The sequence below is a fragment of the Lutra lutra genome, chromosome 18, assembly GCF_902655055.1.
Source record: "Lutra lutra chromosome 18, mLutLut1.2, whole genome shotgun sequence".
Classification (NCBI taxonomy): domain Eukaryota; kingdom Metazoa; phylum Chordata; class Mammalia; order Carnivora; family Mustelidae; genus Lutra; species Lutra lutra.
The window spans coordinates 19,837,985-19,982,163 of NC_062295.1; the positions used below are offsets into that span (position 1 = coordinate 19,837,985).

The following is a 144,179-nucleotide window of genomic DNA, read 5'->3' on the forward strand; positions in this document are numbered from 1 at the left end:
GGGAGGAACAGGCTCCCTGAAGAGCAGGGGAATCCCGATGTGGGTGGGACTCAATCCCAGGACCCTGGGATCAGGACCTGAGCCAAAGGCACATGCTTAACCAACTGAGCCACCCAGGCGCCCAGATATTTGATTTTTTAAAATACCATATTAAGTGCTATCTTTAGTGTTTTTAAGTGGGTTAATAGAAACGGGGATACTTTATTTTTTTAAAGATTTATTTGTCAGAGAGCGAGAGAGAGATCATGTGCATGCACACAAGCAGGAGGAGCTTCAGGCAGAGGGAGAAGCAGGCTCCCTGCTGAGCAAGGAGCCCAGTGTGGGATTCATCCCAGGACCCTGAAATCATGACCTGAGCTGAAAGCACATGCTTAAACCGACAGAACCACCTAGGCATCCTGAAATTGAGATCCTTTAATCAGGGTTTTAAAGAAAATTTTTGTGAGCAAAATTATTTGTGAACAAAATTTCATTCTCGGTCCAAGTCAAACTATCCACGTTGTCTCCAGCATTTCTAAAGCCCGAGAGATCCAAGATGCTGCACAAAATAATTGTTTTTGGTAGTGTCTTTCTTTTTTTTTTTTTTTTTTTTTCGCCCCAGCTTTCAAAGAAGCTAGACAGTGATGGTTGTGTATTGGAATAGAAACATATTCCACATGGCCATTTCACTTATTTCAGTTTGGTAGAGTTGATTGTATTTTTCTGTATTTGACTTTTAAAAATGGTATTTATGTTTTTAAGCTATTATAAAAATAGTTTAAGCTTAAATAATGTTTATTTACTAATTTTTCATTTTCTTGGTAAACTTTACTTTGCATTAGTTTCTTCTGGTTCATGGTTACAATGGGGTAAGGGCTATGAGCGAAATAAACATTAAAATGAAATACATTATGTAAATCGGTAGCCTTATTGCAGTGGATAGGAAAATATAAAAAGACTTTGAAATATAGAAAAGACTTCGACATTCTAGGACTGTGGAAAGGAAATAAAATACAGTAGAGGCTGAATTTTACATAGTAGTGTGTGTGTGAGAGAGAAAACAATTTGACGTGAACACTGGAATTGGAGCACTAGAATAGAGAGTAGGGAGAAAAGGATCAGAAAATGGAGGGAGAATGAAATACCTTGGAGAAGGGAATGACAAAAATATTTTAATAGCTTAGTTGTTTTTGGAAAACCGTTATGAGTTCATTATTTCAATAGTATAAGAAAGTTGATTCCTTAGAAGTAAACATTTTTATAAAAGCATTGGAATTTTGTGTGGGGGAACTTTTCTATGCCTTAGAGATAATAATTTTCAGTGAGAAAGGAAAAAACAAAAAAACCACATATCTGAGTATATATGTGTTTATATATATATATACATACATATGTGTATGTATATATATATATATATATATGCCAAAAAATGTGTTGTGTTTTATCAGTAAATTCTGTGAGACTTATCTGGAATTCTCAAACCCTTTTTTAATTAGGGGAAAATTTGTTTAAACGGACAGAAATAACCAGATTTTTATCTGTGTAAATCATACTGTAATCTGAGTTCCCTAGATCATCAATTCTCCATCAAGTTAGTTATAGAGAAAGTGTAGTAAATTTACACATGATTAAAATAATTGTGATGATTCACTACACTTTTCAAAGATGCTCTGTCTGTTTACTACACATTTTGGGGGGGCTTGTATGGGTGAATTAACAATAATAGAAATACCAATAGAGGAAACAGTGAAACTATTTATTTCACATTAGTGTTTGATAGTTTGTATTGGTTTCCCAGCAATTCAAAAAAATAGGTGAAATTCCTACAACATGCAGTTACCTATCTTAAAGAATACACTTCCCTGGCATTTAGTATGGTGGTACTGTTGTAGAACCACGGAGTTTTTCTAGTTTCAAAATGTTTCCATCACACCAGAAGAATACCCCCATAATTCATTAAGAAATCGTTTCATATTCCCCCATATCCTGTCAAAAATCAATCTTCTTGCAACCGCTTACCTGCTTTCTCTCTGGATTTGCTTATTCATGATCCTTTCTATAAATTGAGCCATTTAATATGTATCTGGCTTCTTTCACTTAGTATAATGTTTTTGAGATTCCTCCAAGTTGTCATTTATATCAGTATTCCTTTTCCTGGTTGAATGATACTTCATCATATGCATATACCACAATTTTATTTGTTCATCTGATGTACATTTTTGCTATCATCAGTGATACTGCAGTAAATATTTGTGAACAAACTTCTGTGTGAACATTATTTTTTCATTTCTCCTGTGTATATACTCAGAATTGGAATTGCTGGATCATATTATTAATTCTGTGTTTAGGTTTTTGAGGAACTGCCAGTGATTCTAGAGTGCACCATTTTATATTTTTGCCAGCAATGTAGGAATTGTATTGCTCCTCGTCATTGGCAACACATGTCATTTTTATGGTTTTGATGAGACAAAAAAGAAAAAAATCACTGTTTTGATTCTGTAGTTATATAGTAAGTTTTTGAAATTGAGACATGAGCCCTCCAATTTTTTCTTTTTAAATATTGCTTTGACTATTTGGGGCCCTTGCAATTCCATATGAATTTGAGGATTGATTTTTTATTTTCCCTCTTCCTTATCCTAGTTGATGTGACATAGTATCTCATTGTAGTTTTGACTTGGATTTTCATAATGACCACTGAGGTTGAGTACTGTGCCATGTGCTTGTTGGCCAGTTGTATATCATTTTTGGGGGAAAATTTTTCAAATCCATGCTCATTTTAAAAATTTGAGTTTTTTGTCCTCTTGTTGCTGACTTAAACGAACTCTTTTTCTGGGCACTAGGCCCTTCTCAGATACATGATTTGCAAATATTTTTTCCCATTTTTGTGAGTTCTCTTTTAATGTGCTTTGTAGTTTCTAAAGTTTTTAAGTTTCATGAGGTACAGTTGATCTTTTTTTTTTCTTTTAGGGACTTGTGCTTTAGCTGTCATATCTAAAAAACAGTTGCTAACTTCAGGGTCATAGATTGCCCTTATGTATGCTAAGAGTTTCATAGTTTTAGGTCCTATGTTTAGGTCTTTGAACTATTCTGAGTTAAATTTTATACATGGTGTGAAGTAAGAGTCCACTTTCATTCCGTTCCATGTGGATATCAAATTATCCCAAAATCTTTTGTTGAAGAGACTGCTAGGAAGCTTCCTTTCATTCCTAGGTTTCTTAGTGTTGACTTTAGCATGATAGAGTATTGAACTTTGCCCAGTGTTTTTTTGGGCAAATGATCATGTGGGATCCCCCCCTCCACCTTTTGTTCTGTTAACTTGGTTTATTACATTGGTGATACATTGTGTTGAACCATTCTTGCTGTCCTGGAATAAATCTCACTTGGTCATGGTATATAATTCTTTCAATATGCTATTGTATTTGGTTTGTTGTCTTGTTAAGAGTTTTTGCATGTATATTTATAAAGAACATTGCTCATAGTGTGTGTGTGTGTGTGTGTGTGTGTGTATGTTTGGTGTCTTTGTCTAGATTTGTTATCAGCATAATGTTGCTCTCTTAGAATGTTAGAAAGTATTACTTCCTATTGTAATTTATGGAAGAGCATGGATAGGATTGGTATTAGCTCTTTTTCAGTTTTTAAAATTTATTAGTTTTCTTTTGAAGTATTATTGACATTAACATATATTAACATAAGTGTACAAAATGATTAGACATTTGTATAGATTGTAAAGTAATTATCATGGTAGGTCTGGCTACTATCTATTACCATACAAAGGTAAAACACTTTTTTCTTGTGATGGGAACTTCTAAGATTTACCTTCTTATCATCATTTAAATTTGCAAACAGTATTATTGCCTGGAGTCATTATGCTGTGCATTATATCCCCATGTCTTATATTTTATAACTGGAAGTTTGTACCCGTTGATCTCCTACACCCACTTTGTTTATCCCCAACATCCCTTGCCTCTGGAAACCACCAGTCTGTTTTCTATATGTATGAGTTTTGTTTTGTTTTGTTTTTAGATTCCACGTATGAGTGAACTCATATGGTGCTTGTTTTTCTCTGACTTAACTTAGCATAATAACCCACAAGGTCCATCCATTTTGTCGCAAATGGCAAGATTCCATTCTTTTTGTGGCTGAGCAACATTCCATTGTGTGTATCCACATTTTGTTATTTATTACTTATTTCTTTATATAATGTTCTTTCTGTATTTTTTTCGTGAGGGGGAGGGCCAGAGGGAGAGAGAATCTGAAGCAGGCTCCGTGAGCAGGGGGAGCCCCATGCAGGGCTTGATCTCAACAATGCTGGGATAATGACCTGAGCGGAAATCAGGAGTTGAATATTTCACAGCCTCAGCCACCCAGGTACTCCTATACCACATTTTCTTTATCCAACATCCACCCGTGGACATTGAGGTTGCCTCCATATCTTGGCTGTTGTAAATAATGCTGCAGTGAACATAGGAATGCGTGTATCTTTTCCAGTTAGAATTTTCATTATCTTGAAAGACAATGAAAGAAGTGAAAGATAAATATCCTGGATTATCTTCCACAGAAGTAGAATTACTGGATTGTATGGTAGTTCTATTTTTAACTTTTTAAGGACCCTCTGTACCATTTTACATAATGACTGTACTGGTTGGATTTCCTCAGCAGTGGACGAGGGTTCGCTTTTCTTCTCACCAGCCCTTGTTATTTCTTGTCCTCTTATTAACAGCCATTCTGACAAGTGTACGGTGCTATCTCATTGTAGTATTTTTGTTTTGTTTCATCTTACCATTTTAACAGGTCATGTGTATTAAAAGGATACGCACCTTGTGTTGTAACTGACCTTCAGAACTTTTGTCATCTAGCAAAATTAAAACTGTACACATTAAACAACAGTGTCCCCTTTTCCTATTCCCAGTTCGTGGTAAAAAACCACTACCCTATTTTCTCTGATTTTGACTACTCTAGGTACTTCATATAGGTATAATCAGGTAGCATTTGCCTTTTGCTTTAAGCCAGCATAGTATCCTCAAGATGTATCCAGGTTGTAGCATATGACAGGATTTCCTTCATTTTTAAGAATGGGTATGATTCCATTGTGTAGTATATGCCAAGTTTTTCTTTTTGTAAAGTTTTATTTATTTATTTATTTTTTTTTTTAAGTAATCTCTACACCCAGCATGGAGCTTAAACTCATGACCTCCAGTTCAAAAGTCAGATGTTCTCTCGACTCAGCCAGCCAGCCAGCCACCACATACCAGATTTTCTTTATTCATTTGTTGTTGGATATTTAGAATGATTCCTGCTTTTGGTTCTTCTGAATCATGTTGCAGTCAACATTGGTGTGCAAATATGCTTTGTAGTTTTGATTTGTTTTTGCCTAATAATGAGTGATGTCTTGAGCAAGTTTTCATGTGCCTTTTAGCCACCTCTATGTCTTCTTTAGAAGATGTCTCCTCAGCTCCTCTACCCATTTTTAGTTTTAAATAAAAAAATTTATTTAAAGATTTTTAAAATCGGGACGCATGGGTGGCTCAGTGGGTTAAGCAGCTGCCTTCGGCTCAGGTCATGATCCCAGCGTCCTGGGATTGAGTCCCACATCGGGCTCCTTGCTCATCAGGGAGCCTGCTTCTCCCTCTGCCTCTGCCTGCCATTCTGTCTGCCTGTGCTTGCTCTCTCTCCCTCTCTCTCTGACAAATAAATAAATAAAATCTTTAAAAAAAAAAGATTTTTAAAATCTTTTTAAAAATTTTCATTTATTTATTTGAGAGAGGGAGAAAGAGAGTCACTGCATAAGCAGGGGGAGGGGCAGAATGAGAAGCAGGTTCCCCTCTGAGCAAGGAGCCTGCTGAAGAGCTAGATCCCAGGACGCCAAGATCATCACCTGAGCTGAAGGCAGCCACTTAACTGACCGAACCACCCAGGTGCCCCCATGTCCAGTTTTTACTCAAATTGTTGTTATTTAGTTGTTTGGGTCCTTTAAGATATTAACCCTTTTATCAGATACACGATTTGCAAATACCTTCTCTAGATCAGTCGTTACCCTTTTTATTTTGTTGATGATTTCCTTCGCTGTGCAGATGTATTTTATTTTGATACAGTCCCCCTCGTGTATTTTTGCTTTTGTTGCCATTGCCTTTGAAGTCAGGTAAAAAATATGGGCAAGATTGATATGAAGGAGCTTAAGACCTATCCCCTCTTTTATGGTTTTATGGTTTTTAATCTTAATCCACGTGAGTTAATTTTTGATTATAATGGAAGGTACTAGTCCAGTTGCAGTCCTTTGGCAAGTAGCTGTCCAGTTTTTCCAGCTACATTTACTGAAGAGATTTGTATGTTCGCCATTGTATATTCTGGTCTACTTTATCTTAAATTAATAGACCATATATGTATAGATTGATTTGGGGGCTCTCTTTCTGTTCCATTGCTCTAATATCCGTCTTTATGTGAGCACCATACTATTTTGGTTACCATAGCTTTGTAATATAGTTTGAATTCAGGGACTGTGGTGCCTCCAGCTTTGTCCTTGTTTCTCAAGATTGCTTTGGCTATTTAGAATTTTTGTGGTTCTCTACAAATTTTAGGATTTTTTATTCATTTTCTGTGGCAAATGTCATGGGAGTTTTGATGGCGATGTATTGAATCCGTAGATTGCTTTGCAGAGTGTGGACATTTTAACAGTATTCTTGCAGTCCATGAGCATGAACCATCTTTCCATTTATTTGTGTTTTCTGTAGTTTCTTTCCGTGTATGTGTTTTTCGTCTCTTGCGTAAATTTATTCCTACCTATTTTATTCTTTTTTATAGAATTGTAAATGGGATTTTTTTCCCCTTAATTTCTCTTTCTGGTAGTTTGTTGGTGTATAAAAATGCAGTGTTATTGATTTCACTTACTAATTCTGACAGGTTTTTGGTGGAATCTTCAGGGTGGTTGCTTTTTTTTTCCCCCAAGATTTTATTAATTTGTTTGAGGGAGGGAGGCGGGGGAAGAGAGAGAGAGCAGGAACGTGAGCCAAGTGAGGGGCAGAGGGAGCGAGAAGCATACCCCCTTCCCCCCACTCAGTGGGCAGCCCAATGCGGAACTCAATCCCAGGATTCTGGGATCATGACCTGAGCCAAAGGCAGCAGCAGCTTAACAGACTAAGCCTCCCAGGCACCCCTCTAGGATTTTCTATATATGAAGGGTTTGCAAATGGTTATACTTTCATTTTCCAATTTGGATGACCTTTATTTCTTTCTCACATGTAATTGCTCTGGCCAGAACTTCCAGTACTAGTGGTGATTGGGCATCATTGTGGTTCTCATCTTTTTTTTTTTACTTTTAAGATTTTATTTGTTTTCGAGCAAGAGAAGGAGATAGGGCACAGAGGGAGAGGGACAAGGAGAGGGATAGGCAGACTCCCCACTGAGTAGAGAGCCTGATGAAGGGTTCGATCCTAAGACCCCGAGACCATGACCTGAGCTGGAGGCAGACGCTTAACTCACTGAGCCACCCAGGTACCCCCTTCTTTTAAAAAGATGTATTTATTTATTTTAGAGAGTGAGAGCACGAGCTGGGGGAGGGGCAGAGAGAGAGGAAGAGAATTTCAAGCAGACTCTCAGCCAAGCACAGAGCCAAACATAGGGCTCCAGCTCATGACTCCAAGATTATCACTTGAGCCCAGATTAGGTGTTGGACACTTTATCGACTGAGCCATGTAGTCACTCTGTATTCCTCATGTTAAAAAAATCAGCTTTTTGCTGTTGAGTATGATGTTAACTGTGGGCTTGTCATATATATGGCCTTTATCATGTGCAACTATGTTCCCTCTGTACACACTTTGTTAAAAGTTCTTATGAATGGATGTTGAATTTGTCAAATATTTATCTGCATCTATTGAGAAGATCATAATATTTTTATCATTTTGCTAATAACGGTGTCTCTCATTGTTTTGGGAATGTTGAACAATCTTTGCATCCCTGGAATAAAAATCCCACTTAATCGTGGTGTATGATTCTTTTAACGTGTTGTTGAATTTGTTTTGCTAATAATTTACTGAGATTTTTTTTAAACATTTTATTTATTTATTTGAGAGAGAGAGATACAGTGAGAGAGAGCATGAGCGAGGAGAAGGTGAGAGGGAGAAGCAGACTCCCTGTGGAGCTGGGAGCCTGATGTGGGACTCGATCCCTGGACTCCAGGATCATGACCTGAGCTGAAGGCAGCCGCTCAACCAACTGAGCCACCCAGGCGCCCTTATTGAGGATTTTTACATCTGTCTTCACCAGGGATATCGGCTGGAATTTTCTTTTTGTTTGTGTGGTGTCCTTGTCTAGTTTTGGTATTAAAAATGAGTTTGGAAATGTTCCCTCCTTTTCAGTTTTTTGGGAAATGTGTGAGAAGGGTAGATATTAAATCATGGAATGTTTGCTAGAATTCACCAGTGAAGTTGTCTGGCCCTGCCTGGACTTTGGTTTGTTAGGAGGTTTTTGATTACTAATTCAATCTCCTTACCCATAATTAGTCCTTTCAGATTTTCTGTTTCTTCTTGACTCAGTCTTGGAAGATTTTATGTTTTTAGGAATTTATGCATTTCTTGTAGGATGTCCAGTTTGTTGGTGTGTAGTTGTTCACAGTGGTCTCTAATGATCCTTTTTATATCCTTGGAATCCGTTATAAGTCCTCTTTCATTTCTGGCTTTATTGGAGCCCTCTTTTTTTGTTGGTAAGTCTGGCTAAAGTTTTGTGAGTTTTATCTTTTCAGACAAACTATATTCTTCTGTTGGATGGAATTTTCTGTATATGTTAACAAGGTTTTGTGAACTGATGTGTGAAAGCCATTGTTTCCTTATTGATTTTCTGATTGGATGATCTATCCATTGATGTAAGTGGGGCATTAAAGTCTCCCACTATTGCATTGCTATAATTTTTCCACTTATTTGTTTATTTTTCTTTTTATCAAATAGATTTTATTAATTTGAGAGAGCGCGCGTGAATGAGACTGATAGGAGAGCCTGAACGAGGGCAGGGAGGGAGCAGAGAGAGAGGGAGAAGCAGACTCCCTGCCCAGCAGGAAGCCCCATGTTGGGCTCTATCCCAGAAACCTGGGATCATGACTTGAGCCAAAGGCTGCTGCTTAACTAACTGACTGAGCCACCCAGGTGCCCCTCAGTTTTTCCATTTAGATAATGGTATTATTTGCTCTCTATATTTAGGTGTTCCTATGTTGGTTCGTGAATATTTACAAATTTTGTAAATATTTCTTCTTGCTGGGTTGACTCCTTTATCCTTCTGTAATACCTAACTTTGTCTTTTCTTGCAGTCTTTGTTTTAAAGTCTGTTTTGTCTGATAGAAGTAATAGCTATCCCAGCTTTTTTTTTTTTTTTTTTTTTTTTTTTCCATTTGCATGAAGCACCCTTCTTCATTGTTTTATTTTCAGTTTGCATCCTTTTCCATTTCTGGGCTTTCATTTGGGGTGTGTCCTCATATCTGAAGTGAGTCTCCCTAGGGCAGCATATAGATGGGTCTTATTGTTGTTGTCGTTGTTGTTAAAGATTTATTTATTTATTTTAGAGAGAGGGAGAGAAAGCAGGGAAAGGGACAGAGAAGGAGGGAGAGAATCCCCAGCAGAATACCCCACCCCCATCCCAGAGCCTGATGCAGGGCTTGATCCCAGTACCCTGAGATCCTGACCTGAGCTGAAACCAGGAAATCTGATGCTTAGCCAACTGAGCCCCTCCCCCCGCGCGGCTGCCTGGGCTGCCCTGAGTGCCCTGGGTCTTGTTGTTTGGAATCTATTCAGGCACTTTGTGTCTTTCAAAGTATTTCGTTTTTTTTTACATTTAAACTAGTTATTAGTAGGTTTGTCCTTACTGCCGTTTTGTTGTTTCTCTCTGTTTTTGTGGTTCCTCTCTATTCCTTCTCTTGTTTTCTTCCCTTTTGGTTTGATGACTCTCTACTTAAGGATAGCAAGTTAATTTTCTACTTTCAACATAATGATAGTTCAATTTGAATACATTCTAAAGCTCAGCGTTTTTACTCTTTTCCCCCCCATTTTATGGTTTTAATGTAACATGTTAGATTTTAAAATTTTGTATCTCAACTATTATTACAGTTTTTACTACTTCTGCTTTTTAGTTAGCATACTGGCTTTTTTTTTTTTTTTTTAAGGTGGGATCTATTGTTTATTTTCATTAAAACTGACATTTAAGAAAAGTGTATGCAGCTCGAGGCGGTGGTTGAGGCCGCGGTAGGTGGGGACCCGGCGGTAGGTGGGGACGCGGCGGCGCTGCTCTTCCGCTGTCGCCTGGAAGGCCCGCGGCGCCGCCAGCTCCTTGCGCGAGCTCTTGTCCATGGCACGCAGGGCGGCGGCCGCCGGAACTGCCCGACTCTCGCCCGCCGCCGCCGCCCTCGCACCGCACTTGTAGGCGAGTCTGGAGGTCGAGGGCGGAGGAGAAGTCAGCCCGGAGCTGCAGCAGAACTCCCGAGAGGGAGTTCCCAGAGCACCGCCGCCCAGGCCGGCCCCTCCTGCACACTCCCCCTCGCAGCAAGGCTGCCCTGCACCCGCGCCCGCCGCCCGCCCCCGCTGTGATGATCTTCCCCAGCAGCAGCGGCAACCCCGTGGGCAGCAGCAACCGCAGGACGCCCTCTTGCAAGCAGCAGTCTCTGGTCCCAGCGCACCCCAGGGCCCCTCCCAGCCCCAGCACCACCAGCAGTAATAACGACAGCAGCAGCAGTAGCAACTCAGGATGGGACCAGCTGAGCAAAACAAACCTCTGTATCCGAGGGCTGCCTCCCAACAGCACAGACCAGGACCTGGTGAAGCTGTGTCAGCCATATGGGAAGACCGTCTCCACGCAGGCAATTTTGGATAAGACAACAAACAAATGCAAAGGTTATGGTTTTGTCGACTTTGACAGTCCTGCAGCAGCCCAGAAAGCTGTGTCTGCCTTGGAGGCTAGTGGGGTTCAAGCTCAAATGGCAAAGCAACAGGAACAAGATCCTACTAACCTGTACATTTCTAATCTGCCACTGTCCATGGATGAGCAAGAACTTGAAAATATGCTCAAACCATTTGCACAGGTTATTTCTACAAGGATACTGCGGGATTCCAGTGGCACCAGTTGAGGTGTTGGCTTTGCTGGGATGGAATCAACAGAGAAGTGTGAAGCCGTCATTGGTCATTTTTTTTTTTTAAAGATTTTTTATTTATTTATTTGACAGAGAGAGAGATCACAAGTAGACAGGCAAGCAGAGAGAGAGAGGAGGAAGCAGGCTCCCTGCTGAGCAGAGAGCCCAATGCAGGACTCGATCCCAGGACCCTGAGATCATGACCTGAGCCTAAGGCAGCTGCTTAACCCACTGAGCCACCCAGGCGCCCCGTCATTGGTCATTTTAATGGAAAATTCATTAAGACACCACCTGGAGTTTCTGCTCCTACAGAACCTTTGTTGTGTAAGTTTGCGGACAGAGGACAGAAGAAGAGGCAGAACCCAAACAAATACATCCCTAATGGAAGACCATGGCATCCAGGAGGAGAGGCTGGAATGACACTTACTTATGACCCAACCACAGCTGCTCTACAGAACGGATTTTATCCTTCACCATACAGTATTGCTACAAACCGAATGATCACTCAAACTTCTCTTACATCCTATATTGCATCTCCTGTATCTGCCTACCAGGTGGCAAAGGAAACCAGAGAAAACAGGTATCGGGGCTGCTCTGCTATCAAGGTGCAAAGTCCTTCTTGGATGCAACCTCAACCCTATATCCTACAGCACCCCGGGGCTGTGTTAACTCCCTGGATGGAGCACACCATGTCACTACAGCCCGCGTCTATGATCAGCCCTCTGGCCCAGCAGATGAGTCATCTGTCACTAGGCAGCTCCGGAACATACATGCCTGCGACATCCGCTGTGCAAGGGGCTTATTTGCCACAGTACACACACGTGCAGACCAGAGCCGTTCCCGTTGAGGAAGCAGGTGGACAGCAGCAGGTGGCTGTCGAGACGTCTAATGACCATTCACCATATTCCTTTCAACCTAGTAAGTAACTGTGAGATGTACAGAAGGGCGTTCTTACATGAAGAAGGGTGTGAAGGCTGAACAATCATGGATTTTTCTGATCAATTGTGCTTTAGGAAATTATTGACAGTTTTGCACAGGTTCTTGAAAACGTTATTTATAATGAAATCAACTACAACTATTTTTGCTCTACGTTCTATAAGGTGCATAAAACCCTTAAATTCGTCTAGTAGCTGTTTCCCTGAACAGGTTTATTTTAGTAAAACAAACAAACACCAAAAAAAAAAAAAAAAAAAGATTTTTTTCAAATGTTACGATGCAAAAAAAAAAAGGAAAAAAAAGATAAAAAAGTAAGAAAAAAGAAAAGAAAAAGAAAACTTCAATTTTCTGGGTATGCACAAAGACCATGAAGACTTATCCAAGTGCATGACCGGATTTTTGTGGTTTTTGTCCATTTTGTGTTTATTTGCGTTTCCTTCAGCTGTATGCAGTGGGCTCTGACGTTTAAGTAGTCCGACTTCCCCCATGGTGTTCCTTGCTTGCGAGTGTGAGTGTCGCTGTATCCAGTGTTGCCCTCCGCGTCTCTCTTCTTAGCTTTTCTGTTTTTCTTTCAACGTAGTGTGAAGTGTCTTCCCCTTCTCTATGAATTCCAATTTGCCTTACCTCCTTTGATGCTGTAGCTGTTTCAGTAAAAGTTAGTTCAAACTAATGATGTAGAACGCTTTGACCAAATGAGCTGGTCTGTTATGCCTTGTAAAACAGCAGCATAGAGCTTTTAAAAGGTAGTCCATAAAAGTTGCTGGAATTTTGGCTTTTTTAAATATGTAGTAGGTGTTTTTAATGATTTTTCACATAATGTGTAAGGTAGTGAAATGCAAGAAGGGAAAACTGTTTTGTGTGAAACACATTTTCTGACTGGGGAACTTTTAATAGGGTAACTTGTTTGTAAGGCTGTTCGCCAACAGTTTCCTCTGATAGTTTGACCGATTTAGGGTATCTGCTGTATGATGCAATGTAAAATCTTTTTTGCCTTTTTTTCAGGAAAAAAAAAAAACTAACTCCATGTTCTAAATTTAGTGTAGGTAGTGTTGGGGTTGGGGGTGGGGAGGGGGGTGGGGCGGGAGTCACCGGATGTTTTGTCCTTCCTTTATACTAATGCTAGTGCTTTAGACTGAGAACTATACCTGAGATCTGGCAAACCGAAAAACGTTGCTATTGCAACTAAATGGCAAAAGCTAAAAGTAATGATTTTATCTTCAAACATAAGCTGAGGTAGGAATAGAAGCAAAATGATTGGCTCCTAGCTCTCTCTATTACATAAATTTGAGAAATCAAAATTACTTGGCACTTTTAAAGGTAACTTCACCAAAGACCGAAGGGCCAGTAACCAGTAGCTCCACCTTCTCTCAGCGTCATATCTTCTGTGCTCTTTATTTTTGCCGGACCAGTTTGCGGTTAGGAGAACGTGCCTTTTTTGTACCTTTGCATTTAGGTTTTATAATTTTAATTCATGTATGGACACACACCAACAAACAAAAAAGCAAGAAGGAAGATTTGGATCCAAGCAGTGCCACACTTTACATCATCACTACAAGTGTTAAATGTAAAGAGAAACCAATTTTGAAACTGTGAAATTCCTGATTCATCAATACACAGTTATTTCTTCTGTAGTACTTAGAAGATAATTCACTGTTATTGAAGCTCTTTTATTAAGACAATTGCATACGTTTGAAAAGCAGTGGTAAATTAAGTTGTCTTCCCAAACTGTGTACTTCTCTGGTCAACTGTGTGTGATCAGTTATCTACCTCAGAGTCTGTTTTCTTTTGTGCTGGGACAGGTTGCTGGCCCTCCCTGTTTCCACAGACCAAATCCTCCTAGCTCAGGAGCTAGGGCTAAGCAGTTTTTTCTTTCCAGTATTTTTTAGTTCTTAAATTTTATGCTTGTATTTGATTATAGATGTCAGTGACATTTCATAGTTTCAGAAGTCCTTGCTGCTCTGAGAAGTGTAGATTCTAGTGAAGAATACATAGTCCTAAGAGAAATGTGTTTTGTTTTTGTTTTTGTTTCCTTTTTTAAAGTTGTGGTATTATTGGTTCTATGCTCCCTGGAATATTACTGCTTTGTGAAAGCCCAGAGCGAATGCAGCGCCCTCCTTGGACCTAGTACATTTATAAACCTGGGTCTCTCACTACTTGATATTTTTGCATTAGTTAAGACAGAAATCTGATAGCTCGGTTAGAGGGGAGGGGAAATCTGCTGCTAGATATGTCTGAATTAAGTGCCATACTCGTCTGGGTAAGATTTGGGAAACATAACCTCTGTACATAAAATAAAAAATAAAAAATAAAAATCAGTTAAACATCACATAGTAGACAGCCATTAAATTATAAAAAAATTAATTTATGAAGAAAGACCTTTTGTACAGATTGGAAGAAAAGATTTTCATAGAGTTATCTATATGATCAAGAGAGTTACTTTTTTATTTTTGTTTTACTAGTGCCACAAACTTGCCAGTGGTAACTTACTTGTCCGGTTCAACATAACTCTGTAGTTTTCCTTCCTAGGACTTGTTGTTAAACGCCAAAAGACATTTTTGAACTGTACATTTGATCAGATTGTTAGCTTTTTCTGTTTTATTTCTTTGAATAAAAAACATCTGAAATTAAAAAAAAGTGTATGCATTCATTTAATATTCAGTTGATAAGTTTTTGTGAATGCCTCTTATGTACAAAGTTGGATTTAAACTAATGAACTGGTTAACGCTGATGTTACAAAGTCCTTTTAAATATTATTCAAAATAAATCTTGCTTTCTGTGCTACACCCACAGATGTGCTTTCAAATTAAGTTTCTCAATTTCCAGAATGCCTCCTTTAAAACAGAAGGGAACAAATAAAACAGAAGGGAACACATACTGACAATGCTGTTTTTTAATGCCTAACCATTTCAAAATCCACTGGAATATCCACTATCTTATCTTGTATGTACCTTTATGAGACATTTTTTTACTGTCACACTTTTTTTCCTTTAAAAAAAAAAAGATTTATTTTTTTATTTATTTGAGAAAGAGAGCACACAAATCAGGGGCCGGGGCAGTGGGAGAGGGAGAAGCAGAGCCCCTGGCATGGAGCTCGGTCCTGGGACCCTGAGGTAATGACCTGAGTCAAAGGCAGATGCGCTTAACCAATTGAGCTACCCAGGTGCTGCTCCTCATATGTCTTTTTCTCACAGTGTTTTTTTTTGACTTGAAGAAGTGCCTTTAACTATTCTTGTAGGGCTGGCTCTTTTAGTTGTGATGAACTCCTCAGCTTTTGTTTGTCAGGACAGCCTTTTACCTCTCCTTCAATTCTGAAAGTAAACTTTTTAAAAGAGATTTTATATCTTTAAGTAATTGCCACACCCACTGTGGGGCTCGAACTTACAATCCTGAGATCAAAAGTCACTTGCTTGGGGCACCTGGGTGGCTTAGTCCTTAAGCGCCTGCCTTCAGCTGGGGTCATGATCCCAGGGTCCTGGGATTGAGCCCCGCATTGGGCTTCCTGCTCCACAGGAAGCCTGCTTCTCCCTCTCCCACTCCCCCTGCTTGTGCTCCCTCTCTCACTGTGCCTCTCTGTCAAATAAATAAATAAAATATTTTTTTTTAAAAAAGTCACTTGCTCTATTGACTGAGCCAACTAGAAAACCCCTTGCCCTTCAGATCTGAATGGTAACTTTGTGGGGAAAATATTCCTTTTTTTTTTTCCATTTTATTTATTTCAGTGTTCCAGAAAGTGGGGAGAATATTCTTGTTGGAAGTTTTTCCCCATCAGTGCTTTGAATATACTATGCATTTCCCTTTTGGTATGCAAAGATTCTGCGAGAAATGTGATAATAGTCTTATGGAGGTTCCCTTGTATATAACAGATTGTTGTTTTTACTGCTTTTAATATTCTCTGTTGTGTGGTTTCTCTCTGGACATTTTAATTGTAATGTGTTGTGGTGTGAGTCTCTGTTGGATTTAATCTTTTGGAACTCTGGGCTTTCTGGATCTGGGTATTTGTTTTCTTCCACAGGTTGGGAAGTTTTTAGCTGTTTCTTTTTTTTTTTTCTTTTTTCTTTTCTTTTATTTTTTTAAGATTTTTATTTATTTATTGGAGAGGGAGAGATCACAAGTAGGCAGAGAGACAGGCAGAAAGAGAGGGGGGAACCAGGCTCCCTGCTGAGCAGAGAGCCTGACGCGGGGCTCGATCCCAGGACCCCGGGATCATGACCCGAGCCGAAGGCAGAGGCCCAACCCACTGAGCCACCCAGGTGCCCCTAGCTATTTCTTAATATAAATGTTCTGGCCCTTTCTCTCTTTTCTTTCTGGAAAGCAAGCAATGTGAATGTTATTCTACCTAATGTTGTATAGGTCCCTTAAGCTAGCTAGCTTCCCATTTTAAAGTTAATTTTTTTGTTCTGTTTTCGTGAACAAAACAAAGATTTTTTGTTTTTTATTTCTGCCTTGTCTTCCAGATCATGGATTGCTTCTTCAGCTTCATCTAGTCTGCTGTTGAACCCGTCTGCTGTAGTTTTCAGTTTGCTTATTATATTCTTCAGATTTGGGGCTTTGGTATTTTCTTATATTTTCTGTCTCTCGCTGAAGTTTTTGCTGTACTAATTAATTAAAGGACTTCTCAGAGATGCTAGAATGAGAACTATTTATTGTGTGTAGGAGAGTTTTCCTATAATGAAATATTAGGGACTGATGTTTTCACTGAAGTAGTGATTCTTTATTGCTAAGTATTTTGGTTTTTGGTTTGTGGTTTTTGGTGTTTTGTTTTGTTTTTACACAGTTGACTTTTGAACAACATATGTTTGAACTGCATAGGTACATTTCTATACTGTTTTTTTCCCCAATACAGATCCTGGAAAAATGTTTAGAGATTGGCAACAATTTAAAAAAAAAAAATTGTTCTCAAACCACGAGCCTAGAATTATTGAAAAAGCTAAGCAAAGATACGACATACCTTGAGAAAGGTCTGTCATGAATGCATAAAGTATACATAGATACCCATCTATTTTATCGTTTGCTACCATAAAATATTCACAGATCTATTACAAAAAGTTAAAATCTGTCAAAACTTGTGTATACAAATACTTACAGACCATACTTGGTGCCATTTGCAGGCAAGAGAAATGTAAAGAAACATAAAAAGGGAGTATTAAGTCATAACTGCATAAAATGAACTGTGGTCCAAGAGAGTACTATTGTAGTAATTTCCTAATGCCCTCGTGTTGCTACTGTGGTGAACTCAAGTGTTGTATCTACTTAACTTAAAACAGCAGGTGACATTAATCATCTCTGCGTGATCAGTTCATCTTTCCAGTGAATTGCAGTAACAAGTGATCTTTTGAGGTCCTCATGTGTTTCTCATTGTGTTTAGTGCAATGCTGTAAACTTTGAATAACACCATGGGACCCATAGGAAGTGCTCCCAAGAAGCAGAGAAGAGTCATCGTGTTACAAAAAATTCTTGAATTGCTTGATGTGTACTGTGGATTGAGGTCTGCAGCTGGGTTGCCCAGCACTTCAATATAAAAGATTCTAGCATAAGGGCCATTGATTCTTAAAAAAGAAAAAAGGAAATTGCTGAAGTTGTCATTGTAGTTAACACCAGCAGGCATGAAAACCTTTCACTTTTTGCAATTTTCGTATTGAAAATGCAGCTTTTATGAGGGTGTGTGATTGCTGTAAGGATGGTATACCAATATAGACTCTAATATGACTTAAGAAAAAGTGAAGTCATGACATCCTTAAGCAAAAGGAAGGTAAAGGCTCTGACGTTGGAGAATTTAATACCAGCAAAGGATGGTTTGATAATTTTAGAAAGTGATTTGCTTTAAAAAATGTCAAGACAATAGGAGAAGCAGCTTCTGTTGACCAAGAGACAGCAAACAAGTTTCAGATGCATTAAAAACATCATTGAGGAAAAGGGATATCTGCCTGAATAGGTTTGTTTTTTGTATTTTTTTAAAAGATTTTATTTATTTATTTGACAGAGAGAGATCACAAGTAGGCAGAGAGAGAGGAAGGGAAGCAGGCTTCCCGCTGAGCAGCGAGCCCGATGCGGGGACTCGATCCCAGGACTCTGGGATCATGACCTGAGCCGAAGGCAGCAGCTTAACCCACTGAGCCACCCAGGCACCCTTTTGTTTTTTTTTTTTAAGATTTTATTTATTTGACAGAGATCACAAGTAGGCAGAGAGGCAGGCAGAGAGAGAGGAGGAAGCAGGCTCCCGGCAGAGCAGAGGGCCCGATGCTGGGCTTGATCCCAGGACCCTGGGATCCCGACTTGAGCAGAAGGCAGAGGCCTTAATCCACTGAGCCACCCAGGCACCCCCTGAACAAGTTTTGAATGCAGAGAGAAATGCCAGCATAAATATATACAATATTTATATGTAAATTATCTATACAGGGGAAGGGGAAGGCTCAGGTGCAGTCCCCCAGGGCGATGCGGGGCGGGGCCAGGACAGAGGGGGGCGGGGATCCGCGCAGGGGGCGTCTCCGAGGGCCAACCCACCAACTGGCCCCTGTGGGACTCTGGCGGCGCCCCAGAGCTGGGCTCCAGTGTGTGGCTTGGCCCAGTCCTGGGTCGGGACCCCCTGTGCCTGGCGCGTGGTGGCGGCAGGGGACCGGAGCACGCCACCAAGAGAACAGCGAGCCCTCCTGTTCCCAGCCCGGACCAGACCCAGCGCAATCGCAGCGGGGGGAATGGGCGCATTCCCCTGCGGGGGTCTGGTTGGCCAGCGGCTGCTTCAGCATGGCGACGGCAGCGGTTCCTAACTCTAACCGGTGGACTAGCGCCAGGCCGCGCCCCGCGGGGCGGACTCGGGCCTCTGCCGCGCCACACCTGGGCCACTCTGTGCAGAGCGGAGGACCCGCGACCAGGCACCTCCACCGTCCTGCGCAACCGCCTGCCTGGTCTAGGCGCAGGGCATCGGGAGGCGACAGAGGCGCGGCGCAGGCGGCGGCCAGTGATCCGCCAAACCAAGGTGCGGGCGGAGCTGTCCCCGCAGGGCTGACGGGGCAAGGAGGGCCAGGACAGTCTGGAGTCTCTGGAGGCTGGAAATACCCAAAGTCTCTGTGAGGTCCGTTCTCTGCACTGGTGGAAAGATCTGTGAAATGCATGGAGGATCCTCTCTCCTAGCTGGATGGATGCGTGTGACTGTACTTTTCACCTCAATGAAAAAGATACTATTGCATGGTAAGCGCATGCAGCCGGACTTTGTGTACTGCGATCCCACGTAGGGGGAAGTGGAGGGCTAGGTGCATTTTCTGGCGGCAGGCACCTGGGGGCAGTCAGGCAGGAGCATGCAATAGGGACCCACCCCCCCCAGGACAGCCAGCAAAGCATGGGAAGGAGGGCAAGCGCCCAGGCCTGGCGGGGAAGTTGCAGGAATGAGTGGCTAGGAACGACACCAGTGGCCAGAGGACCTTGGCTGCTCGGAACTACTTGAGCAGCAGTGGCGTGCGGGAGCATGGGAGCGAGGGAGCGCGGGAGCGCGCGCGAGGTGGGGGGAAGGGAGGGGCGCGCAGGCACTGCCTGGAAAGGGCAGTTGGCTTTGGATTCTTAGCCTCGCGCAGGCAGGGGTTCTGTGACACTTGGCGGGGTAGTCCGACTGGACTGGACGCTTTCTCACCGCGGACCAGGGCAGTTGTATGACCGCCAGATGTTCTCCTGGGCTGGTGGTCTTTGCTGTGGCCTAGGCCATTCCCTAGGGGCCGTGGACAGCAGGCAGACCTCTTTGACCAGAGACATCTCTGATACTGACAGACATGTGACTTTCCCTGGGGATGCCATGGATTTGGCTGATGTCATCTCATCCCAGACACAGATCAATAGACGCCTCCGTGAGATGGAAACACTGGAGGCTGAAGTGACTCATTGGAAGATGTGGTGCCCGTTTTCCACCCAGGGACCAAATACCATTGACCCAGAAACAGTGTGCAAACTGAAGAGCCACATCAGGGACCTAGAGCAGAAGCGGATGCGGGAGATGGACAAACATCAGCTGGAAGTGGCGGTGTTGAAAAACACCCACCGGCAGAAGCTAGCAGCCCTCACCGACCGGCACCGCACACAACTAATGGACTATCAACGGCAGGTGGAAGACCTGCAACACCAGGACGCTGCCAGGAACGTGAACCATGACCTTCTTGAGGAAAGGGAAACGGAGCTCAGAAGGTTGAAGGAACAACTTACACAAATGCAGCGGCTGAACGACAGTTTGAACAACGTTGCTTCGGATCTCCGAGCAGAAAAGCAGAAGTTGGTTGGCGAGCTCCAGGATGCAAGACACCAGCTGGAGGAATCTGTTCTGCGCAACAACGAAGATTCTCTGAAGAACAACATTGCTTTGAGGGCTTTAGAAATAGAGAAAGGACGGTTGGTGGCCAAGTTGTGTCGGGCCGAAAAGCAGGTGTTTGAAGAGAAGTCTGAGCAAAGTCTCCGAGAATGGTCACCGGTAGATAATGGTCATTTCATTCAACTCTGTCAGATAAAGACCTGGAGATACTACACCTCCGAAAGAGGATCGAGCAGATGGACGCGGACCATCAGGAAACGAAGGAACTGCTGTCCTTTGCTTTGGAGGAGCAGAAGCAACTGACAGAATGTGTCCGAGAGCAGGACGAGTACATCATAGAAATGAGAGAAAGGCCAGAGCTTCAGGAGGAATTCGGTCAGTCGACCGAAACCTTAAGAAGCCATGACGTTTCACCCCATCCGTGGAGGACAAAGACATGCGTCTCCCATCCATGACAGACCAACATCCTCATGTGGACGAAGACCTGGAGCGCCTAGCACAACAGAGTCGCGCTGTCCCTCTGGGTGACCCTAAAATCCTAGAGGAGATTGAAGATCTAGAGTGTGAAGTCTTTCAGCTCAACAGGGTAAAAGATGATCTCGAGGAGGAAATAAAGGAACAACAGAAGATCATTCACAACCAGCAGCAGGGGAAGAGAGCACTGCTGCAGTCTTTACGGGAGCAGAAGGAGAAAGTGGACCGTCTTCAACTCCGGCAGGAGGAGATGAACGCTGAACGCGCTCAGCTCCTTGCAGCGAAAGACGAGATGATTCGGAATCTGCACGTCACGCTGGAAGAGCTGAGAGCCCAGTGGCCCGACAAAAGCCCACAAATCCCGAGAGAACCCTGTGAGGATGAGGAAGTGCGAGCAAGCCAGCCTCTCCCCAGAGAGAACGGAAGTGAAGAGCGTGATCCACCTAAAGCCGAAATTCAAAGATTAGTCCAAGGAATCAAAGAACAGGAACTGGAGATGAAGCTTCTCGCTGAACAGAACATCCGACTGACCGAGCAGGTGGATCGGCTGTCCAAAGAGGAGATCGGGAAGCTCACTCGGATTATCCAGCAAAAGGATATGGAGATTCAGCATCTTTCCAGCAGAATCTCCGAGGCTTCTGACAGCCAGAACAGGCACGTGGAACAACTTCAACGGCAATTGCAAGAGTGTGCTTTGAAAAGCGAACAGATCTTGGCCGTCCTAAATGAGAAGACGAGGGAGAATAGCAATCTGAGAAGGGACTATCACGAAATGACCCATCGACTTGCTGCCAAGGATGCAGACCTCCAGAGGATGCAAGAGGAAAATCAAAAACTGTCCACGAGAGTGGAAAGCAGCGGCCAGGAGGTGGCAAGAGCCCTAGAAGGGAAACTGAAGTCATTACAGGGATTATTGCATCAAACAAATGCTGACTTGGAGGTGAAGGAGGACCAACTCCAAGAGTTCAAGAAACAGAATGAGGTGCAGCGGGAAATCCTGGAGGACACACAGAAGAAACTCTTGACCTTAGTAAGTCAGGCCGAAGGAATGGTGGACAAAACCCTCCTAAGGGGACTCTTCGTGGGATCTTTGCAGGCAGCTGATGCGGAACGGCGGGAAGCGTTGAGGCTGATGGCAAGCGCGCTGGGGATCCGAGAGGACCAGCTGCGGCAGCTGCGCGGTCAAGAGCCCGCGGGTGTGCCCAGCGGGGCGACTGGGGGGCCCGGGTCCAGAAGCGCCCCCAACTCACCTGCGAAACCAAATCACCAAGCTGTGGCCAATCATTCCTTTTCAGAACTTTTTGTCCAGTTTCTAAAAGCGGAATCTCATTCACCTTTTCCACCGCCCAAACCCTCTGCTCATGACGTGATGCCCCCAGATTCGGGAGGAAGGGGAAAGCTGCCTAAGAAACAAGGCCCACCACGACTGAACGCTACCCTGGGATCCACACCCCGAAAAAACGATGTCAAGCCCCGCACCACAGCTGTGTCTCTTATTAACCCACCTGGACCGGAAATGGATGGATCGCAGCACCTTCTTCTAAATGCTGTCACTGATGCTTTACCCACGTACACGCCGCAAATACTGTCACCTGCCAAGAAGGGTGGAAAGGCGGCCAAACACCTCTCAGAGAAATAGATGATTGTGAGCCAGAGTGACACCAGGCTTTGAAGATCCCAAGTCACTCTGTGTGTCTACCTTATCTCCTAACGTTCTTTTTCAAAATGTCAAATGTTCGCGGTTTTGCTTTCATCTTAAGAAACATATTCTTTTATGACTTAACAAAAAGGGGTCTCTTAATGACTGCAGAAGTATTCGCCAAAGTGAAAACACTGGTGACTTCTTTTTTTTTTTTTTTTTAAGATCTTTTTTACTTTTTTGACAGAAATTGAGGGCACACATACAGGGGGAGCATCAGAGGGAGAGAGAGAAGCAGGCTCCCCACGGAGCAGGGATCCTGACCTGTGACCTGATCCTAGGATCCCGGGATCACGACAGGAGCCAAAGACAGACAGTTAACAGACTGAGCCACCCAGATGCCACAGCAGTGGTGACTTTTGTAGGAGCGTTGACACTGCTGGGCTTTGGAGGCTGTGGTCAAAGGATTCTTCCAACAATGTTTGTAATGCTTTAAGGTTTTCACAAGGGCCAGGTGTCTATGTATACCTTATGTAGAGAACACGTCCACTTGTTTCAGTGTTCCAGATGTATCAGATATACGAGCACGCAATCCTTGTATGGGAAACGAGGTGAATAGCAGGAAAGTACAAGATGAATATAAGGTAAAAAAAAAAAATGTCAATTCACTTTTCAAGTTAAGTCTCATTTCTCTTCGTTTATTTTTTATTTTCTAGTTTTTAGAAATCATTTCCTTTTCTGTTGTCTGCCAAAGCACGCTATGGGTAACCTGATTTCTCTCGGGCCTTATGTATGTTGGCCTGTTTAGGAGTATACTATTCTCTGACTTGCTGTCCACCCCCCCCCCCCCCCCGCAATCACTCGGCCTTAGAGACCATTTGAAATGGGAATGAATCCCATCTTACTCTGTAATTGAAAACGCAGCAGCTTATGGTTCTACCCTAAATTATATAAATCGCCCCTCTGGATCATCCTTTAAGCAGTTTTTACCTGGAATGTCCATGGTCAACTCCCTTGTTCATTTCTTCAAAAGCCCCTTCAAATCTTCATTTGCTACATCATTGCACAGGCTGTCAGGGAACTGGAGCTTACTTGGGAAGAAACTGTGCCTGGTCCCTGTGCTAAGGAGGGCTTTTTGGCCAGGGGATCTGATCTGTGGGAGCAGAGTGGGATGGGAACATGGAGTGAGGCCATATGAGGCCCTCCAAAGTTGCCGGATGCCAAGACAACACTTCCTATTGAATCTTCTTCTCAGCCTTTCCATCACAATGGACTCTGATATATGGACATCCATTTCCTGCTGAGACTCTTAAGGCATAGGACAGGTGCTTCTCTAGGATGTGAAGCTGTCATGTGACCAGGAGGGAGATGTGGTCATCAAACCCAAAATGTGATAACTTCCAATGATATTCACACAGTTGATCCCAAGGGAATCGCTGGTGGCAAGGGGTAGAAGGAAGAGCTGACGTCCTCCAGCACCATGGAATCTGGCAGTGCACTGTGGACAGAACCCCCACCTCCACCTGCAGGTAGGATATGCAGACTTTGGCTTCAGCCCGTAGCAGGAATGCCTTGGTAACTATATTAAGCTGGTGGGGGGTCCCATGACCCAGAGAATAATAGACAGCTAGACAGGAAGTCTCAGAGTCTGTGAGAGACTGTTTCCAGGAGAGCCCAGTGCATGGCCGGCAATTGCTGCTCTCATGGTCTCTAACCAGGGCCAAGTAGGGCTGTTTCTTGCATTGGGAGCCCATGGACAACTGACAGATAGCATGGGTGGTCCAGGGACTCCAGGAAGGGGAGAGGAGGCGGCTAAAGCCTTTTGACCTGGGCACGAACAGGTGGGTTTTTCTCAAGCTTTTCTTTAGGTAGTTAAGAGAGAGCTCTGGCTGGAAAAGGGGGTGAAAGGGAGAGGGAGAAGCAGGCTCCCCACCGAGCAGGGAACCCCCTGCCAGGCTCCATCTCAGGATCCCGAGATCAGGCCCTGAGACAAAGGCAGACGCTTCACCAACTGAGCCACCCAGTCACCCCCAACAGGTCATTTTTACTTGCACAGATCCTAGATGCTTTTGTTCAGGGGAGACCCTGCCCCCTCAGCGTGGGCTCCTTGACAAGTAACGGCTGAAATGGGCTTCCGTAAAATTTATAAACAAGGAATATGTTGCCTCTAGAACCCAGAAAGTACTGAAAGATGTTGGACTTCTGTGTCCTTTTTTTCTTTTTAAGGATTTTATTTAGTGACTTGATAGAACACGAGAGAGAGATAGAGAGAGAGAGTACAAGGGACTGGCAGGGGCAAAGGGAGAGGGAGAAGCAGGCTTCCCGGCTGATCAGGGAGCCTTGACACAAGGCTTTGTTGCCAGGACCCTGAGATCAGGATCTGAGCCCAAGGCAGACACTTCACTGACAGAGCCACCCTTGTAGGCCCTTAACAAGTTTGTCAAATATCCTCACAGTAGGATCTCCTGAATGTGATGTCCCATCTATGTTCCTGGAGAAAGATGAATGCAGTAAGATCCTGCCCACAAAGTTTGCCTGTGATAGCAGAGCGGTTTGGGTGCCCTGTGCATAACAAGGTAAGTCATGTCTCCTTCAAGGTCAAGGCACATGTGACTGAGAGGCTGTTGAAATAGGCACTGAACAGAACATATTGGCCAAATCTATCATGGCAAAATATTTGCCATCTTTAATTTGTGGGGTTCCCTCATGGTTTTTTTAATGACTTTCTTTCTTTATTGGAAAGAGAAAGCAAGGGAAAAAGCTAGCAAAGGAGCGGGGGCAGGGGGTGGTGGCGGGGCCGGAAGGGCAGAGGGAGAGAAAATCCCAAGCGGACTCCACCCTGAGCACATAGCCCGACATGGGACCCGATCCTATGACCCTGAGATCCTGACCTGAGCCAAAAGCTCAACCAATTGAGCCCCCCAGGTGTCTCCGGTGTTTTAAGGGTACAGGGATTTATTTGATCAGGTAGGGTAAGACAGGCAGATATACAAGTAACTCTCACAACGCAAGAAGCGTTTATGGACTCCCTGATCCCGAGAAAGGAGGTCTGAGAGCCATGGAGGGCCACCCAGGGAAGCACCAGGGTCGGTCAGGAGCTGAGGGAGTGAAGGGACAGACAATTCGGGCAAGACCCTTTATTGTGGCTTCCATGGCAAGGGGCAGGTGAATCCAGGGAAGCACCTTTAAGACTGCCGACTTTGTGTCATGTCAGTGGGTTCCGGGACACAGTGGTGTCTGTCTGGAGTCGTCTGTCCCTGCCCCTGGGGTGATCAGGGCAGTGGATAGTGGCCCAGAGTAAGAGTTTCTTACAAGAGGTGGTTGGGGTTAAAGGCTCCAAATTGGTTGCTTTACATGTGCAAGCTTTGCCGGTAGGCAAGCTGCTGAGCATCTCTAGGAATTAAGTAAGCCTGCCAGGGACAGTCCCTCCAAAGTCAGCAAGGCCTGAGATGTCAAAGCATTAAATACAGAGGGTAGAATCTATGGTATTATACTTGCTATAAACAGAACTTGAATTAAGTCCACGAAGGTTAGTCTGCCAGTGCATCTTAGAACCAATGTTGTAGAGGCACAGAAGGCAATCGGCCTCCTTTTAATTTTGCCAATTAAATTATTTTAGTAAATTTTTGATTTCCTTTTTATTTTTTATTTTTTAGAGATTTTATGTATTCATTTGAGAGAGAGAGAGCGAGCAAGCAAGCAAGTGTGACAGAGCAGGACCCAGGGCGAGCAGCAGGGAGAGGTAGAGGGAGAAACAGACTGACTCCTTGCCCAGCAGGGAGCTTGACATGGGGCTCTATTTCAGGATCCTGGGATCAAGACCTGGACTGAAGTCAGATGACTAACCATATGAGCCACCCAGGTGCCCTTGTAAATGTTGGATTTACAGTTGGGTCAAATTTTGAACCGTTGTTGAATTAGTCATTGGGGGGGAGGGAGTCCCTACCTCCTGTATTCATTTTTCTCTCTTCCACTCCTCCTTTGCTTGGGTTTATGTATTCCTGGATGTACCTGTGGGGTGGGGGAGTGTCCTTTTGCCCTGCTGCTCGTTGTCTATGTTTTCTTCCAGAGAGTCTCAAATCAGCATCATCAGCCTTGGAGCTTCTGTCGTGGCGATGGTTGTATGGTTTCAAGTCTCCTGGCGTAAGTCAAGGTGGGAATTGATCCCCTCAGTGTGCCATTCTTCCATTTCCCTGGGGTCGGGGCCTCCGTCCTTTGCACGCACAACACAGAGGGTCACCCCCAGGGCTGTGCTTGGGGTGTGCTTTCCCCCATAGGATCTGGACATCAGCATCAAGCACTGGCCCAACACCCAGTCCCTGGAACTCAGGCACACCAGTCAGCATGTCCTTCGGTTGCCAGCCTCAGCGGGGAGCCTTGGAGACCGATGCAGGCCACATGCAGGTCACATAGGTGACACCTCCCCCCAAGATACAGTCAATTCCTATTCATTCTCACCTTGTTGGCAAGGATGGGACATTAGTTTGGAAATGGATGGCAACCTCCATGTGAGATAACAGAACACGAGCCAACACACAAGGTGGCCAGCGATGGCCAGTTCCCTCCCAGATCGTGACTGTCACCTCTGAAGCCAGTTAGTTATTGAAGGAGCAGGTCAAGGTGACCCCCATGTCCTCATTTAACATAGGGTCACCGTGTTTGTGATGCCACTTGTTTTAATCACCTTCTTTCTCCTCAGGTCCCCAATGAGAGAGAGACCTGCTCCAGACTTGTGGGGATGCCCTGACACCCGACACGTGTGATTGACAACAGTTTACTAGTCACATATACTCACACTTCAGGGGAGGATCATACCACACACCGTGCAGGACTGCACAGAGATCGCGCTTGAGAACAGAGAGAACCAGCAGGGCCTTGGAAGGTAGGTCTTGCTTGAAACAAGAGGCTGTGGGAAATCCTGGTTCTCTATGGAGGGTGTGAGTGGCTTCCTTGAAGAATTGAGTGGGTTTCTAGGGAACTGAACACTGCTCCCCAGAAACCAATAGGCACTATGGCTAGTCCCTATGATGAGAAGGGTGTTTGGTTAAGAGAGCTCCCCTGTGAGGGAAGAGGGAGAGGAGAACGAACATGATACCATTTGAGTCCCTCCTTGATCTTCCAGGTGTCAAGACAGCCCTTAATACGGAATCTTAATTTCAGGCCTTATGCCACAAGAGGGTACGACAAAGCAATTCATCTTAGAACTAATAGTGGAATTTCACAGTGAAACTGTGTACAGGATAAACACGTAAATGTAAGTTGTATTGCTCTATGCTAGCAATGAATGCGGGGGCTCCGCAGTCAAACACACATTCACAATTGCTCGTACAAAGAAACTACTTTGGGATAAATCTGACAGTGCCAGTCCAGACATCACATGCTGAAAGCTACTCAGCACTGCTGTAGAAAGTCAAAGATATAAATAAATGGATAGATACGCCATGTTCGTGATTTGGAAGACTAAGCCTTGTCATGATGTCAATTCTCCCCAGACTGATAGATTTAATGTCATTTCTAACAAAATTCTGTCAGCTTCTTTTGTTTTTGTAGAGATAGACAAAAATATTCTAAAATGTATGTGGAAGGACAAAGGAATTAGAGTAGTTTCAAAAACGATTTTGAAAATACTAATTTGGGAACACAGTCTGTAGAGTTTCAGATCTTCGTAGTAGTTATACTAAGGAAGCCTGTGTGGTATTTGCAGAAGGACAGTCACATAGAACAGTACAGAACAAAGAACCCAGAAATAGTCCCCACAAATATGCCCATCTGAGATCTGAAAGGGGTGCTAAGGTAATTCCGTTCCAGATAGCTCGGTTTTGTACCGACTACAGCCATCTCAAGCTTGTGATGAACTCAGAGAGGCCAAACTCAGAACACAGCAACAGCAGAGAAGGAGGACGGTGGTGTGACCGAGGGCCTACCAGGTGGGAATGGGAGAGAGTGTGTGCCCAGGGTTGTGTGGGCGGGGCCCAAAGAGCTATCCCGTGATGCTTTGCGAAGGCCGAGGGAGCGGGGAACTGTCCAGTCTGTGGGTGGGCACAGGCGCCAGTGAGCGGGAAGGTTGTTAGGACGGCTGCCGGGCGGGTCACTGAGACACTTCAGCTGAGTCTGAGCAGAAGCACCTCCCGTTTTCCAGCCTTCTGTGAGGCTTGCTTCTTGTCTGGCGCCTCAGGATCCCACAACCTTGTCCCGGTGGGCGTAGCACCTCAGAACCTCCGGAGCCATGGCCACTGGTCTGAGGACGCCCCTTTTCACCTCCTGTACTTCCTCCTCAGGGTCGACGCCGAGGACGAAGGAGTGAGCGGCCCTGGGGAAGATGCTTCTCTGCCCGGAGGTACCTGTAGGGCATGGTGTCGGGGCCCTGTGTCCCCGGGGGCTGGGGCCTCGCTGGGAGGCGGGCCTGTGTCTCAGGAATACACTGGTTTGCCAAAAGGTAGCCGTCAGCTTGTGCGCCCCTCGTTTCGCAGCTGTGAAGAGCCCAGAACGGGGCTTCATTTATGGAGCTGCTGATTATGTGCGGGGCCTGGAGACAGCGAGAGTGGAAATGCGGCCGAAGCAGGCAGATGAGGTTGCAGCCTTGTTGGGGCTCAAGTCCTGCTAGAAGACCGACTTGAAGCAAGTAAGTGTAGTGTTGATGGGGGAGAAGTTCTGTTCTCCCTCTTGAGTAGCTTACATTCCACTAGGGGTTGTCAGGATCCCCACCGTACACCTGAGATCAGGCCAGTCAGGGATCAGTGTGTGTGTGTGTGTGTGTGTGTGTGTGTGTGTATGTGTGTAGGGGGAATGGCCTTCCTTTTGGGTGGGTCGTGGGTATCAGTGATTGGAACACGTGATAAATAGGACTGACAGGGTGTGAGGGACTCACCACTTGGCTGGAAAAGACAGGAAGGAAATAAAGACCCGTGAAATTCGTCATTACTGTTTTGCATTGAGTGCTGAGAAGTACAGAGTGCATTAGAGTTTGTAATTTCCTGAGTAATGTTTAAGCTGAGACCAGGAGGCTAAGAAATCAAGGCGGATGTGGGAAGGTGTTCAGTTAGACCAGGGAAGGATGTGTACTGTTGAAGGAATTGAGAGAATGTCCATGAAGCTGGGGCCACGTGGGGACTGTAGGGTGGGGAAAACCAACGTTTGGGGTGAACACTTGGACTTTTTGTAGAGTCTTGGAAACTAATCATAGTGACTGAAACATGGGGTCCGGACCCAAGCAGATCCTAGCTCTGCCTCTTAAGAGTCATGTTGCTAAAGCATTGTACGTCTCAGGTTCCTGATGGGAGAAATGGGGATGATGATAATCCCACTTCATAGATGATTGTAAAGATGAAGTGACATTTAACCTTCATAAGACACTTAGCGCCATGTGTGACATGTAGTAGGTGTCAGTGGTGGTTAGTTCAAGAAGTAACTAAATACATAGATAAGTTTTGAAGACGTGGAGACAGTCTGTGGTGACATTTGTGGACATAAATGGACTCCACCCCACTTCATTTCTTCTCCAGCTTTCAGTGCTGTTGACCACATGGGTCACACTGTTGAATTAGAAATAATTTTGCTCAAATGGACAGTTATGTGCCAAGAGAATCTGCAGTGCCATTGAAATGATGGAGAGGGAAATAAAATGCTTTTCAGTACCATGTCCCAATTAGGTCCCAATTAAAATTTCCTGATGAATTTATTTATTTAGTATATGTTGGTAACCGTTTGTGCAGACTTGCTTACTTAAAGTAAATTGACTATCAAGTAACTGAGACACAGAATAAGGACAGAGAAGTAGTATAACTAGAGCTTGGCTTTTCTTGACTCTCTATGGGATAGGTGTTTTGTTCTTTTTTGTTTTTGTTTTCAGGTAGGAAACATCTTTATTGGCCTTGATTCATTCATCATATAGTGTCCAACGTGGATCCCGTATCCAGACAATCTGCCTGGCGCATTACTCCGCTGGCCCCTCTAGTCCAGACGTCGGGCCATCGCCCGAGGGAGGCCAACCCCACCGGCCCCAGAAGTTCAGGCTTGGGGTGTGAGCGCCAGGCTGTCCCAGGAATGGGCCCCTTGGTCCCTGGCCCTCTGTTCTGGCCAGCAGATCTGGGGAGGCCGAGGCTGGAGCCTGACACTCTCTTTGGTTTCGTGATCATTTAGAAAAACAAACAGAGGAGACAAACGTTGCACAGTCTTTAAAAAATCGGAGTCTGAGGAGAGAAGCCAAGGTCCTGCGCTTGGGAGCTCCGTGGGAGGCCGAAGCATCTGTGTCCCTTGCTGACCCCCGCTGCACCGCCTCCTTACGCCCACTCGGAAGCACCTTCTCAGGAGGCAGTATTGGCACAGGTGACGCTGGTCGATCTGGCAGTGCCGGTTGGAGCCGCCGGTGAGGCTGCGGTGGCTGTGGACGCTCCCCTTGAAGCAGCTCTTGCGGCCTCCCAGGTGAAGACGGGGTAGTGCTCGCCGCTGCGCACGTCCCCGCACACCATGCAGTCCCCCTGCAGCCCGGACCGCTCTTCGCCAGGCTCAGAGTCGCTGGCAGCGCCCGGGGGTGAGGCCCCGAAGACCGCGGGAGGCCTGCGAGGCCCCGTGGCCAGCGCTTCCCGAGCTACCGCCCCCTCTGTGGCCGCAGCTTCCCGGCCTGGGCCTCAGGCAGGGCCCCAGCCTCTCTGGCTTTGCTGTCGCCGCCCACCCTAGGCGCCTGCCTCGCGCTGCAGCCGGTTTGCTCTGGGATAGTTGTTATAATTTCTCTGCTCTTCTCTGTCTCCGTTTCCAAGGCCTTCCTGTGTCTGCAGCCTAGACATTGTAGGGGAAGTTTGGGTTTGGACTTGCAGAGACTAAATAGTTGTACCCACCCCAGTGCCAACCAGCAAAGCATGAAGGACTTGTGCTTTTTTTTTGTCTTTTTTTGCTGTTGTTGTTAAAGATTTTGTTCATTTGACAGTGAGATCACAAGTAGGCAGAGAGGCAGGCAGAGAGAGTGGGAAGCAGGCTCCCTGCTGAGCAGAGAGTCGGATGCAGAGCTGCTTCCCAGGACCCTGACCATGACCTGAGCCTAACGCAGAGGCCTTAACCCACTGAGCCACCCAGGCTACCCCGTGGGGATTTTTTAAAGAATAGACAGATGCTTATGTCCTACTCTAGACTCACCAGTCAGAGCCCTCTGGGATAGGCCCCAGGGTACAAGGACCAAGCATATTTACCATCTAGATGCATTTCTTGACACCTTTTTTGGCACTGGGCTTTCTAATATGTGAAAAAGCATTCAGCGAGATTGGGAGAACCCATGAACTAACGTTCGATGACATTTAGCAGGGCTCTGTCGTTCAGGGTCTGGGATATCGTGATCTGCATGTTTGGTGTAATGTGTTACACCCTTAGCTTTTGTCAGAAAGTGATAGATTGGGGTGCCTGGGAGGCTCAGTAGGTTAAAGACTCGGCCTTAGGCTCAGGTCATGATCCCAGGGTCCAGGGATCGAGCCCCGCATCGGGCTCTCTGCTCAGCAGGGAGCCTGCTTCCTCCTCTCTTTCTGCCTGCCTCTCTGCCTGCTTGTGATATCTCTCTGTCAAATAAATAAATTAAATCTTTAAAAAATAAAATAAAGTACATTTTAAAATTTTTTAAAAAGTTATGGACTGTTTTTTCTTTTGCTTGGTTTTGTATGTAAGATTTATGTATTTAACAGAGATCGAGCCAGAGAGCATAAGCAGGGGGAACAGCAGAGGGAGAGGGAGAAGCAGGCTCCCCGCTGAGCAGGGAGCCCAACAAGAGGCCCGATCCCAGGACCCTGAGATCGGGACCTGAGCTGATAACAAGAGTCAGACACTTAGCCAAACTGAGCCACCCAGGCACCCTTATAGGACCTGCTGTCTTAGGGAAATAAATTGCAAGGCTAAAGAAAGAGAAGGGAGAAAGTGAGGACTGTAATTAAAAGAGGCTTGTGAGACCTGTTAACCACTGGCAAGCTATGGGTCTTATGCTCACTCAGGATTTAACAAATACAGAGAGTCAAAATATTTATGAGGTAATCAGATCAATGTGAACTGTGACTTGACATGTCATGCTATTGAGAAATTATTTTGAAATGTTTAAAGAGTGATCGTAATTTTGTGGGTATATCTATGTGTGTGTCCAACAAGGGCAGTTTTGTTCCCTGGAGATGTTTGGCAACGTCTAGGACATATTGGGTGGTCAGGAACAGGAGTGAGGAAGACACTCTCCGCATCTGGTGTGTGGAGACCAGGGTGCTGCTAAGCCTCATAGTAAGCTCAGGACAGGGCCCCCAGCAAAGAACGCTGGGGCCCAAGATGTGGGGAATGCCAAGGTTGGGAAACCCTGTTCTGGAGACACATGTTGAAGTAGCTGTGGGTCCAATGAGAGGACGAAGACATTTGCTTCAAGGAGTGCCTGGGTGGCTCAGTGGGTTGAGCCGCTGCCTTCGGCTCGGGTCATGATTCTGGGGTCTTGGGATCGAGTCCCATATGGAGCTCTCTGCTCAGCGGGGAACCTGCTTCCCCGCTTCTCTCTCTCTGCCTGCCTCTCTGCCTACTTGTGATCTCTGTCAAATAAATAAAATCTTCAAACAAAATGATATTTGCTTTAAATGTTATGGGGGCTGTGGGGACGGGCCGTGTGTTGAGAATTATTTAAGTTAGTGATGGGAGTTCTTATCCCGTTCTCTCTACTTGGGTGTGTGTCTGTGTATCTGTCCGTATGTTTATATCGTGCGTGTGTGCGTGTGTGCGTGTTGTATGCGTGTGTATCACATACCGTTGTAAATTTCCATAACGGAAGCTCACAAGCTTGCTACGGGTGACCTAGAGACTGTGCACGTGGTGCCTGGTGCCAGCAGTGGGGAGGGTGGACAAGCTGAGACGGTGGGTTCGCAGGAGCGGCAGCAGTGGCGTCCTTACCGGGCTCGGTGTGCGGTGGGATGTTGGTGGTGTCTGGCTGTCGAGCTTCTCTTTATGCCTGTTGTTTTTTTCATGTTTTGTCTTGTTCTTTTGCCTTCCTAATAGCCTTTCAATAAATTCTTTTTCTGTTAAATGCAGTCAGAATCACTTTCCATGAAGCAAGAATTCTGCCTTACACAAGAAAAGGGTGAAGCCGATGTATAGAGAAAAGGGGATTTGACAGACTGTGGCAGGAGACAGAGGAATTAGGAGACATAGAAATGTGAAAATATGCATGTCATTTATATATCTAACAACTAAAATTTACAGAGTGTGTATATATATTTTTATATACACATATATGTGTACATAATATTTGAGAGCAAGAGAATCTCATGGCTTCTGATTTTCTGTTCTTAACGTCTATTCCTCTCGAGACCACCGTTTAATTCTTACCCAGGGATATTATGAGATAGCCCCATGTTTGTTTTGTTTATTTACTTATTTATTTATTAAGGTTTTATTTATTCACACAGAGAGAGAGATCACAAGTAGGCAGAGAGGCAGGCAGAGAGAGAAGGGGAAGCAGGCTTCCCGCCAAGCAAAGAGCCCGATATGGGGCTCGATCCCAGGACCCTGAGACCATGCCCGCTTCCTGTCTCTTCCCTTCTCTGTCTCCGCTCCTCCTCCACCTCTTCTGCTCAACACACACTCAAGCATCTTTGCCATTTTCTCTGCCCTCCTCCTCTTCCTCACTCCTGTCCCTGTCCTCTCCCTTCCTCTCTCTTTCTCATTGTCTCTCCCTCTCTCTCTCGCATCCATTGCAAATAGTTTGTTGGTGTTTTTGATCAATTTCAAGCAGTAAAGGTCTCTAGACCCCTACACACACACCAGCCATTCATCCGGGGGACCCCTGAAGATACAGATCCAACCAGTCCGTGTGTGCAAGGGGCTCTTAGTGAATGAACCACATTTCAGCAACTTAATAAAGCTTTTATTTCACATGTAACTTCCATCTGCCTGTGGCTTTGGGTGTGGCTCCCTGTAGGGGAAAGCCACTGACCACCTCAGTCTGGATGACTGAGCCACAGAGTGAGAGGGAGGCGGGAGGCTGGACCCTCCGTGAGCAGAGTGGGCAGGGGGCATGTGACTGGGAGGCAGGGTAGTGCCACCAAGGGGGCAGCACCTGCTTTGGGTCCCCTGGGAACCTGGCCCTTAGCAGTTCAGTGGCTGGGGCTTGGCTGTGTCTTGACCTTCAAGGGGACAGCCCCATCACCTCTCCATCATCTCCAGGCTCTATTCAAGGACAGGTGTGTCCCATAATCAGTGGGGTCTGGACCCCGTGATTCTACTTGGTGGCGTCTCAAATAAACGGCAAGAGTGAGGGAGCCTCGTGGCCTGGAATGCTTTTGCCAGCTCGTTGTCCTGCAGGTCGGTTTCCCTCCCACACAAGTCCTTTTCTGGGCATGTGGATGCAGGGAGTAAGCCTGGGGCAATGTCATGGTTTTGCTCCTGAGATTTCAGACTCTTATTTCACTTGATCATCTCTTCTTGATGAGCTCGTTCTTTTCTTACATTAGTGAGACTTACTATCCCCAACTTGCCGTGACAGCTTTATCAGCCCTTTTGTGGCTGCGTTTCCAGCCGGCTAGTAGAACTGCAGTCAGATGAATTTGTCATCAATAACAGGAAAATCCACTGGCTGGGGATGTCTGCAAGCCCAGAAGGCTGGCTCTTACTGAAGCTTCCTCCTGTGGTGGGTAGAGTGTGTGTGTTTGCCAGATACTCTGAGCTCCGGAGCCACTATGTCCAATGCTGACCTGGTGGGGATTTATAAAAGGCTTTTAGGCTCTCTGGGTTCAGATTCTCTATGCAGTAGGAGATCCTTCCTTTTGAGCTTGTAGGTGCTGTAGGAGAGACAGAAGTTTTGGGGTCAGAGTCACCTGATTTGTGTCCTGCCTCTGTGCATTAATAACTCTGAGGTTGCTGATGCGTGAAAGAAAAGTTATAAAATGGTTATGCTATTCATTAAGCACCTGTAAACATTTTACATGTAGCAATCCATCTATTCTCACAATCACTATAAGAGATTTATTTTCTTTATGAAGAAACAGAGTCCTATACACACACTCAGGTAGTCGCTTGGATTCAAGAACACATACTTTTGACATGTTTTATGATTACATTTCACAATTAAACGTTAAAAGCTCCAGGTGGGAAAGGCTATATAACATTTATGCTGAGTCAGATCCCTTGAGGGGCGGGGGTCAGACAGGGCTGCTGTGTAGGGGCCTTCAAGCTGGGCACTGCACAACTCCAGGAAGGACCATTCACTTAGACCAGGGATCAGCAAGCCGTGACCCTGGGGACAAATCTAGCCTGACTTCCGTTTTTGTAAACAAGGCTCTATTGGAACATGGAATGACATGTTCATTTATTAACTGTCATCTGCGGTGGCTTTCATGCTACGTTGGCAGAGTTGAGAAGCTGCAACGCAGTATAGCCCACAAAGTCTCAAGTGTTGGCGATCTGGCTCCTTACAGAAACACTTTGCTGACCACTCTCCCAGAAGACAGTTTAAACACCCTTGAGGGGCGCCTGGGTGGCTCAGTGGGTTAAGCCTCTGCCTTTGGCTCAGGTCATGATCCCAGGGTCCTGGGATCGAGCCCCGCATCGGGCTCCCTGCTCAGCAGGTAGCCTGCTTCCCTTCCTTTCTCTCTGCCTGCCTCTCTGCCTACTTATGATCTCTCTCCCTCTGTCGAATAAATTATAATAATTTATAATAATAAATAATAAATAAATCTTTAAAAATATATAAAAAAAAGAAACACCCTTGCGTTGTTCAACGTGGCAGCCCTGGAGCCAGGACTATGAGTCTAGCGGAGTTCCGAGCAAATCAGTTCTTCCTGACATGCAGGGTTAACTATGAGAACATAGGAGATAGGAATCTCTCTTTCACAACTATTCACGCTGGGCCCAAAGACTCGGGACAAGGATGGTCATGGAAGCACTGTTTCCTACCAGAGAGGTGTAGAAATAATCTGAAAAGCCGTCTGTAAGAGATCTGTCCAAAGAAAGGCACTGCATTTATGCCATCACAGATCACACAGACCCATGTGTACTGAAATCTGTCCCCAGAAATCACACAACCATACATCTCTATAACTGTGTACGTGCCGCAGCCACTGTATCTTCTTACTCTAAAATGCCACTTACTTCAAGATGCACCATGATTTTATGTGCCCCTAAGAAGGAAAGGAATTGGCCACCATACAATGCCTTTAATTGTAAGATGCTTCCCTATTTCAGATTTTTTAATTTGAGGAAAAAAAAAAAAACCCATCTGTATCCTAGAATAGATGAAATATGTTTTATGTAGTCCTGTGGGAATACGTGTATTTATGAAAATGCACAGAAAAAAGTCTTTATGGATACACATGCAAGGATATACAGATGTTCTATCCCCAGGAACGTGAGTGAAATTGAGAGGCAAAGGGGGTGAAACAGAACTTTCCCTTTTTAATCTTTATGCCGCTGAATTGTCGAAAAACTTTACAATGGGTGTGTATTATGTAATTTTGGTTTTTTTTTTTACTTATGTAATTTCAAATAGTATATTTTAAAGGAAAAAACTACTTAGATAATACGTATAGAGTATGTGGCACAAAATTGGAGGAGAAATGATTTTATTCTCTCTCTTCTCTCTTGTCATGCAGCAAGAAATTTGTGCACTTAAGAGAGACAAAATAGGGGCGCCTGGGTGGCTCAGTGGGTTAAGCCGCTGCCTTCGGCTCAGGTCATGATCTCAGAGTACTGGGATGGAGCCCCGCATCGGGCTCTCTGCTCAGCAGGGAGCCTGCTTCCTCCTCTCTCTCTGACTGCCTCTCTGCCTGCTTATGATCTCTGTCTGTCAAACAAATAAAATCTTTAAAAAAAAAAAAAGAGAGACAAAATATTGGGAATGTTTTCTGAACAAAAGGTGTATTATAAATTTAAGATGTCACTGCTAGTTACAAAAGGTTTCTGTTTGCAGATATTTGGTCAATTTTTTAAATTTTATTTATTTTTTAAAAGATTTGATTTATTTATTTGACAGGCAGAGATCACAAGTAGGTAGAGAGGCAGGCAGAGAGAGGTGGAAGAAGCCTCCCTGCTCTCTCCCTGAGCAGAGAGCCCTATGCTGGGCTCAACCGCAGGACCCTGGGATCATGACCTGAGCCGAAGGCAGAGGCTTTTACCTACTGAGCCACCCAGGCGCCCCAATTTTTTAGTCTTCTATTTTCTGTTCTTCCCGAAAGACCGTTCCTCTGTTAATTATAGTTGATAATGAACTCTACAAATACCGCACAATGTGAAGAGGCTTTGGGTTCTTAGCTTTCATGAAAAGCATATCGATGAGAGTTCCTCCATGTGCCTTCCTGCACACAGAAAATCGAGGAAACAAGTGACTTGTTAGCCATAACCACAGGAACTACTTGATTCATACCATTTCCAAGTAAATGTTTGTACACAGTCATTTTTTCCCCCTAATCCTTCCCCATACTGCTAAAGGAGAATGGGGACAGGCCTGTTCAGAATAAGAGATAACCCCCACATCATCTGCAAAGTGGAAATTTAACTGGGAAATTCCCCACACCCCAAACAGGATGGGAACATTTCTACAACTCGCACTGTTGTATTTTCCTCATTTTGGAAGACAAACTGGCAAGTTGTTATGTCATGATGTGAGTAAAAAGACTTTTAAACACGGAAAGGGGACATTTATGTGACAGAATCGGGATAATAGATTTCCAAGTTGTAAGAGACTTTGCAGGTCACTTGGTCCGGCCCACTGGTGTCCTGTACCACAGTCTCCATGGCTGTGGCTCAGCTTTGGCTTGCGCACTGTAGGTACTTCAAAGGACTCTCTGTTCAACCAAACAGTGACAGCACGGTGCGGTAATAACTGTGATAGCGGCGTCAGGGGAATGGGATGGCTACTGGGGTCTGTAGGTCCAGCAATACTTCCGGAAATGGCTGACACTGTTGGTTGCTCTATCAGGTAGAATGGCTTTTAGCCGCATGTAATACAGTACTTTAATAACGGCTAAGTAAGAAAGATAATTAACTGATATGACTACAAACTTCGGAGAGTAGCCGTCACAGAACTACTTTAGTGGCTCAAGGATGTCATTCAGGAGCCAGGTGCTCTTCATCATCCTACTCCGCCCATATCAGCTTATTAGTTTTTCATACTTGGGCTTAGTGTCCCATGGTTGCAAAGTGGCTGCCAAAGCTCTGAGAATCCTGTCCTCTCACGATCAAGTCTAAAGACATGAATCGGAAGGGTAAGCATAGAGGCAGGGAGGGAGAGAGCGCGCTCATTTCATGTCCTTATCCTTTTATCAAGGAGGGCCAAGATGAAGCCCCTTAGAGGACTTCCCCTTCCATACGAATGTCTGGAAACGCAGCGCATGGCTCCCTAGGTGTCGGGGAAACTGGGCAGTGAGTATCTTGCTTGTTTGGCCTTTATAATGCAAGGTGGACGAAGGTGGAGCGCTGAGAAGGACTCTTGGGTTCGCTAATTGTCCGACATAGTCCCCAGCTGTGCCAGGTGCTATCCGTTCCTTTCTGCATTTGTTCAGGAATCTGATTGGCGGGGAGGATGGGTCCTCTCCAGTCCCCAGTGATGACTGGGTTAAGAGATTCAGTTCCTCCCAGTGTTAGGAATGGATAGAGGATGGAGTTCTGGCCAATGAGGTGTGAGAAGGTATCCCGCAGAACTCTGAGTAGCTTCTAAGGGACTGAACCCCTGGCTTAGGAAAAAATCTTGAAGAAGAAGAAGAAGAAGGAGAAGGAGAAGGAGAAGGAGAAGGAGAAGGAGAAGGAGAAGGAGGGGGAGGGGGAGGGGGAGGGGGGGAGGAGGAAGAGGAGGAGGAAGAAGAAGAGGAGGAGGAAGGAGAAGAAGAAGGAAGAAGGAGAAGAAGACGGCTACTGAATTTAACTACATCAAAATGTAAATCATCTTTATGCCTTAAAGTGAAAATTCAAGTAACTGGCAGTAAGTTTTGCAACATACCTAACATAGAAAAGGTTCTTTGGAAAAAATAAAGAACTATAGATTAGAAGACAAGCAAATACCAAATGGATGGACCAAGGCTAGGAACAGTCTATTCCCAGAGGCAGAAGCCGGAAACACTGATGTTTACTTGTAATCACGATGCGATGCCGTTACCGGTCACACTGACGTATCGTGTTGGCCGTGTTACGAGGGAGAATCTTTTCTACGATTAGTGGAATAAATTGATACAACTACATAGAAAAGAATCAAGGAAAATCTAGCAATATTGAAAAGGAGCCTATCTTGCAAATTAAGTTGTTAATCCACCTGGGCAAAGATACTGTTTATTTTTGTAAAGCCTGGAAATAATTTAAATGCCATCTTCAGGGACATGGGATAAGTAAAGTGTGATCTAGTGATATGATGAGACTAGTACATAGCAGTTAAGGGAAGAGCTAGATTATTCCAGTTAAGTGTTTTGTGGAAAAACAAGATTTTTTTAAGGTACGAGTTTAATAATAATAATAATAATAATAATAATATGTAGTGCTAACTTTAAAAAAAGCGGAGGGGGGGGGGGTTCCTGGGAGGCTCAGTCGGTTAAGTGGCTGCTTTAGGCTCAGATTGTGATCCTAGGGTCCTGGGTTCAAGCCCCACATCGAGCTTCTTGCTTGGCCAGAAACCTGCTTCTCCTTCATCCCTCTCCCCCTACTTGTGTTCCCTCTCTCTCTCTCTCTCTCAAATAAGTGAATAAAATCTTAAAAAAAAAAAAAAAGGTAGTACTTACAATGATGCTTGTCTCTAGAGTGGGATGGAGGGAGTGAGTTCAGCCGAAGAAGAGTACAAAGACATCTTCAGCTTTAATTGCCATTTTTTAAGTTGTAAAATGTACAGGAAATTTACTACTTTAAGTGTACAGGCCTTTGGCGTGAAGTGGCATTAAGAAACCATCACTACCATCCATCTGCACAATATTTTTTATGTTCCCCAACTGAAATTCTAGCTATTAAACAGAAACTCCCCACTCTCTTCCAGCAACCCTCTACAGTGACCATTCTACGTTGTATGATTTTGACTTGTCTAGGTTCATCCTGAAAGTGGAATCACGTTATTTGTTCTTCCAAGACTGACTGACTTCACTTCTTTCTATTTATTTTAATTTAATTTAATTTAAAATTTAATTTGATTTAAAATTAAGTTAGCAGGTTTGCACAAACTGTTATTGATGAATATTAAATAAATCAATACCAACAACAATTTTAAGTAAACAAAATCGGAATGTGCTACTAAAAACTATTTCCTTTCTCTCTGATAGTTTCAGTGGCACTTCAGAGTCTCTTAGCAAACAGCAGTTCATATGAGAAAAATTATTTCTCATTCAACAGTGCCACACATGAGGTCAGCGGCACCTGAAAGCTGGAGAACAAATGAAGTTGGGTGGAGTCCATTTACATTCACAATGTCGGGGCACCTGGGTGGCTCAGTGGGTTAAAGTCTATGCTCAGCAGGGAGCCTGTTTCCCCCTGTCTCTGCCTGCCTCTCCGCCTACTTGTGATCTCTCTCTGTCCAATAAATAAATAAGATCTTTAAAAAAAAAAAAGTCACCACAGACTGCCTCCAAGTCTTTGAAACTTCTATATTTACCTATTCATTGAATCAACCACCACTGACACCTCCTACATGACCGACATGGCCCTGAGTGTTTCATTAAGTATCATTTCATCTTTCGATCATCTATGAAGTGGGATTATTATCATCCCCCATTTCTCACATCAGGAACCTGAGATGTACAATGGATAAGGAACGTGGCTCATAAGAGGCAGAGCTACGATCAGCTTGGATCTGGACCCCATGTTTTCGATCACTAAGCTTAGTCACCAAGAACCTATGAAAAGGGCAAGTCTTCACACCAAACGTTCTTTTTCCTGACCCTATAGTGGCCCCCATGTGGCCCCAGCTTCAAGGACATTCAATTCCTTTAATGGTTCACACTCCACCCTGCTCTAACGGAGCACCCTCCCACACCCTGAGACCATTTGTCTTAGCCTTCTGTCCTCAGCATAAGTGTACCGCCTAAGTTACAAACTCTAATGCACACTGTATCTAGGCACTCAACGCAGGACTGCAATTACGTCCTTCATGGGTCATTATTTGCTTCCTGTCTTTTCCAACCAAGTGGTGAGTACCTCAGACGTCCCGTCAATCCTACTCACCGTGTGTTCCCGATCACTGAACACCCACCACCCTCCCGAAAGGAAGGGCCCGCCACAAAGGACACTCACCAATTTCTGCTGAATGAAGGAGCGACCGAACAAGCTGCACTCCAGCCTCCTGCTTTCCGATCTGTGACCCATGTCTGTGATCACTACGCTGCCCCCACCACACCCCCGAGAATGTAGACTCGGGGTCTCCACGCAAGAGCTCTGGAAAGAACTGGCCCTGCGCATCAATAGGACACGGTGCTGGGCCCGCAGTCCCTCCAACACCCGGCCTTGACTGGCCTCATGTCAGGGGCGCAATGGGGATCCTGACAAACCCCAGTGGAATGTAACCTATTCAAGAGGAAGAACCTGAACCCCCCGGCGTGGGTACCCTCCACCCATCTTGCCGGGCCACAGAGCATCACCCTTGCGGGAGTGGGCAGGACCCTTTCCCTGCCCTCCCCCACCCCCACGCCCTTTGCCGTGGGCAAAACTCTGGAACAGGTGTGCCCGAGGCCCGGAGGGTGCTGTGCTCTGGGGGAGGCATTCTTGGCCTTTCCCGGTCACCGCTGCGGACACTCCACCTCCAAGTCCCTTAAACGACAGGCTATATCCTATTGAATTCAGCACCTCCTAGGTGCCACTCTCATCCTCTCAGTGCGTTGCATTCCTCATGCCAGTGGGCAAGGAGCCAAAGAAACAAGGGACGAGTGCAAGTGAGCTTCCCTGATTCTGAGTACATGAGGCACTCGGGGTGCAAACACAGAATGGGGGCAGGGAGAAGTCACCGAGGCATCCCGTGCTGCCCCCGTGGCCCACGTGAACAGAAGACTGGCAGTTCCAGGAACCACGGTCCAACAAGGGCAAGGGCTCAGAGGAACCTCGCAGGGTAGCGGAGGGCGAAGGTGAGCGTAGGAACGAGGAGCTCCGCACCAACTGCAAGGGCAGGGATCATGGTTTTACAAACCCTCCTGCCTTGAGACTTGTCTGGGAATTTAGCTGGCTCCCAGCTGGATGCGGACTCTGTGACTAATCAGACTTGGACGTTTTCTCTCCGGGAAGAAGGAAGGACGTCTTGTTTGCAAAAGCAGAGGTCAACAGGCAGCTCTTGTTGATGCAAGGGCCGGAGCACATGAGACACCGCTTCACCCCACTCCTACCCACCCCTGAGATGCCATGAGAAGCATGTGCCCTCGGACTGCACCTCAACTCACCCCTTCACCTGGACCCCACATGTCTCATCTCCCCAAGGCTTCCCTGTTAGTTAGTGCCAAGCTGTTGGGCGCTGTGGGACTTGAGCTGGTACCCTGGCATGCAAAACTCAGAAGTCCCAGGCAATCAGCACACCGCAGGCGAACCTGTGACCCTTGGAAGCCGAGAGCTGGTGGGGAAAGCATCCCCCACGCCAGCCCTCTAGAGGCACTGGCCTGACATGCAGTTGACAGGGCTTCCTAGGGGACAGTCACACTTCATGGCAGCCAACTTGATAATGCTTTCTCATACAGGCTCTTCCTCCTCCCTGTCCCCCACACGGGTTCTCTGATATTGCACCACCCAATAAGGGACATATTAGCCCTCTGCCCCCAGACTTCTGCTTTTATGAGCAAACCAAAGATATCACGCAGAACAAAAAGTATAGAGGTAGGGAGTTCCAGAGTTCAGGTGGATATATGCCCTTTTGATCTCTCTAATCTTCCACTTTTGATGAAATTTTTCAATTTCGTTTGATGTTCTGGCACTTGGAGTTACTGCCGTCCTTTTAAACCAGGAAAGGATTAAGTGTGAAGACAGAAAGATGTGGGGCTCGATCCCAGGACCCTGGGATCATGACCTGAGCCCAAAGCAGAGGCTTCCACCCACTGCGCCATCCAGGCAACCCCCGTTGCCTTCTTCTTGTGTCTGTTTAAAAAATCCTTAATTGCCTTCAGAAGACAGAAGAGTTCCCTTATAATTGAATATTTTCCGGTGTTTTCACTATTCATTTACTGTTACTTATTTTTAACAATCCTTAACTTAGCACCACCTGCTTCGATTCCACGGGTTATCTTGAAAGATGAAGCTCCTTTAGTAGTCTGGAAAAAGAAAGAACAATTGTATTTTTAGGAATTTCCTAATGCCAAGTTGGCAAACATCACACTACATCACAGTCTAACGTCTGTCATTAGATTCAAAAAGAACTTTATCTACACAGCGGATCCTTTTTAGTTTCAGTATTATAAAACGAAACACACAACAGCTTTTCTTTTCTGTAGGACCGAGATACCATAGCATTCCTGAACTGAGTGAGACAGTAAAGATGCTTACCAAACTGGGTGAAGACGAAGCAGATGAGAGGTTCCTAAGTTGTTGGAGTCCTCATATCTGCTGCCAGCTTTAATGAACAAACCGATACTTGATGCAGGAGCATAGTTTTCCAGAGAAGCCATCACTAAGCCGTTTGGTAATTTGGTAAACTGTATTTAAAATAAAGTGAGATGTAGGGGCGCCTGGGTGGCTCAGTGGGTTGAAGCCTCTGCCTCCGGCTCAGGTCATGATCCCAGAGTCCTGGGATCGAGCCCTGCATTGGGCTCTCCGCTCGGCGGGGAGCCTGCTTCCCTTCCTCTCTCTCTGCCTGCCTCTCTGCCTCTCTGCTTGTGATCTCTGTCTGTCAAATAAATAAATAAATAAATTTTAAAAAATAAAATAAAATAAAGTGAGATGTGATCAATGCTTTTATATTCCCAAAGACAGAAAGGCCGTATATGGGTTCCAGCGAGCAACTCAGTGGGACTGACCTCAAGGTCCTGAGGTTGTGACGGCACTCCTGCAGGGGCGGCCGTGGCTTTCAGTTTGGGAGCAACTTTCAGGGGCTAACACCTCTAAACACAAAAAAGACAGGTGACACACCTTTCTCTCAAGAAAAGTGACTTGTATTCCGGTGTGCCCAAGCAACAGAAGGTGTTGAGTGATAAAATAACTTCACGGGAGTGGGAGGATTTAGCTAACTTATTACTTCCCAGCTGCTCTTCAATCTCTATTTATTTATGATTTCTAGAGCCTGAAGAAATACCTAACCCTACATGTTCTTTTTTTTTTTTTAATTTTTATTTACTTATTTGACAGAGAGAGATCACAAGTAGACAGAGAGGCAGGCAGAGAGAGGAAGGGAAGCAGGCTCCCCGCTGAGCAGAGAGCCCGACTCGAGGCTCGATCCCAGGACCCTGAGATCATGACCCGAGCCGAAGGCAGCTGCTTAACCCACTGAGCCACCCAGGCGCCCTCTACATGTTCATTTTTTTAGAGTGGAAAAAACCACTGTATTTTCTTTTCCCTGTTAACTATCTTCTTAAAGCTTCAGGTGCTTCTTTCTGGCTCCAAAATGCTTAGGAATTTTTGAAAAATTGTAGGACTGCCACATCCATACCCTTTCATAGATTTTAGCATTACGATTTTCCGTATCTGCCCAGAGTCTCCTTTTCGTTTACTTCCCAAGTGAAATGCCTTCATCTCTATAATCATTTTAGTAAACTTAAAAAACACAAAGTATACCAAGGAAAATTCCTCTAAGACCCCAATATTTCACACAGTATCTTCACTCTCTTGGATGCTAGAGTAAGACCACACAACCAAGCGTTTTATTTCTCTGACTAATACAGAGAAATTACAGAGAATACAGAGAAATTACAGAGAATACAGAGAATTACAGACTAATACAGAGAAATACAGGCTGCATATATATCACCCTGAGATTAACAACAGCTTCAGCGACAGCAGATTCGCAGTTCATTACATGCAGCCACTGAAAACGTAAAAGTGTCCTCTTAAATGCTGGAAAATGGACCCAAAATGCCTAACTTTATTGTTTTTGGGTAAACGACACACAATGCTATAGAATTCATTCTAAGGTTCATGAGGTTATTAGAAGAGATGCTATCCCCGAATCAAATGAACGTACTGTAGCTCGAGTTTCTGGAGGCCTCCCATCAGAGGCTGCAGTGCCCCTGCGCTGGGATGTCCTCAAGAGCCGTTTGTAATATATTCAACATCAGTGCCGTACTGAGTTGGTTCCCAGTTTTCACTTGCTATTAGTATTTTTAATTACAATCACTTTGTTTTCCCATCAGTTTCATTTGCTGGGTGTGGTATAGTTAACCCTAGTTGTGATTTTACCTTTTGAGTCTCTAAAAAGTAAAATTTAAGACATGGGAGCTTAGCCGTTCAAATAGGAACCATCTACAGTTCCACTGCCAAGGCTGAGGTGCTTTCACCTCAAGAAGCAGTGAAACTTTATGTACTGCCTAGAAGTTGTCCCGTTCCAATGAGCTGCAAAGATTTATCCTTGTAATTGTCAATTACTGGGTAACTTTAATAACAAAATATGTATAATGAATTTATTTGTTTGTAAAATGAGTGATATGATTAGAAACATTCAGTGCTTTCAAGTTTCCTGCAGTTTGTTTACATTGGTCCTCTCCAACTGTTATCTCTGAGTTCTTCTATCTACTGGGAACTTGGCATGGACGGAAAGGAGGAGACCTGGGGTTCTTTGCAGCTCTAGGCTGCTCTCAACATTGTTCATCACTGGTCTGTCTAGGTGTGCCAGTAAGGGTGATTTAGGCGAAAATTTAAATTACCGCCATTTGCAAAAATCCACAGTATATCTATTTATTTTTTTCTTTTTAAAGATTTCACTTTTATTTATTTGACAGACAGACATCACAAGTAGGCAGAGAGAGAGGAAGGGAAGCGGGCTCCCCGCTGAGGATGCGGGGCTCGATTCCAGGACCCTGAGATCATGGCCTGAGCCAAAGGCAGAGGCTTAACCCACTGAGCCACCCAGGCGCCCCTCAGTAGGGACATTAGGCACAGGGTAACTCCATTCCCTGCACCTCTGTCTAGCAGGTTACTGGTTACCTAGTAACCCAGATACTATTGGCTAGGTAATTTTTTTTTTAAGATTTTATTTATTTGACAGAGATCACAAGTAGGCAGAGAGGCAGGCAGAGAGAGAGGGGGAAGCCAGCTCCCTGCTTAGCAGAGAGGCGGATTCGGGGGCTCCATCCCAGAACCCTGGGATCATGACCTGAGCTGAAGGCAGAGGCTTAACCCACGGAGCCACGCAGGCGCCCCAGGCTAGGTAATTTTTTGTCGTGGGGAGGATAGGCTTAAGCACTGCAAGATATTTAGAAGCATTTCTGTACTCCCGAGGCCAGCTGGCACTCCCTTACAGGTGCTTACAACCAAAAATGTATTCGGATGTTGCCAACTATCCCCTGGGGGCAAAACTGGCCCAGCTGAGATTCTTAAAAGTGTTCCTCACCTCCCCTCTTGATAACCAGCGCTCCACTGTGGTGGCCCACTGACATGTGAGGGGTTTGCCCCAAGTAACAACTATGTATCGCTTGGGCGTGGTTGAGTCGTCTTAAGCAGCTCCGGGGGCCGACCAAGAGGCCCTGCTCCACTTCTCTAACAAGTCACGGAGAAAAACACGTTCTCCTGGCAGGACACCATAATAAGTTCTAGAACTCAAATACATGGGGTTTTTTGGTTTGTTTTTTGTTTTGTTTGATACCGCACACCACCACTGTGTACCTTTTTCCTAATTTTTTGGGAAAAGCCCTGAGTATGGCAGGCGGGCTGTGTAAACCCTGTTCTTTCTTTCCCCTTCTTGGCTCTTCATCCAGACAGATTTTACCCTCTCCCCACTTCTTCAGGTTTCACCACGACCTATCTACAAAAACAGATCTAAAACCCCAGCAAACTTCTCTCCTGGTGACGGAGTTAAATTTTGCGTAAGGGTTGGGATAACGGTGACCCAACTGAACTAACTTAGGAATGGCTGACCTTTCCAAATTTCTGTTTCTAAAAAAAGGTGCTTGAAATGTAATGAATCTCGAATAAAGTAAAAACACCAAACGATTACCTTAGAAACTAATAAAAAGCTACCCAGTTATGTTGCTGGAGAACCATAATTTGGGAAGTATCGCTGGCATCTTCAGCGCCAGTTTTTACACAGTTTCCTTCTGTCTTCACAGGTGCTGCGGGGTCTCTAGAGGAAGCAGTAAGTAGATAGAGGATCAAACTGGTTTGTGCAAAAGAGTGCTGGTTGTTTTTTTTACTTTTATTTTTTTAAAAGATTGTATTTATTTATTTGACAGACAGAGAGATCACAAGCAGGCAGAGAGACAGGCAGAGAGAGGAGGAAGCAGGCTCCCTGCTGAGCAGAGAGCCTGATGCACTGCTCTATCCCAGGACCCTGGGATCACGACCTGAGCCGAAGGCAGAGGCTTTAACCCACTGAGCCACCCAGGTGCCCCGGTCTTTCACTTTCTTGGTTAAATTTGTTCATAGGTATTTTATTCCTTCTAATGTAGTTACGACTGGGATTCTTTTCTTGATATTTCTTACAGTCAGTTTTTTTAGGGAAATAATGTAGAGTGTGTGTATTTTAAGTGTATGGTTTTTTGTTTTTAGTTTTTAGTATAGCTGATGTGCAATGTACATTAGTTTCAGGTGTACATGCATAATTTTAGTTTTGAAAACTGTATGCATTTTTAGAACCACGACCAGCATGGTCAGATGAAAACATTTCCAGTACTCCAGAAAGTTTCCTCATGCTCCTTCCCAGTCCTTTACCCCACCATTACCCTTCTCTCTGCCAACCAGTCTGCTTTCTCTCACTATATAGGACAGAATTTCTAAATAGAATTTCATTTAGATAGAATCATATTGTGTGTACTGTTTTGGCTTCTTTTGGTGAGACAGTGTGTTTAAGTCATGTATGTTTGTTGCATTTATCAGTAGTTCATTCTTTCTTTATTGGTGCATAGCATTCCCTTGTATGGATATACTCAGTCTGTTTATTCATTCGCATGTTGTTGGACATTTAGGTTGTTATCAATTTAGGCCTATTTTGAATAAATCTCTTTTTTTTAATGAAAGATTTTATTTATTTGACAGACAGAGATCACAAGTAGACAGAGTGGCAGGCAGAGAGAGAAGGGGAGGAAGTAGGCTCCCTGCTAAGCAGAGAGCCCGATGTGTGGGGCTGGATCCCAGGACCCTGGAATCATGACCTGAGCCAAAGACAGTGATTCAACCGCTGAGCCACCCAGGCGCCCCTTGAAGCAAATATCTTCATCCTATCATTTGACCCACAGCTACTTCAACATGTGTCTCCAGAACAGGGTTTCCCAACCTTGGCATTCCCCACATCTTGGGCCCCATCGTACTTTGCTGGGGGCCCTGTCCTTAGCTTACTATGAGGCTTAGCAGCACCCCTGGTCTCCACACACCAGATGCGGAGAGTGTCTTCCTCACTCCTGTTTCTGACCACCCAATATGTCCTAGACGTTGCCAAACATCTCCAGGGAACAAAACTGCCCTTGTAGGACACACACATAGATATACCCGTAAAACTATTCTCACTCTTTAAACATTTCAAAATAATTTCTCAATAGCATGACATGTCAAGTCACAGTTCAAATTGATCTGATTACCTCATAAATATTTTGACTCTCTGTATTTGTTAAATCCTGAGTGAGAATAAGACCCATACCTTGCCATTGGTTAACAGGTCTCACAAGCCTCTTTTAATTACAGTCCTCACTTTCTCCCTTCTCTTTCTTTAGCCTTGCAATTTATTTCCCTAAGACAGCAGGTCCTGTAAGGGTGCCTGGGTGGCTCAGTTTGACTAAGTGTCTGACACTTGTTATCAGGTCAGGTCCTGATCTCAGGGTCCTGGGATCCAGCCTCCTGTTGGGCTCCCTGCTCAGCGGGGAGCCTGCTTCTCCCTCTCCCTCTGCTGTTCCCCCTGCTTATGCTCTCTGGCTCGTTCTCTGTTAAGTACATAAAATTTATATACAAAACCAAGCAAAAGAAAAAACAGGCCATAACTTTTTAAAAAAATTTTAAATTTGTTTTATTTCTTAAAGATTTAATTTATTTATTTGACAGACAGAGATCACAAGTAGGCAGAGAAGCAGGCAGAGAGAGAGGAGGAAGCAGGCTCCCTGCTGAGCAGAGAGCCCGATCAGGGCTCGATCCCAGGACCCTGGGATCATGACCTCAGCCGAAGGCAGAGGCTTTAACCTACTTAGCCACCCGGGCACCCCAATCTATCACTTTCTGACAAAAGCTAAGGGTGTAACACATTACACCAAACAAGCAGATCACGATATCCCAGACCCTGAACGGCAGAGCCCTGCTAAATGTCATCGAACGCTAGTTCATGGGTTCTCCCAATCTCGCTGAATGCTTTTTCACATAATGGAAAGCCCAGTGCCAAAAAAGCTGTCATGAAATGCATCTAGATGGTAAATATGCTTGGTCCTTGAACTCTGGGGCCTATCCCAGAGGGCTCTAACTGGTGAGTCTAGAGCTGGACGGAAGCATCTGTCTTCTCTTTAAAAAATCCCCAGGGGGTACCTGGGTGGCTCAGTGGGTTAAGGCCTCTGCGTTAGGCTCAGGTCATGATCTCAGGGTCCTGGGAAGCAGCTCTGCATCGGACTCTCTGCTCCGCAGGGAGCCTGCTTCCCACTCTCTCTGCCTGCCTCTCTGCCTACTTGTGATCTCTCACTGTCAAATGAACAAAATCTTTAACAACAACACCAAAAAAAGACAAAAAAAAGCACAAGTCCTTCATGCTTTGCTGGTTGGCACTGGGTTGGGTACAACTATTTAGTCTCTGCAAGTCCAAACCCAAACTTCCCCTACAATGTCTAGGCTGCAGACACAGGAAGGCCTTGGAAACGGAGACAGAGAAGAGCAGAGAAATTATAACAACTATCCCAGAGCAAACCGGCTGCAGCGCGAGGCAGGCGCCTAGGGTGGGCGGCGACGGCAAACGCCAGCAAGGCTGGGGCCCTGCCTGAGGCCCAGGCCGGGAAGCTGCGGCCACAGAGGGGGCGGTAGCTCGGGAAGCGCTGGCCACGGGGCCTCGCAGGCCTCCCGCGGTCTTCGGGGCCTCACCCCGGGCGATGCCAGCGACTCTGAGCCTGGCAAAGAGCGGTCCGGGCTGCAGGAGGACTGCATGGTGTGCAGGGACGTGCGCAGCGGCGAGCACTACCCCGTCTTCACCTGGGAGGCCGCAAGAGCTGCTTCAAGGGGAGCGTCCACAGCCACCGCAGCCTCACCGGCGGCTCCAACCGGCACTGCCAGATCGACCAGCGTCACCTGTGCCAATACTGCCTCCTGAGAAGGTGCTTCCCCGTGGGCGTAAGGAGGCGGTGCAGCGGGGGTCAGCAAGGGACACAGATGCTTCGGCCTCCCACGGAGCTCCCAAGCGCAGGACCTTGGCTTCTCTCCTCACACTCCGATTTTTTTAAAGACTGTGCAACGTTTGTCTCCTCTGTTTGTTTTTCTAAATGATCACGAAACCAAAGAGAGTGTCAGGCTCCAGCCTCGGCCTCCCCAGATCTGCTGGCCAGAACAGAGGGCCAGGGACCAAGGGGCCCATTCCTGGGACAGCCTGGCGCTCACACCCCAAGCCTGAACTTCTGGGGCCGGTGGGGTTGGTCTCCCTCGGGCGATGGCCCGACGTCTGGACTAGAGGGGCCAGCGGAGTAATGCGCCAGGCAGATTGTCTGGATACGGGATCCACGTTGGACACTATATGATGAATGAATCAAGGCCAATAAAGATGTTTCCTACCTGAAAACAAAAACAAAAAAGAACAAAACACCTATCCCATAGAGAGTCAAGAAAAGCCAAGCTCTAGTTATACTACTTCTCTGTCCTTATTCTGTGTCTCAGTTACTTGATAGTCAATTTACTTTAAGTAAGCAAGTCTGCACAAACGTTTACCAACATATACTAAATAAATAAATTCATCAGGAAATTTTAATTGGGACCTAATTGGGACATGGTACTGAAAAGCATTTTATTTCCCTCTCCATCATTTCAATGGCACTGCAGATTCTCTTGGCACATAACTGTCCATTTGAGCAAAATTATTTCTAATTCAACAGTGTGACCCATGTGGTCAACAGCACTGAAAGCTGGAGAAGAAATGAAGTGGGGTGGAGTCCATTTATGTTCACAAATGTCACCACAGAATGTCTCCACGTCTTCAAAACTTATCTATGTATTTAGTTACTTCTTGAACTAACCACCACTGACACCTACTACATGTCACACATGGCGCTAAGTGTCTTATGAATGTTAAATGTCACTTCATCTTTACAATCATCTATGAAGTGGGATTATCATCATCCCCATTTCTCCCATCAGGAACCTGAGACGTACAATGCTTTAGCAACATGACTCTTAAGAGGCAGAGCTAGGATCTGCTTGGGTCTGGACCCCATGTTTCAGTCACTATGATTACTTTCCAAGACTCTACAAAAAGTCCAAGTCTTCACCCCAAATGTTGGTTTTCCCCACCCTACAGTCCCCACGTGGCCCCAGCTTCATGGACATTCTCTCAACTCCTTCAACAGTACACATCCTTCCCTGCTCTAACTGAACAACTTCCCACATCCGCCTTGATTTCTTAGCCTCCTGGTCTCAGCTTAAACATTACTCAGGAAATTACAAACTCTAATGCACTCTGTACTTCTCAGCACTCAATGCAAAACAGTAATGACGAATTTCACGGGTCTTTATTTCCTTCCTGTCTTTTCCAGCCAAGTGGTGAGTACCTCACACCCTGTCAGTCCTATTTATCACGTGTTCCAATCACTGATACCCACGACCCACCCAAAAGGAAGGCCATTCCCCCTACACACATACACACACACACACACACACACACACACACACACACACTGATCCCTGACTGGCCTGATCTCAGGTGTACGGTGGGGATCCTGACAACCCCTAGTGGAATGTAAGCTACTCAAGAGGGAGAACAGAACTTCTCCCTCATCAACACTACACTTACTGGCTTCAGTCGGTCTTCTAGCAGGACTTGAGCCCCAACAAGGCTGCAACCTCATCTGCCTGCTTCGGCCACATTTCCACTCTCGCTGTCTCCAGGCCCCGCACATAATCAGCAGCTCCATAAATGAAGCCCCGTTCTGGGCTCTTCACAGCTGCCAAACGAGGGGCGCACAAGCTGACGGCTACCTTTTGGCAAACCAGTGTATTCCTGAGACACAGGCCCACCTCCCAGCGAGGCCCCAGCCCCCGGGGACACAGGGCCCCGACACCATGCCCTACAGGTACCTCCGGGCAGAGAAGCATCTTCCCCAGGGCCGCTCACTCCTTCGTCCTCGGCGTCGACCCTGGGAGGAAGTACAGGAGGTGAAAAGGGGCGTCCTCAGACCAGTGGCCATGGCTCCGGAGGTTCTGAGGTGCTACGCCCACCGGGACAAGGTTGTGGGATCCTGAGGCGCCAGACAAGAAGCAAGCCTCACAGAAGGCTGCAAAACGGGAGGTGCTTCTGCTCAGACTCAACTGAAGTGTCTCAGTGACCCGCCCGGCAGCCGAACTAACAACCTTCCCGCTCACTGGCGCCTGTGCCCACCCACAGACTGGACAGTTCCCCGCTCCCTCGGCCTTCGCAAAGCATCACGGGATAGCTCTTTGGGCCCCGCCCACACAACCCTGGGCACACACTCTCTCTCCCATTCCCACCTGGTAGGCCCTCGGTCACACCACCGTCCTCCTTCTCTGCTGTTGCTGTGTTCTGAGTTTGGCCTCTCTGAGTTCATCACAAGCTTGAGATGGCTGTAGTCGGTACAAAACCGAGCTATCTGGAATGGAATTACCTTAGCACCCTTTTCAGATCTCAGATGGGCATATTTGTGGGGACTATTTCTGGGCTCTTTGTTCTGTACTGTTCTATGTGACTGTCCTTCTGCAAATACCACACAGGCTTCCTTAGTATAACTACTACGAAGATCTGAAACTCTACAGACTGTGTTCCCAAATTAGTATTTTCAAAATCGTTTTTGAAACTACTCTAATTCCTTTGTCCTTCCACATACATTTTAGAATATTTTTGTCTATCTCTACGAAAACAAAAGAAGCTGACAGGATTTTGTTAGAAATGACATTAAATCTATCAGTCTGGGGAGAATTGACATCATGACGATGCTTAGTCTTCCAAATCACGAACATGGTGTATCTATCCATTTATTTATATCTTTGACTTCCTACAGCAGTGCTGAGTAGCTTTCAGCATGTGATGTCTGGACTGGCACTGTCAGATTTATCCCGAAGTAGTTTCTTTGTACGAGCAATTGTGAATGTGTGTTTGACTGCGGAGCCCCCGCATTCATTGCTAGCATAGAGCAATACAACTTACTTTTACGTGTTTATCCTGTACACAGTTTCACTGTGAAATTCCACTATTAGTTCTAAGATGAATTGCTTTGTCGTACCCTCTTGTGGCATAAGGCCTGAAATTAAGATTCCGTATTAAGGGCTGTCTTGACACCTGGAAGATCAAGGAGGGACTCAAATGGTATCATGTTCGTTCTCCTCTCCCTCTTCCGTCACAGGGGAGCTCTCTTAACCAAACACCCTTCTCATCATAGGGACTAGCCATAGTGACTATTGGTTTCTGGGGAGCAGTGTTCAGTTCCCTAGAAACCCACTCAATTCTTCAAGGAAGCCACTCATACCCTCCATAGAGAACCAGGATTTCCCACAGCCTCTTGTTTCAAGCAAGACCTACCTTCCAAGGCCCTGCTGGTTCTCTCTGTTCTCAAGCGCGATCTCTGTGCAGTCCTACACGGTGTGTGGTATGCTCCTCCCCTGAAGTGTGAGTATATGTGACTAGTAAACTGTTGTCAGTCACACGTGTCGGGTGTCAGGGCATCCCCACAAGTCTGGAGCAGGTCTCTCTCTCTCTCATCGGGGACCTGAGGAGAAAGAAGGTGATTAAAACAAGTGGCATCACAAACACGGTGACCCTATGTTAAATGAGGACATGGGGGTCACCTTGACCTGCTCCTTCAATAACTAACTGGCTTCAGAGGTGACAGTCAGGATCTGGGAGGGAACTGGCCATCGCTGGCCAGCTTGTGTGTTGGCTCGTGTTCTGTTATCTCACATGGAGGTTGCCATCCATTTCCAAACTAATGTCCCATCCTTGCCAACAAGGTGAGAATGAATGAGAATGGACTGTATCTTGGGGGAAGGTGTCACCTATGTGACCTGCATGTGGCCTGCATCGGTCTCCAAGGCTCCCCGCTGAGGCTGGCAACCGAAGGACATGCTGACTGGTGTGCCTGAGTTCCAGGGACTGGGTGTTGGGCCTGTGCTTGATGCTGATGTCCAGATCCTATGGGGGAAAGCACACCCCAAGCACAGCCCTGGGGGTGACCCTCTGTGTTGTGCGTGCAAAGGACGGAGGCCCCGACCCCAGGGAAATGGAAGAATGGCACACTGAGGGGATCAATTCCCACCTTGACTTACGCCAGGAGACTTGAAACCATACAACCATCGCCACGACAGAAGCTCCAAGGCTGATGATGCTGATTTGAGACTCTCTGGAAGAAAACATAGACAACGAGCAGCAGGGCAAAAGGACACTCCCCCACCCCACAGGTACCAAGCAAAGGAGGAGTGGAAGAGAGAAAAATGAATACAGGAGGTAGGGACTCCCTCCCCCCAATGACTAATTCAACAACGGTTCAAAATTTGACCCAACTGTAAATCCAACATTTACAAGGGCACCTGGGTGGCTCATATGGTTAGTCATCTGACTTCAGTCCAGGTCTTGATCCCAGGATCCTGAAATAGAGCCCCATGTCAAGCTCCCTGCTGGGCAAGGAGTCAGTCTGTTTCTCCCTCTACTTCTCCCTGCTGCTCGCCCTGGGTCCTGCTCTGTCACACTTGCTTGATCGCTCGCTCTCTCTCAAATGAATACATAAAATCTCTAAAAAATAAAAAATAAAAAGGAAATCAAAAATTTTCTAAAATAATTTAATTGGCAAAATTAAAAGGAGGCCGATTGCCTTCTGTGCCTCTACAACATTGGTTCTAAGATGCACCGGCAGACTAACCTTCGTGGACTTAATTCAAGTTCTGTGTATAGCAAGTATAATACCATAGATTCTACCCTCTGTATTTAATGCTTTGACATCTCAGGCCTTGCTGACTTTGGAGGGACTGTCCCTGGCAGGCTTACTTAATTCCTAGAGATGCTCAGCAGCTTGCCTACCGGCAAAGCTTGCACATGTAAAGCAACCAATTTGGAGCCTTTAACCCCAACCACCTCTTGTAAGAAACTCTTACTCTGGGCCACTATCCCCTGCCCTGATCACCCCAGGGGCAGGGACAGACGACTCCAGACAGACACCACCGTGTCCCGGAACCCACTGACATGACACAAACTCGGCAGTCTTAAAGGTGCTTCCCCGGATTCACCTGCCCCTTGCCATGGAAACCACAATAAAGGGTCTTGGCCGAATTGTCTGTCCCTTCACTCCCTCAGCTCCTGACCGACCCTGGTGCTTCCCTGGGTGGCCCTCCATGGCTCTCAGGACCTCCTTTCTCGGGATCAGGGAGTCCATAAACGCTTCTTGCGTTGTGAGAGTTACTTGTATATCTGCCTGTCTTACCCTACCTGATCAAATAAATCCCTGTACCCTTAAAACACCGGAGACACCTGGGGGGCTCAGTGGGTTGAGCTTTTGGCTCAGGTCAGGATCTCAGGGTCATAGGATCGGGTCCCATGTCGGGCTATGTGCTCAGGGTGGAGTCCGCTTGGGATTTTCTCTCCCTCTGCCCTTCCGGCCCCGCCACCACCCCCTGCCCCCGCTGCTTTGCTAGCTTTTTCCCTTGCTTTCTCTTTCCAATAAAGAAAGAAAGTCATTAAAAAAACCATGAGGGAACCCCACAAATTAAAGATGGCAAATATTTTGCCATGATAGATTTGGCCAATATGTTCTGTTCAGTGCCTATTTCAACAGCCTCTCAGTCACATGTGCCTTGACCTTGAAGGAGACATGACTTACCTTGTTATGCACAGGGCACCCAAACCGCTCTGCTATCACAGGCAAACTTTGTGGGCAGGATCTTACTGCATTCATCTTTCTCCAGGAACATAGATGGGACATCACATTCAGGAGATCCTACTGTGAGGATATTTGACAAACTTGTTAAGGGCCTACAAGGGTGGCTCTGTCAGTGAAGTGTCTTCCTTGGGCTCAGATCCTGATCTCAGGGTCCTGGCAACAAAGCCTTGTGTCAAGGCTCCCTGATCAGCCAGGAAGCCTGCTTCTCCCTCTCCCTCTGCCCCTGCCAGTCCCTTGTACTCTCTCTCTCTATCTCTCTCTCGTGTTCTATCAAGTCACTAAATAAAATCCTTAAAAAGAAAAAAAGGACACAGAAGTCCAACATCTTTCAGTACTTTCTGGGTTCTAGAGGCAACATATTCCTTGTTTATAAATTTTACGGAAGCCCATTTCAGCCGTTACTTGTCAAGGAGCCCACGCTGAGGGGGCAGGGTCTCCCCTGAACAAAAGCATCTAGGATCTGTGCAAGTAAAAATGACCTGTTGGGGGTGACTGGGTGGCTCAGTTGGTGAAGCGTCTGCCTTTGTCTCAGGGCCTGATCTCGGGATGCTGAGATGGAGCCTGGCAGGGGGTTCCCTGCTCGGTGGGGAGCCTGCTTCTCCCTCTCCCTTTCACCCCCTTTTCCAGCCAGAGCTCTCTCTTAACTACCTAAAGAAAAGCTTGAGAAAAAACCCACCTGTTCGTGCCCAGGTCAAAAGGCTTTAGCCGCCTCCTCTCCCCTTCCTGGAGTCCCTGGACCACCCATGCTATCTGTCAGTTGTCCATGGGCTCCCAATGCAAGAAACAGCCCTACTTGGCCCTGGTTAGAGACCATGAGAGCAGCAATTGCCGGCCATGCACTGGGCTCTCCTGGAAACAGTCTCTCACAGACTCTGAGACTTCCTGTCTAGCTGTCTATTATTCTCTGGGTCATGGGACCCCCCCACCAGCTTAATATAGTTACCAAGGCATTCCTGCTACGGGCTGAAGCCAAAGTCTGCATATCCTACCTGCAGGTGGAGGTGGGGGTTCTGTCCACAGTGCACTGCCAGATTCCATGGTGCTGGAGGACGTCAGCTCTTCCTTCTACCCCTTGGCCACCAGCGATTCCCTTGGGATCAACTGTGTGAATATCATTGGAAGTTATCACATTTTGGGTTTGATGACCACATCTCCCTCCTGGTCACATGACAGCTTCACATCCTAGAGTAGCACCTGTCCTATGCCTTAAGAGTCTCAGCAGGAAATGGATGTCCATATATCAGAGTCCATTGTGATGGAAAGGCTGAGAAGATGATTCAATAGGAAGTGTTGTCTTGGCATCCGGCAACTTTGGAGGGCCTCATATGGCCTCACTCCATGTTCCCATCCCACTCTGCTCCCACAGATCAGATCCCCTGGCCAAAAAGCCCTCCTTAGCACAGGGACCAGGCACAGTTTCTTCCCAAGTAAGCTCCAGTTCCCTGACAGCCTGTGCAATGATGTAGCAAATGAAGATTTGAAGGGGCTTTTGAAGAAATGAACAAGGGAGTTGACCATGGACATTCCAGGTAAAAACTGCTTAAAGGATGATCCAGAGGGGCTACTTATATAATTTAGGGTAGAACCATAAGCTGCTGCGTTTTCAATTACAGAGTAAGATGGGATTCATTCCCATTTCAAATGGTCTCTAAGGCCGAGTGATTGCGGGGGGGGGGGGGGTGGACAGCAAGTCAGAGAATAGTATACTCCTAAACAGGCCAACATACATAAGGCCCGAGAGAAATCAGGTTACCCATAGCGTGCTTTGGCAGACAACAGAAAAGGAAATGATTTCTAAAAACTAGAAAATAAAAAATAAACGAAGAGAAATGAGACTTAACTGGAAAAGTGAATTGACATTTTTTTTTTTTTTACCTTATATTCATCTTGTACTTTCCTGCTATTCACCTCGTTTCCCATACAAGGATTGCGTGCTCGTATATCTGATACATCTGGAACACTGAAACAAGTGGATGTGTTCTCTACATAAGTTATACATAGACACCTGGCCCTTGTGAAAACCTTAAAGCATTACAAACATTGTTGGAAGAATCCTTTGACCACAGCCTCCAAAGCCCAGCAGTGTCAACGCTCCTACAAAAGTCACCACTGCTGTGGCATCTGGGTGGCTCAGTCTGTTAACTGTCTGTCTTTGGCTCCTGTCGTGATCCCGGGATCCTAGGATCAGGTCACAGGTCAGGATCCCTGCTCCGTGGGGAGCCTGCTTCTCTCTCTCCCTCTGATGCTCCCCCTGTATGTGTGCCCTCAATTTCTGTCAAAAAAGTAAATAAGATCTTAAAAAAAAAAAAAAAAGAAGTCACCAGTGTTTTCACTTTGGCGAATACTTCTGCAGTCATTAAGAGACCCCTTTTTGTTAAGTCATAAAAGAATATGTTTCTTAAGCTGAAAGCAAAACCGCGAACATTTGACATTTTGAAAAAGCACGTTAGGAGATAAGGTAGACACACAGAGTGACTTGGGATCTTCAAAGCCTGGTGTCACTCTGGCTCACAATCATCTATTTCTCTGAGAGGTGTTTGGCCGCCTTTCCACCCTTCTTGGCAGGTGACAGTATTTGCGGCGTGTACGTGGGTAAAGCATCAGTGACAGCATTTAGAAGAAGGTGCTGCGATCCATCCATTTCCGGTCCAGGTGGGTTAATAAGAGACACAGCTGTGGTGCGGGGCTTGACATCGTTTTTTCGGGGTGTGGATCCCAGGGTAGCGTTCAGTCGTGGTGGGCCTTGTTTCTTAGGCAGCTTTCCCCTTCCTCCTGAATCTGGGGGCATCACGTCATGAGCAGAGGGTTTGGGCGGTGGAAAAGTTGAATGAGATTCCGCTTTTAGAAACTGGACAAAAAGTTCTGAAAAGGAATGATTGGCCACAGCTTGGTGATTTGGTTTCGCAGGTGAGTTGGGGGCGCTTCTGGACTCGGGCCCCCCAGTCGCCCCGCTGGGCACACCCGCGGGCTCTTGACCGCGCAGCTGCCGCAGCTGGTCCTCTCGGATCCCCAGCGCGCTTGCCATCAGCCTCAACGCTTCCCGCCGTTCCGCATCAGCTGCCTGCAAAGATCCCACGAAGAGTCCCCTTAGGAGGGTTTTGTCCACCATTCCTTCGGCCTGACTTACTAAGGTCAAGAGTTTCTTCTGTGTGTCCTCCAGGATTTCCCGCTGCACCTCATTCTGTTTCTTGAACTCTTGGAGTTGGTCCTCCTTCACCTCCAAGTCAGCATTTGTTTGATGCAATAATCCCTGTAATGACTTCAGTTTCCCTTCTAGGGCTCTTGCCACCTCCTGGCCGCTGCTTTCCACTCTCGTGGACAGTTTTTGATTTTCCTCTTGCATCCTCTGGAGGTCTGCATCCTTGGCAGCAAGTCGATGGGTCATTTCGTGATAGTCCCTTCTCAGATTGCTATTCTCCCTCGTCTTCTCATTTAGGACGGCCAAGATCTGTTCGCTTTTCAAAGCACACTCTTGCAATTGCCGTTGAAGGTGTTCCACGTGCCTGTTCTGGCTGTCAGAAGCCTCGGAGATTCTGCTGGAAAGATGCTGAATCTCCATATCCTTTTGCTGGATAATCCGAGTGAGCTTCCCGATCTCCTCTTTGGACAGCCGATCCACCTGCTCGGTCAGTCGGATGTTCTGTTCAGCGAGAAGCTTCATCTCCAGTTCCTGTTCTTTGATTCCTTGGACTAATCTTTGAATTTCGGCTTTAGGTGGATCACGCTCTTCACTTCCGTTCTCTCTGGGGAGAGGCTGGCTTGCTCCCACTTCCTCTTCCTCACAGGGTTCTCTCGGGATTTGTGGGCTTTTGTGGGGCCACTGGGCTCTCAGCTCTTCCAGCGTGACGTGCAGATTCCGAATCATCTCGTCTTTCGCTGCAAGGAGCTGAGCGTGTTCAGCGTTCATCTCCTCCTGCCGGAGTTGAAGACGGTCCACTTTCTCCTTCTGCTCCCGTAAAGACTGCAGCAGTGCTCTCTTCCCCTGCTGCTGGTTGTGAATGATCTTCTGTTGTTCCTTTATTTCCTCCTCGAGATCATCTTTTACCCTGTTGAGCTGAAAGACTTCACACTCTAGATCTTCAATCTCCTCTAGGATTTTAGGGTCACCCAGAGGGACAGCGCGACTCTGTTGTGCTAGGCGCTCCAGGTCTTCGTCCACATGAGGATGTTGGTCTGTCATGGATGGGAGACGCATGTCTTTGTCCTCCACGGATGGGGGTGAAACGTCATGGCTTCTTAAGGTTTCGGTCGACTGACCGAATTCCTCCTGAAGCTCTGGCCTTTCTCTCATTTCTCTATGTACTCGTCCTGCTCTCGGACACATTCTGTCAGTTGCTTCTGCTCCTCCAAAGCAAAGGACAGCAGTTCCTTCGTTTCCTGATGGTCCGCGTCCATCTGCTCGATCCTCTTTCGGAGGTGTAGTATCTCCAGGTCTTTATCTTGACAGAGTTGAATGAAATGACCATTATCTACCGGTGACCATTCTCGGAGACTTTGCTCAGACTTCTCTTCAAACACCTGCTTTTCGGCCCGACACAACTTGGCCACCAACCGTCCTTTCTCTATTTCTAAAGCCCTCAAAGCAATGTTGTTCTTCAGAGAATCTTCGTTGTTGCGCAGAACAGATTCCTCCAGCTGGTGTCTTGCATCCTGGAGCTCGCCAACCAACTTCTGCTTTTCTGCTCGGAGATCCGAAGCAACGTTGTTCAAACTGTCGTTCAGCCGCTGCATTTGTGTAAGTTGTTCCTTCAACCTTCTGAGCTCCGTTTCCCTTTCCTCAAGAAGGTCATGGTTCACGTTCCTGGCAGCGTCCTGGTGTTGCAGGTCTTCCACCTGCCGTTGATAGTCCATTAGTTGTGTGCGGTGCCGGTCGGTGAGGGCTGCTAGCTTCTGCCGGTGGGTGTTTTTCAACACCGCCACTTCCAGCTGATGTTTGTCCATCTCCCGCATCCGCTTCTGCTCTAGGTCCCTGATGTGGCTCTTCAGTTTGCACACTGTTTCTGGGTCAATGGTATTTGGTCCCTGGGTGGAAAACGGGCACCACATCTTCCAATGAGTCACTTCAGCCTCCAGTGTTTCCATCTCACGGAGGCGTCTATTGATCTGTGTCTGGGATGAGATGACATCAGCCAAATCCATGGCATCCCCAGGGAAAGTCCCTTTCCCCAGCACATGTCTGTCAATATCAGAGATGTCTCTGGTCAAAGAGGTCTGCCTGCTGTCCACGGCCCCTAGGGAATGGCCTAGGCCACAGCAAAGACCACCAGCCCAGGAGAACATCTGGCGGTCATACAACTGCCCTGGTCCGCGGTGAGAAAGCGTCCAGTCCAGTCGGACTACCCCGCCAAGTGTCACAGAACCCCTGCCTGCGCGAGGCTAAGAATCCAAAGCCAACTGCCCTTTCCAGGCAGTGCCTGCGCGCCCCTCCCTTCCCCCCACCTCGCGCGCGCTCCCGCGCTCCCGCGCTCCCATGCTCCCGCACGCCACTGCTGCTCAGGTAGTTCCAAGCAGCCAAGGTCCTCTGGCCACTGGTGTCGTTCCTAGCCACTCATTCCTGCAACTTCCCACGCCAGGCCTGGGCGCTTGCCCTCCTTCCCATGCTTTGCTGGCTGTCCTGGGGGGGGTGGGTCCCTATTGCAAACTCCTGCCTGACTGCCCCCAGGTGCCTGCCGCCAGAAAATGCACCTAGCCCTCCACTTCCCCCTACGTGGGATCGCGGTACACAAAGTCCGGCTGCATGCGCTTACCATGCAATAGTATCTTTTTCATTGAGGTGAAAAGTATAGTCACCCACATCCATCCAGCTAGGAGAGAGGATCCTCCATGCATTTCACAGATCTTTCCACCAGTGCAGAGAACGGACCTCACGGAGACTTTGGGTATTTCCAGCCTCCAGAGACTCCAGACTGTCCTGGCCCTCCTTGCCCCGTCAGCCCTGCGGGGACAGCTCCGCCCGCACCTTGGTTTGGCGGATCACTGGCCGCCGCCTGCGCCGCGCCTCTGTCGCCTCCCGATGCCGTGCGCCTAGACCAGGCAGGCGGTAGCGCAGGACGGTGGAGGTGCCTGGTCCGCGGGTCCTCCGCTCTGCACAGAGTGGCCCAGGTGTGGCGTGGCAGAGGCCCGAGTCCACCCCGCGGGGCGCGGCCTGGCGCTAGTCCACCCGTTAGAGTTAGGAACCGCTGCCGTCGCCATGGTGAAGCAGCAGCTGGCCAACCAGACCCCCGCAGGGGAATGCGCCCATTCCCCCCGCTGCGATTGCGCTGGGTCTGGTCCGGGCTGGGAACAGGAGGGCTCGCTGTTCTCTTGGTGGCGTGCTCCGGTCCCCTGCCGCCACCACGCGCCAGGCACAGGGGGTCCCGACCCAGGACTGGGCCAAGCCACACACTGGAGCCCAGCTCTGGGGCGCCGCCAGAGTCCCAGAGGAGCCGGTTGGTGGGTCGGCCCTCGGAGACGCCCCCTGCGCGGATCCCCGCCCCCCTCTGTCCTGGCCCCGCCCCGCATCGCCCTGGGGGACTGCACCTGAGCCTTCCCCTTCCCCTGTATAGATAATTTACATATAATATAAATATTGTATATATTTATGCTGGCATTTCTGTCTGCATTCAAAACTTGTTCAGGGGGTGCCTGGGTGGCTCAGTGGATTAAGGCCTCTGCCTTCTGCTCAAGTCGTGATCCCAGGGTCGTGGGATCAAGCCCAGCATCGGGCCCTCTGCTCTGCCGGGAGCCTGCTTCCTCCTCTCTCTCTGCCTGCCTCTCTGCCTACTTGTGATCTCTGTCAAATAAATAAATAAAATCTTAAAAAAAAAATACAAAAGGGCGCCTGGGTGGCTCAGTGGGTTAAGCCGCTGCCTTCGGCTCAGGTCATGATCCCAGAGTCCTGGGATCGAGTCCCCGCATCGGGCTCGCTGCTCAGCGGGAAGCCTGCTTCCCTTCCTCTCTCTCTGCCTGCCTCTCTGCCTACTTGTGATCTCTCTCTGTCAAATAAATAAATAAAATCTTAAAAAAAAATACAAAAAACAAACCTATTCAGGCAGATATCCCTTTTCCTCAATGATGTTTTTAATGCATCTGAAACTTGTTTGCTGTCTCTTGGTCAACAGAAGCTGCTTCTCCTATTGTCTTGACATTTTTTAAAGCAAATCACTTTCTAAAATTATCAAACCATCCTTTGCTGGTATTAAATTCTCCAACGTCAGAGCCTTTACCTTCCTTTTGCTTAAGGATGTCATGACTTCACTTTTTCTTAAGTCATATTAGAGTCTATATTGGTATACCACCCTTACAGCAATCACACACCCTCATAAAAGCCTCATTTTCAATACGAAAATTGCAAAAAGTGAAAGGTTTTCATGCCTGCTGGTGTTAACTACAACGACAACTTCAGCAATTTCCTTTTTTCTTTTTTAAGAAACAATGGCCCTTATGCTAGAATCATTTATATTGAAGTGCTGGGCAACCCAGCTGCAGACCTCAATCCACAGTACACATCAAGCAATTCAAGAATTTTTTGTAACACGATGACTCTTCTCTGTTCTTGGGAGCACTTCCTATGGGTCCCATGGTGTTATTCAAAGTTTACAGCATTGCACTAAACACAATGGAAAACACATGAGGACCTCAAAAGATCACTTGTTACTGCAATTCACTGGAAAGATGAACTGATCACGCAGAGATGATTAATGTCACCCGCTGTTTTAAGTTAAGTAGATACAACACTTGAGTTCACCACAGTAGCAACACGAGGGCATTAGGAAATTATTACAATAGTACTCTCTTGGACCACAGTTCATTTTATGCAGTTATGACTTAATACTCCCTTTTTATGTTTCTTTACATTTCTCTTGCCTGCAAATGGCAGCAAGTATGGTCTGTAAGTATTTGTATACACAAGTTTTGACAGATTTTAACTTTTTGTAATAGATCTGTGAATATTTTATGGCAGCAAACGATAAAATAGATGGGTATCTATGTATACTTTATGCATTCATGACAGACCTTTCTCAAGGTATGTCGTATCTTTGCTTAGCTTTTTCAATAATTCTAGGCTCGTGGTTTGAGAACAAATTTTTTTTTTTAAATTGTTGCCAATCTCTATACATTTTTCCAGGATCTGTATTGGGGAAAAAAACAGTATAGAAATGTACCTATGCAGTTCAAACCTATGTTGTTCAAAAGTCAACTGTGTAAAAACAAAACAAAACACCAAAAATCACAAACCAAAAACCAAAATACTTAGCAATAAAGAATCACTACTTCAGTGAAAACATCAGTCCCTAATATTTCATTATAGGAAAACTCTCCTACACACAATAAATAGTTCTCATTCTAGCATTTCTGAGAAGTCCTCAAAGTCGTTATATGCTATTATCAAAAACAGCTCAGTCAAGTACAAAAAGCCAGAAACACCTGAACTTGTTTCCTACCTCTATGACTTAACACCTGGTATGCTGCTCCCACCCCTCTCCCCCACCAAAAAAATACACTTAACTTCCCTAAGCATCTACTTTCTCAACCAGAAAGAGAAAAGACCTACTTGGTGGGGATGATAGAAGGATAAAAACAGATTACCTAACTGCATCTTTTGGTGTTCTAAGAATACAGCAGGAGCTCAAGACTAAGTAGCTTTCATCACTTTACAAATCCATTCGTTTTACCCATTGAAACTTCAAATGAAGTCTGTTAACATCATAAAATATGAAGGACCATTTCCTTACCCTCATAATTTTACTATCCAAGGTAGATTTTAATTGTTGATTCAAACTTAATGTGGCTATTCTTTTACATTTATTTAAAATAAAAATCACTAATAGTTAAAATTATTTCCAACCGATATTGGCCAATATTAAGTTAAATGTTAAGTTAAATCAGCAAATATAACTTTATAAATTCAGTTCACCTAAAATTAAACTTAAAATTCACTTCGAATAGATTCATTCACAGACTTTGGCCAGCAAATTGTTCAAATAAAATGTCAATACAGCTGATCCCTCAACATGGGGGTTGGGGCACCTACCAGTATAGCTAACCATCCCCATATAACTTTAACTCCCCCAAAACTTAACTACTAACAGCCTACAACTGATGAGAAGCTTTACCGATAACAGAGAGAGTCAACTAATACATATTTTTATGCTGTTTTATTGTATACTGTATTCTTATAGTAAAAGCTAGAAAAAAGAAAATATTAAAACTCATACTTACAAAGTCACAGTTAACACATTTACAGAACTGTACTGTAGTTACAGAGAAATTCATATGTAAGTGTACTGCACAGTTCAGACATCTACTGCTCAAAGGTCAACTGCATATAAAGAAAAGACCAAGGTCAAAGAAAATGACAGAGAAAGAAGCTCTAAGAATCAGTCCTGCTGAAACAGTATTAAGCTGGCAAGAACTATTCCAATCAATTATTTCAGAACTCCGCAGTCTAGTCAAACAACCGCAATAACACAGAGTGCTTAACGAAGAAAGAGGCTGGAAAACTTTGCTGAATTTCTGCCTATCGTGTAGGAGCACCACTCCCCCATCTACCAGCACGGAGGCAAAAACCCGTACGTGCGGCAGCTTACGTTCCTGCTGAAGCTTACTGGTGCCAGGGTGGACAAGAGGGACGTAATCTCTCCCCAAACACGGCGTTATGTGTTTTGATCACCTGGCAGAGAACTGTGGGCAGTTCAGAGACCAGCCACTATTTCTATTACGTTGGGTTAAAGTGGCTTCCTGGGCAACATCTGTCCAGGAAATTTAGGACTTTTTTTCCCCTTTCTTTGCCGGATCCACGCATTCAAGGAACGATCAGGTCACTGCCTGACCACAAAGTGGTCAGAGGCTTCGGTGACCACACACAAAGAGCAAAGGGGAAGTAGTTCTTCCCAGTAAACACTGTAAATGTAAATGGCTTAAATGCATCAATTAAGACACAGATTGCCAAAACTGATTTTAAAATATGATCCCATAATATGCTCCTTATATGGAATTTATTATAGACCCAAAGACACAAAGAGTTTAAAAAAAATAAACATGAAAAAATATCTTTCATGCAAAGAGTAACCAAAAGAAAACTGGCATCTCAATAAATAACGATTATAAGCAAGCAAGAAGCCCCAAAATACAAATGCAAACAACGAGAATAGAAAGGAGAAACAGACAGTTGAAGAATAATACTTGGAGGTTCAAAAGGCCCACTCTCAGCAATGGCTGGGGCATCCAGACAGAAGATCAACAAGGAAATCAAAGACCCGAATACTATAAATCATCTAGATATAACAGATATGTACACAACATCCCACCCAACAGAAGCAAAACACACACTCTTCTCAAGTATGCATAGAACATTCTAGAGGATAGACTATATGTTAAGTAACAAAACAATCCTCAATAAATTTAAATTCACTGAAACCTACAAGGTATTTCTCCAACCACAATGGAATGAAACTAGAAATAACAGAAGAAAAATTGGAAAAATTACCAACAAGAATCCACTTTTAAATAAAAAATAATTCAAAGAATAAATCACAGGGAAAATTAGAAAACAACTTGAGGCTAATGAAAATGAAAATACAAACGTTACCAAAACATTAGGATGCAACAAAAGCAGTACTCAGAAAATAATTTATAGCTATGAATGTCTACATTAAAAATGAAGAACGATCTCAAATCAACAGTCTAACTTTAAAGCAACTAGAAAAAGAGCAAACTAAGCCCAGAGCCAGCATAAAAAAGGACATAATAAAAACTAAAGCAAAGGTTAACAGAGAATAGAAAAATAGAATCAAGCAAACTAAAAATTAGGTTTTTTTAAATTAACAAATCCTTACCTAGACTATGAAAACAGCAGACAAAGTGTGATTAAATAAGATCAGAAATGAAAAGTAAGGACATGACAATAGTTCCCCAGCCTGCATATCCTCATTGCTTTCTGCTCTTTCAATTACCTGGGGTGAACCATGGTCCAAAAGCAGGTGATCCTCCTTCTGACTTATCAGAAGATAAATAATAGCTAATGCTACATCATTACACCGATGTCATTCACCTTACTTCGTCTCATCACACAGGCATTTTTTTTTTTAAAGATTTTATTTAGTTATTTGACAGAGATCACAAGTAGGCAGAGAGGCAGGCAGAGAGAGAGAGAGGAAGGGAAGCAGGCTCCCTGCTGAGCACAGAGCCCGATGTGGGGCTCGATCCCAGGACCCTGAGACCATGACCTGAGCCGAAGGCAGAGGCTTAACCCACTGAGCCACCCAGGCGCCCCTCACACAGGCATTTTATCATTTCACGTCATCACAAGACAAAGGGTGAGCATAGTACAATAATATATTCTGAAAGTCCACATTCTCATACCTTTCATTAGCGTAAATTGCTGTAATTGCCTTATTTTGCATTTAGTGTTGTTAATCTCTTACTGGGTCTGATTTATAAACTAGGAATGTCTCAGCTCGGTATGTATGAGAAAAAACACACTATATGCAGGGTTGGGAATTACCTGCAGTTTCAGGCAGCCATGGGAGGTCGAGGAATGCATCCCCATGGATAAGAAGGGACAAAGAACTACTGTACTACCGTTCTCCCGGAATATAAAAGAACTGTAAGAGAACACTATGAATGATTATACGTTTACAAACTAAATAATCTAAATGAAGGGGACAAATGAGTAGAAACAGAAATTACCAAAACTATCTCAAGAAGAAAAAAACCTCAACATGCCTGCCGCAGGAACATCGATAATCAAAAACTTCCAAACAAAGAAAAGCTTGGCCTAGATGGCTTCACTGGTGAATTCTACCAAATATTTTAAAAACAACATTGGAGGTGGTTCAAGATGGCCGTGTGGGGAGATCTGAACTCACCTCCTCCCACAGACACAAAAAATATCCATCTACATAAAAAGTCACCCCTGAAAAAGATCCCAAAACTGGCTGAATAGCTCCTCCACAACAAAGGATAAAAGGGCTACATCAAGACCTGAAGGCTTGGCAGAGTCTCCTCAAAAATCCGACCTTGAGCATGACAAAATACAATCAGGAAGGCTCTAACAGAGTTTCTCTGTGAGAAACGAGGCATTTGTGATCCACATCAAGCACCTCAACTCTTGAGACCTCCACCAGAGATAAGCCCCCCAAATGTCCTTTGAAACCAATGAGGCTTACTTATATCCAAGAAGACCATAGGGGTTGTAGGGAACAGAGAATTCACTATTAAAGGGCTCACACAAGGACTCACTGGCCCTGGGGGCCAGCACAAGAGGGGCAGTTTGAAAAGCTCCTAGAGCACAACTGAAGATTCACTTGCTAATAGTAAAGCACCTGCCAGAGGAGCAGGAGCCTGTTAGAACTCCCTTTAGGGACAGAGGCAGTGACAGGCACCATTTTTGCACAGTCCTCATACCTTGCTAGCACCAATTCCCACAGGAGCCATATTTGCATTCTCCTCCCTCTAACCTGCTACCATTTGTAAGTGCACTCTGCTCCCACGTGACCCTCACCACCCTGCCAAAGACAGCGGTTGTGCACAGTCCACACAGGATATGCCCTTTAATGCCTTGCCTTCATGGTCAGGAAGGATTGTGCTTCTGGCCTCGATGGGTCTGAAACTATCAGAGACACAGTTCTTAGCACTGTACCACCCACAGGGCAGTGCAGACACAGCAGAACAAAACATAGCTTCAGTCTCTATACGCAGAGGTCTATTTACTTGTACTGAAGCTTCGGCCTAAAGAGAATGACTCACAATTACCACTCACAAAGAGGCTGCAAATGTGCTCTCAGAGAATGTAGGCCAGTGGATGCCACCTTTGCATTCTCCCTCAGCCTTGCTACAGCTTGCCAGTATCTCCCACAAGAGCTCATACTCTCTAGCAGCCCTGATTTGGCAACTGTCACCAAGGGGACACATCCAGATTGCCTGGTCTGGATGGAGTACAGCATGATTTGTGAATGCCATCCCACTGGACTGTATGTCACTCTGATAAATTAAAAGCTGCTGCCTACAGGTCTAGCTTCTAATTAGCCGGAAACTAGTGGAAGAATGAGATCCCTTCCTCTGCAATACTCTCAGATCTTGGCACTTCCTCAACAACTGGACCCAGGAAGAATAAATCAGGCTGCCTAGACAATTACAAAGACCAAAGAGAAAGACAAGCGCTAGAGCAGGTGTGTTTAAAGGATAAGGTTCATCTCCTACACAAGGTCACTCCTTGCCTGGAAGAGACACCTGTTTTGCTTAACAACCAGACACAAACATGGAGAGTCAGGCAACGGGAGGATACACAGGAATATGTTCCAAACAGAAGAACACGATAAAAAACCAGAGGAAAACATTAGTGAAATGGAGGTAAGTAATTTACGTGATTTAGAGTCCAAAATAATGATCATAATGATGCTCACTGAACTGAGAAAAATTAATTAACACAGCAAAAACCTCAGCGAGAGACAGAAAATATAAGAAAATACCAAAGCCCCAAATCTGAAGAATATAATAAGCAAACTGAAAACTACAGCAGACGGGTTCAACAGCAGACTAGATGAAGCTGAAGAAGCAATCCATGATCTGGAAGACAAGGCAGGAATAAAAAACAAAAAATCTTTGTTTTGTTCACGAAAACAGAACAAAAAAATTAACTTTAAAATGGGAAGCTAGCTAGCTTAAGGGACCTATACAACATTAGGTAGAATAACATTCACATTGCTTGCTTTCCAGAAAGAAAAGAGAGAAAGGGCCAGAACATTTATATTAAGAAATAGCTAGGGGCACCTGGGTGGCTCAGTGGGTTGGGCCTCTGCCTTCGGCTCGGGTCATGATCCCGGGGTCCTGGGATTGAGCCCCGAGTCAGGCTCTCTGCTCAGCAGGGAGCCTGGTTCCCCCTCTCTTTCTGCCTGTCTCTCTGCCTACTTGTGATCTCTCCCTCTCCAAGAAATAAATACAAATCTTAAAAAAACAAAAGAAAAAAGAAAAAAAAAAAAAACAGCTAAAAACTTCCCAACCTGTGGAAGAAAACAAATACCCAGATCCAGAAAGCCCAGAGTTTCAAAAGATTAAATCCAACAGAGACCCACACCACAACACATTACAATTAAAATGTCCAGAGAGAAACCACACAACAGAGAATACTAAAAGCAGTAAAAACAACAATCTGTTATATACAAGGGAACCTCCATAAGACTATTATCACATTTCTCGCAGAATCTTTGCATACCAAAAGGGAGATGCATAGTATACTCAAAGCACTGATGGGGAAAAACTTCCAAAAGGAATATTCTCCCCACTTTCTGGAACACTGAAAATAAATAAAATAAAATGGAAAAAAAAAAAAAAGGAATATTTTCCCCACAAAGTTACCATTCAGAACTGAAGGGCAAGGGGTTTTCTAGTTGGCTCAGTCAATAGAGCAAGTGACTTTTTTTTGGTAATATTTTATTTATTTATTTGACAGAGAGACACAGTGAGAGAGGGAGCACAAGCAGGGGGAGTGGGAGAGGGAGAAGCAGGCTTCCTGTGGAGCAGGAAGCCCAATGCGGGGCTCAATCCCAGGACCCTGGGATCATGACCCCATCTGAAGGCAGGCGCTTAACGACTAAGCCACCCAGGTGCCCCAGAGCAAGTGACTTTTGATCTCAGGATTGTAAGTTCGAGCCCCACAGTGGGTGTGGCAATTACTTAAAGATATAAAATCTCTTTTAAAAAGTTTACTTTCAGAATTGAAGGAGAGGTAAAAGGCTGTCCTGACAAACAAAAGCTGAGGAGTTCATCACAACTAAAAGAGCCAGCTCTACAAGAATAGGTAAAGGCACTTCTTCAAGACAAAAAAAACACTGTGAGAAAAAGACCTATGAGGAGCAGCACCTGGGTAGCTCAGTTGGTTATAAGCGCATCTGCCTTTGACTCAGGTTATTACCTCGGGTCCTAGGACCGAGCTCCATGCCAGGGGCTCTGCTTCTCCCTCTCCCACTGCCCTGGCCCCTGATTTGTGCGCTCTCTTTCTCAAATAAATAAAAAAATAAATCTTTTTTTTTTTTAAAGGAAAAAAAGTGTGACAGTAAAAAAATGTCTCATAAAGGTACATACAAGATAAGATAGTGGATATTCCAGTGGATTTTGAAATGGTTAGGCATTAAAAAACAGCATTGTCAGTATGTGTTCCCTTCTGTTTTATTCGTTCCCTTCTGTTTTAAAGGAGGCATTCTGGAAATTGAGAAACTTAATTTGAAAGCACATCTGTGTGTACCACAGAAAGCAAGATTTATTTTGAATAATAATATTTAAAAGGACTTTGTAACATCAGCGTTAACCAGTTCATTAGTTTAAATCCAACTTTGTACATAAGAGGCATTCACAAAAATTTATCAACTGAATATTAAATGGATGCATACACTTTTTTTTTAAATTTCAGATGTTTTTTATTCAAAGAAATAAAACAGAAAAAGCTAACAATCTGATCAAATGTACAGTTCAAAAATGTCTTTTGGCGTTTAACAACAAGTCCTAGGAAGGAAAACTACAGAGTTATCTTGAACCGGACAAATAAGTTACCACTGGCAAGTTTGTGGCACTAGTAAAACAAAAATAAAAAAGTAACTCTCTTGATCATATAGATATCTCTATGAAAATCTTTTCTTCCAATCTGTACAAAAGGTCTTTCTTCATAAATTAATTTTTTTATAATGTAATGGCTGTCTACTATGTGATGTTTAACTGATTTTTTTTATTTTTTATTTTTTATTTTATGTACAGAGGTTATGTTTCCCAAATCTTACCCAGACGAGTATGGCACTTAATTCAGACATATCTAGCAGCAGATTTCCCCTCCCCTCTAACCGAGCTATCAGATTTCTGTCTTAACTAATGCAAAAATATCAAGTAGTGAGAGACCCAGGTTTATAAATGTACTAGGTCCAAGGAGGGCGCTGCATTCGCTCTGGACTTTCACAAAGCAGTAATATTCCAGGGAGCATAGAACCACAACTTTAAAAAAGGAAACAAAAACAAAAACAAAACACATTTCTCTTAGGACTATGTAATTTTCACCAGAATCTACACTTCTCAGAGCAGCAAGGACTTCTGAAACTATGAAATGTCACTGACATCTATAATCAAATACAAGCATAAAATTTAAGAACTAAAAAATACTGGAAAGAAAAAACTGCTTAGCCCTAGCTCCTGAGCTAGGAGGATTTGGTCTGTGGAAACAGGGAGGGCCAGCAACCTGTCCCAGCACAAAAGAAAACAGACTCTGAGGTAGATAACTGATCACACACAGTTGTCCAGAGAAGTACACAGTTTTGGAAGACAACTTAATTTACCATTGCTTTTCAAACGTATGCAATTGTCTTAATAAAAGAGCTTCAATAACAGTGAATTATCTTCTATGTACTAAAGTAGAAATAACTGTGTATTGATGAATCAGGAATTTCACAGTTTCAAAATGGGTTTCTCTTGACACTTAACACTTGTAGTGATGATGTAAAGTGTAGCACTGCTTGGATCCAAATCTTCCTTCATGCTTTTTTGTTTGTTGGTGTGTGTCCATACATGAATTAAAATTATAAAACCTAAATGCAAAGGTACAAAAAAGGCACATTCTCCTAACCGCAAACTGGTCCAGCAAAAATAAAGAGCACAGAAGATATGACGCTGAGAGAAGGTGGAGCTACTGGTTACTGGCCCTTCGGTCTTTGGTGAAGTTACCTTTAAAAGTGCCAAGTAATTTTGATTTCTCAAATTTATGTAATAGAGAGAGCTAGGAGCCAATCATTTTGCTTCTATTCCTACCTCAGCTTATGTTTGAAGATAAAATCCTTACTTTTAGCTTTTGCCATTTAGTTGCAATAGCAACGTTTTTCGGTTTGCCAGATCTCAGGTGTAGTTCTCAGTCTAAAGCACTAGCATTAGTATAAAGGAAGGACAAAACATCCGGTGACTCCCGCCCCACCCTCCTCCCCACCCCCAACCCCAACGCTACCTACACTAAATTTAGAACATCGAGTTAGTTTTTTTTTTTTTCCTGAAAAAAAGGCAAAAAAGATTTTACATTGCATCATACAGCAGATACCCTAAATCGGTCAAACTATCAGAGGAAACTGTTGGCGAAGAGCCTTACAAACAAGTTACCCTATTAAAAGTTCCTCAGTCAAAAATGTGTTTCACACAAAACAGTTGTCCCTTCCTGCATTTCACTACGTTACACATTATGTGAAAAATCATTAAAAACACCTACTACATATTTAAAAAAGCCAAAATTCCAGCAACTTTTATGGACTACCTTTTAAAAGCCCTATGCTGCTGTTTTACAAGGCAGAACAGACCAGCTCATTTGGTCAAAGCGTTCTACATCATTAGTTTGAACTTTTACTGAAACAGCTACAGCATCAAAGGAGGTAAGGCAAATTGGAATTCATAGAAAAGGGAAGACACTTCACACTACGTTGAAAGAAAAACGGAAAAGCTAAGAAGAGAGACGCGGAGGGCAACACTGGATACAGCGACACTCACACTCGCAAGCACGGAACACCATGGGGGAAGTCGGACTACTTAAACGTCAGAGCCCACTGCATACAGCTGAAGGAAACGCAAATAAACACAAAATGGACAAAACCCACAAAAACCTGGTCATGCACTTGGATAACTCTTCATGGTCTTTGTGCATACCCAGAAAATTGAAGTTTTCTTTTTTCTTACTTTTTTATCTCTTTTCCTTTTTTTTTTTTTTTTTGGCATCGTAACATTTGAAAAAAATCTTTTTTTTTTTTTTTGCTGTTTGTTTGTTTTACTAAAATAAACCTGTTCAGGGGAACAGCTACTAGACGAATTTAAGGGTTTTATGCACCTTATAGAACGTAGAGCAAAAATAGTTGTAGTTGATTTCATTATAAATAACGTTTTCAAGAACCTGTGCAAAACCGTCAATAATTTCCTAAAGCACAATTGATCAGAAAAATCCATGATTGTTCAGCCTTCACACCCTTCTTCATGTCAGAACGCCCTTCTGTACATCTCACAGTTACTTACTAGGTTGAAAGGAATATGGTGAATGGTCATTAGACGTCTCGACAGCCACTTGCTGCTGTCCACCTGCTTCCTCAACGGGAACGGCTGTCGTCTGCACGTGTGTGTACTGTGGCAAATAAGCCCCTTGCACAGCGGATGTCGCAGGCATGTATGTTCCGGTGCTGCCTAGTGACAGATGACTCATCTGCTGGGCCAGAGGGCTGATAATAGACGCGGGCTGTAGTGATATGGTGTGCTCCATCCAGGGAGTTAACACAGACCCGGGGTGCTGTAGGATATAGGGTTGAGGTTGCATCCAAGAAGGACTTTGCACCTTGATAGCAGAGCAGCCCCGATACCTGTTTTCTCTGGTTTCCTTTGCCACCTGGTAGGCAGATACAGGAGATGCAATATAGGATGTAAGAGAAGTTTGAGTGATCATTCGGTTTGTAGCAATACTGTATGGTGAAGGATAAAATCCGTTCTGTAGAGCAGCTGTGGTTGGGTCATAAGTAAGTGTCATTCCAGCCTCTCCTCCTGGATGCCATGGTCTTCCATTAGGGATGTATTTGTTTGGGTTCTGCCTCTTCTTCTGTCCTCTGTCCGCAAACTTACACAACAAAGGTTCTGTAGGAGCAGAAACTCCAGGTGGTGTCTTAATGAATTTTCCATTAAAATGACCAATGACGGCTTCACACTTCTCTGTTGATTCCATCCCAGCAAAGCCAACACCTCAACTGGTGCCACTGGAATCCCGCAGTATCCTTGTAGAAATAACCTGTCCAAATGGTTTGAGCATATTTTCAAGTTCTTGCTCATCCATGGACAGTGGCAGATTAGAAATGTATAGGTTAGTAGGATCTTGTTCCTGTTGCTTTGCCATTTGAGCTTGAACCCCACTAGCCTCCAAGGCAGACACAGCTTTCTGGGCTGCTGCAGGACTGTCAAAGTCGACAAAACCATAACCTTTGCATTTGTTTGTTGTCTTATCCAAAATTGCCTGCGTGGAGACGATCTTCCCATATGGCTGACACAGCTTCACCAGGTCCTGGTCTGTGCTGTTGGGAGGCAGCCCTCGGATACAGAGGTTCCTTTTGCTCAGCTGGTCCCATCCTGAGTTGCTACTGCTGCTGCTGTCGTTATTACTGCTGGTGGTGCTGGGGCTGGGAGGGGCCCTGGGGTGCGCTGGGACCAGAGACTGCTGCTTGCGAGAGGGCGTCCTGCGGTTGCTGCTGCCCCCGGGGTTGCCGCTGCTGCTGGGGAAGATCATCGCAGCGGGGGCGGGGGGCGGGCGGCGGGCGCGGGTGCAGGGCAGCCTCGCTGCGAGGGGGAGTGTGCAGGAGGGGCCGGCCTGGGCGGCGGTGCTCTGGGAACTCCCTCTCGGGAGTTCTGCTGCAGCTCGGGACTGACTTCTCCTCCACCCTCGACCTCCAGACTCGCCTACAAGTGCGGTGCGAGGGCGGCGGCGGTGGGGAGAGTCGGGCAGCTCGGGCGGCCGCCGCCCTGCGTGCCATGGACAAGAGCTCGCGCAAGGAGCTGGCGGCGCCGCGGGCCTTCCAGGCGACAGCTGAGGAGCAGCGCCGCCGCGTCCCCACCTACCGCCAGGTCCCCACCTACCGCAGCCTCAACCACCGCCTCGAGCTGCATACACTTTTCTTAAATGTCAGTTTTAATGAAAATAAACAGTAGATCCCACCTTAAAAAAAAAAAAAAAAGCCAGTATGCTAACTAAAAAGCAGAAGTAGTAAAAACTGTAATAATAGTTGAGATACAAAATTTTAAAATCTAACATGTTACATTAAAACCTTAAAATGGGGGGGAAAAGAGTAAAAACGCTGAGCTTTAGAATGTATTCAAATTGAACTATCATTATGTTGAAAGTAGAAAATTAACTTGCTATCCTTAAGTAGAGAGTCATCAAACCAAAAGGGAAGAAAACAAGAGAAGGAATAGAGAGGAACCACAAAAACAGAGAGAAACAACAAAAGGGCAGTAAGGACAAACCTACTAATAACTAGTTTAAATGTAAATAAACGAAATACTTTGAAAGACACAAAGTGCCTGAATAGATTCCAAACAACAAGACCCAGGGCACTCAGGGCAGCCCAGGCAGCCGCGCGGGGGGAGGGGCTCAGTTGGCTAAGCATCAGATTTCCTGGTTTCAGCTCAGGTCAGGATCTCAGGGTACTGGGATCAAGCCCTGCGTCAGGCTCTGGGATGGGGGTGGGGTATTCTGCTGGGGATTCTCTCCCTCCTTCTCTGTCCCTTTCCCTGCTTTCTCTCCCTCTCTCTAAAATAAATAAATAAATCTTTAACAACAACGACAACAACAATAAGACCCATCTATATGCTGCCCTAGGGAGACTCACTTCAGATGTGAGGACACACACCAAATGAAAGCCCAGAAATGGAAAAGGATGCAAACTGAAAATAAAACAATGAAGAAGGGTGCTTCATGCAAATGGAAAAAAAAAAAAGCTGGGATAGCTATTACTTCTATCAGACAAAACAGACTTTAAAACAAAGACTGCAAGAAAAGACAAAGTTAGGTATTACAGAAGGATAAAGGAGTCAACCCAGCAAGAAGAAATATTTACAAAATTTGTAAATATTCACGAACCAACATAGGAACACCTAAATATAGAGAGCAAATAATACCATTATCTAAATGGAAAAACTGAGGGGCACCTGGGTGGCTCAGTCAGTTAGTTAAGCAGCAGCCTTTGGCTCAAGTCATGATCCCAGGTTTCTGGGATAGAGCCCAACATGGGGCTTCCTGCTGGGCAGGGAGTCTGCTTCTCCCTCTCTCTCTGCTCCCTCCCTGCCCTCGTTCAGGCTCTCCTATCAGTCTCATTCACGCGCGCTCTCTCAAATTAATAAAATCTATTTGATAAAAAGAAAAATAAACAAATAAGTGGAAAAATTATAGCAATGCAATAGTGGGAGACTTTAATGCCCCACTTACATCAATGTATAGATCATCCAGTCAGAAAATCAATAAGGAAACAATGGCTTTCACACATCAGTTCACAAAACCTTGTTAACATATACAGAAAATTCCATCCAACAGAAGAATATAGTTTGTCTGAAAAGATAAAACTCACAAAACTTTAGCCAGACTTACCAACAAAAAAAGAGGGCTCCAATAAAGCCAGAAATGAAAGAGGACTTATAACGGATTCCAAGGATATAAAAAGGATCATTAGAGACCACTGTGAACAACTACACACCAACAAACTGGACATCCTACAAGAAATGCATAAATTCCTAAAAACATAAAATCTTCCAAGACTGAGTCAAGAAGAAACAGAAAATCTGAACGGACTAATTATGGGTAAGGAGATTGAATTAGTAATCAAAAACCTCCTAACAAACCAAAGTCCAGGCAGGGCCAGACAACTTCACTGGTGAATTCTAGCAAACATTCCAAGATTTAATATCTACCCTTCTCACACATTTCCCAAAAAACTGAAAAGGAGGGAACATTTCCAAACTCATTTTTAATACCAAAACTAGACAAGGACACCACACAAACAAAAAGAAAATTCCCAGCCGATATCCCTGGTGAAGACAGATGTAAAAATCCTCAATAAGGGCACCTGGGTGGCTCAGTTGGTTGAGCGGCTGCCTTCAGCTCAGGTCATGATCCTGGAGTCCAGGGATCGAGTCCCACATCAGGCTCCCAGCTCCACAGGGAGTCTGCTTCTCCCTCTCACCTTCTCCTCGCTCATGCTCTCTCTCACTGTATCTCTCTCTCTCAAATAAATAAATAAAATGTTAAAAAAAAATCTCAGTAAATTATTAGCAAAACAAATTCAACAACACGTTAAAAGAATCATACACCACGATTAAGTGGGATTTTTATTCCAGGGATGCAAAGATTGTTCAACATTCCCAAAACAATGAGAGACACCGTTATTAGCAAAATGATAAAAATATTATGATCTTCTCAATAGATGCAGATAAATATTTGGCAAATTCAACATCCAATCATAAGAACTTTTAAGAAAGTGTGTACAGAGGGAACATAGTTGCACATGATAAAGGCCATATATATGACAAGCCCACAGTTAACATCATACTCAACAGCAAAAAGCTGATTTTTTTAACATGAGGAATACAGAGTGACTACATGGCTCAGTCGATAAAGTGTCCAACACCTAATCTGGGCTCAAGTGATAATCTTAGAGTCATGAGCTGGAGCCCTATGTTTGGCTCTGTGCTTGGCTGAGAGTCTGCTTGAAATTCTCTTCCTCTCTCTCTGCCCCTCCCCCAGCTCGTGCTCTCACTCTCTAAAATAAATAAATACATCTTTTTAAAAGAAGGGGGTACCTGGGTGGCTCAGTGAGTTAAGCGTCTGCCTCCAGCTCAGGTCATGGTCTCGGGGTCTTAGGATCGAACCCTTCATCAGGCTCTCTACTCAGTGGGGAGTCTGCCTATCCCTCTCCTTGTCCCTCTCCCTCTGTGCCCTATCTCCTTCTCTTGCTTGAAAACAAATAAAATCTTAAAAGTAAAAAAAAAAAGATGAGAACCACAATGATGCCCAATCACCACTAGTACTGGAAGTTCTGGCCAGAGCAATTACATGTGAGAAAGAAATAAAGGTCATCCAAATTGGAAAATGAAAGTATAACCATTTGCAAATCCTTCATATATAGAAAATCCTAGAGGGGTGCCTGGGAGGCTTAGTCTGTTAAGCTGCTGCTGCCTTTGGCTCAGGTCATGATCCCAGAATCCTGGGATTGAGTTCCGCATTGGGCTGCCCACTGAGTGGGGGGAAGGGGGTATGCTTCTCGCTCCCTCTGCCCCTCACTTGGCTCACGTTCCTGCTCTCTCTCTCTTCCCCCGCCTCCCTCCCTCAAACAAATTAATAAAATCTTGGGGGAAAAAAAAAGCAACCACCCTGAAGATTCCACCAAAAACCTGTCAGAATTAGTAAGTGAAATCAATAACACTGCATTTTTATACACCAACAAACTACCAGAAAGAGAAATTAAGGGGAAAAAAATCCCATTTACAATTCTATAAAAAAGAATAAAATAGGTAGGAATAAATTTACGCAAGAGACGAAAAACACATACACGGAAAGAAACTACAGAAAACACAAATAAATGGAAAGATGGTTCATGCTCATGGACTGCAAGAATACTGTTAAAATGTCCACACTCTGCAAAGCAATCTACGGATTCAATACATCGCCATCAAAACTCCCATGACATTTGCCACAGAAAATGAATAAAAAATCCTAAAATTTGTAGAGAACCACAAAAATTCTAAATAGCCAAAGCAATCTTGAGAAACAAGGACAAAGCTGGAGGCACCACAGTCCCTGAATTCAAACTATATTACAAAGCTATGGTAACCAAAATAGTATGGTGCTCACATAAAGATAGACATTAGAGCAATGGAACAGAAAGAGAGCCCCCAAATCAATCTATACATATATGGTCTATTAATTTAAGATAAAGTAGACCAGAATATACAATGGCGAACATACAAATCTCTTCAGTAAATGTAGCTGGAAAAACTGGACAGCTACTTGCCAAAGGACTGCAACTGGACTAGTACCTTCCATTATAATCAAAAATTAACTCACGTGGATTAAGATTAAAAACCATAAAACCATAAAAGAGGGGATAGGTCTTAAGCTCCTTCATATCAATCTTGCCCATATTTTTTACCTGACTTCAAAGGCAATGGCAACAAAAGCAAAAATACACGAGGGGGACTGTATCAAAATAAAATACATCAGCACAGCGAAGGAAATCATCAACAAAATAAAAAGGGTAACGACTGATCTAGAGAAGGTATTTGCAAATCGTGTATCTAATAAAGGGGTTAATATCTTAAAGGACCCAAACAACTAAATAACAACAATTTGAGTAAAAACTGGACATGGGGGCACGTGGCTGGTTCTTCGGTCAGTTAAGTGGCTGCCTTCAGCTCAGGTCATGATCTGGGCGTCCTGGGACCTAGCTCTCCAGCAGGCTCCTTGCTCAGAGGGGAACCTGCTTCTCATTCTGTGCCTCCCCCTGCTTATGCAGTCACACTCTTTCTCCCTCTCTCAAATAAATAAATGAAAATCTTTTTTTTTTTAAAGATTTTATTTGTTTATTTGACAGAGAGAGATCACAAGCAGACAGAGAGGCAGGCAGAGAGAGAGAGAGAGGGAAGCAGGCTCCCCGCTGAGCAGAGAGCCTGATGCGGGACTCGATCCCAGGACCCTGAGATCATGACCTGAGCTGAAGGCAGCAGCCTAACCCACTGAGCCACCCATGCGCCCCAATAAATGAAAATCTTTAAAAAGATTTTAAAAATCTTTAAATAAAGTTTTTAATTTAAAACTAAAAATGGGTAGAGGAGCTGAGGAGACATCTTCTAAAGAAGACATAGAGGTGGCTAAAAGGCACATGAAAACTTGCTCAAGACATCACTCATTATTAGGCAAAAACAAATCAAAACTACAAAGCATATTTGCACACCAATGTTGACTGCAACATGATTCAGAAGAACCAAAAGCAGGAATCATTCCAAATATCCAACAACAAATGAATAAAGAAAACCTGGTATGTGGTGGCTGGCTGGCTGGCTGAGTCGAGAGAACATCTGACTTTTGAACTGGAGGTCATGAGTTTAAGCTCCATGCTGGGTGTAGAGATTACTTAAAAAAAAAAAATAAATAAAACTTTACAAAAAGAAAACTTGGCATATACACACAATGGAATCATATCCATTCTTAAAAATGAAGGAAATCCTGTCATATGCTACAACCTGGATACATCTTGAGGATACTATGCTGGCTTAAAACAAAAGGCAAATGCTACCTGATTATACCTATATGAAGTACCTAGAGTAGTCAAAATCAGAGAAAATAGGGTAGTGGTTGTTTACCACGAACTGGGAATAGGAAAAGGGGACACTGTTGTTTAATGTGTACAGTTTTAATTTTGCTAGATGACAAAAGTTCTGAAGGTCAGTTACAACACAAGGTGCGTATCCTTTTAATACACGTGACCTGTTAAAATGGTAAGATGAAACAAAACAAAAATACTACAATGAGATAGCACCGTACACTTGTCAGAATGGCTGTTAATAAGAGGACAAGAAATAACAAGGGCTGGTGAGAAAAAAAGCGAACCCTCGTCCACTGCTGAGGAAATCCAACCAGTACAGTCATTATGTAAAATGGTACAGAGGGTCCTTAAAAATTTAAAAACAGAACTACCATACAATCCAGTAATTCTACTTCTGTGGAAGATAATCCAGGATATTTATCTTTCACTTCTTTCATTGTCTTTCAAGATAATGAAAATTCTAACTCGAAAAGATACACGCATTCCTATGTTCACTGCAGCATTGTTTACAACAGCCAAGATATGGAGGCAACGTCAATGTCCACGGGTGGATGTTGGATAAAGAAAATGTGGTATAGGAGTACCTGGGTGGCTGAGGCTGTGAAATATTCAGCTCCTGATTTCCGCTCAGGTCATTATCCCAGCATTGTTGAGATCAAGCCCTGCATGGGGCTCCCCCTGCTCACGGAGCCTGCTTCAGATTCTCTCTCCCTCTGGCCCTCCCCCTCACGAAAAAAATACAGAAAGAACATTATATAAAGAAATAAGTAATAAATAACAAAATGTGGATACACACAATGGAATGATGCTCAGCCACAAAAAGAATGGAATCTTGTCATTTGCGACAACATGGATGGACCTTGTGGGTTATTATGCTAAGTTAAGTCAGAGAAAAATAAACACCATATGAGTTCACTCATAGGTGGAATCTAAAAACAAAACAAAGCAAAACTCATACATATAGAAAACAGACTGGTGGTTTCCAGAGGCAAGGGATGTTGGGGATAAACAAAGTGGGTGTAGGAGATCAACGGGTACAAACTTCCAGTTATAAAATATAAGACATGGGGATATAATGCACAGCATAATGACACCAGGCAATAATACTGTTTGCAAATTTAAATGATGATAAGAAGGTAAATCTTAGAAGTTCCCATCACAAGAAAAAAGTGTTTTAACTTTGTATGGTAATAGATAGTAGCCAGACCTACCATGATAATTACTTTACAATCTATACAAATGTCTAATCATTTTATACACCTATGTTAATATATGTTAATGTCAATAATACTCCAAAAGAAAACAAATAAATTTTAAAAACTGAAAAAGAGCTAATACCAATCCTATCCATGTTCTTCCATAAATTACAATAAATTACAATAGGAAGTAATACTTTCTAACACATTCTAAGAGAGCAACATTATCCTGATAACAAATCTAGACAAAGACACCAAACACACACACACACACACACACACACACACACACACACACACACACACTATGAGCAATGTTCTTTATAAATATACATGCAAAAACTCTCAACAAGATATTAACAAACCAAATACAATAGCATATTGAAAGAATTATATACCATGACCAAGTGAGATTTATTACAGGAAAGCAAGAATGGTTCAACACAATGTATCACCAATGTAATAAACCAAGTTAACAGAACAAAAGGTGGAGGGGGGGATCCCACATGATCATTTGCCCAAAAAAACACTGGGCAAAGTTCAATACTCTATCATGCTAAAGTCAACACTAAGAAACCTAGGAATAAAAGGAAGCTTCCTAGCAGTCTCTGCAACAAAAGATTTTGGGATAATTTGATATCCACATGGAACAGAATGAAAGTGGACTCTTACTTCACACCATGTATAAAATTTAACTCAGAATAGTTCAAAGACCTAAACATAGGAGCTAAAACTATGAAACTCTTAGAATACATAAGGGCAATCTATGACCCTGAAGTTAGCAACTGTTTTTTAGATATGACAGCTAAAGCAGAAGTCCCTAAAGGAAAAAAAAGACCAACTGTATCTCATGAAACTTAAAAACTTTAGAAACTACACAGCACATTAAAAGAGAACTCACAGAAATGGAAAAAAATATTTGCAAATCATGTATCTGAGAAGGGCCTAGTGCCCAGAAAAAGAGTTCGTTTAAGTCAGCAACAAAAGGACAAAAAACTCAAATTTTTAAAATGAGCATTGGATTTGAAAAGACATTTTTTTCCCCAAAAATGATATACAACTGGCCAACAAGCACATGGCAGAGTACTCAACCTCAGTGGTCATTATGAAAATCCAAGTCAAAACTACAATGAGATACTATGTCACATCAACTAGGAGAAGGAAGAGGGAAAATAAAAAATCAATCCTCAAATTCATATGGAATTGCAAGGGCCCCAAATAGTCAAAGCAATATTTAAAAAGAAAAAATTGGAGGGCTCATGTCTCAATTTCAAAAACTTACTATATAACTACAGAATCAAAACAGTGATTTTTTTCTTTTTTGTCTCATCAAAACCATAAAAATGCCATGTGTTGCCAATGACGAGGAGCAATACAATTCCTACATTGCTGGCAAAAATATAAAATGGTGCACTCTAGAATCACTGGCAGTTCCTCAAAAACCTAAACACCGAATTAATAATATGATCCAGCAATTCCAATTCTGAGTATATACACAGGAGAAATGAAAAAATAATGTTCACACAGAAGTTTGTACACAAATATTTACTGCAGTATCACTGATGATAGAAAAAATGTACATCAGATGAACAAATAAAATTGTGGTATATGCATATGATGAAGTATCATGCAACCAGGAAAAGGAATACTGATATAAATGACAACTTGGAGGAATCTCAAAAACATTATACTAAGTGAAAGAAGCCAGATACATATTAAATGGCTCAATTTATAGAAAGGATCATGAATAAGCCAATCCAGAGAGAAAGCAGGTAAGCGGTTGCAAGAAGATTGATTTTTTTACAGGATATGGGGGAATATGAAATGATTTTTTTTTTTTAAGAATTTTTTATTCATTTATTTGACAGAGAGAGATCACAAGCAGGCAGAGAGGCAGGCAGAGAGAGAGGAGGAAGCAGGCTCCCTGCTGAGCAGAGAGCCGGATGCGGGGCTCCATCCCTGGACCCTGAGATCATGACCCAAGCCGAAGGCAGCGGCTTAACCCACTGAGCCACCCAGGCGCCCCAGATTTCTTAATGAATTATGGGGGTATTCTTCTGGTGTGATGGAAACATTCTGAAACTAGAAAAACTCCGTGGTTCTACAACAGTACCATCATACTAAATGCCAGGGAAGTGTATTCTTTAAGATAGGTAACTGCATGTTGTAGGAATTTCACCTATTTTTTTGAATTGCTGGGAAACCAATACAAACTATCAAACACTAATATGAAATAAATAGTTTCACTGTTTCCTCTATTGGTATTTCTATTATTGTTAATTCACCCATACAAGCCCCCCCCAAAATGTGTAGTAAACAGAGCATCTTTGAAAAGTGTAGTGAATCATCACAATTATTTTAATCATGGGCAAGTTGACTACACTTTCTCTATAACTAACTTGATGGAGAACTGATGATCTAGGGAACTCAGATTACAGTATGATTTACAGATAAAAATGTGGTTATTTCTGTCCGTTTAAACAAATTTTCCCCTAATTAAATTAAAAAAGGGTTTGAGAACTCCAGATAAGTCTCACAGAATTTGCTGATAAAACACAACACATTTTTTTGGCATATATATATATATACACATATGTATGTATATATATATATAAACACATATATACTCAGATATGTGGTTTTTTTGTTTTTTCCTTTCTCACTGAAAATTATTATCTCTAAGGCATAGAAAAGTTCCCCCACACAAAATTCCAATGTTTTTATAAAAATGTTTACTTCTAAGGAATCAACTTTCTTATACTATTGAAATAATGAACTCATAACGGTTTTCCAAAAACAACTAAGCTATTAAAATATTTTTGTCATTCCCTACTCCAAGGTATTTCATTCTCCCTCCATTTTCTGATCCTTTTCTCCCTACTCTCTATTCTAGTGCTCCAATTCCAGTGTTCACGTCAAACTGTTTTCTCTCTCACACACACACTACTATGTAAAATTCAGCCTCTACTGTATTTTATTTCCTTTCCACAGTCCTAGAATGTCGAAGTCTTTTCTATATTTCAAAGTCTTTTTATATTTTCCTATCCACTGCAATAAGGCTACCGATTTACATAATGTATTTCATTTTAATGTTTATTTCGCTCATAGCCCTTACCCCATTGTAACCATGAACCAGAAGAAACTAATGCAAAGTAAAGTTTACCAAGAAAACGAAAAATTAGTAAATAAACATTATTTAAGCTTAAACTATTTTTATAATAGCTTAAAAACATAAATACCATTTTTAAAAGTCAAATACAGAAAAATACAATCAACTCTACCAAACTGAAATAAGTGAAATGGCCATGTGAAATATGTTTCTATTCCAATACACAATCATCACTGTCCAGCTTCTTTGAAAGCTGGGGCGAAAAAAAAAAAAAAAAAAGAAAGACACTACCAAAAACAATTATTTTGTGCAGCATCTTGGCTCTCTCGGGCTTTACAAATGCTGGAGACAACGTGGATAGTTTGACTTGGACCAAGAATGAAATTTTGTTCACAAATAATTTTGCTCACAAAAATTTTCTTTAAAACCCTGATTAAAGGATCTCAATTTCAGGATGCCTAGGTGGTTCCGTCGGTTTAAGCATGTGCTTTCAGCTCAGGTCATGATTTCAGGGTCCTGGGATGAATCCCACACTGGGCTCCTTGCTCAGCAGGGAGCCTGCTTCTCCCTCTGCCTGAAGCTCCCCCTGCTTGTGTGCATGCACATGATCTCTCTCTTGCTCTCTGACAAATAAATCTTTAAAAAAATAAAGTATCCCCGTTTCTATTAACCCACTTAAAAACACTAAAGATAGCACTTAATATGGTATTTTAAAAAATCAAATATCTGGGCGCCTGGGTGGATCAGTTGGTTAAGCATGTGCCTTTGGCTCAGGTCCTGATCCCAGGGTCCTGGGATTGAATCCCACCCACATCGGGATTCCCCTGCTCTTCAGGGAGCCTGTTCCTCCCTCTCCCTCAGCCTGCCACTCCCCGCTTGTGCTCACTTGTGCTGTCAAATAAATAAATAAAATCTTTTTTAAAAAAAAAAATCAAATATCCAAGAATAAATCTAAGAAAAGATATGGATAACTTCTATTCAGAAAGCTATAAAGGATATCATTTCTCCCCAGTCAAAATCCAAACAGGTTTTGTAGTTGGGCTGGGGTTTTATTTGGTTTGTTGGGGGTGGAGGTGGGGGCTGATAGGGTGATTCTAAAATGCACACTGAAACGCAAAAGAACAGACTAGGAATTCTTTTTTTTTTTTTTTTTTTAAAGATTTTACTTATTTATTTGACAGAGAGAGAGGGAGATCACAAGTAGGCAGAGAGGCAGGCAGAGAGAGGAGGAAGCAGGCTCACTGCTGAGCAGAGAGCCTGATGCAGGGCTCCATCCCAGGACTCTGAGATCATGACCTTAGCTGAAGGCAGAGGCTTAACCACTGAGCCACCCAGGTGCCCCCAGACTAGGAATTCTTGAAAAAGAACAAGACAGGAAGACTTGCTTTATAGAACAATCATCCTTATCATTAACCTCAATAAATAAGGCAAGGATAGATTAACGTAACAATATGGAGGCCTTGAGACAGACCATGCATATATGGCCATGTATTATAGGGGCGCCTGGGTGGCTCCGTGGGTTAAAGCCTCTGCCTTTGGCTCAGGCATCCTGATCTCAGGGTCCTGGGATTGAGCCCCGCTTTGGGCTCTCTACTTAGCAGGGAGCCTGCTTCCCTGCCTCTTTCTCTGCCTGCCTCTCTGCCTGCTTGTGATCTCTGTCAAATGAATAAATAAAATCTTTAAAGAAAAATTAAAAAGATGATACTGCAGCAGTAACAGGAAAGCTTTCTGATATTGTGTTTCATTATTCATAAATGGTGCTGGGACAAATGGATATCCACCCGTATGGGGAAAAAAAGTTGAAAGTTGACCTAACACCACACACACACAAAAATCATTTCCAGGTAAAGTACATACCTAAATGGGAAAGGTAAATAAGATGACATAGGAGAGTAACTTCATGATCTCCAAGTAGGGAAAAAATTTTTTAAACACGGCAAGAAAAAGGACTAAGTATAAAAGGAAGACTGATACATGTAAATATAGAAGATCGTCTCTGCACCAAAAGTTAGCGTTTCAAAAGGCACCTTAGGCAACTACAGAATGGAAGATGTTAGTAATCTACTGAAACTGACAAAATAAAGAACTCCGATAAATCAAAATACAGACAATCCAAAAGAAAAATGGACAGTGACAACAATTACTTCACAAAACAGGATATCAAAATGGCCAAAGTTGAGGTGCTCAACATCATTAATAGCCAATTAAAACCCAAATAAAAATGGTCAAAAATGGCTAAAACTTAAAAAGACTGGTAATAAGCTGAGGAGAATATGAAGAAAAGGGAATTCTCAAATACTGCTGGCAGATTTAAGGTTTGGTAAAACCAGGCAGCCTGGGTGGCTTCAGCTCAGGTCATGCTGGGATGGAGCCCTGTGCCCTCAGGGACCCTACTTGGCAGGGGGTCTGCTTCTCCCTCTCCTTTTGACCCTCCCTCCCCACCCTGCCTCAAGCTTGTGCCCTCATTCATGCGCACACTCCCTCTCTCGAATAAAGTTTTAAAAATAAAACAAAATAAAGTTTGGTAAAACCACTTGGAAAACTACGTGGCAATTTCTACCGATGACATACCTTAGGACCAGGATATTTTATTCCTAGACACAGATCCAACAGAAATGGCTACACGTGTGCATTAAAAACATGTGTTAAACACAGCAGTGTTTTAAGAAGCATTATTTGTAATGGTCAGAAACTGAAAATTATCTAATAAACATCAACAGTAAAATGGATAAACTGGTAAAATCACAATTGAATACTAAAGTAATAAAAGGGAACTATAGATCCACAGATCTTACAAATGTGCTACTGAATGAAAGAAACAATACATAAACAACAGAGAGTGGTTCTATCTACATGAAACTCAAGAACAGACAGAGCCAAACTATGTAGCATTTGGAGATACAGACTTAGGAGGTAGAAATGCTTTTTCAAAACTAGAAAATTATAACCATAAAAGTCAGGCTAATGGTTCATTTAGGAGAAAGGGATGCAGCTTTAATGCAAATAGGCAAGCAGTGGAGGAGCTTCCTCAGTGCTGACAATGTTCCGGTCCTTGAACAAATTAGAATTTCATGTGTTGATTTCAATAGTACATTTATGTGTGACCCATTTTATGTGCTTTATTTCACAATTAAAAGCTCTCCTCAAAGCCATATAAATGTGTAAAGTCTACTAGACATTTCAGACAATTACCATAGCTAGAAAATATATGAGAGGTATATGAGTTGACATGAACCACTTATGATAGTTCCATCACTTAAAAAGGTCCCTTTTGGTCTAGTCACAAATGGCTTCTGCTCTGGTCTTCCTCTTGCTTCGTACCGATGAGTAATGAAAGTCAAGAAATGTTCACCTTTAGCCTGGAAGGCTGAACTATAACCTGCAAGGTTTAATAAAGATCAAATACATGCTGGCTGCTACATCCTTAAAGCATCTCATGACTTCCTCTGTATGTCACCCATAGTTAATATCAAACCAAATTTAAAAATCACAACTCTTCATTCTTGGTCTTCCCTCCAATTTTCTGCATCTTAGGATAGCACCACCATTCGCTCAATTACTGAAGTCAGAAATTTGGAAATCATTCTTGACTCCTCCCTTTCCCTCATCGCCTACTCTACCCCCACAACAACACAGGGAATCAGAACACATGTCATGATTATCCCTGTGACAACCTTAGTCCAAGGCATTATCACCTGTCACCTGGACACCAATACAACTAACCCTCTCCACTCCATTCTACCCCCACTGCAATCTCATATTCACACAGCAGCTGGAGCGTAACTTCTCAACCTATTAATATTTGGGGGTAACAATTCCTTATTGTAGGGGGCCATCCTGGGCACTGGGGAGTGTTCAGCAGCATTCCTGGCCTCTTCCCACTAATGCCAACAGCATACACCATCACCCCCAGTTGTAACAACCAGAACTGTCTGCAGATGTTGCCAAATAACCTCTGGGAAACAAAATATTTACCTGCTGAGAACCACTGAACTAGAGTGGTTCTCTAGTGGTTCTTCGGCTGAAAACTCTCCAATACGTTCTCACCTGTAACAAAATCTGCACTCATTAGAGCCCTTACTAACCCAAATACACCCTACCCAATCCAGACTCTGGTCTCCCTCTCAAGCCTCATGGGATGCCACTAACACCCTGCACTATGCTCCCTCTAGTCACTATGGCCTTCGCTCACTTCCTAAATACCACAGCCCTCTCTGCTATAGAAATTTTGCTTTTGGACGCCTGGGTGGCTCACTGGGTTAAGCCGCTGCCTTCGGCTCGGGTCATGATCTCAGGGTCCTGGGATCGAGTCCCGCATCGGGCTCTCAGCTCAGCAGGGAGCCTGCTTCCCTCTCTCTCTCTCTGCCTGCCTCTCTGTCTACTTGTGATCTCTCTCTGTCAAATAAATAAATAAAATCTTAAAAAAAAAAAAGAAATTTTGCTTTTGCTCTTCCTTGTGCCTGGACCACTCCTGCCCAGTTCTGTGCATGTCTCAGCTTAAATTTCATGTCCTGGAAAATGCCTTTCCTGACTATATGTATGTATGTATCCCATTATTACCCATCACAGTAACTAATATATTCCCTTTACAGCACTTATTAATATAAGCATCAATATAGCATAATCAGTATATGATTACGTTTACTTGATTACTGACTGTCTCTCACAGGAGCACAAACACCTTATCTTATTTCTAATATCTAGCCAAAATGAAACGAACAAATTTATAACTGGAGAACCTTAAGACCCAAGTGGGTTGACATCAATGATAACTTCAGCACCACTTCCATCTCATTCCCCACCTGTATTTACCATCGTCTCCCCTTGAAGTGGAGGGGAGGAGAATGGAAGGGAAAGGACGAACCTAACGAAGCCCTCATTGGTAAAATAGCTTCACCAACATATTCTCTGAGGGATTAATGTCAGATTAAATGTCATATGTAATAAACCTAAAGCACTAGAAAGGTGTGATAAACAGCCCATATTCGATAAATGATGGCTACGTATGTAGAGCACCAAGCACAATGCCTACAGCAGATAAACGAAAACTGCCACTTCCTTTTGTTGTCGATTTAAGTATGCTCCATGCCCAATGTGGGGCTTGAACTCACAACCCCGAGACCAAGAGTCCCATGCTCTACTGACTGAACCAATCAGGCACCACAAAAAAAGCCACGTCTCTTGCCCCTTTTATTCTCACTTTACCACCAGTTTGCCCTGAGTATGGTTTAGAAGAGAACTCTGTCCCTAAAAGATACCTTCCGTATTCTGGACCTCCATGGACAAAACACACTGGGTGTAACATAGCTTTAGTTATTCATACACACCGACTAGAGAAAGCTAAATATCCACAGAACAAAACCAAAATTCATCACAAAATGACCTCCGAAATACACTGCAATTAGTGTCGGTAAATAGAATAACCATATTAATATTCATTTTCGAACCGAACTTCAAATGAACCTGGGGGGGATCTAAATTGCTGTTTAACAGTATCAGTGTTCTTTAACTAAAAATAACCTACTACTACATCTAACCCAAGTCTACTTATAGGAAATAAAATAGTAAATTCACTTCATGATTAGACTCAATAATGAAGGGCAAAGTACTATAAAATATTACACAATATTTAGAACAAAATTATTTATCTTAAATTCCTTCTAACATCTGTTTCGGACACTATTCTGTATTTGTGTCTGTGGGTTTGAGGAAAGCGATAACGGAGTATATTACAAGGAGCATAAAGGAAGCCCAACTGCCAAGATCTGAATCCTACTTCTGCTAATTACTTGCTATGTGACCTTTGAAAAAAATCAATGAACTTCTCTGTGCTTCGGTTTCCTTATCTACAAGCTGAGACTTAACAGTAGTACCCACTTCACAGGGTTACCTTGAAGAATTACATAACAACATATTAATATGCTTAGAACAGTGTCTGATATCTAAGAAAACCTAGTAGCTATTACTTAGTATTATTATATTGCTGTTAACTACTATTATACTATTTTGCTTCTTTGCATCACCTTCATTAATAACTATCATACCAGATAGCACACATACAAAACATATACATCACTGCAAAAAGTTCTACTGAACAACACTATCAGACCACAGGACAGTTAGAATGCCTGGTGAGGGTGCCTGGGTGGCTCAGTCCCTTAAGCATCTCCATTTGGCTCAGGTCATGATCCCAGGGTCTTAGGACTGAGTCATGCATCAGGCTCCCTGCTTGGCAGGCAGCCTGCTTCTCCCTCTGCTCCTCCCCCCACCCCCCACTTGTGCACATGCGTGCACGTGCGCGCACACGCGCGTACGCGCTCTCTCTCTCAAAAATAAACAAAATCTTAAAAAAAGAAAAAAGTGCCTGGTAAGATAACGCGTATCATTTTCTTCTCTAATTCTTTAATCGGTTCTTAGAAAAAAAGCATTCTAGACCCAAAGCATTTTTTAATCTCTTAACTCTGATGTGTAATGAAGAACTTGAGGTTCAGTCCTATTTAATAAGTCAAAACAGAGTTGGAAAGAAGGGAGTATTTTACTTAAAAATTTTATTTATTTATTTGACAGAGAGCAGAAACAGGGCGAGAGGCAGGCAGAGGAAGACAGAGAAGCAGGCTCCCCACTGAGCAGAGAGCTTAATGTGGGGCTCGATCCCAGGACCCTGAGACCATGACCCAAGCGGAAGGCAGAGGTCCAACCCACTGAGCCACCCGGGGGCCTCTGAGGATCTCTTTCTGAGAGACAACCAAACAAGTGGATTTTCGCATTTCCTCTCCACCCTACACATCAAGCTACCCACTAAACACTCTCTCAGCAAATGGTACCACGCTTAGAAAAGGAATTAACTATTAATCATTTTGTATTAATTATTAACAAATTAAAAAAGCAAATTTGTGACATAGTAATATAAGCTTCTCTAACACAGTAAAAAAAAGATCTACAGCTGCATCTAACAATTAGCCTGATTTTAAAGTACAGATTACGATAACTGGTTTTGGGGACATCTGAGACATCTGTAATTTCATATGAAAATATTTCTTATTTCTATTGATAACAAAATCACAGGCATTATTATTAGCACAATTGTGATTTGCTGCTCACATACAAAATCATCAAAATGCCAAACCTCATTTGCAGCTTAATGAAGATAAAGATGTGATATTTTCCAATCTAAGTTCATGAACCCTGGTTTTAAAAAAGATCTGCTTTGGGGGCACCAAGATGGCACAGTCGGTTGGGCCCCCAACCCTTGGTTTCAGCCCAGATCGTGATCAAGCCCTGCAGCCAGCTCCGTACTCAGCACAGAGTCTGCTTGGGATTCTTTCTCTCCCTCTGCCCCTCCTGCTCGTTCTCTCTCTCTCTCAAATTAATAAATAAATCTTTGAAAAATAAAAAATTAAATTAAATTAAAAAATAAAAAAAGATTTGCTTCAGGAGATTAGACTTTGAAGTCACAAAACACTGGACTCGAACCTACCACTTTCCAGCCAAGTAATACTGGGAAAAGGTACTTAACCTCTCTACTTCATCTGTGAAATGGGAACATACCAAAGTAAGACTGCTGTGCTATTTAATTACTTTATACTACTTAACAGAGTATTTCACACATCCTCAATAAACGTATAAACTATTATAATCAGTAACCAAATCTGACAATTACATGGCACACAACCTTGTTATGCATCAGAAACTGAGAGATTTGGTGTGAGCTGATCTGGGATAGATCCAAGCCACTGTTAAATTTTTAAAGCTCCAAGGTGATTCTAATATGCAGCCACTGGCCTACAGACAAAGTTCAAACTCTTCAGTCTGGCACACTAGGAACTCTCATCACTACTTACAGCTCTGTATTTTAATCACTCCTCCATAGGTAACCAATGCTCTGAACACACACTAAACTAATGCTTCATCAACAAGTGGGCTATAGTAGTGCCTCTCAAACGAGACCACAAGGAGGCAGAGAGGCAGGCAGAGAGAGAGAGAGGGAAGCAGGCTCCCTGCTGAGCAGAGAGCCCGATGCGGGGCTCGATCCCAGAACCCTGAGACCACGACCCAAGCTGAAAGCAGAGGCTTAACCCTCTGAGCCATCCAGGCGCCCCAGAACATGCATTTCTTAACGAGCTCCCAGATAATAACGACACTGCTGGTGCATGGACCACACTTGGAGAACCCACTGGTCCACACTAGATCACAACCTGCTTCCCTTATATTCACCTAAAATGGCGTTCCTATCTCCATCATACCACTGACTAGCTAACGTTCACTTTTCTTCCAAAATTCACCTTCAGGAAGTATTTGCTCACTTCAACAAACCACCTCAAGGCATTTATTATCTACTATAAAACTCCGCTTGAAAGAAAAAAAAACAAAAGAATGTTCTTAGTGGTCTTAGTGGTACACTAACGCTAGCATACACAGACTCTTTCATAAGAATTAGGGAAAAAGGCCTCCTCTAGACAGGTGAATTTTTTAAAAAAGTAAAGAGCAAAAGGGGAGTCTGTCAAGCAGAATAAAATCTGGATTTCAGCTGCCACCTACCCTTTTTCCCAGGTACCTTTATGTAGAGCACCAATTCCACAGTCCTAACAGCCCTGGCACAGCATTACCACTAAAACACAAAGGAAGAGCACTCAAACCAATCCTGAGTATCAGGAAAGGAGGAAGAGGAAAGAATGAGGAATCGGCTTATCAGGAAAGGACTTGTGGAGAAAGTATCACCTAAGTTCTGAATCATAAATTGCTTTCTCTGTACACAGAGCAACAATGTCTTCATATATACAGTGTATGGCTTACTGTAGATTTCAATACATTATGAATGACTCTCCATAAATAAAATTATACGAAAACACTTGCTAATCTACCTCTTTCTCAACAAATAAAGCAGTAAACACACACCCACAGCTGGCACCCAAAACTATAAATACTATCTAAATATTTACATTTTGGTCTCTATACTTACCAGGTAGGAGAAAGCACAAATTTTTCTAATAACCAATGGGAGATCAAAGGCAAAAGAAGCCTGCTGAAAATGCACTTGGGTTTTTCAAAATTAAAGACTTTCAAATAAAAACCTCTGCATTATCTGATCAGAGCTGATTTCCTGATTATTTTAGTAGGTACAAAAAAACTTACAGGAATTTTGGAAACTAGGTCCAAGACATTAAATTTACAAGGAAGAAACTGAGGTCCAGAGACGTAATGATTCAAAGACACATAGCTAATTAGTGGTAGAACTATAAAAAAAACTCAGAGGTCTCTGACCCTTCACTAGTTTTCTCTCTCCTACCCCATGCTTCCTTTACATTTGTAAAATAAAATACTAAATAGAGCGCTTGGGTAACTCAGTTAAGCGTCTGACTCTTGATCTCACCTCAGGTCTTGATCTAAGGGTCCTAAGTTCAAGCCCCACCTGGGTGGCTCTGTTGGTTAAGCCGCTGCCTTCGGCTCACGTCATGATCCCAGGGTCCTGGGATCGAGTCCCGCATCGGGCTCCTTCCTCAGTGGGGAGCCTGCTTCTCTCTCTGCCTCTGCCTGCTTGTGTTCTCCCGTGCTCTCGCTCTCTCTCTCTGACAAATAAATAAATAATAAAAAAATTCATTCCTAGACTTTATTGCAAAATTATATATGCAAAATCAATATTTATAGATAATAATCCTGATACAGCCATTGGAATTTCACAATTATCAAAAAAACATTACAATACCTTTCCAGGATGCAGTATATTCTTAAGAAAGAAAAAAGAGCTCAACTTCTGAAATATGTTTAACAATAAGCAGAAATCTCTGGGTATAACCCTCATCTCAATTAACCATAATATCTCATCCTCTGACCATTCTCATTAATAAAGTTTTAATCAGGGGCACCTGGGTGGCTCAGTGGGTTAAAGCCTCTGCCTTCAGCTCAGGTCATGATCTCAGGGCCCTGGGATCGAGCCCCACATCGGGCTCTCTGCTCAGCAGGGAGCCTGCTTCCTCCTCTCTCTGCCTGCCTCTCTACCTACTTGTGATCTCTGTCTTTGTCAAATAAATACATAAAATCTTTAAAAAAATAAAAGAAAATAAAGTTTTAATCTACTGCTAGTTTTATATGCCGATAAGAACCAATTAATTAAAATGCTTTCCTTCAGGAACGTAACCTCCTTATTTACCTATAATTTTATTCACCTTTTTAAATTGAACATCACTGTCCCTATAATTTATGTGCAATGCAATACAGTCTATTAAAGCTAACTCTTTAACTTCTACAACAACCCGTGACAGAAGTATACTTTTATTCCCATTTTAGAGATGAGAAAACTAAAGGTAAGAGAGGTTATTATTAAAGAACTCACCCAAGGGGGGCGCCTGGATGGCTCGGTCGTTAAGTGTCTGCCTTCGGCTCAGGTCATGATCCCAGGATCCTGGGATCAAGCCCCGCATTGGGCTCCCTGCTTGGCAGTAAGCCTGCTTCTCCCTTTCCCACTCCCCCTGCTTGTGTTCCCTCGCTCTCGCTGTCTCTGTCAAATAAATAAATAAAATCTTTAAAAAATAAAAGAAAGAAAGAACAAACTCACCCAAGTTTCCATACCTAGGAAGGGGCTGCATTAGAATTTAACACAGGCAGTGTGACTCAGGTGCCAGGAACTCTCTTGAACAATGGCTTTCTTAGTCATTTATCATGCGACAGTGCTTCCTTCATGTGGAAACATATGAACTTTTTCACTATCCTTAGCAATGCAAGATACACGGTAAAACATTTTCTTCCCAAAATGTAATTTAAGTGTGAACAATAAAGTAGAACACAACTTACGCAATTTTAGCTTTTATATCTTGCATTATGTCATAAAAATTTCTGCATATTTGCTACTTTATACTATCGCTACCAGAGAACAGAAGACGCCTACCTCTCAGGGCTGTCAATGAGATAGGAAAAATACCACCTGATACAATAAAGGTCAACAGAGCTTTAGAATAAAAAAAGGAATCAAGTACCTCAAAAGAGACAATAAGGTCATGTTCATGCTTGACTATGTATAAAGCACACTTTGTCTGCCTAAGATTGAGAAGATAGGCAATGGTGTCTCAAACATCTACCTGGGCCTTTACACAATTCAACAACTATGAAGAGAAATTTTGCCAGAGAGCCTAAAAACAGTAAAGGTAATATATAATTATTGTTACTCTGATCAGAAAATAAAGGGAGTCTGCTGAAGAACTCTTCTGACTCTTACCACTTCCAAAACATAATGTATTTATTATTGGAGTGAATTGACAGGGAGAAAGCCATCTCCCCTTAACTTTGCAAGTTAAGCTTCCAAAGTATCTAGAATCTAACCCCCTCCATAGCATTTCCCGCATTATTTCTATTAGTTTGTTTTGTTGCTTTATTATTGTAAAATGTTTATTGGTACATAGTAAGTACTCAGTAAGTATTTTCTTTTACACTTCTTAACACCCGAACAAAGACACGGGGAGATGGGCTAGGATACAAGTATGTAATCCAACTTGCAGTAAGCATAAAACCCAAAGAGACGCACAGTACAGATATAGAGCTGAAAAGCCAAACGGCAGCCGTGTGAGAAATACAAGGAAAACTTAATCGCAAGCAACATAGGGAAAATTAAGAAAATTCATCAGGCAGTTCTGGGAGACAGTTCTCCATGGGTCTCTCGCCTTTCTGCATGTCTTGAAAACAGAGGCACTGAATGCCTATGTCCCAAACTTTTCAAGATTATCTATATAGTGAACAGTCTTGGAAAGAGAAACAGCATCTCCAGAGAAAAGGGGAACCATGCTTACTATCCATTATAAGGACTCAAGTTTTCCTAGGCTTAGGATTCATCTCCTGTAACCCAACCCAATGCATGTGCAGATGTCCTACCTTTACACTACCATAGTGTGTACAAACTGGAGCTCAGAGATCAGATGCAAATGCTGATTCTGTCATTTTTTAGCTGCATGGTCTTGAGACAATTAGTCTACAACACTAAAGGATACTATGCGGTATGACCACCACCACTTACCACTACTGCTATTGCTGTAGTGCACTGCTCTCTTTGATCAAGGAGCCTCATGCCTCCCAGTATCCATTACACTGTGGCAGGTTAACTTGTTAGCCTTCGAGTACAATAAAATCTCAGGCCTCTAACCATTCGTGACAGGCATTAGCACATAGTCAATGTTTACTATAAACGAAAGAGAGATTCTACTTTCACATTATCAGAAAAAAGCAAAACATGGGATGCCTAGCTGGCTCGGTTGGTTAAGCGTCTGCCTTCTGCTCAGGTCATGTTCCAGGGTCCTGGGATCAAGTCCTGCATCTGCATTGGGCTCCTTGCTCAGTGGCTATCCTGCTTCTCCCTCTGCCTGCCTTTTCCCCTGCCTCTGCTTTCTCTCTAATAAATAAATAAAATCTTAAAAAGAAAAAAAAAAAAAAAAGGAGAGGACTGCCTGGTGGTTCAGTCATGAATGTCTGCCTTTGGCTCAGGTCATAATCCCAGAGTCCTGGGGTTGGGCCCGCATCGGGCTCCCTGCTCATGGGGAAGCCTGCTTCTCTGTCTCTCTCCCTCCCTACTTGTGTTCCCTCTCTTGCTGTGTCTCTCTCTGTCAAATGAAAAATAAAACCTTGAAAAAAAATAAAAGAAAGAAAAGAGAAAAACAACTGTATGCTGCCTTAAAGAGGTACAAGTGAAACAAAGAAAAAGAGTTTTTAAGCAAATCAGTGAAAAATGATATATAATGGGAATAGTAAGCTCAAGAAAATTGAAGTAGTTGTATCAACACTACATAAAGTAGACTCAAAAAGAAAGTATCACCAAAGAGAAAGATAAATATTTCAAATGATAAAAAGATCAATTCATCAGGAAGACATATTATATATTGTATGTGCTTAATAACACAGCTTCAAAACACAAGCCAAAAACTGACGGAATTAAAGGCGGAAAAGACAATTGCATGAAACAGAAATTGGATATTTTAACCTCTCAGCGACTGATAAAACGATAACCCTTCCCCCCCCCAAAATAAAACAAAAACAAAAACAAAAATAACCCAGCAAATACAGAAATGATATGAAAAGGCCAACAAAACACCTTAGCCTAATTGATGTTTACAGAATACTACACACAACAACTGCACAATACATTCTTTTCAACTGTAAAAGGTTCATTTACCAAGACAGACCATAAAACAAGATTCAATAAATTTAAAGGGATTAAAATCATACAGAATATATTATTTGATCTCAAAAGGAGATTAAGTTAGAAATCAATAAGATACCTAAAATCATCCCAAATATTTGAAAATTACATACACTTTTAAGTAACCCACATGTCAAAAAAGAAATATCAAAGCAAATTGCAAATTATTTCAAATTGAGTAACAAAAAATACAACATATCAAAATTTGTGGAATACAGCAATGCTTACAGGAAAAGTGATAGTTTTGAACGCTTAAATTAAAAAACAAAATCAAGAAATGTCTAAAATAGGGGTGCCTGGGTGGCTCATCAGTTGGGCGTCTGCCTTCAGCTCAGGTCACGATCTCAGAGTCCTGGGATCGAGCTCAGCATGGGGCTCCCTGCTCATCGGAGAATCTGCTTCCCCCTCTCCATCTGTGTCTGCCCCTCACTCATGCTTGTTCTCTCTCTCTCTCTCTCTCTCTCTCAAATAAATAAATAAATAAATAAAATCTTTAAAAAAATGTCTAAAATATATAACTTAAGATTCCACTTTAAGAAGCTAGAAAAAAAGAGCAAAAATGTGGAAGACAGAAAATTATAAGGAAAAGAACACATGAGATAGAGAAAATAAATGGAGAAAACGAGCAATGTTAGTATTACTTCAAAAGGTAACAATACTGGTAAACCAATGATATTGGTCAAGAAAAAAAGTGTACTAACAACACAACAAATTAAAGAATAGCTATCACTACAGAGCCTACAGACATTAGAAGGATTACAACGGAATCTTATAAACAATTATATCAATAAATGAAAGGAGATAAACAAACGTCTTTATAAATACAACTTACCAAAACTGACAAGATGAAACAAAACCTGAATAGCCATATGTCTAATAACAAAACTGAATTAGACTACTACCAAAAACCTTCCCACAAAGAAAAATTCCAAGTGTAGATGGTATCACTGAACTCTAACAAACATTCAATTAAGAATATCAATGCTAAACACATTCTTTCAGTAAATAAAAGAACACCTCCCAACCTATTTTTTGAGACCATCATAATCATGACACTGAAACCTGACAAAGACATTACAACCAAAGAAAACTACAAAGCAATATCCCTCATGAATATCCCAAACCCCTAACATTAAATATAAAAAAGATAATACTCTGTGACAACATGAAATTAACCTAGGAATCAAGGTTATTTTGACTCTCGAAAACCACCATTTCTTTATTCAGTCTACCACCATTTTGGCTAGTCGGACACCTGGGTGGCTCAGTCGGTTAACCATCTGCCTTTGGCTCAGGTCATGATTCCAGGGTTCTGAGCTAGAGTCCCACTGTTTTTCCCTCTGCCTGCCACCACCCTCCACCCCACCCAACTTGTGTGCCATACGCACACATGCTCTCCCGCGCTCTCTCTGACAAATAAATAAACTAAATCTTCAGAAATAAATGAAAAGCAAATTATGGCTACTGCAAGCAAAGTTACTGTGAACATTTTTATTCACATGTTATCTTCAACTTACTAGATAAATCAAATTTTTCTGCAAAATGGCTGTCAAGCTATACTCCTGCCAAGAATGGGAGTATAATTTCTCCACATGCTCACCAACACTTGATATTATCAGGATGCTTAATGTTTACCAACTTGATAGAAGTGAAATTATTTCTTCTTGTGGTTTTCCTCTGTGCTATTCTGATTACCAAAGTTCAATGCTTTTCCAACTCTGACTCATGGTATCACTTAGGTGAGCTGCAACCAACATTCTTAATTTAAAAAACAAAATGAAAACCTATCAGAGGACACTGTATCCAGGTTAAATGTTATTCCATGAAACTTCTATTTCCATTGTGTATATGCTTATACTGGGTCCCAATCTAAATTATTTTTGTTAACTGTATGCTTCTAGCCCAGTTAAAAGTCATTTTTATAGCTGTTTCAGTACAGCAAAACTCTATAGAGACATCTGGGCAACTTATCAGGGCACCATTCAGGACCGTGACACAAAGGAATGTATTTTATGAAAGTAGGACCTGAGATGTCCTTCCAGCATAAACCGGCAAAAACAGAATCAGAAGAGGGAAAAGAAAAAAAAAACCTGAGGGAAGCAATGAGGGGTGAATTATATGGAGAAAAGATTCTACAAAACCAACTGATCTATGACCTACTTAAAGCTCACTTCAAAATAATCACATTTCTCAACAAAACAAGGTTTTCTCAACACTAAGACAGAAAGCTGGGAAATGACAGAAAACTGACCCCTCCTTCTCTAGAGACATAATTCCCATCTCAAGATTCATCTCATTCTAGGCCTCATACAAGAGTATTCTTTTAGGTCTCTGCTTTCTACCCTTCCCTAAGGAGTGTCACAGTAACTAGAGACATCTTAATTCCAAAGACTTAGACGTTTATTCAGTTAACAAAGACTTACCAAGCCCCTAGTATATCCATCCCCTCTCTATTAAGAAATTAAGTTGTATCTCCCTCACAATTTTAACCCCTTGTTCTATTCTTTAAGATTATTTATTTATTTATTTGACAGAGAGAGAAAAACATAGTGACAGAGGGAACACAAGCAGGGAGAATGGGAGAGGGAGAAGCAGGCTTCCTGTGGAGCAGGGAGCCCGGTGCGAGGCTGATCCCAGATCCCTGGGATCATGACCTGAGCCAAAGGTAGACACTTAACTACTGAACCTCCCGGGCGCCTCATCCTTGTTATAGTTAGTAAAGTTTGATATCCTTAACGAAAACTAACCGCCTCCTCTTCAAAATATTTTTCTTAGACTCAAACCATCCCACATTCCATGACCAACTTCTGCTATCTTCTCTGTTCAATCAATAATATCCCTACTCTAACCCTTTCAAATAACTATACTTTTTTGTAAGAATTTCTTCCTCACAAACTGTGAGGAAGAAACTAATCACACCACAATAATTGCCTGGTGGAATGAGTGTGAATCTACCTGTCACTTAATAGGAGTGTTATCTTGAGCTTTAAAATCTCTCAATCTCCTCTCTAAAATGGCTAAAACAGGGGCGGCCTGGGTGGCTCAGCGGGTTAAGCCTCTGCCTTCAGCTCAGGCCCTGATCTCAGGGTCCTGGGATCGAGCCCCACATTGGGCTCTCTGCTCAGCGGGGAGCCTGCTTCCCTCCTCTCTCTGCCTGCCTCTCTGCGTACTTGTGATCTCTGTCAAATAAATAAATAAAATCTTCTAAAAAAATAATAAAATGGCTAAAACAATAGGTATCAAGGAATAATGATAATTACATTATCTCCTATTGCCCTTCTTATTACCTAAAGTTTACTATAATTGTAGTTTTTAATTTCCTCTAAATGCAATAAAATGTTTTCATAGAGGCACTTAAAGTGAGATACCAGGAAATATGGGAAGGAAAGGTTTAAAGACATATAAGGAAACTTGTCACATCGGTTATTGTTCTCCTTCTGTGCTCTGCTCCTACGTATATCCAGATTCTAAAAAGGCAAAAGTAAAAAGACTTCTTTCCCCATGGCAGACCAAATTTGAAGAACCCTCAATGACCCACACCCTATAAATCCCACTCTCTTTGACTGTGGGGAGACCTGTCAATAGAATGGGATACCATCACTCCAGTGGTTGTTATAAGGCAAATAGATTTTGCATATGTATTTAAGGTCCCTAATCAGTGGAATGGCCCAAAAGGGATTTATCCTGGGTGGGTCTGACGGGACCAGATGAGCTTTAAAAAAGGGTCTTACAGGAGAGTTTAGAGGCCAGATGGAGGAAGTCAAGGAGACTGGCTCCTGCTTGTCTGAATACAAGTAACCATAATCATATGGGAACTGCTTGTGTGGACTCGTGGTCAACTAACCAAAAGCTAGCAAAAGGAGGGACTTACAGCCTCAAGGAAATTAACTGTGCCAACAAGTACTGAGCTTGCAAAAACATTCTAAACCTCAGATAAAAACTGTAGCCACAGCTGACATTTTGATGAGATGATCTGGTGAGATGTTTTACATCTCCAGCTACTAAGTCCAGCTACCAAGTACCCAGACTGCTCACCTACACAAACTGTGACACGGTAACGGGGTGTTGTTTAAGCCACTAAATTAGTTGTACTATGCTATACGTCAAAAGAAAATGAATACACTCCCTCACTACAGGACCAAGCAGCAAAGGAAAAAAGGGGAAGATGAAACAGGACTTCAGCTGACTCCATTTTGACCTCCATTTTGCCTCAGTCTGTACTTTCTTAATAATTCATTAATTCACCGTAATTAATAATTACAATGAATTAATTAATAAACAATTAATAATTAAGCTCCTCTTTCTGGCTCCTCTCTTAAATCAGGCAAAACACCCTGATGAAGTTCTAGAACCTAGCTCACCTAGGTTCGGTGGGCTGAGGTCCGGAGCCAATGACCAAGAAAGAATTCTTGAGACATCTTTGATGCAAAATGGTGGTTTATTAATGGGGACAGGACCCGTGGGCACAAAGAGCTGCTGCCCCGGGTTGTGAGGGATGGCAGCTTAAGTACCCTGCAGTTGCGGGAAGGTGAGGGAAAGGAAAGGGAGGTTTCAACGGAGTTTTCCTAGGCTAAAGGTGCCTACAAGGTGCCAGGGGACCAATGTTGTCTTTTAGCAAGCCATTAACATCAAGAGAGTTGGGAGATTCCTGTCTTGCAGGATTGTGATCTCTGCAAGTTAACTATTTGTTTCTCCTTTATGGCGGTCAGGGGTGCCTGAGGAATGTTACACATATTACCCAGGGGAGCGGGTGGATACCGGGTGCAAGGTGCCAGCGTTTGCTTTGTCCTCAGTCAGCCTCCTGCTCCCTCATCCTTCCCCCCTGAACAATTTTGACCCTTAAATCTTTAAGGTAGTTGAAGGTGGAAGGTCTCATCTTCTGTAACTTCTTCCTGCTGAATAGGGGCGGAGAGCTGTCCCTACCGACTTGGGTCAACATTGATCAGTTGAGGAATGTGTAGGGGAGTTACGAAAGGCGGAGGCAGCTGAATCCAACGCTGACACTGAAGTGTCTCTGTGCGTGGTCAGGATGATCTGTCGTGGTGGAATCATTGCAGCAATGGAGTCTCGGCACCAAGTAGAGAAACACCGAACAAAGCAACATGTTGAGATTAATAAGGCGGTAAGAATGAGAAGCCCGAAAAGGAGATTTTTAATTGTTGGCCAGAGTCCTCCCTCAAACCAGGAACTTAACCATTCACTGAGAGAGAGAGAAGGATCTTGTAGAGCCTTAATCTGGGTATTCGTATCTTTTATTAGTCCTGTCACATTTTTGTGATAGTCCGGGATGTACACACAACATTCTGCTTTGATAACTGCGATGTGCCACCCTGTGCTGCTGTCAGGACACCTAAGGCCTTCCTCTTTCGTAGGTCTGCCTTGTGCATCTGTGAGACTTCGATATTAAGTAAGGAGATGCTATTTAGTGAATCACTGAGTGCCTCTGTAGTGTATTGATTAAGGGCTTTTACATGCCAATGACATACTCTAGTCCCACAGATGGAGCAAAAATGGATGTCAAGTGATCATACCATTTACAAGCAGATCGTGTCCATCTTTGCTTTACGTTGGGGAAATTAGCTGGAGTGCTGATGGTTTTAGTAATGCGCCCGTGAATCCAGGCAAATCCTAAAGTACAGCGACCAATATACACCCTGGAGGAAGGCAGGGCCACAGGTTAGTTCCACATATCCAGTGGGTTCCGTTGGGAGCTGACCATCTAATGCCAGGTGGCCTTACCCAATCAGCAGCAAACCAGTCAGTAGCCTGGAGTACTATTATCTGGGAACACATTTCTAATGATAGCCATCCTAGATGTCGTGTGTTATTTGCCCAAGTATCATACGTATGATTTCTTTGTTCCCGGCATTAAACCGCCTTTTGACTGAGCTGTCCAATAGTGGGTGTGAGTCACAAATATGTATCCCAGATTTGATATATGCCATCCTTAGTATAGCGATAAGGAGGGTTTTGTAACTTAGGCCCATATTTGATTGGGGAGTTATGGCTTGACAGCAATCCCCTTGCTTTCCGAATAGCTCCATGGGCATGGAGTATCAGGAAGGCATATTTGGATTCAGTGTTAATGTTTATTTTTAAGGCTTTGGCAATTGCAAAGTGCTAGTGAGCACTATGGCATACCTAGCTTTTCTTATTCTTTTTATGAAAACTATTGCCATCAGTAAACCAACTGTCACTTGTATTTTTAATAGGGGCATCTTAAATCTGGCCAACCAGAGTAAGCAAGATCAATAACCTCCGAATAGTTTTTGCTCTATAGAGAAAGTAGTACAGTGGTCAGCTTCAGGCATACGGGTAACTAGGTTTAAAGTTTGACAAGTTTGAAGTATTATTTCTGGCCTATCTGTAAGTATAGCACAGTATTTAAGAGGTCGGCCTCCATCATCCATTGGTGGCCTTTGGCTTCTAAGACAAATCTGGACCTGAGGTGAAGTCATTACAGTCAGGGACTGTCCCATCGTGAGCTTCGAGGCTCTTTTTACCAGGAGGGCTGTCCTATGCTTCGCTAAAGCATCTGTTTGCAATTACACCTCAACAGAGGTGGCTTCTAGGATAAATATGGGATGAAACCAATAAGAAGCCCTTTGAGTGGTCCAGGCTTAACAATATCCTGATTACAGAGGATCACTGGCAAGTGGGAGAAAACGTGTCAAGAGATAAGGGGAGTCCCCATGCGTCATCCAATCCAATCATAAAGAAAGTGGAGTCATCCATTATCGCCACAAGTCCACAGTTAATCCTATGGAGTGTGGCATGCTGGCTTTTAGGCAGTTTCATTATTCCAGCCACACACAAGGTGATAATTACACAATTGTAGGGGAATCAATCCCATTTTTCCAGTTGGTCAATCATGTGCCATGGGCTTCGGCTAATATCCCCACAAAATAGTAAGATTGACTAAAAAAGCTATTGTGCAACTTCTCTGAAGTTTACCTCAAATTGCTTAGCTTAGGTAAACAAACATTTAAAGACAATCCAATCTAGAATTTAACATCCATAAAGGTGTGTTATTAAAACATAATTTTTCTCTCTAAAATAACCCTCATTTCCAGAGATAGTCAAATCAGGACTAATTATTTGAGAAACAAGTCCAGTTTTTTTTTTTAATTTTTTTAAAAAATTTTTTCAGCATAATAGTATTCATTGTTTTTTGTACCACACCCAGTGCTCCATGCAGTCCTTGCCCTCTGTAATACCCACCGCCTGGTTCCCCCAACCTCCCACCCCCCCCACCTCTTCAAACCCTTCAGATTGTTTTTCAGAGTCCATAGTCTCTCATTGTCCAGTTTTAACAAACTTGGCCTATTATTTACATGAGCTCAGCAAGAACAGTGAGTGTGATCATATAGGTCCTTTTAGAATCTGCTTTGCGGAACTTCTTATAAGGAATCTCTAGGTTGAACTTTTAGTAGCCTCTCTGAGCCAGAAGCCAAGCCACGTACTTGCCATCAGGCATGCCTGCAATACCTGTCCATCTGGGCCAATTCTGTTTCCTGAGGTTCCCAAAGTATCCTGCCAGGAAGTGACATTCTTCACTCACCTGGTGAGGTTGCTGGGAACTCTGAAAGCAAGGCATCAGGCCAACACTCCCAAGGGGCTTTATGGCTCCAGGTTTCATAAAGGCAACCTTAGTTCCTTAAAGCTGTCTGGTCATATCTGAGTCTTTGCATGGCTTTCTCAAATAGGACACTCCAGTCAAAGCCTTGGTAAAATAACCCATGTTTCCAATGGTGTCCTGTTACAAGGAGAACAGATTCTTATTGAACTTATGCAAATGACCGACTGCCATGGAAGAAAGAATACTTACGGAGACCTTCTGATTTTCAGAGGGTTCAGATAGAGAGAAAAGTTGAATGCCTTGATTTGTTTACAAATCAATACTTTTACCTCTCTGTAAATTTCAGATAACTTAAGAAAAAGTATCCCTAGTCTGGAAGAGCAAACATTAAAGAACCAGCAATGTTTAAAATAAGACAAAACAGGGGTGCCTGGGTGGCTCAGTGGGTTAAGGCTTCTGCCTTCGGCTCGGGTCATGATCCCAGGGCCCTGGGATCGAGCCCCGCATCGGGCCCTCTTGCTTAGCGCGGGGCCTGCTTACACCTCTCTCTTTGCCTGCCTCTCTGCCGACCTGGGATCTCTGTCAAATAAATAAATAAAATCTATTAAAAAAATAAGACAAAACATTAAGGGACACAACACTATAATCCTTTAGTTCATTTAGTCCCACGTTACTAAATCTGCGGAATGCAGCTTTACTTCAGTTAGTTTTGGAAATTCTTACCCATTTCAGTTTTACGATTTTCAAGTATATCAAATATCTGTATTTGTCCTGAAAGTCCTTTATATGAATCTCCTTGAAGATAAAACTCATTTTACAAGAGAATTAAAACAATTATAAATGACAAAAACTCAGAATGGATATGGTTAGAGCTGATGAGACATTTAGCTGGCAAGGAAATCAGGTTATTTCTGTGACACGTAACATTTCCATAATTACAATATCAAGTGATGATCTCTCAACACATTAAAACTTTAGGAAGTGCATAGAATCTCTAGAATAGTTATAGCATTTTCCCAAATGTAACCCAAGGTTTATCGTTGGTTTAGCAGTACTTCATGAGTAACTTAGCATACCAAGGAAAAGCCTGAGTTCAAGAGATTTACAGCTTAAATCTTGTCAACATTTGCTAAAATCTTATAAAGTTTTAAAGCACATGCCTAAATATAATTAGGGATGTTAAACACCTGATAAAACAAAACATAGAAACTGGGTTTTCTGGGCAGGCAGAGAGAAAACCATTTACATTTTTTTTTTCTTTCTCTCTCTCTCTCTCTTTTTTTTTTTAATAAACAGATAATACATTTTTATCCCCAGGGGTACAGGTCTGTGAATCGCCAGGTTTACACACTTCACAGCATGCACCTTAGCACATACCCTCCCCAATGTCCATAACCCCACCCCCCACCATTTACATTTTCTTAACAGCAGATCAATTAATCTAAGAAAACTTGATCCTTTTTGAACTGAGAGAATTTCAGTCTTACACCAATGTACCTTTAAAACCCATTCATTTCATTCTTAGTCCATCCTGACCATAACTCAAATTCCTTTTCTGAAGATTTCCCTTCACAAACCTTCTACTTTCCTTTGCATTCAGGTTTTGTCCCAAGACATTTCCTTCCAAACAACAAGCTCCTTTAGGACAAATTACCTGCTTTTCCCTTCAATAAAATGTACTTCCATTCCTTAAATCTTTCTTACATCTCTCCTACTTTCCTACATACAGAGTTGCTTCCTTTATTTCCATCAGTCTTACAGTTAGCAGAATTTTGTACTCTTAGAAACACCTTAACCTCTAGTGAAGACCAAGTATTAACCGATTGTGAACTGTTACAACAGACTTCCTCAGAATTCTGGCAAATTTATGAATCAGTTAAGCGCAAAACAGGTTTACCAACAGATTTAAATACTCTTAGTTTCTTTGCAGTAAGAAGTCAAAAGCACAAACCTACATCCAGTAATTAATGACTTAGCATTTTATCCTGTTTGGTTAAGACCTAGATGTCCACAATTTAATTCCATTTGTCATCCAACCAAAACGTTAAAGTTTCAGGTTACCAAAGACTTTGAAAGCTACTTCCGCAATACCCATTAAAACTTTGAGACAGACAATTAACCATCAGTTTAGTAATTTCTTTCTTTTTTTTTTTTTAAGATTTTATTTATTTATTTATTTGAAAGACAGATCACAAGTCAGCAGAGACATAGGCAGAGGGAGAGGAAGGGAAGCAGGCTCCCTGCTGAGCAGAGAGCCTGATGTGGGGCTGGATCCCAGGACCCTGGGATCAAGACCTGAGCCGAAGGCAGAGGCTTTAGCCCACTGTGCCACCCAGGCGCCCCAGTTCAGTAATTTCTTTGCTAACAAATTTTAACAAATAGCACGAGCTTATCTGACCTTCAATAAACTTCGAAGTTTCACATTTACTGCGGATAATTTAAAAGACATGTCTATCTTAATTAAACCAACAAACTGAACTTAGTTCTGATACTGATTTACGTTCCACCTGGGCCCACTCCACTTTGAATGTTTCCCTGAGACACGAGTGGGAGATCTGGAGTGCGGGGTGTTAGGTCCAGGGGGTGCTCTTCTTGCTTTTTGGCAGTGAAGAGAGAAGGAGCCGTGGTGCAGGAAGCACCGAGGAAGGTCTAGAGGCCAGTTACGCAGGCCGCACCCCAGCTGGTGCAGAAACAGGAGAAGGGGGAGACAGGAACCCAAGTGCTACCAGGAGGCAGAGAACAGATTCCGGGTTTTAGAGCTCATGGGCTCCTACAGAGGAGCACAAGCCTTGTTTTCCCACCAGCAAGCGGGGAGGGGTTAAGCAGTCCATGTCAGGCCAGAGAAGACATGGAATTTCCCTGAAACAAAGGGAGTTTTGGCGGCTGCTTGGGAATATTCCTTACGGTCTCCGTCTCGAGTTAGACGAACCCCAGCTGGCTCCAGTTATAGCCATTAACATGGAAATGAGTAAAGGAGAAGCCCCACATCTATTAGGAGGAACAGAGAGAAATAAGGTCAGAGTCCCCTTTGCTAGGGATGGCCCAGCAACCTGCGTTTACTAGAAGGCTTATTAACATAATTATCATCCAGTATGTCAAGTTTACTAGCTGACTCATTTGGGCAAACACATTCTGCAAAAGCTCCTTAGTTTGCGGTCCCGGTGCAGAGCAATGAAGGCCTAGGTATGAGCCATGAAGATATCCTAGGTCCATCGCTCTGTTTCCTGCAGAGGAGATCTAACGGATAGATCCCACTGAGGCCAGGCAGTGTTACTGCTCAGTCCTTTTTCTAAGTTTTGCCATCCAAATTATTTTGAGTGGGTTAAAAGGCACCCCAAGGTAGAGTCCTTGGGAACTGAAGAAGCCTACTGAGGCCATGCTCCCAGAAAAGTAAACAAGGTCCATTACCAAATCCCCTCCGACGCCTGGGTGGCGTCCCACGCAGGATATGTCAGAGGTGCCCGTGTGTCAAAAGCGACCAGAGGCGTCCCTCAACAAAAATTGCTATTGATCACCATCCTGCCTTCCCGGGGAAGGCATTCCTGCCGTTAAAGGCCCTGGAGGGGTGCCGCGTCCCTCCCCTTCCCCATCACATCCTAGGCTGCTGATGGGTGCCTGGTGAATGGACCAAAATACTGTGCCATGCCATGCCATCTTCTGTCCCGAAGACTGCATACTGTTTTGTCATTTTAACCCATGGAAATACTAGAAAAGTTTGGCAAGGGGAAATTACCCAAAAATTTTGTAGCTTTAAGTAGTTACCAGAAGACACTGACAAGAAACAGTAAAGGCTGAAATCCATCATGGTCTATGTGACATTCCAACACATGTGGTCCTTACAGCCAACTTCCCCAGGAAACGGTCCCCTGGGCTGCGTTTTAATTCAATAGGGTATTGGTTTCGGCCGGCTCCCATTGGAGGTCCCCGAGGCCAGAAGTGGCTAGACCAGGGATGTGGAGGGGATCACATTAGATCAATCAGGAGGAAACCTTGGGAGTCTTAAGATTGGCAGCCGTCCTGGTGACTTAGGTGGCTGTCCCCGTGCCCAAGAGAGACAACTTTATATAAGGACAGCAATAAAGAGAGGTCATCAGGTTTCTGGGTCTTATTGCCATTCCGGCCAGGGTACTAACTTACAGCCAAAAGGCAGACGCTCTCCTCCCCGTAGAGTAGCCACGGGCTAGAGGATTACAGCCTGAGCAATTGACATGCAAGTATTCCAATAAGACCATACTCCTTGAAAACCCCCTGAAATGAGACTAAAGGAAAGGGACAGAGAAAGTACTCACCAATTTTGCACCAATGCTCAGAGTCCAAATGTAAAGACTCACAGCCCCATATGATGAAGTTCTAGAACCTAGGTGAGGTTTGGTGGGCTGAGGTCCGGAGCCGATGACCAAGAAAGAATTCTTGAGACATCTCTGGTGCAAAATGGTGCTTTATTAAAGCACGGGGACAGGACCCGTGGGCACAAAGAGCTGCTGCCCTGGGTTGTGAGGGATGACAGCTTAAGTACCCTGCAGTTGCGGGAAGGTGAGGGAAAGGGAGGTTTCAGTGGAGTTTTCCTAGGCTAAAGGTGCCTACAAGGTGCCAGGAGGCCAGTGTTGTCTTTTAGCAAGCCATTAACATCAAGAGAGTTGGGAGATTCCTGTCTTGCAGGATTGTGATCTCTGCAAGTTAACTATTTGTTTCTCCGTTTTGGCGGTCAGGGGAGCCTGAGGAATGTTACACATATTATCGAGGGGAGCGGGTGGAGACGGGGTGCAAGGTGCCAGTGTTTGCTTTGTCCTCAGTCAGCCTCCTGCTCCCTCATGGACCCTACCAGCAAAGCATCCCCTGAGAAGAACCAAAACTACACGCACAACCAATAAGGACTGTCCCGGGCCACCAAGACCCCACGTGATGAACTCTAGGACAATGACTGACTTGACCTTCACTGTCCCTCCTGCATGTGCCCACCCACGTTCGATTCACATTTTCCTTACAGAAGCCTAGAAGTTTTAGCACTTGGGAGAAACAGTTCTCCCGGTGTTTGCCTCACTGAAATAAAGTTGTTTCACCGCCTTTTGTCTCAGCCTTTGGATGTTTGTCAGCAGCAAGTGCCTGGAGCTAGTCTGACTGGGACCCCTAGAGCCAGATGCTCTTGTACCCCTGAACCCAGGCTAAAAAGAGATGCATTTTTCTCCTCGTGGTGCATTAGACATCCTCGCAGCACTGATTATGAAGATATACAGATCCAGAATCAAGGGGAAAAGGTAAAAACGGCATAAAATGTTTAGAAGTTTTGCCTATTAAAAAAAAGGGCTCTTTCATACAGATCTTGCTAAACAGCTATCATATAATTTAGTACCTTCGTTTTAGTGATGAGGAAAGTAAAGCTCAAAGAGTGCCACCCCAAAAGATGACAAACTTAGGGAATGTTTATTAAAGTAACTTCAGACCAGGGCTCTTTCCCCTACACCACAGCCCTCCTTAAGGCTTTGAAAGAGACATTCGAACCAACAGTAATTATATTACTGTCTTCAACGGAAGGAATCCAAGTCACATAATTTCCCATCTATTTCAGTATCTCCTAGCTGTCAGATCAGCAAAAACTAAAGTGGATACTGAGAAATTTCCACCCAACAGTAGCTGGTCGGGTTGTAAAAACGACCACAGGTAAACCACTTAAATAAATTTAAAATACATCCCAAAAAATATAAAGAAAAAAAAATTAGAACACCTGTAGGTTTTCCAGAATTTTATTTAGAAAGCAAACAATTTGTGTTGTAAGTGTTCACAAAAATCAAAAGCAAACAGACCACCTTTCCGGATCTTTCAATATATCCCCCCCCCCCTTCTGCAATTTTAAAAAAATCTGACATTATCGCTATAAACATGAAAATACAGTACAATATATATGCAATAAATAAATCGTTTTTAGTTTCATTGCTGTGTATACTTTCCTAGGTATATCACCGTCAAAATTTGCAGTTTTCTTAAAAACACGCAGAAAACTAAAAGGTAGAGTCATACTCAAATTCCACATAAATCACAAAACACTGATCTTTCTCTATACCAGTTCAAATACTTTTACACTGTATTTCCTAAGAAGATGCAAAATATACTCCTTTCGAGTCGCGACCGCAATTAGGAATAAACTATATTCATCATCGTTTAACAAGAACTTCAACAGCAAATAATTCGCTATGGTCACATACAGACAGCATTGTTTCGGGTCTATAAGCTTCCGAAACCATCCCACGATTTATACGCCCCGGGCACGATTCTCTGCAATGTGAAGAGAATCGATAACATTTCAAATGTGGGTAGAAAGGGTGACGTGACAATCCTAAGACCTGAAAATTGTTTTCAGCCCCTAGAGCACACATGAAGCACCCAGTTCACACCCTGCAAACGAGGCGAAGGTCCAACTTCAGGCACTCCAGTTTCCCAGCTCTTCACCCCGCTCCCACCCCGAGAAAGGAGGGAAAGCAACTTTTGTTGGCCTCTTCTCCCGGGGCCTTGGCAAACTAGCGGGGCAGTGCTCTGGCCTGAACTCGTTTTACAGGGAGGCCTCCGTCGGGGGCGGGGAAGGCAGATAGCGGGAAAGCCCGGCTGCGACGCCCCTTCTCCCCCCGTCGCCAACCCCATGCCCCACCCCACCCCACCAAGCAGCCCCGGCCGACCGGCCGCCAGGCCGAGCGACCCCCAGGCCCCTCGGCGAAGGCGAGCTCGTTGTCACGTGACGACGCCGCCGCTAAAACACCGCAGAAACGCAAGGCAGCGGGCGGCGGACGGCAGTCGCACTAGCCGGCCTCGGCCGGCCCCAGCGGGGGCAGGCGAGTCCCGAGAGTCCGGGCGGGCGCGCCGCGCCCGCCGCATTCCCCCTTTCCCGCCCCCCGCCGCCGTCGCCCGCACTCACCTCAGCTGCCCATCCGGCGCCGCCGGCCGTCGACCTAGTTTCCCCCCAAAAGTCTCCGGTGTGTTATTCCCGATGTGTGTGTGGGGGGGCAGTTGTTACGGGGTGGCCGCCGGGGGTTCGGGAGCGGGGTCCGCGCCTTCAACGGAGCTGCAATGCTAACCGCCACCTGGTGGCATTTTCCACACGCCAATACCGCCGCTGCAGACTTGGGTCCGGACCGCCCTCTGCTGGCCGCGACGGGCACGCACGCGCACCAGCGGGGCGGGGAAACGTGGCCGCTGCGTGGAGACCGCGCCCCCGCGCGGAGCTGTGGCCTAGCTCAGCCAGTCCTAATTAGTGGGTACCTCTCGGTGAGGACGGCCAAGGTGGCGCCTGCGCGCCCCGCTAGCCGAGTTGCCGCCCGCCATTTGTGGAGCTTTTCCGAGACCTGGGAGGGAGACCTGCCCCCGGCCCCTTCACCGAGGCGCCTCCCCAGGTCTCGAGACTAGGGCTTCTCTGTAGCCCCGCCTGAGTCGTGCTGTCCGCATCCGACGTTGGGTCGCCCGTGGCGGAAATGGGAAGGAGTAAAGGAGCCAAAGCCTTCTCCCGCCTCTCCTGGGTTTGAAGAGGGTCTCTGAGCTTAGCATTGTGTTAGCTATACTTCCTGTTGACTGTTGGCAAGGCGCTTTCGCGAGTAAGGGTGAAAAGGTTTCGAGAACTCTTCAGGCCCTCCCGTGCCAATCTAGACGCTACAGTGCCTGCCCCAGGCCGATTGGCGTCGTCCCTGCCTCTGTAAAGCAGATCCACTCCTTAGTGCTGGCTATGCATAAGGCGGCAGCATGGGCTAGTTAGTGAAAAAGGAATGTAGCTAGACCGGGAAAATACAGCCTCAGCTTTGGAATGCGATTTCTCTTCCCACAGCATAAGACTCTTTTCAGTGGCTCTGAAATGGACGTGAGAATTGACTAACGTGAGATCGTGATCAAAATATGCCCTTGAACGTCGCCTCTTCCTACCCGCGCGTTTCCGTGACGGTGGCTCCTATCTTTGACCTGCTCACAACTGTTCAGTACAAAAGTGAATCCTTAATCTCCCGGCTCATCAACCCATTTTGTGACTAAATTCTCTGTTGCTAGAGCCAGCTCTAATATTGCCTTAGAATCGCTCAATTCCTTTACAGTCCTCAGAGTCAATTTTCAGTAAATTACCCCAATTTCTGGTTTCTTTCCAAAAAGGGCACAAAGTGTGTGGCTGTTTGACCGGAGGAAGTCGCACCGACCTAAACACACACACGCACACGCACTGATCTCTGGTTGATTTCTTTTATATTCTTTGCAAAGAGTGTTTACAGCTTTCCTTGTTATTAAAGGTGCCAGGTGCAATCTATACTAAAAGATAACTTCATTTAGTTTCCAGGGATCCAAGCAATGGGATTACAAATTCTCCAGTTGATATTCTCTCCATCTTGAGGTATCTGTAGTCACAGTGTGTTCCTGAGCTCAAAAATTCTCACCAAATCAACCTGTTCTCCTCTTTTTTCCAAAGCCAGTCTTCCTTGGACGATGTAAGCCATCCCTTCTCACTTCCCTCCACCACTACTTTTGTAAGGTCTTGTATCTTCAATGTCCTTATCCACCAGCTTCTTCCTTTCTGCTTTTCAACACCCGTTACCGCTGTCTTTTTTTAAATTTCAGTGCTACTATTCTCTCCAGGTACTGTATTATCAACCTTTCTTTCACACACATTTCTGAAAAGAAGCAGTCACCGCCTTCATTTGCACTTTATTCCTTAGCTTAATCAGACTTCATAACAACAAAATGAACTTACACTTTAAGATCGACAGAGTTATAATTTCCGACCATTTTCTCCTTCCTCATTTTCTTGGCATATCCAACCCCTACCCCTTCTTAAAATCCTACTTCCCTTTATTTAAGGACTATTCCTGATTTCTACAACCTACCTGGTTTACTGGTCTTATTCCTTTGCTAGCTCCTCCTCTTCATCCCACAGTTCAACTCCTAACTGTCCTCGACCACATTCTTGCACTTTAAAAGTCTCCCAAAATTACTGTTTCTGATTTTTCCTCAGCCTAGATTCCTCATGTTCCGCTTACTTGCCAGGAAGCTCCAGCTCAAAATTTAAACATTTAAAATAATGCTTTCTTAAAATTCAGATTTCCCAATTTCTCTTAACATTGTAATCTCTGTAGTAATTAAGAACAAGGACTTTGAAACGATACTGCTCTAGAAAGCTGTGTGACCTTGGACAAATCTCTTTGTACCTCAGTTTCCTCAGCTGTTGGAAAAAACAACGGTACCTATCTCACAGAGTCACTCTGAGTATTAAACAAATTAACAATTATTTAGAAATGCCATTGGTATTATTGCCGTGTTATTTTTATCTTGCTAAGAACTTTTTAGCGATTTTTTAAAATACCCAAGGGCAGAGAGTAGTCAACTTTCTGAGTTTAGAGAAATCTAAAATTTTCTTTATTTTGCCCTCTCACTTAACTCAATAGTTAAGCTGATGTTTGTAAATAATTACTTAGTGTCCTAGGTTCTACATTGTAAGGCTAGGCTTGACTCCACCATAACAAGTATAATAGCCTTCTATAAAGTCTTTGTCTTTCATTCACCACCCTTAAAAAAACGCACAAAAGCTTTGTGATTCCTATAGTTTATAAAATATAATCAAAAATACTTAATGGTATGCAAGAAATGACTTGATCTTTTTCCAATTTGTCTCTTCACAAATTCTTCATATTAGTTGATTTAGACTGAAAAATCATAAATACAAACAATAGGTACATTTAAAGTTTAGCTATTTGGGAAAATAAAGGAATGGTTATCATAATGTGTTGACTTTGTTATGTAATCACACATCTCCCATGAGCCTCTGCATTTGTGAAATTCTTAAGATTCCAAAATTCTTGGCAAAGATTTTCAAATACCACAATTTTCATGAACAGCATGAACCCATAGGTATGAACAAAAGATCAAAAGCGGTATCTGAAACTAGTGTGGATAGTAGCTCAAGACTCTTCAGTATTATTTAGGGTAGGGGTCCCTGGGTGGCTCAGTGGATTAAGCTTCTGACTCTCGATCTCAGCTCAGGTCTTGATCTCAGGATTGTGAGTTCAAGGCCCATGGTGACTCCACACTGGGCATGGAGCCGACTTAAAAAAAAAAAAAATGGTTTTTTAATTACTTAGGATAGGGAATATAGTATTGATAGAGCAACCATTTGCTTAGTCCACGTTTCTTGGTGACCTTGGTATTCTACTTCATTGCTCATTTCAAATGATCTGAAATGAGCCCTGGCCAATTTGAAGTTTCTTTTTTTTTTTTTTAAGATTTTATTTATTTAGTTGACAGAGAGTGATCACAAGCAGGCAGAGAGGCAGGCAGAGAGAGAGGAGGAAGCAGGCTCCCTGCTGAGCAGAGAGCCAGATGTGGGGCTCAATCCCAGGACCCTGGGATCATGACCTGAGCTGAAGGCAGAGGCTTAACCCACTGAGCCACCCAGGCGCCCCTGAAGTTTCATTCTTGATGGGTTAGATGTCTAACAAGGAAGACACATACCCATTCGTTTTATTTCAACTCAGTTTCTTAGCCAACCTGGTACAAAAGTAGATATTTAGTATTATATATTTAAAAACTGCATTTACAGAGTTATATATCAATGTATTGTAAGTGTAATATAAATGCATTGAAGAATAAATGGTTAACATTTATTAATGAATACCATGAAGAACTTTGCCTTATAATACAAAAAGCTAGCTGGTGACTATTTACTTATTTATTTATAAAAGATCTATTTATTTACTTAAGTAATCTCTACACCCAATGTAGGCTAAAACTCGTGACTCCAAGATTAAAAGTGACATGCTCTACTGACAGCCAGCCAGGTACCCCCAGTTTGTGACTATTTAGATGACAAATTAACTTTAAAATTTGTCTTTTTCCATTTTGGATAATCTTAGCACAAGTAAGATTTCAGCATTATCCTACTGACCTTTAAGTTCTGCTTGAAGTGAAAGATATTTAGCCAACTTGTTCTCATAATGATAATGATGGTGTTCCTTTCACGGAAGTCTCTATGTTAATGATTTTATGGTTTTAGAGCAGTTTTAGGTACAATAAAGGAAGGTATGGAAGGAGGAAAGAATGGAGATTTCCCCTATACCCCCTGCCCACACATGCATGGCCTCCTTCCCCATTATCAATATTATTCACCAGAATGATATATTTGTTACCAAAGATGAACCTATATTGACACATCATAATCACCCAAAGTACATAGTTTACCTTAGGGTTCACTCTTGGTGATTTATATTCTGCTGGTTTGGACAAATGCATAATGATATATATCCATCATTATAATAACATACTAGTATTTTCATTGTCCAAAAAATCTGTGCTGTGTATACTCATCCTTCCTTCTTCCTGACCTCTGGCAAACCCTGGCAACCACTGATCTTTTTATAGTCTCCATAGTTTGTCTTTTCTAGAATGTCCTATCATTGTAATCATACAGTATGTCGCCTTTCAGATCGGCTTCTTTCACTCAACACTATGCTTTAAGCTTCCTCCATGTCTTTTCATGACTTGATTGTTCATGGTTTTTTAGTGCTGAATAATAATCCATTGTCTGGATGTACCACAATTTACTTATCCAGTCATCTACTGAGGGATATCTCAGTTGCTTCCAGGTTTTGGAAATTATGAATAAAGCTGCTATAAGCATTCCTATGCCGGTTTTTTTTCTGAACATAAGTTTTCAACTCATTTGGATAAATACCAAGGAGTGTGTGATTGCTGAATCATATGGTAAGAATATATTTAGTTTTGTAAGAAACTGCCAAATTGTCTTCCAAAGTGGCTGAACCATTATGCATTCTAACCAGCAATGTATGAGGGTTCCTATTGCTCCACATCCTGGTCAGCATCGGGTATTGTCAATGTTCAGGATTTTGGCCATACCGCTAGGTATGTGGTGGTATCTCATTGTTGTTTCAGTTTGCATTTCGCTGGTGAAATCTTCTCCAATGCTTGTTTGCCACTATATATCTTCTTTGGTGAGCTATCTGTTAAGGTCTTTGGCCCATTTGTGTGTGTGTGTGTGTGTGTGTGTGTGTGTGTGGTTTGTTTACTTTTTGTTGCATTTTAAGAATTCTTTGTATATTTTGGAGAACAGTCCTTTATCAGATGTGTCTTTTGCAAGTATTTTCTCCCAGTCTGTGGCTCATCTTCTTTTGACATTGCTTTTGCAAAACAGAAGTTTTTAATCTTAATGAATTCCAGCTTATCAATTCTTTCTTTCTTGGATTGTATCTTTGGTTTTGTATCTAAAAAGACATCACTACACCCAAAGGTATCTAGGTTTTCTCTTCTGTTAACACCTAGGAGTTTTACAGTTTCACATTTCACATTTAGGTCTATGATCCATGTTGACTTAATTATTTGTGAAAGATGTAAGATTGATGTCTAGACCTTTTTTTTTTTTTTGCCTGTGGATGTCCAGTTGTTTCAGAACCACTTATTGAAAAGACTGTCTTTTCTCTATCTTACTACCTTTGCTCCTTTGTCAAGGACCAGTTGACTATATTTATGGGGGTTTATTTCTGGACTCTCTATTCCATTGACCTATTTTTTTTTTTTTTTTGGCCAATATCACACTGTCTTGATTACTGTAGCTTAATGCTAAGTCTTGAAGTCCAGTAGCATCAGTCCTCCAGCTCTGCCCTTGTCCTTTAATATTGTGCTGGCTATTCTGGGTCTTTTGTTTCTCCACATAAACTTTATTCTTTTTTTTACTAAAGCATAATTAACATACAATGTTTCAGGTATAAAATGTAATGATTCAATAATTCTATACATTACTCAATGCTTATTAAGGAAGGGTACTCTTGATCTCCTTTATCTACTTCACCCTTACCCCACCCTGCTTCTCCATATAAACTTTATAATCAGTTTATTGGTATCCATAAAATAACTTGCTGGGATACTTATTTGAATTGCATTGAATCTATACATCAAGTTGGGAAGAACTGACATCTTGATGATAGTGCATTTTCCTATCCATGAGCATAGACTTTCTCTCCATCTATGTGGTTCTTCTCTGATTGCTTTCATCAGAGTTTTGTAGTTCCTCTCATACAGATTTTTTTTTTTTTTAAGATTTTGTTTATTTATTAGAGAAAGTCAGAGAGAGAGAACACAGTGGTGTGCAGGGCAGTGGTAGAAGTAGACTCCCTGCTGAGCAGGGAGCCCAATGTGGGGCTCGATCCCAGGACTCCAGGATCATGATCTAAGCCAAAGGCAGATGCTTATCCAACTGAGCCACCCAGGCACACACACACACCCCATAGAGATTTTGTAAGAAAGACTTTCAAAGTAACATTTTATTCATGATTCTTTTCTTCTCCAGCCCTTTTACAGAGTTCTAGGTGCAGCTATTAGATATTTAGGCCAAAGAGAGGTCTCCTGAGTATGCTTTCTCACTCTTTACTTTCACTATTTTTACAAATCACATGAATATCTGTAACATAGTATTTTGGGGATCATGATCACTGTCTCACTTTACTCTCCCAAAATGAAGTATTCTTCCTTCACATCTTCACTTGGCTACAGGACATTTGCTGTTACTTGTATTGCTAGACCTTTGCAAAAATCAGAAATCGTTTTCCTTTCTTTCCTACTCTTGCAATTAAGGTGTGCTACCAATTGGTGGTAATAATATGTCAGGCCTAACTATCAGATGAACCCATGGTTTTTCCATTCGTTTTTTTTTTTCCTTTTCTTCTTTTTTTTTTTTTTTTTTTTTTTTAAAGTAGGTTCCACACAAGGCATGGAGACCAAGGACATGAGGCTTAAATTCACAACCCTGGGATCAAGACCTGAACTGAGAGCAAGAGTCGGACACTAAACCAACTGAGGCACCCTGGCACCCTTTCCACTCCTTTTTTAATACTAGAAACACAAGTCCTTCTAAACATGAGCAATCAATTACCAACGTTGGTAATAAGGGAGACCAGAATACTTCCCATTTCAGAATCAGTAACCTGGTTGTAGGCAAAACCTCGTCCCCTCACAATGGAGGATCAGCACTACTCAGACACTTAAAAAAGAAATCTCATAAGCCGAGGGGTAAAACTAGTGTGAATAGGAGCCAAGGATTCTTATACATTCCTTAGGGTAGAGAATAAAATATCAGTAAAATAACCAATTGCTTACTCCAATTTTCTTGGTGTTTTTAGAATTTCCACATCGTTGCTTATTTTAAAAGATCTGGAATGAAGCCTGACCCACTTTAGGGAGTCATCCTCAATAGGATAGATACAAAATAAAATATTGTTTTTATGTAAACAGGAAAAAAGAGCATCTATTTTTTCCAGTCAAAGAAATGCACGCATGGCAATAAAAAGAAACTAATTATAACAGAACATTAGCACAAGAGAATTTATGATGAAAAGCAACAAATATATAACCCTTTCTACTTCTAGGATCAATCCCCAGGGCCAACCTCTTTTACATGTTTTGGTTTGTTTGTGATTGTTTAAGCATTCCTAAATATGCTCATATCAGCTTTACGCAGTCTCTAAGGACTCCTGGCTGTAAAAGGTAAGGATTATGCTAACATCCACTTCAACATTTAATAGTTACATCCATTTTAGCTTTTTTTGTTGGTTATCTTTGAAACTGTTAATAATATACTGTGAAACTCTAGATAATATTTCAACCGTAATTAGAAAGTATTTCAACTCTCCAATTTTACTACTGCCATTCTTTCTTCTCACATTCCACTCACCTCCCTTTAACATAATAGTCAATAAGTCTTTCCTAGTCTGTCCTCTGAGTACTCAAAGTTAGCAGCAACCTTCCAAGCTAAGAAGAGTGCCAAAATCACATTTTCTTCTCCACAAAACTTCTGTCAGAACCACTAGAAAGTCAAAGGAAAATGTGCACAACATGAACATCAAACGGATTCTCTTCCCTTACTATCAACTGCCCAAATATTTAGGCTTCATATTTGAGCCACAAACCGCTTATATGGCTTTGTTTTTCCTAGAGTTTCAGATGGCCTCCCTCTCCCAACTGTGTATTTTACCTAATTTTTCATATCAAGTCTTTTCATTTTCTCTACTCTTTAGAGATTCTCTTTCTTCTGCTCCCTGGTATTGTCCCTAATCATCTAATGAAACTGGGCTTCTGCCTCCCCTTAACCTAATTTTCTTTAACCCTGCTACCCACCTTTCCTTTTCTCTGCTCCATGGTTGGAGCCACTTTTTCTAGAATCCATTTCTCCTTTTTTGGCTTATCTTCTTGTTTTTCTGGAGAATATCCTCCATAACTACTTATAAAAGAATCGGAGGGAAACTTTTAGGTTTTGTGTTTTTTTTTTTTTCAAGATTTATTTACTTATTTTAGAGAGAGAAGGCAAGAGCAGGGGGCAGAGGAGTAAGGGGAGTAAAGGGAGAGAGAGTCTGAAGCAGACTCTGTGCTGAGCACATAGCCTGCCTTGGGGCTCAATCTCATGACCCTAAGATCACAATTTGAGATGAAACCAAGACACGGACTGTGCCACTCAGGCACCCTACTTTCAGTCTTTTAACATTTGCAAACATGTTCATTCAGCCTGGTCTGTAGACCTGATTTACTTTCCTCAGAACTCTAAAGGCATTGTCTGGTGTACTCTAGTGTTCAGTATTATTAATAAATTGGGTGGAAGTGTAGTCTTATTCTTGATGAATGACTAGTTTCTTAATTCTCTCATCACCAGAAGTTCATACATGTTTAATTTACTTTATTAGCTATAAGTCATCTCTGGGTTAAGGGCGCCTGAGTGGCTCAGTTGATTAAGCAACTGCCTTTAGCTCAGGTCATGATCCTGGAGTCCCAGCATCAAGTCCCACATTGGGCTCCCTGCTAGGCTCTGACCCTCTCCCCTCTCATGCTCGCACGTTCTCTCTCTCAAATAAATAATAAAATAAGTCATCTCTGGGTTGAAATATTTTATGGAAACAAGGGCTCCTGAGTGGCTCAGTTGATTAATGTTCAACTCTTTTTGATTTCGACTTAGGACTGTGAAAGCGAGCCCTGCATGGGCTCTGAGCCATGTATGGAGACTGTCTAAGGTTCTCTATCTCCCCATCTACCACTGCCCCCTCTCCAACTTCCCCCACTCATGTCCATTCTCTCTCTCTTTAAAAAAAAAAAAATACACACACACATATTTATGTTCTATATAATGAAAACATACTCAAATCACTTCCTATAATCTTTCAGTGCATGTTTTTTATAATTAATTTATTTCTAAAAAAAAAAAAAGAACTTTTTAATAGAAATACTATAGGCATGAAACCATTTGAAAAATAAAAGTTATCTGCCTTTCCTTTCCCTTGACATCTTATTTCCCCTTTCCAGAGGCAGACTGTTATCCATTTCCAGAAGTTTTGGACTTTGTCTTTTATCTGAATGTTATGACATTTCTAGGGATAAAAATTTAATAGCAAGCCATCAGGATCAGAATTGCAGATTTTTCTTTCTGAATTAATGTAAGCGATCAATGGCTACAAATATCTTGTCGATAACACTTATGTAGACATTTATGGAGCTCCTGCTAGTATATATGGCAGAGAACTGATGTGATTTTTTTGTTTGTGTTTTGAGCTTTTGTTTGCTTCGGTTTGCTTTGGTTTGGTTTGGTTAGAGTTTTATTGAGGTGTGATGACATATAATAAACTACACTAATTCAAAGTATGATTTAATGAGCTGTGACACATACATAAACCCACGGAACCATCACCACAATCAGGATAATAAATATATTCATCAACCACAAAGTTGCCTCATAGCCAGCCCTTTGTAATTCATTTTCCCCTGCCTCACTTATTCATCCCATCCCCAGGCAGCCGCTGCTCTGCTTTCTGTCTACTGGTCTGCTTGCTATCACTATCAGTTCATTCCATTTTCTGGAACTTTATATAGATGGAATAATACCCTTCTGTACTCTTTTTGTTTTATTTTTTTACTCAGCATAATTGAGATTCAGCCATGTTTTTGTGTATATCAATCATTCATTCCTTTTTAGTGCTGCCGTGGTATTGCATTGTATGATTACATTACAATTTATCCACTATCTGCTGATGGATATTTTATACATATTTTTTTGTCTTCTAATAAAGCTGCTGAATACTCAGACACTGTGATTTTGTTTCACTGGATTTGGTCTTTACGTGGACTATAAAAAGACTATAGGAGCAAGGACCAGTAATTCAAATACCTACAGGAGTCAGACAACATAAGTAAGTACCGGGAAGCAGGCGAAACTCAAAATCAACAGTATAAGCCTTATGGTGAATGACAAACTGACACTTGGCCCTTCCGTGTCGGGAGGGGTGGAGATTATGACTTATGGGGGAGCTCAAAGCCAGTTTAGACTGGCTTAGACAGGTAGCTTATTCTCAGAGCCAACTGTATCTTGCTATGTTGTCCAAGGCTGTCAGGTTTTCCTCCCACCCCCCCTTTTTCTTGTCTTCAGGAACAGTCACAAAACCAGATTTTATGTAAAGTTTCTTGATTTACTTTTTAAATCTTTAAAATGGCACTATTTTCAGGGCGCCTGGGTGGCTCAGTGGGTTAAAGTGAAATGCCGGATGAGTAATACGCCCACCTTAAAAGACCACCAGAGATGTGAGTCAAAGCCAAGCGGCAAGGGTCGTTTATTGCAGGTTCGAACCCAGACCTCCGCTCACTCATTGCCGGTGACGCTTAGAGGTCTAGAGCTGGGTAGGTGCAGGGTTTTTATAGACAGGTACAAACAAGTTCTGGGTGGGGCCGAGCCGACTGGTTGACATTTTGAACATTTGAAAAAGGCATATTTGGTGTTAGGTGATTGGTTTAGGGGGCCCGCGTGCACGTTAAGCAATCAAACAGAAGCAGAACTGGTTGGTTAGCCCGCGCGCGCGAAAAGCAAGTGTTCGTACAGAAGCGAAACTAGCTGGTTATTCCCTAGATAGTATATGTTTTCAGTCTGGGGTTCTTTTGGTTTCCCATTCCCCCCTTTCTCAAGTACCTGAGGAGCCAATCTTGGGTCCTTAGTGGTCATTAGTATAATCGTCGTTGTTGCGCAGGTCTAGGGGCTGATACTGCTGTCTTAAGAGCATGACTTGTACTGTCTGGAGGTATTGATTGACAAAAGCTACCAGACGATTTAAGATACATGGGCCAAAGGTCAGTAAGAGGAGTAAGATACAGAGGGGTCCTAGCAGGGAGGATATCAAGGTAGTCAGCCAAGGGGATGAGTTAAACCATGACTGAAACCAGCCTTGTCCTAATTCCCGCTCCTTTTTCCGCTTTGCTAATCCTTCCCGTATCTTAGCCATCGAGTCCTTGACTATCCCCGAGTGATCAACATAGAAACAACATTCTTCCTTAAGGGCGGCACATAAGCCTCCTTGTTGGAGGAACAAGAGGTCTAGTCCCTGTCTATTTTGAAGGACCACCTTTGATAATGAGCTGACAGACTCCTGAAGTTTAAAGATGGATAATTCTAGCTCTTGTATGTCTGCATCAATGGCTTCCCGTAAGCCTTGATAATGGTGGTGTTGTGAGATTAAGGCTGAGGCTCCGGTAGCCACCCCAGCAGTTCCTAGCCCTAGGCCCAGTATTAGCGCAAGGGTCAGGCTCACGGGTTCCCTCTTAGTTCTATGTGATCCTCCCTCCCAGTATGAGATCATGTCCTCATAGGGGTGGTAGATTAGGCGAGGGACAAGGTGAACCAGAACACAATAGTCATTGGTTCGGTTCAGCGCTGATGGATGAATGCATGGGGTAATTCCAGTAGCGCAGGCCCACCAGGCATCTTGGGGTGGTATTAGGTATTCATTTGTGGCATTTACAGTTATAGTCTGGTTGCAGAGGTGTGAATGTGCCGGTGGGACCAGCCCCATACAGGTTCCCTTTCCCCTTATGGCCGTCAGTGTTAGGCGATGGTTGTGGCTCAACCACCGGCACACAGAGGCCGAGTTGGAGCTATTATTGCTTCCAGAGATGGCCAGACCCTCATAAAGGGGGGGGGGGGGACACATCATAGCACAACCAGCAGGATTCTGTAGCGTTAGGATTAGTATAGTTTAGGACTTGAAAGGCATACTGAACCAGTTGGGTTAGACGAGTGTGGGTGTCCACTGGCTTAGGGCTTATGGTGGTTATGGTCTGATTTTTGAGGTATGGGGTTAGGTCTGTCGAGGTTGCCCTGGGAGTGGCGGGGCTCTTGCGGGGGCCCTATGTGACAACTGGTGGGGCGACCGAGCGGGACCCGGCCCGAGCAGGGCCTGGGGGTGCGAGAATAGGGTTGGGCCCTATTGCGGCTCTAGGGGTGTCTATGGACAGTTTTATAGTGAATGTTAGGCCGTCGTCGTAGTGTTCTTTAAAGAATCTGAGGCCCCATGAGTATCCCCTAACCCAATTCAATTGTTTTTTTCCTGCTTCGGTGAAGGAAATTTTTATTGGGTTGCACCATTTGTTCTGGCAAGGACTCTCGGCTCCAACTCTGTTTGATACTACATGGGAGTAATTTGCCTTCACAGTTATAAAATCCCAGGTGGAAGTGGGTTTCCAATAAGTGTCACCAGTGGTTTCGCAACCCCAACTAGAACAGTAGAAATCGCTCACCCCCCCACATTGATATGTTCTTCCCCTCTGTTGAAGGTTCCCGGGACTGGGACATACATAGAAGGTTAGTTTTCTTAACTTATATCGGCGTTGAGGATTTCCGCAACCGTAGATTGCGTGACCATGTAACCCTCCGCTGGCAGGTATTGTGGGTGGCTTCTGGAGGTCCCACTGGTCCGCTATGTCCCAGTTTGCTGGGGCCCCCAAGGCTATTTTACAAATGTCAGGGTATAAGTTAGGCCACCATGTGTAGGGAGTGGCAGTGTGTGATATATTCCAAACTGTTAGTCCTACACTATTAATGATCTGCCAGGTTAGAGTGGCTGGGGCATGGGGGTTGGTCATGGGGGTCCAAGGTAATGATAATAAGATCAGAACTGCGAGTAGGTCCCCCATGTCAGTTACTGAGGGGGAGGGTTTCGGCGCAGGGTGAGCTTTAGGGGATTGTCCTTATTGCGGTCAACCGTCCAACTGGCGTCCGGGTTATGTTTCCCGACGAGATCCGGCAGGGGGTCGACTGGTTTGACGTGAGTGTGGTGGATCCAGGCGGCTATGTTGTCTACTTTAACAGCTGTAGGGGTGGTCAGGATTATCTGGTAAGGCCCCTTCCATCTGGGCTCGAGAGTCTCAGGCCGGTGTCGCTTGACGAGGACCCAATCCCCCGGGCGGAGTTGGTGGGATGTGGGTGGTGGGCCTATCTCGTATAAATCCTTCAGTTTAGGCCAAATTCTTTTGTGGACTCACTGCAGGGCTTGGAGGGAAAACAAGAGGGAGTTATCCTGGTCCGACTCAATGAGATCGATCTTGAGTTTGGGTATGATGGGAGGAGGCCTGCCATACTTGATTTCATATGGCATGAGCCCCAGCTTATATGGGGTGTTGTGTACCCGATGCAGAGCGTAGGGGAGTAGAACCACCCAGTTAGCGCCAGTTTCCATGGTCAATTTAGCAAGGGTCTCTTTTAAGGTTCTATTCATCCTCTCTACCTGTCCTGAGCTCTGGGGTCTATATGCACAATGTAATTTCCAATTAACCCCAAGTACGGAAGCCAGGCCCTGACTTACCTTAGAGACGAAAGCTGGCCCATTATCTGATCCCATCATAATAGGAAAGCCATACCTGGGCAGAATATCCTTGAGTAGTTTCTTCACTACAACCTGTGCTGTTTCGTGCTTGGTTGGGAAAGCCTCAGTCCACCCTGAAAAGTTATCTACAAACACCAGTAAATACTTATAGCCATATTTTCCAGGCTTTACCTCTGTAAACTCTATCTCCCAGTAGGCCCCCAGCAGGGTCCCTCTTTCTCGGGACCCGATCACAGCGGGATGTGGGTAAGCATTCTGGAGCCGGCAGGCTGTACAACCTGAGGCAATTTTTTCGGCTTTCTCGGTGATGTTTTTGATGATTAATCTGGATTGCCTCATAAGGTCCTGGAGTCTTCTGGAGCCCAAATGGGTTGTGTGATAAATCCGCTCTAAGACTGCCGGTCCCAAGGCCTCGGGGAGGATGATATTGTCCTTAGCGTCCGGCCACCAACCATCCCTGACCTGAGTCATCGGGAGTTTACTCATCCAGGTGATGTCTTCCTCAGAGTACTCGGGGTGAGGCAGCAGTTCTCGGGGCCCCGGGTTGGGTAGCTGTATGGGTAGCACTGGAACTTTCCCGTAGGCTATCTGGCGAGCAGTCTGGTGAGCAAAATTGTTTCCCCGGGAGACCGGATCGTTTGGTTTCTGATGGCCAGGGCAATGTACTATGGCTAGCTTCTTGGGGGCCCAGATGGCTGTTAGTAGGGCCAAAATTTCGTCCCTGTTTTTGATGTCTTTCCCTTCGGCGGTGAGTAGCCCCCTCTCCCTGTAAATTGCTCCATGAATGTGGGCGGTGGCAAAGGCATATCGGCTGTCTGTGTATACAGTTGTCCCAACTTAAGGGCCTGGGTCAGGGCGATTAACTCAGCCCTCTGTGCTGAGGTGCCCGGAGGCAATGCTTCCGCCCAGATAACTTCTGTTTCAGATGTGACCGCGGCCCCTGCGTACCTCTGTCCTTCGTGGACGAAACTGCTGCCATCAGTGAACCAAACGACCTCGGCATCCGTCAGGGGGTAGTCCTGCAGGTCTTCCCTCAGCCCGTGAACCTGGGCTAATATGTCGGCGCAGTCATGGAGGGGGGTGTCTAGGTCCGGGTCAGGTAACAGTGATGCGGGGTTTAGAGCCCTAGGAGGAGTATAGGTTATTCTCAGGGGGTTTAGTAGCAGTCCTTGGTAGTGAACCATGCGAGCATTACTCATCCACTGGTCCGGAGGTTGTTTAAGGACGCCCTCAATAGCATGAGGGGTGGTCACATGTAATTCCTGACCCATTGACAACTTATCGGCATCTTTTACCATCAAGGCAGTGGCCGCTATCATTCGAAGGCAAGGGGGCCACCCTGCTGCCACTGGTCTAATTTCTTTGAGAGATATGCTACGGGTCTAGGCCAGGGGCCTAAGTGTTGGGTCAATACTGCCTTTGCCACCCCATTATGCTCATCCACATATAAGTGGAATGGTTTGGAAATGTCTGGCAGTCCCAGAGCCGGTGCTGAGAGGAGGGCCTCCTTTATCTGCTGGAAGGCTTGCTCTGCCTCCTCCGTCCATTCAAAGTTCTGCTGGTTCTTGGAGGCTATGTACAGGGGCTTGGCCATCTCGGCGAAGCCCGGTATCCATAGTCGGCAGTATCCTGCTGTCCCCAGGAACTCCCTTACCTGGCGTGGCGAGGTAGGTCGAGGGATGCGGAGCACAGTGTCCTTGCGGGCATCGGTGAGCCATCTTTGTCCCCCTTTTAGCAGGTATCCCAGGTACACTACCTCAGGCTTGCAAATTTGGGCCTTCTTTGCTGAGGCCCGGTACCCCAGGTCACCGAGGGTCCAAAGGAGGTTTTCGGTTCCTTGAAGGCAGGCCTGTTGAGTCTCTGAAGCTATTAAGAGATCATCTACATACTGCAAGAGCATTATATCAGGATTTTGTCTCTTGTACTCACTCAGATCCTCGTGGAGGGCCTCATCAAACAGGGTGGGCGAGTTCTTGAATCCCTGTGGGAGACGAGTCCATGTCAACTGCCCATTTATGCCTTTCTCAGGGTCTGTCCATTCGAATGCAAAGAGATCTTGGCTTTTGGGCGCCAAGGGCAAACTGAAAAAGGCATCCTTCAGGTCGAGAACAGTGTACCATTTCTTGTTAGGCCTCAGGGCACTGAGGAGAGTGTAGGAGTTAGGGACAGTAGGGTGTATGTCCATAACCCGCTTGTTAACTTCCCTCAGGTCTTGTACAGGCCGGTAGTCCCCGCTGTTGGGCTTACGTACCAGCAGCAGGGGAGTGTTCCAAGCCGAGTGGCAGGGGCGTAGCACCCCTGAGTCCAGGAGGCGATGGATGTGATACCCGATTTAGCCTCTGTGGACATGGGGTACTGTTTGACCCGGATGGGGTCAGCCCCAGGTTTAAGTTCTATAAAGAGGGCCGGTCGGTGCTTAGCTAGTCCCACACCTCCTGTTTCCGCCCAGGCTTCAGGGAACTGGAGAAGCCAGGACTCGATATTTTGTTCCTGAGGGGGTGCTGTTTGGTGGAGCCAATACTCATCTTCCAAACGCACTGTAAGTATTGATAATGGCAGGTTCTGAGAGTCGGTCACCGTGGGACCACCGGGTTGGAAGTAAACGTGTGCTCCCATTTTGGTAAGCAAGTCTCTCCCCAACAAGGGGCAGGGGCTATCAGGGATGACCAGGAAAGAGTGAGTCACTTTCCCTGTGCCCAAGTCCACTGTCCATTGAGTGGTCCAGGGGTATCCTTTAGTCCCGGTGGCTCCCCGGACCCAGGAGGACTTATCCAAAATCTTTCCATGGGGTTTGGTCAACACCAAGTGTTGGGCTCCGGTGTCAACCAGGAACTGTATGGGGTTCCCCTCCACTCGTAGGGTTACCCTGGGCTCGGGGAGGGGATCCAAACCCTGTCCCCCCAGTCAGAGTTCCGGGTAAACAGAATGGGGTTGGGCTTCGGCTCCCATGGTTGTGGCCTAGCCCGCGGAGGGTTTCTTTTAGGGCAATCACGTGCCCAGTGTCCCTTTTCCCTGCAATTTGAGCATTGGTCTTTATCTAGGGGACGTCTGGGTTGTCGGGCTATTTGGGATTCCCTTTGAGGGGTTGACTCCTTCTGGACGAAGGTAGCCAGGACTTTGGTCATTTCCTTTGTCACTTTAAGCTGTTTATCCTCCGGGGTGTCCGGGTTGTTGTAGACCCGCTGTGCTATGCGGAGCAGATCCTGAACCTGTTCGCCTTCTAGATCCTCTAATTTTTGGAGTTTCTTTTCTTTTTTTTTTTTTTTTTTAATTATTATTTATTTATTTAAAAAAGATTTTATTTATTTATTTGACAGAGAGAGATCACAAGTAGGCAGAGAGGCAGGCAGAGAGAGAGGAAGGGAAGCAGGCTTCCCGCTGAGCAGCGAGCCCGATGCGGGGCTCGATCCCAGGACCTGGGATCATGACCTGAGCCGAAGGCAAAGGCTTTAACCCACTGAGCCACCCAGGCACCCCTGGAGTTTCTTTTTAATGTCAGGGTCCGCCTGGTTTACAAAGGACATAACTACTGCTGCCTGATTCTCAGGGGTCTCGGGATCCATGGGGGTGTACTGTCTAAAGGCTTCCATCAATCTCTCTAGGAATGCTGCCGGGCTCTCTGTCTTACCTTGCATCACTGCATACACTTTGGCCAAATTGGTGGGCTTGCGAGCAGCAGCCCTGAGACCCGCCATTAGAGTCTGGCGATAAATGAGCAGTCGTCCCCTACCTTCTGCTGCATTGTAGTTCCAGTCAGGCCTGGTCAAAGGGAAACCCGCATTAATGAGATCTGGATTGACCGTTGGCCGGCCATCGTCCCCGGGGACCAGCTTTCTCGCTTCCACCTGGATTCTCTCTCTTTCCTCGGTGGTAAACAGGATACGCAAGAGCTGCTGGCAGTCATCCCAGGTGGGCTGGTGAGTGAACATGATGCTGTCTAGGAGAGCTATAACATCTTTCGGGTTATCTGAAAATCGCGCATTCTGAGTTTTCCAATTATACAGATCACTGGTTGAAAAGGGCCAATACTGGAGTCGGGGATTGCCAGTATCATCAGGGGGGCCAATCTCCCGGAGGGGTAAGGCAACAGTTGAGTCTGGCGGGCGGGGAGGGTTCTCCCTTTGAGAGCGCCCTCTAGTATGCCCGGCAGGCCCGTCGGTCCCTCCGTGGCCCCTCCGTGGTCCCTCCGTGGGTGACGGGGCTGCGGCCATTGCCTCTCAACCCTCCGCTCCTGCTTGGGGTGGAGCGGGTGCGGCCATTGGCATGGGGGCAACCTGGGGCCTCGTGGGAGGAGGTAGGTAAGGGGGTGGGTCTAAACTGAATAAGTCTTGGCTATCAGGGAGGACAGGTGGAGGGGGCGCAGACAGGTTTCGAAGTCTGGGGGGTTCCGTGGGTCGGGCTGCAAGGATCTTGCAACTTCCTGAGGACAGGAAGTGGGCCAACCAGGGAGGGGGATTTTCCACTAAATCTTGCCAGACCAGGATGTAGGGGGCTTGGTCTGGGTGTCCCTCTTTCCCAGGTAGGAGAACTTGGGCCTTGATCTTGAGGATTATGGGTAGGCAGAAGGTGCCTTCAGAGGGCCATTCCACCCCATAGGTTGGCCATTTGGAGCGGCAAAAAGTGATGAGTCTCGATCTCCGGATATCCAGGCTCAGGTCATTGCCTCTCGCCCGAACGTCCCTGAAATTAGCCAAGAGGAGGGAGAGTGGGGTACTCTGGGTTTGCCCCATTTGACCAGGTAGCTCCCAGATTAAGAAAATAGTTAAAACGAGGAGAAAGGCGCCTAGAATAGGCAGGAAGCAACAGAGGCACCGGTGCAAGGGTCGCGAGACGAATGAACAAGTGAGGAATTTGAAAGGGCGGGGTGAGGATGAACGCTCTTCAGCCCGAAGGCATGGATAATGGCCTTTGGGGGGGTGAAGGTAGGGGCTAGGCGAGTTCCATCCTCGGACAGCGGGAGTAGGAATTCTCCTTCGTCTGCCAGGGTGAATCTTTTTTTTTTTTTTTTAAAGATTTTATTTATTTGTCAGAGAGAGAGGGAGAGAGAGCGAGCACAGGCAGACAAAATGGCAGGCAGAGGCAGAGGGAGAAGCAGGCTCCCCGCCAAGAAAGGAGCCCGATGTGGGACTCGATCCCAGGACGCCGGGATCATGACCTGAGCTGAAGGCAGCTGCTTAACCAACTGAGCCACCCAGGCGTCCCTGCCAGGGTGAATCTAAAAGTGAAACAGGTTAGGAGATACGATAATTTGGGAAAACGTTTCCTCCAACCTGGAAGAGCAAATGTTAGAGAACCAGCAATGTTTAAGACAAAACATTAAGAGACATAACATTATAATCTTATAGTTCATTTAGTCCCATGTTACTAAATCTGGTTTAGTCTGAATACAGCGTTTCGATACCAGTGTCTTTCTTCCCTCCCATCGTGCACAAAGTCGCAGACAGAGGGAGGGGGATCTCTCAGATGCTGTCCTGCTCACGACCCTCGCAGGAACTTAGGAGCGTCTTAGCTAAGTTCTGCCCGTATAAATCCCGGACCAGGCTACCCCATGGAATAGATGACCGTTATGCCATATGACGCCCCGCGAGACTCAGGGTGCAGCCCACTCAGACTCCCTAGCCGAAGCGGTGGAGCCATACAGACACACTCGCACAATCAGGCACTCTTCAGATTCAAACAGGTTGGACACCCTCCCCCTTAATAGAATAAAAGCTTCACGTCTACTGTTGTAACTTAGTTAACTGGCACAAGGGACACGGAACACACAATCATAATTAACAACATAACATGGAGACACACTATACTTTTGATGGCCCCCTAGGTGGGACTCGAACCCACGATCCCTGAGGCCCCTGCTGGGCAACGAGGGACGTCTCTGTCGGCCCACTGGCAGCCCTATAGCGCGTCCGCCAGGGACTTATTTGCCAGTCCTCGATCTGGGACTCGAACCCAGATAAAGAACACAGAAAGGACAAAGCGCAAAGACAGAACACAGGAACAAAGTACAAAAGACAGAACACAGGAACAAAGCCAGCTCTCTTACCAATCGGTTTCCAGTGACCCGTTGACTAGTTGTCTGGTGGGCTTGAAAAGGGGGGGGTAATCCCGGACAAGCCCCCAAATGAAATGCCGGATGAGTAATACGCCCACATTAAAAGACCACCAGAGACGTGAGTCAAAGCCAAGCAGCAAGGGTCGTTTATTGCAGGTTCGAACCCGGACCTCCGCTCACTCGTTGCCGGTGACGCTTAGAGGTCTCGAGCTGGGTAGGTGCAGGGTTTTTATAGACAGGTACAAACAAGTTCTGGGTGAGGCTGAGCCGATTGGTTGACATTTTGAACATTTGAAAAAGGCATATTTGGTGTTAGGTGATTGGTTTAGGGGGCCCGCGTGCATGTTAAGCAAGCAGCCCGCGCGCACGTTAAGCAATCAAACAGAAGCAGAACTGGTTGGTTAGCCCGCGCACGCGAAAAGCAAGCGTTCGTACAGAAGCGAAACTAGCTGGTTATTCCCTAGATAGAATATGTTTTCAGTCTGGGGTTCTTTTGGTTTCCCAAAAGCCTCTGCCTTCGGCTCAGGTCATGATCCCAGGGTCCTGGGATCAAGCCCTGCATAGGGCTTCTCTGCTCAGCAGGGAGCCTGCTTCCTCCTCTCTCTCTCTGCCTGCCTCTCTGCCTACTTGTGATCTCTGTCAAATAAATAAGTAAAATCTAAAAAAAATAAATAAACTAAATTAAATGGCACTATTTTCTTTCCCTCCCAAGTATGGAAACAAATGCGAGAAGGTCGGTGTTTGCCTGCCAGGAAGACAGCTCTAACCAGGAACTGAACTGAGCAGCAGGCACCTTGATCTCAGACTTCCCAGATCTGTAGGAAATCAATTTGATCAAGCCATTCAGTCTATGGCATTTTGTTATAGTAGTCCAAGCTGACTAAAACAGGTAGTTATTCCTTAGCCAGACTGATGTGCTGGGAAAATATAATGAAAAGCTAAGAGAGATTAATCATCAATTGAAAGTTAAAAGACTACAGTCTTGGGACGCCCGGGTGGCTCAGTTTCTTAAGTGGCTGCCTTTGGCTCAGGTCGTGATCCTAGGGTTCTGGGATCAAATCCCACATCTGGCTCCTGGCTCAGCAGAGAGCTTGCTTCTCCCTCCCACTCTGCCTGGGGCTCTCCCTGCTTTGTACTCTCCCTCTCTGTTAAATTAATAAATAAAACCTTAAAACAAATTCTAAAAAAAGAAAAAAAAAAAAGAAAGAAAGACTACAGTCTTTTCAGTAGCATACAAACTGGCTTTCATTTCCTATAGTGGGAGACTAAAGTAAGGTAAAGAGTAAACTCAGTCATAGTGGCTAAGCTACAAAGATTAAATTTCTAATCAAGACAAATATATTAAGCCAAGGTCAAGGCCCTGGTTGGGGAAAAAAAAAATGGGACTTAACACATTAGATGTGGATATTCCCAGAAGTGGCCCAAAGTTTCGTATTAAGATCTATCCCTCCCACATTGTTCTGAGATAATGCAGAGATCTCTTCCCATCAAGACAACAGATGACCTCCCTCAAAAGATTTGCTCTTGGATGTCGACTGTCCAGTAGGCCTTAATGATGTTCAGACTCAATGTTCTAGATAAGATAATAGAGGAAAGGAACTATACCCCAAAGGAACTGTATTATCGAGTCAGCATGAACTGAGATTGTATGTGTAGGATTGAACTTTGAGGGCACTTGATGAAAGGAAAGGAACATAAGGTGGATAACAGAGAAGTTATCAATGATGAAACAGAGAAGTTATCAATGATGAAAAGGAAAGGAACATAAGGCGGGTAACAGAGAATTTAGATTTGGGTGCACTCTCCCAGTCCTCAAGATTTAACATCATCATAAGAACCCCAGGAGACCATGTGACTTACTATTAGGATAGTTTCTAGAAGCATGGAAAAGGTGATGGCCCAATACAAAATGAGGTTAAAAAGCCAGAGTTGCCATGGGAGACAGTGGAACAAAGAATTGAAAAGATCAGACAGCTGGTTATGCTAGAGACCATATACTATGTAAAGATGAAAAACATGCCAGATGATTCACTTACAGAAGGTCAGGAGGCTGTACCATATGTCAAGGACATGAGAAATGTACTGTTGTGAGGGGCACCTGTCTCATTAGGAGCTTCAGCGATGACTCTCTATGGGCCAGATCTGATGGCAAAGGAAGCCATTAAAGAACTGGATTTGCTGAGAGCAATAGGTAAAATATGACCCCAAAAATTACAGAGTCCAGATTATGGTATTTAATGTTCAGAAGCCAAGTTAGACAATTACTATAATATAAAGTCAGAGGAGCAATCCAAGCGAAGTGATCTACAAAGAGTTATAGAGCTAAATAATAGAACACGGTGTCCCTAGGGGAAACACAGATGGATATCCAATGAGGGTACTACTACATCTGCTGATACAGTTTGTGTCTTCAGATGAATTTAAAAAAATACATAGCCAGGAGACTGAGTCAATTACCCTGATTAACATCATGATTCCTTGCCGAGTTTCAAAACATGAATCTGTTTTTCTACCTGGAGCTTATTAACTCAAGAAGAGATCATGTCCCCGTGAGGAGGGAACCTGCAACACTATGGGAAATGTACACAGTAATGATTTCTTCAGTATTTCCCCAAAGATTATTCCAAACCATTTGTACCTAAGACCATTTACTCAGATAACTATGCACTGGGAAAATGGGGATATGTAAATATTTCAAGGACTGTGACCACAGAGTCTGAATTGACATTGATACTTAGAGACCCAAAGAATCATCATGGTCCCCTTCTTAGAGTATGTGCGTATTGAGTGGGGGGGGTGTCAGGTAATAAATGAAATCCTATCCGAAGTCCAGGTTACAGTAAGCCCACGACCCACGTGTGAGTTATTTCTTCTATCCTCAAATACATAATCAGAATATATATACTTCATAGATAATACAAACCCCTCATTGGGTCCTTGGCCTATGAAGTCACAGCTATGAGGAAGGCCAAATGGAAGCCTCTGAAACCTGCCCCAGCCAAGAAATAAATTAAAAAACAACAACAACAACAAAAAACACAACAGTATTGCTGGGGCGGGGGGGAATGGTGGAAATAGAGCTATTCTTAAAGAGCTTAAGGATGCAAAGGTGGTGAATCCCTATCATACCTCCACTGCTCTGGTCCCTGCAAAAACCTTTGGTTCTGGAGAAAGGCACAGGATGTGGTGTCATTGCTAGAACAGAATGACACGGACACAGGCACATGGTATGCAACCTTTAGTCTGACAAGTATGTTCTTTTCCATCTATCTCAGAAAGGAGAATCAGGAATAGTTCTCATTTACATGAAGTGGATAATAGGATACCTTTACATTTCTGCCTTCCACACTTAGTAATAAGATAGTTGTCAAGAACTGGGAAAAGGTCTGAGATTTTACCCCATTCACAATCTAACAAGTCAGTCTGCCCCTTTTATGAACGTTGGCAGAAGACCTGAGACTCCTGGGTCAGAGTCAGAAGATTTTATCGCTCACGGCATAGCAAGCCGCAAATGACTCACGTTTGCATTGGTTTTCCTTGTTCTGCAAGTACCACGAGGAAGATGTGGAGTGACCTAGACGGTGCATGCTGTGGGTTTATATTATGGCCGAGGCACTCCAATCTTTAACAAACAACGTTTCCAAATGTTTCCCGACTGAGACATAATCTTTATTACTCTGGTAAGTAAACAGATCTGTCTTTTGTTCTGAAGAGAGACACTCTCTCCACCTCTATCTTCTAAGGCTGCTCAGTCTACAAGCTTCCTTGAGAAGACGGCTCAGAACAAAAGCAGTCTGTGACTGCTTGCAAGAGGTGCAGTAAAGGAAACGATCCATGATAAACCGTCTCCCAACACTGAGCTCTGCAGCGTCGGAAGGTACAGGTCTCCAAAGGGAACACAGCAAGACTTCCCCTGAACTATAAGCTATGGCTGCCCACCTGAGCTCTTTGTGTTCTTTCAATCCAGGAACCAGCAGGCAAAAATAGGAGTCACCATTCTGGCACGAGAAGGTTATACAACAGAGGCATGGAGGAATATGCTTGGCATTCAGGAGACCCAACTGGACACTTCTTGGTGTACCCTTCCCCAATTTTGACCAGAAATGCACAAGTGTGGCAATTTCAGCCCAAAACGGGCATATGACCAGGAGCTCTTCCCCTTCAAGGATGAGGGTCTAGGTCATGTCACCAAGGAAGCCACTGGGACCAGGGAGGGTGATGGCTGAGGGTAAGAGGAATCTAGAATGGACAGAGCAAGACGGAGCAAATGAGTATCAGTTATAACCCTCAGACTAGCTGCAAGACCAGGAATTGTAGTTTCATCAACCTTCTTTTTTAAAAGTTTCCCAAAGAGAAAGGGGCCCACCCTAACAATAATGTTGCTACTTCCAGAACATATATGAAGAAATAGATCTGAACATAAAAAAGGGTAGACTGCAGTGGATACTGACCACAATATGCCACCCATATCTGTCTTGAGTGAAGGATCTGTTACCCTAACTCCTGGGAATGCTATGAGCGGCTTCGGAGATTGCCTCCAGTGCAGAGAGGCTTCTTTCTTCCTGGGATGGCCCATATCCAGGGACGGATCGATACCGGGGTGTAAGAAGGCCTGTCCATCTCAGTCCAATTTGGGAAACTCTGAGAGGCCATTCTAGCACAAGAACTCCCTATGACGTCACCCGAGGCTCACATTTGGCATGCATCCCATTTTATACATCCATCTATCTTTTTATAGAAATTAAAATTATTCTTTGTTTTCAAACCATATGCACTGACATAAAAATATCACAGCATAGTAATAAATGTTGGAAATCAATATAGAGGACTATAGGTACGGTTTGATACCAATTTTGACATTATTTGGGGGACTGTTTCTTAATAGCATATGTACAGGGCTTATGTGTATATTCACACACACATACCTATAAATACTCACACAAAGGAAAAGACTGGGAGAAAAGATATCAAAATGTTAACAGTGGGTATTTCTAAATGCTAGAATTGCAGATCCTTCTAAATATCTTTAACACCTTTTCTAACGAAAAAAAAGTAACAGACATGTATGCAGTTATTAAAGAAAGAAACTTGCAGAAGAGAAACCACCTCTCTCACATTCCAGATGCCCAGATCCCTCTCCAGAGGAACCATTTTTACAGATTTCTTAGGTCTGACTCCAGAAATACTCTATACCTATATATCAGCATGGAGGTTTATAATCTCCCTTTTATACTTTCTTATTTCTTATACAGATAAGAGCATACTGTTAACATTGTCCTACATCTTCCTTTTCCCCTAACAACTGGACTTGGGATTATTTATATCTATGTATCTACAGGTGACCCTTGAATATAACACAGGTTTGAACTGTGTGGGTCCACTTACGTGTGGATTTTTTTTACAGTTCAGCACTATAAATGTATTTCTCTTTCTTATGATGTTCTTTTTTTTTTAAAGGAAATTAACTCAACTTTTAATTGATTCTGAAGTTATTTTGTGGTATTAAAAATCAGAAAAAAAATAAAATGGATTTAACCTAAACGGAAGAAATGCAGGACTAGGGCACCTGGGTGGCTCAGTGGGTTAAGCCTCTGCCTTCAGCTCAGGTCATGATCTCAGGGTCCTGGGATCGAGACCCGCATCGGGCTCTCTGCTCGGCAGGGAGCCTGTTTCCTCCTCCTCTCTCTCTTTCTGCCTGCCTCTCTGCCTACTTGTGATCTGTCAAATAAATAAGTAAAATCTTTAAATTAAAAAAAAAAAGAAAGAAATGCAGCACTAATGTGGAGCAGTAGCTGCAGTTCTTCAGTTAACTCATTAAAACAAGGTCAAACATTTTCAGTCAAATTTTATTAAAAAAAAAAAAAAAAGGCAGATCACCATTACAATTCACGAACCTAATCTAAATATGCACTTGACAATAAAGCTCATCTGAGTATGGAGTGAAAAAAGTTTTCCAAAAAAACATCCATCGTATCCTCTCTAAATATCCAAATAATCACTTCTGCAGGCCTTTTGTTGAGTGGAATCATAAAGAACTGAAGATTTATTGCTGTGAAAATAAATCTGTAGTACAGTAGAATGAATCTTGGGTATTAAGCATAATCAGCTGAATCAAGTGAAGAAGTTCAAGATCTAAGAAGAAATTTGTACGTGAAAGTCTACAAGCCAGCTGACCCAAAAGCAACTGAGAGATCTAACGTGTTCAGTGAGACAAGACATTATGTTAAATCTTCATTCTCTGAAAGCAATTAAAAATTACAATTCCAACCGCCCATAAACCAAATAAAAAATTGAAGAAAGCGATTAAAACTATGTTCAAAGAGCCACTTTTTTTTTCCAGCTCAATTTCAGCACCCCAAGGAAAAAAAAAAGCATCCATGACTATCACAGATGAAAATGAATGTCATTGGAATCAGTTATTTTTCCCCTCTTAGGTATAAAATCTATATAGAAATTTGATACTATACTATAACAAATTGTACTTCTCATAGTTCTGTTTTAATTTCCTTTAAACCCTGTTTAATATAGTTTCTTCTTAAATCGTAAAAATGTTGTTTTCCAGATTCTGAAACTGGTTCCAGTTCTTTTTCACTTATTTTTATATCAATATTTAATATACTGGTTACCAGTTCTAATCAGAAAAAAAGTCTTGGAAATCTCTTCATTAGGATCGCACATTCAGCAGCAGTTACAGACGTGCAAGCAAACCGTACGAGGGGCAGCTCCGGAAAGCACATTGTGTTGATTGCATCATTGTCTGAATATTCTTTACCATGATTCTTGATGACTCTTAGGCCTCTTCCAATCTCGTAAACATCAGTGTGCACAGTGTCGCAACTATGTAGTTCCACTTCCTTTGGACAAGATGGCTGGTTCACAGCTAGTGAAAAGCGAGAGGACTCTAAGTTTTAATGGCTGATAACCTTACATCCCCGGAGGAGGAAAGCACTTTTCCTTTTTTGCTACTTAAGAATGTGGCAGAAATGTATGCTGAGGTAGCCCAGTCAATCCTTTTTTTTTTTCTTTTTTTCTTTTCTTTTCATTCTTTCTTTCTTCTTTCTGTTTTCTTTCTTTTTTTTAAATTTTTTTATTTTTTGTAAATTTGGTCTCAGAATATTTCTGGAAGGGTGACATTTCGAAGAAGCCACTGCTGGGACCGGCTTCCATTTATCTCCCAATTATTCCGGTGTTCGTGAATTCCTCTCAACAATGTTTTATACTTTTCTGTATAAAGGTGTTTCTTGTCTTCCATGGGATTCATTCCTATCTAGTTTCCTTATTTTTTTGTTTTTTGTTTTGTATGTAGGCTGCACACCCAGCATGGAGCCCAAAAAGGGGCTTGAACTTATGACCTTGAGTTCCACGCCCGAGATGAAATCAGAACTCAGATGCTTCAACGACTGAGCCAGCCAGTCACCCCAACAAGTTGATGTCTTAGATGCTACTGTAAAATATTTTAAATTTTCATTTTCCTATCCGTATAGATTTACAATGCATCTACCTGACAACGAATTCCTGTCCAGAATATATAACAAACTCCAGTAAGTCAAAACCAAAAACATTAACAACAAAAATGGCCAAAAGACATGAACAGTTCACAAGAGATGTGGGAATGCCCAATAAACACATGAAAAGGCACCTAAGATCATTCATGACCACACTACTTCATCCTCAGACAACACAGAATGTTAACGAAGATGCTGAGCAACTGGAGTGTCACTAGATTGCTGGTGGGAAGTGTAAACTGATCAACCACTTCGGAAACTAGGCTAGTACTTCAATAGATCCCCACCCTGTGACTAAGCAATCCCACTAACAATTTCTTTTTCTTTTTTTTTTTTTTAACAATTTTTATTTATTTATTTACTTATTGGACAGAGAGAGAGAGAGAGAGATCATAAGCAGACAGAGAGACAGGCAGGGGGTGGGGAGCAGACTCCCTGCTGAGGACAGAGCCCCATGCGGGGCTCCATCCCAGGACCCTGAGATCATGACCTGAGCCAAAGGCAGAGGCTTAACCCTCTGAGCCACCCAGGCGCCCCACCCCACTAACAATTTCAAGAGAAATTTAAGACTTCTGTAAGAATGTTTATTGTAGCCTATTCACAATGACCAAAAACTTGGATACAACGAAATGTCTAATCATCAGATGGACAGATGAACGAATCGTGGTATATGCGCACTACATACAAAGGAGGAAACTACTTTACACTGACGAAGACTCTTTCCTTGACCAAACTCTAGCCAGACTGCTCTGAGCCCTCTTCTCAAGCCTGGCTCATCATATACAAACTCGAACAAACATTAACACAGTTTCTAACAGCACCAGGTCCCAACCCTGTGACAACACCAGTCCCCCTTAGTGCCTGCCTGAGGAAACTCAAGGTATCTACTGTTTGTTCAATCGGCACTGAAAAGTCAGGCCCTTGTCTCCCAGTGAGCAAATACAAGTGGTTTCATATGGACCAATACCTATTCTACTTTTTGCAATGTGTTACTTCTCTGACCTTATTTGTCCCTGGCCTTACTTCTTCATTCTCTCTTCAAAATGCCTTCTTACAAATCGAGGTGGAGTTTCATTCACGCGGGACTCTCTTCCTGATTGCTACAGTTATTATTGATTAAAGTCCCGTCTCTCCACTTTAACCAGGATCAGGCTTTCCTTATCTTTGGTAAGTGCTCACAACATGGATAAATCTCAAAGAACGCGCTGAGTGAAAGACGACAAAGGAATTACATATGGCAAGATTGCATTCACACGTTGCTCAAGACCGGGCAAATTTAACCTACCATAGATCCTGAAATCAGAACATGACCAGCGGCAGTAAGGAGACTAACTACAAAGAGCTATGAGAGTAACTTCTGGAGCTTCAGATACACTTTATGTCTTGTCTTTGGGGCCGGGACACAGATACACAGTTGACCCTTCAACAACACAGTGGCTAGGGGTACCCATTCCCGTGCAGTCAAAAATCTGCATGTAAATTCCATCTCCCCCAAAATTTCACTACTACTTGCCTACTGTTGAGCAGAAGCACTACCGGTAATAGAAACAGTTGATTAAAGGTTTTTTTGTACGGTATATGTATTATACATTGTATTCCCTCACTAAAATACGCTAAGGAAAATACTCAGAAAATCATGAAGAAAATACATTTGCATTACTGTACTACATATACCGGAAAATCTGAGCTGAGGTCAATACTCACGCGCATATAAGTGGACTTCAAATCCATGTTGTTCAAGAGCCGACTGTGTACATTTCTTAAAGCTCATCAAACTGAACACTGAAGACTGAGCATTTTCTTTTATACATTATCTCCTCTCCCCTGCTCTCCCACCTCCAGCCTCTTTCTTCCTTCCCCTCCTCTTCTGTCTCTTACAATACCTGGGGAAATTCTTATTTTCTTTTTTTTCCTCTTAAGAAGGCCACGTGCCCACATGGAAAGCAACATGGGATTTGAACTCACAACCCTGAGATTCTGACCTAAGCTGAGATCAAGACTCACACGCTCAACCTGACTACGTCACCCAGGCACCCCTACCTGCGGAAATTCTAAAGGAGGAAAAAAAAAAAAAAAGATGAGAGATGTGGCTGACCCTCCAAGTTACCCTCTCAATATCCACCTGCCTGTACTTCCTTAGTAAGAGGACCTCAATTTTTACAAGGTACCAATCTGTCCTGTGAGAAATTCTCCCCTCCCACATGTTCCTACAGCTAGGGGTAGAGCCACATGCCTAGTTCTGGCCAGTGACATGTATGTTGAAGTTTACATGATAGGGTTTCCTGAAAAGCCATTGCTCTAACAGAATTAGACAAGTGCCTTTTGTCAGGGTCCCTTTCTTTTCTGCCCTCCTGGAGTACAGTGGCTCAAATGAACTAACAAAACAGTTCCCTGGCACAAACCTATTCTTACTCTGGGAAGCAAGCTATGGGACCTCTCAATCAATTCACAACTAAGTTATATCACAAGTCAAAAGGTTTAGCATGAAAATGAAAAAAGCAAGTCCAACTGGAAGTGAAGAAGGATATACACATGGCTGTGTTAAAATATATGTAATTGAGAAAGTTAATCCTGAAGGGGCACCTTGCTGGCTAGCGGGAAAAGCAGGTGGTTCCTGATCTGGGGGTTTGGGGACAGAGATTCTTTAAAAATAAATTCTTTAAAAATAAAATCTTTTTAAAAAACTAACTGTAAGAGGAAAGTAATTATAATTCTAGATGTAAAACCACTGATTTCCATGATTTTTTTCCAAAATTTAATTAATTACCTTTTGGAAAAATACGGGGGGGGGGGGGGCGCGGAGGTGGCAAAAATCCAGAAAAGCCAAAATTCATTCCGTTTTCTGGATGGGCAAGTTTGGCAGCTAAATTACCCTCACCAGAATATCCTCATTCTAGAGTGACACGTCTTCCCTGGGGAGGGAAAGCAGCAGCCCCCACCTTCAGAATGTCTCGGGTCAAAATCTCAACCCTGCTCTCTGGGCTGAGCTGCGCAGATGTCAACCCTGTGCTGGGAAGGAAGGCCTCGGCCTCCGGAAAATGCCGCCTCTGCCAAGACGTGATCCTGTGACCCACTTGCACGTCCACAGTGACATTTTTTAATGCGGTTGACATCAGATTAACTTCTGGAATTCTCACAACAGAATTTCAGTCTTACAGCCCCTGGCCTGCATTCTAAAACACACAGAGCGCTAAAAACCAGTGAAACAGAACATGACAGTTTGGAGACCTCGTGAGGAAACAGAATCTTCAGCATCTACATTCCGTTCCTCTCACTCTGCTGGCTGAGAAGTACTTACTGGGGTCTACAGGGCATGAGGCACTGCGGCACACATGGTCCCTCCGGGCACCATTATTCTCACGGGGTAGATAATCATTAAACAAGATGTCTGCGTTGCAACGGGACTGACTGCCACATGCACAGGGAAGAGATAGTGAGCTGGACCGTGTCTGCAGGTGTCAGGGGCCTCCGGAGGGAGCCGCATCTGACATGAGCTGGAAGAGCCAGAAGGCTGGGCACCTCCTTGACTCATGGGCCTCACCCACATCCAATCTGTCAGCACATCCCATCAGCTCTTCCTTCAACATGTACCCAGACTCGGGT

The 144,179-nt window shown here is 43.8% G+C and overlaps 6 protein-coding genes and 1 long non-coding RNA gene across 7 annotated transcripts; 2 read left to right on the forward strand and 5 right to left on the reverse strand.

Moving 5' to 3' along the window:
* The first annotated feature begins 10,540 nt into the window (after window positions 1-10,540).
* On the forward strand, window positions 10,541-12,764 carry LOC125090304 (RNA-binding motif, single-stranded-interacting protein 1-like). Its single transcript, XM_047712877.1, is given in 3 exon segments — window positions 10,541-11,122; window positions 11,317-11,634; window positions 11,686-12,764. Coding segments are annotated over 3 exon segments (1,221 nt in total). The 3' UTR covers window positions 12,007-12,764.
* Window positions 12,765-20,713: 7,949 nt separating this feature from the next.
* LOC125090284 (thyroid receptor-interacting protein 11-like) lies at window positions 20,714-23,083 on the forward strand. The gene is made up of 2 exons (XM_047712850.1): window positions 20,714-22,569; window positions 22,731-23,083. Exon 1 carries the CDS (start codon window positions 20,740-20,742, stop codon window positions 22,414-22,416), a length of 1,677 nt encoding a protein of 558 aa, XP_047568806.1. The 5' UTR covers window positions 20,714-20,739; the 3' UTR covers window positions 22,417-22,569; window positions 22,731-23,083.
* A 29,664-nt stretch (window positions 23,084-52,747) lies between these two features.
* On the reverse strand, window positions 52,748-113,465 carry LOC125090307 (uncharacterized). The gene is made up of 8 exons (XR_007124285.1): window positions 113,279-113,465; window positions 57,467-57,578; window positions 56,418-56,537; window positions 54,864-55,191; window positions 54,131-54,317; window positions 53,759-53,890; window positions 53,086-53,204; window positions 52,748-52,871 (listed from the first exon to the last, which is right to left on the reverse strand). It is a non-coding gene; the product is annotated as an uncharacterized LOC125090307 (long non-coding RNA).
* Window positions 58,156-60,672, reverse strand: LOC125090283 (thyroid receptor-interacting protein 11-like). Its single transcript, XM_047712849.1, has 2 exons — window positions 58,843-60,672; window positions 58,156-58,682 (listed from the first exon to the last, which is right to left on the reverse strand). Exon 1 carries the CDS (start codon window positions 60,670-60,672, stop codon window positions 58,996-58,998), a length of 1,677 nt encoding a protein of 558 aa, XP_047568805.1. The 3' UTR covers window positions 58,156-58,682; window positions 58,843-58,995.
* Window positions 74,210-75,746, reverse strand: LOC125090288 (RNA-binding motif, single-stranded-interacting protein 1-like). Its single transcript, XM_047712855.1, is given in 2 exon segments — window positions 74,210-74,793; window positions 74,845-75,746. Coding segments are annotated over 2 exon segments (1,206 nt in total). The 5' UTR covers window positions 75,730-75,746; the 3' UTR covers window positions 74,210-74,472.
* A 13,209-nt stretch (window positions 113,466-126,674) lies between the features above and the next one.
* LOC125091135 (uncharacterized) lies at window positions 126,675-131,230 on the reverse strand. Its single transcript, XM_047714577.1, is given in 6 exon segments — window positions 126,675-127,846; window positions 127,849-128,373; window positions 128,376-129,344; window positions 129,347-129,922; window positions 129,925-130,269; window positions 130,510-131,230. Coding segments are annotated over 6 exon segments (4,308 nt in total).
* Window positions 131,231-131,236: 6 nt separating this feature from the next.
* LOC125090300 (leucine-rich repeat extensin-like protein 3) lies at window positions 131,237-131,749 on the reverse strand. Its single transcript, XM_047712874.1, has one exon. The coding sequence runs from the start codon at window positions 131,747-131,749 to the stop codon at window positions 131,237-131,239; it is 513 nt and encodes a 170-aa protein (XP_047568830.1).
* Window positions 131,750-144,179: the final 12,430 nt, after the last annotated feature.

What these genes read in the sequence shown, in the direction of transcription:
- LOC125090284 (XM_047712850.1), top strand. Translation starts at nt 20,740, where the DNA reads ATGCGTCTCCCATCCATGACAGACCAACATCCTCATGTGGACGAAGAC.
- LOC125090283 (XM_047712849.1), bottom strand. Translation starts at nt 60,672, where the DNA reads ATGCGTCTCCCATCCATGACAGACCAACATCCTCATGTGGACGAAGAC.
- LOC125090300 (XM_047712874.1), bottom strand. Translation starts at nt 131,749, where the DNA reads ATGGGGCAAACCCAGAGTACCCCACTCTCCCTCCTCTTGGCTAATTTC.